We start from the raw sequence: 132,739 nt of genomic DNA on the forward strand, positions 1-132,739 counted from the left end.
GTCTTACTAAGCCGTCTACGTGAATACAGTAATTACACACTCAAGCTACTGAAAAAAATATTCGCGACTAGTCGCAGAAATGTTCACGACGTCATGAAAATGTTCGTGACTAGTCGTGAAAAAATTCGCGACTAGTCGTGAAAAAATTCGCGACGTCGCCAAAATATTCACGACGTTGCACAAATATTCATGACGTTGCAAACATAATATTCGCGACTTGTCGTGAATAAATTCACGACGTCGCAAAAATATTCACGACTGGCTGTGTCCCTTCAGGGCAACCATTGTTCATTTGGTCAGAGGATGCACAATCATGCTTCGAAAAAGAAGCCCTTGCTTGTGTGTGGGCACGTGAGACATGGTACAAGTACTTATGGGGTCGTCGTTTCACACTACGAACGGATTATCAAGCTTTGACTACATTGCTATCTACACGCGGCACAGTTCACAAACCAATGCGTATTGCTAGATGGGCAGCACGCCTGCTAAACTTCAACTACGACGTTGAGTTTCGTGCTGGAACACACAATAGAGTTGCTGATGCTCTATCTGGACTGCCACTTCCTACTACAACACATGAAGCTGAGCAAACTGATGATGAAATTATTGTTCAGTGGACCTCCGCATTATTTGTTGATGCTTCAGCAGTTACAAAAGCTGAACTACAAAATGCGACGATTAAGGATGAAGTCCTTAAGTCAGTCTCTAAGTACATCATGTCCGGTTGGCCTCCGAAACATGAAGTCACAGCTGAGCTATCACACTATTTCACATTCAAGGATGAACTGTCAGTTGTTGATAACTGTATTTTGCGTGGTAACCGGTTTCAAGGAATTGTACGCACCAAACAACGACTTCGCGCATGCTATTGGTGGCCTGGTATGGATAAACAAATTGAACATCAAGTTCACAATATTGTGCTGCTTGTCAGAATAGTGACAAGACGGCATATGCTCGCATTCCGCCATTGCAACCACCCAGCTAACATGCATACGTCGGCCCAACGTTGGCAAACGTACACATTTTTGGTAGGCAACCGTTGGCAAGTGACGTTGTGGTAACGTTGTTTTTTCCATCGGGCCAAAGTCGAGGACGTTGGGCCAACGTTGGGCCGACGTAAGCCCAACCCCATTCCGACGTCGGCAACTTTTTTGCCGACGTCTGCACGCCCAACGTTCGTTAGACGTTTTAGTTAAACGTTGGGACAACATAATATTTTTAAGTGTCCCAACGTCGGCAGCTGACGTCGTATTGACGTTTGTTTACAGCGTTGGGCCAACGTTGGGCCAACTTACGAATAATCTAAAACAATAATTTAGAGATTAATTATCGTTTAATGCCCTGTGTAATTAATTCAAGTAATTAGTGTATGTTAATTATTACTTATCAGTTATGTTATGTACAAGTAATTGATGATACTAATAACTACATACATTCTAACTACAACTTATACTAGCCCATACACCCTTGTGCACGGCATGTCTTGTATTTATATAGTCAAGAATCTACAGACTTTCCAGTCATGATTTACACCTTTATTAATTAAAACTGTTTACTTCTAAATTCAAATGTTTTTTAAAAGTAGTTTTAGTGTGCATATTTTCTTACAGGCAAATTATCCACAAAAGTAAACAAACTTGATTTGGAAATTCTTAAACTCAACAAATTTGTTTTTAGTATTGTTAATACACACTTCTAAATCACGCCCACAAATTTGCATTTATTTCAACGTTGGGCCAACGTTGGGCCAACGTATGAATATTATCTTGGTGTGAAAGTGGCCCTTTAGACTGTACAACATTTCCCGACGTTGGCACAACCTAAGGATGCAGACGTTAGGTTGCCCGTGTTATAACTACGTTGAGCGAACGTTGGAAAATCACCTGTTATACTGTACAACATTTCCCGACGTTGGCACAACCTAAGAATGCAGACGTTAGGTTGCCCGTATTATAACTACGTTGAGCCTTCGTTGGAAATTCACCTGTTATACTGCACAACATTTCCCGACGTTGGCACAACCTAAGAATGCAGACGTTAGGTTGCCCGTATTATAACTACGTTGAGCCAACGTTGGAAAATGACCTGTTATACTGCACAACATTTCCCGACCTTGGCACAACCTAAGGATGCAGACGTTAGGTTGCCCGTTTTATAACTACGTTGAGCCAACGTTGGAACTTCACCTGTTATACTGTACAACATTTCCCGACGTTGGCACAACCTAAGAATGCAGACGTTAGGTTGCCCGTATTATAACTACGTTGAGCCAACGTTGGAAATTCACCTGTTATACTGTACAACATTTCCCGACGTTGGCACAACCTAAGAATGCATTGAGAGATTCAATCGCGTTCTCTAGCAGACTCTACAAATTGCTACTCGCGAACGTAGACCATGGAAAGTCGCAGCGCTTGAACTACTATCTGTGTACAGAGCTACTGTATATGCAACTACTGGGAAACCACTTGCAGAACTCTTGCACAATCGACTTATGACAACTACCCTGAACATTCGACCTACAGAGATTGCAACAAAAGGTTGGATTGATGTTCGTAATCGCGTTGAACAAAAACAGGAAAAATACGAGCATTACACTGACCAGAAGCGTCTCAAAAATCCGCGACGTGTTCATAATAAAGGCTCATATCGCTATGGACCTCTTCATCGTATCACTAAATCCAAAGGTCCAAATGCATCTACTTACCGACTCGATGATGGTCGCACATGGAACGCAACACACTTGACCATGTCTCAGAAACCATTCGATCAAGTGCCTACAGCTCAAACAAAAACTGAGACGCCTAAACCTGAGAACTGACTAAGAGACAGATTAGAAAGCCTACTTGGGCTAAAGATTATCATATGTAACTTTAAAGGAACACTGTACCTTGGATCGGACGAGTTGGTCTATAAAAAGCGTATGTAACCCTTTGGTATAAAATACATATGGTTGGAAAGATGTTTTAAAAGTAGAACACAATGATCCGCACAAGTTTGCCTCGAAATTGCGTGGTTTTCCTTTTACTGTGCGAACTAACACGGTCGGCCATTTATGGGAGTCAAAATTTTGACTCGTGTTAGTCGACGAGGTAAAAGGAAAACCGTGCAATTTCGAGGCATGTTTGTGTGGATCATTGTATTCTACTTTGACAAGATCTTTCTACCCATGTGCATTTTATAAAAAAACGGTTACACACGCTTTTCAAATACCAACTCGACCGATCCAAGGCAACGTGTTCCTTTAAGAAAAACAAAAGTGTTCCTTAACTGATTTAACTTGATTACTTTATTGATTTTTTCAAACTCCTGGATCTTATTATACATTTAACTGTTGCCATACATTGCTGGAACTGTTAAATTTAAAGTTCTTCTTTTATTTGTGAGGGGAGAATGTTGTGTGAAAATGTAATAGCGCTCTCCTGTGACGGCTGTGGAACAGAACTCCATGTTGGGATATGTAATAATATACGAAGGCTGAATAAAGAAGTGTTGTGTTGAATTCATCTAGAACTGTATTTGTTGAGATTACATACGCGTGTACATAACATCCAATCAACCCAAACTTTGATGTCAATGTCCCAACAAAGGAAACAACCATTAACGCGAACATAGAACCACTACAAGATGCAGGACAACGACAACCTTTGGTCACAACTAGATCAGAACGCATAGTGAAACAACCCTCACATCTCACTGACTTTGTAATCTACTAAAGACTTGAGAAGAAAAAAAACAGGCTTGAGAAAATAACAAAAGTTAGAAAGTCGAGTTTTTTTTTTTTTTTTTTTTTTTTTTGCACTAAAAAGGCTACTCGGATTGTTTGATTTGAAGACCCAACATTAGTTGAAACTGAACCACACTGGAGCCACAATATTCTAATGGATGGACCATAATATTGGAACTGGATCTATTTGTTTATAGCTTTTCTTGGTCAATTTCGGAAAATGAGCAGCCAATTTAACCACCAGCCTATTCTATTTCGCACGAAATCGAATGCTTCTGAAAAAGGTCATTCGATTTCTTTTTCAGATTAGTCGAATCTACTTTTACGTCATTCGATTTAACAAAATAACCATTCAATTCAACAATCCATTGAAGCTGCATTCAAATTCGCAGGAGTGTTTTGGAGGCGTGTGTTTAGTCATTCAATTTCATTTTTGGGCAGTCAATTCTGCCTTTGTGCAATCTTAAAAATGCTTGGTTAACTTGTTGTTTTCTTGAGAATGTTAAAGGCATGCGGTTAATTTGTTGGCACTCTTGAACATAATATGCCAAGATGTCTGACACGCCAACTGATGGTTGGTGAATATTAACCCCCCCCCCCCCAAAAAAAAAAAAAAAAAAAACATTTAAAACAAAAACAAAAAAACAATTAAAACACATTCAAATATCAGGTCTTGGTCAGTTAACCATTAAAGGTGTCCCGAAAAAAATAAAGAAGACAAAAACAAACATTATGGGGCCCCAGATAAAGTCTACTGGAAACATAAAATAATGAAAATAAGGTTCGCTTGATTTAGAAGTGAAGGTACGAAGGTACAGTTTGCCCTGTACAGTTTATCTGTTTATTCTTATTTCTTTAGTCGTACTTATTTGAATCCTCGTTGAGCGAAATTGATTGCCTCTTTACGAAATCGAAAATGACTAAATCAGCAAAATCTCTAGTCGAACCAGCTTTGCTAAATTGAACGATGATTGTGTGTTGTTAAAAAAAATGAGTGTGCTGAAAACTTGAATGCCTCAAAACGAAATTGAATGACCGAATTCTGAATTTGAAACGCAGTAAAAACCAGAGAGGCAAAATAGATTGAATTCGAACGCATGAAAATTAAATTGGCTGCTCATTTTCCCGAAATTGACCGAGAAAACCTATATTATATTGAATGAACAATATTATTTAAACTGACTCTTATTTCTTTATTGGAGGAAAGATGTGACAAGTGAATCATCTTGTCTATGTCTAGCGCCCTCAGTTGGCAACTCCTACAACTGAATGGGTTATAGCTACCTTAGACTGGGCCCCTGTCTTTATCCGCAAGGATAAAGACAGGTCCCCGCCGCCAGATCCAGTGATTCCATTGGATACAATGATATCATTGGATACGTGCAGTGACATGAGCTTTCCATGCCCAAACAGTACATACAGTACTGCCCCGCCTGGAGTGCGTTTTGGCGACCCCAACCAAAAACTGTTTCTGACGTCATAACCAAAACGGTAACCGAGCTCACAACTCGGTTATCGTTCAGTCTGAACAGCAGAACCAACGACCAACAACCGAGACAGTTTTCGGTTGGGGTCGCCAAAACGCACTCCTGTCGTCGCGTATCTCGTGAAATGAGGGAGGTTAAAGGTCACACTACACGCCGGATTTTGCTGCCGGTCTCTGGCGTTACTCACGAGCCTCGAAGAATGACGTCAGACGTTCAGGCTAAAGCTAGCTAGCTGTACCATAGAGTAAAGACAGTACTCTATGGCTGTACACAGCTCACATCTCATATTAGCCTTTACCTCATAGATAATTATCTGTGTATTAAGAGAACAACCATGGTTGCATTCCCTCATTATTCGTCAATACTCCTGATTCTACTGGTGAGTGTGACGATATGTTGCACGCAGGAGCTCAGTGGACATGTGTGCCCTTATTAGTGAGTATTAATCAGTTGGAGATAGTTGTAATATTTACTGATTTCCTCATTTTGCATTGCGACTTCATGTATGCAGGATTGTCCAAGCTTATTGAGTATAGGTTTTCTAGGTCAAATTCGGCAAATGAGCAGCCAATTTCCTGCGTTCGAATTAAAGCTGTTTTGCCGGAACAGTTGCCTAGTACAGTTTATCTGTTTATTCGCATTTCGTTAGTCGTACTCATTTGAATTCTCATATTAGCGACATTGATTGCCTCTTTACGAAATTGAAAATAACCAAATGAGCAAAATCTACAGTCGAACCAGCACTGATAAATCGAATGATGATTGTGTGTCACGAAAAGAATGACTATACACTAAATTGAACAGAGTGCTAAAACAAGTAAAAGAATTTGACTCGACTCAAAACGAATTTGAACGGCCGAATTCTGAATTTGAAACGCAGTAACAACTGGAGAGGCAAGACAGCTTTAATTCGAACGCATGAAAATGAAATTGGCTGTTCATTTGCCGAATTTGACTGAGAAAATCATAGGATTTCTCGGTAAACTTAGGTAAAAGTTTAACTAAATTTTAACTAAATTTTTACTATAGGTTTTCTCATTAAAATTCGGCAAATGAACAGCCAATTTCATTTTCATGCGTTCGAATTAAAGCTGTTTTGCCTCTCCAGTTGTTACTGCGTTTCAAGTTCAGAATTCGGTCAGAATGTCGTTTTGAGTCAAGTCAAATTCTTTTAGCACTTTGTTCAATTTAGTGTATCGTCATTCTATTTTCGTGACACACACGCCTAACTTGTGACCTACACATCTACTGTTTTCAGATTCCATTGTTTTTTAGCTGTTCCGACCTACCGTCGGAACAGGTGTTGTTTTCGTCGAGATTTTTATTAGCTGTTCCGATCCAGTCGAAACAGCTATTGTTTTCGTCGAGATTTTTATTATTTTTATTATTATTATTATTATTATTATTATTATTATTATTATTATTATTATTATTATTATTATTATTATTATTATTATTATTATTATTATTATTATTATTATTATCATTATCACTATCACTATCACTATCACTATCACTATCACTATCACTATCACTATCACTATCACTATCACTATCACTATCACTATCACTATCACTATCACTATCACTATCACTATCACTATCACTATCACTATCACTATCACTATCACTATCACTATCACTATCACTATCACTATCACTATCACTATCACTATCACTATCACTATCACTATCACTATCACTATCACTATCACTATCACTATCATTATCACTATCATTACTATTACTATCACTATCTATTATTATTATTATTATTATTATTATTATTATTATTATTATTATTATTATTATTATTATTATTATTATTATTATTATTATTATTATTATTATTATTATTATTATTATTATTATTATTATTATTATTATTATTATTATTATTATTATTATTATTATTATTATTATTATTATTATTATTATTATTATTATTATTATTATTATTATTATTATTATTATTATTATTATTATTATTATTATTATTATTATTATTATTATTATTATTATTATTATTATTATTATTATTATTATTATTATTATTATTATTATTATTATTATTATTATTATTATTATTATTATTATTATTATTATTATTATTATTATTATTATTATTATTATTATTATTATTATTATTATTATTATTATTATTATTATTATTATTATTATTATTATTATTATTATTGTTATTGTTATTGTTATTGTTATTGTTATTGTTATTGTTATTGTTATTGTTATTGTTATTGTTATTGTTATTGTTATTGTTATTGTTATTGTTATTGTTATTGTTATTGTTATTGTTATTGTTATTGTTATTGTTATTGTTATTGTTATTGTTATTGTTATTGTTATTGTTATTGTTATTGTTATTGTTATTGTTATTGTTATTGTTATTGTTATTGTTATTGTTATTGTTATTGTTATTGTTATTGTTATTGTTATTGTTATTGTTATTGTTATTGTTATTGTTATTGTTATTGTTATTGTTATTGTTATTGTTATTGTTATTGTTATTGTTATTGTTATTGTTATTGTTATTGTTATTGTTATTGTTATTGTTATTGTTATTGTTATTGTTATTGTTATTGTTATTGTTATTGTTATTGTTATTGTTATTGTTATTGTTATTGTTATTGTTATTGTTATTGTTATTGTTATTGTTATTGTTATTGTTATTGTTATTGTTATTGTTATTGTTATTATTATTATTATTATTATTATTATTATTATTATTATTATTATTATAATTATTATAATTATTATTATTATTATTATTATTATTATTATTATTATTATTATTATTATTATTATTATTATTATTATTATTATTATTATTATTATTATTATTATTATTATTATTATTATTATTATTATTATTATTATTATTATTATTATTATTATTATTATTATTATTATTATTATTATTATTATTATTATTATTATTATTATTATTATTATTATTATTATTATTATTATTATTATTATTATTATTATTATTATTATTATTATTATTATTATTATCATTATTTGTACAGCGTTTTTGTTTAGGCCCCGTCTCCTAAAGTATAAGGATAAAAGAGTTAAATCATATATCAAATTGAAGCTTAGAACATAAGCTTTACTGTAACAAAACAGTTCTTAATTAGTTAACCACGTGGTCTTCATTTGAATTTTTAATTTGTAAACTGGATGCAGTCACTTTCATGTTATTGTGAAATATTCTCTTTGGTAATACAACACAGTATGTACCTCTATGAGTTGTTGACTTCTTGAGAGGAGTATATATACTTTTTTGTTTCCTACCTGCGTTCTGGACACATTACTCTGTACACGCACAACGTACGGAGGTTTAGGATTTTCGTTAGAACGTGCGTTAAATTTGTCCTTGTTTTTCTAACCGCGTTCTGGACCAATTACTCTGTGCATGGGTTTTCGTTAAAACGAACGTGCGTAATTAGATAGGGTTTTTTGACGACATCGACGTCGTCGTCAAAAACCCCCAAAGGCATCTAATACTACATTTCAACCCTACTTAATAGTTATAGGCGTTTTTAGCAGTTCATATTTAGTGACAATGGTCGCAAAATCATGAAACGAGAATTATTTCGCCGGATCATAATCCCCCCTGTTGATGCACACATGTAAAAACACACCGTTTTTGCATCGTCCGTTTTTTTTTTTTTTTTTTTTATCCCCCAAGACTAAACATATATTTCTGTTTGTAATATTTAAGTTTGATTCTTATCTTTATATCGATAGTGTTGCCTTTTCTTTTTCTCAATTGTAAGCCCAACATAACCTGTGTGCATGCATGACATGACATGATGTTTAAAAACACGGTAAGTGAAAAATGGTGATCATAAGCGCAGAGTTTGGTGGTTAAGAGTTCTGTGAAATCAACTTGTACTAGATCAAACATCAAACCACCGACCAATTTTTTTTTTTAATTCGTGATTAATTAACCACGTGACCCATATTTGCATATTTAATTGGGAAATCTTTGTAGCACCATATCTCAAGAATTACACGGCCGTTTAACAGACTGTTTGTAGATATAGACTCCTTGGGGATTGGAGTAACTGATTCTAATAAGAGATGTTTCAGTCCATTAAAATCAATCAAAGTACGTCTATAAGTAACGATTAATTAAAAATCTTGGCATCATAGGTACAACGTAGTACCTCATAAACTGGATGCAGTCACATTCAACGCATTGCAATAGCTTCTCCACGGTTAATGCAATACAAAATTGAGATTTTGCAAACGGCATTGGATTGGGGTAAGTTGCAAGTTTGTAAGTTTAATTAACCACGTGACCCATATTTGCATATTTAATTGGGAAATCTTTGTAGCACCATATCTCAAGAAGTACAGGGCCGTTTAACAGACTGTTTGTAATTATAGACTCCTTGGGGATTGGAGATTAGATTAATTTTGAAAAACCGGAAGTGGGACCATATCTCAAGTACTGTACAACCGATTTTCAAACTTTTTAAAGTTTTAGACCCCTAAGGCGTTAAAAATAAACTTTGAGAAACCGTGACCTCAGGTTGACCTCTACTTCTGGGTCAACCGGAAGTGGGACCATATCTCAAGAAGTACACGGCCGATTTTTAGACTGTTGGTAGTTGTAAACTCCTTGGGGATTGGAGATAAATTGCAAAAAACGTGACCTAAACTTGACCTCTACTTCCGGGTCAACCCAAAGTGGGACAATATCGATTTTCAAACTTTTTTTCAGTTAGAGACTCCTTTGGCATTGGAGATTAGCATTAGGTTACCATTACTCCCATGTTGACCTCATCTTCCGGGTCAACCGGAAGTGGCACCATAACTCAAGACACTATTCAGCATTTTCGTCTTTTTTCAGTTATAGACTCCTTGGTAATTTTAGCTCATAATCCAAGCAGAAGAACACGGAACAGCTTTGTGTTTGTTCACAAACACCTAATGTCTAGTTGGTCACTTATTTCCACAATCTTCTAAAGTGTAACGGGAATACAAACAACACAAACGTTTAGAACAACAGTTTCGCATGACTGCGCAGACGGACAACCTGAATGTAAAGTTACAATGTGAGTAATTTTTGCTTTGTAGATAACTTAATACAACTCGTTCTTTGGCACGAAAATTAACTTTTATGTACGGTGTTTTAATTTTCTTCTTTACTAAGATAGAGAATTTTTTCTTTTCTTGACATAGATATATCCTTCAGTATCGTCAGCATCTAATAAAGAAAAACCGATGTTGTCATGGTTGGATTCAAACCGGGAACAACTGCTCACTCCGTAAGTAATTTTACCCACATGCTCCAATAAAATGTGCACGTCTACCCGCAACCCAAACGAAGTGCCTATATAATACTTCATTTTCGTCTAATTTATTATGACAACAAACAACAAGTATTGCGGCACTTCGTTTGTACTATTTATTACATTTTTTCTTTGTTTCTTTGAGTTTTTTTTGTTGGATTTGTTTTCAGCGTGCACAGATAACACTTTTGGATTAAATTGCTCAGAAACTTGCAATTGCACATCTCCCAATACCTGCTGTAACCTAGTCAGAGGTTGTAAATGTGAGGCTGGCTGGAAAGAACCAAACTGCAGTTCACCATGTGATCATGGCTCTTATGGATATGCCTGCCAGAGGAATTGCACCTGTCTAAACGATGCGCCTTGTGATCCTGTAAGTGGGTCGTGTAACTGCACTCCTGGTTGGATAGGGTCATACTGCAACGCCAAATGTCCAGCTGGGTCGCTATGGTAATGACTGCCGTGAGAATTGTAGATGTCTAGAAGGAGCTGTATGTGATACAGTCATTTGACCAGTTCAGGATCATTGACCAGTTCGGGATCACTTCAACTTTGCAATAACCAAATAATTATATCACTTCTCATTATTACCAATTTCTGTTGATAAATGTGCAGATTAACACCCATTAAACCAACAAACCCAAAATAAGGTGCCAAATATCATCAGCAAATAAATTATGGCTGTTTTCCTGAAGGTTGTCTGCGAAATTTATCATTTTTTTGTTTAAAAATGTTGGTTGAAAAACACTGTTAAAACTTCTTACCTTTAGAATTGGAGTGCCGGGGCAAAAAATATTTATGTAAAATGATAAGAATGTGTAAAAAAACATTCCTGTAAATACTGTGCAGTCATCTTTTTTTTTTGAGGTGACGAAGATCCCAAAATCTTCTTTAGGGGGGCAACTTACCCTTGACCAGTTCGGGATCACTCAACATCTCATTGCGTCAAATGGTGCCGCACTAACTTATTAAGTATGGTAAAATCATACTACTGCAGTAGGAAGTTTATTTAGTTGATTTTGAGAAATGTTACTTCAACAAATTCTTGTAGATTTTTTATTTTGTGAGAAAATTAAACTTGGAGGGGTCAATAATGCTTTTTAGGTTCGCTTCACTTTTTCATTTGCCTTTGCTGTTGTTTTGAGGTTTTGTCGCTGGGTTTTTGCGCTGCTATTGAGGACACTTGCATGACATTCACTAAAGAAAGGAAGTCCAAGTCCATGCCAACACACCTCTGAAGTTTCGTGTCCTTGAGAGACAGTTCTATGAATGGGAGTATGGGTTTGCAATAAAGGGCACTCTACTGATTCAGAATAGATTCAACTGATCCTGAACTGGTCAAACAGGTGACGATACTTTTCTCAAAGCCTCTTCAAAAGAACTAATCTTTTTTTGTCAGTGAATACTTGGTGAGTTTTATGACATGTTTAGGTAAACTGCTAAAAAATTTTGTTTAAGATATCAAAGAGATTGCAACAAAAAACAATGTGAATCCAAAAAGTGATCCCGAACTGGTCAAACGACTGTACAGTTAATGGAAGTTGTTCTTGTCAGCCCGATAAGATCGCTCCTAACTGCACTCTCCTTAAAGAGTCTACAACTCATCAAAAGAAAGTCTTGCAAGAAAGTTACCCTCCAGGAAGTGGCAGTACTGTTGGTGAGTGAAAACTATATACAGTTATGAAAACTCTGGAAACAGGAACAAATACATTGAAGAAAATATTGTATTTATTTCTTGTTATAATAAATGTTCACACGTACGTGATTAGAACAAAACACATTTTGTCACATGTTTTAGAGTTGGCTATAATATTTCACTGTTTTGTAATTTCTTCCAAGGTTCCCCAAAACCGGTCGAAAATGGGATAAGGACTTGGTCAAGTTAATAGTTTTACAATTTTGACTATTCAAATCAAGTTTTACGCCGTACCCATGATCTTTGAAAAAACTTCCCCGGAAATACAGGATTTTAAAAATAATTACACTGTTTCTATAAGTTCTGATGCTTCTAAAATGACCATCAATAAAATATATCTTAATCTAAACAGTTTTGGGAAGTGTTCAACATGTAATTTAATTTTAATCAAATTAATCATGTTTCCGAAAGCTGGGTTTGTTTACACTTCAAGAGCCATTGTGTTTGTGCACAGACACAAAATGTGCAATACATGACGTCATGGTGACGTCGTCCAGAATTTTATGTCGACAAATTACATTCACAGGACCTGACTAGTGTATAGCTGAAAAAAGTTTCAGGATCGGCGGTCTACTTTTTGAGATATGGTCCTAACTAGGTTTGCTAATTAAATATTCACAAGCTTAATTAAGGCTTATTAATTAACCATTTTTACATTTTTTACGATAAGAATTAAGCTTATGTTCTCAGCTTCAATTTGGTATGCAGCAGCAGCAGCAGCAGCAGCAGCAGCAATAACAATAATAATAATAATAATAATACAAATCTCGACGAAAACAATAGCTGTTCCGACAAGATCGGAACAGCTAAATATTTGTAATTTTACACACATATTTTTTTTTTTACATGGAGATGGGCAAGGTGGAAAACTTCCGTTCAAACATTTGTGAATGAAATAAAATGGTTTGATTGACATTATTGAGTAAAACATTATTAGTATTGATCTCACGAGACCAACATTCCATGTGTGAAGGTTTTATTCTGCACGTCTGTGGTTCATAAGGAAGGAATCAATGTGTGGTGAAGAGGTTTTAAAAAGCTTTGAGGCACACATTGCCTTGGATCGGACGCGTTGGTCTTTGAAAAGCAATGATCAACACAAACATGCCTCGAAAATGCACGGTTTTCCTTTTACCTCGTCGACTAAACACGGTCGGCCATTTATGGATGGCCGACAGTGTTAGTTCGCATAGTAAAAGGAAAAACGTGCATTTCGAGGCAAATTTGTGTGGATCATTGTATTCTACTTTTAAAACATCTTTCCAACCGTATGCATTTTATAACAAACGGTTACAAACGCTTTTTTTAGACCAACTCGTCCGATCCAAGACAACGCGTTCCTTTAAGAAGATTTTGATTGATTTATACACCACTTAATAATTATATATCTCATGTTTTAGTAATTATTTTTCTATTGCTCAGTCACGCTCATGCATAATGTCCATGTCCCTTTTGTTTGTTTGTGTACGTTTCGCAAAATGTAGGTATTCACTTGAGTGCGCTCGCATTAATCATGAGTGTTTTTCTGACAAACATTACCGATAGAGACCCCGTGTTTTATACACTGCATTTTCCCGTCGTTTTGCTTGCAAATGACTAACAATTTTCCGTCTAGCAATTCCATTTGAAATATTTTTGATCTGGGACAAGAAGACAACTAAAAGTCTGCAAAACAGTATCCGTTTCTCTACGACGTGTATGAGTGAGCTCCCGTAACCCGGATCTGTATCTGTAGACCCAGTAACTGGGGCGCTGTAGGCCTATACTAATTTTGTCCAAGTTTTGTTATTTAACGGTCGTATCTAGCGCCCCAGTGACCGCCATTTTACATTGTAGACAGCGCCCTCAGTTGTAAGAGGTTGGAGCGTGAATTGTCAATCAAAATGCTGAATTAAACAATAAGTCGAAATCATAAGAGATAAAAAATAAAAGTCTCGCAGCTTTCACAATATATGATTAAAAAATAAAAAATAAAAACACCCATATCACGGTAACTTTCCAAAAGTCCGAGCATCTGTAATTTTTTTGAAAATCTCTGTTCAGGCAATTTGTTTCAGGACCTCTCATCCAAAAATACCTCCGTCTGGAAATGAAAAAATCCAAAAAGTTGTTTATGAATGGGAACAAAAATGTAGTTCTTTTACGGTCGTTTAAGCCCCTGCATGGTCGAATTGCCGTGTGATAAAGGCCCTCGCCTTCGGCGCGGGTCTTTATCACACGGCAATTCGACCCTGCCTGTTTTAAACGGCCGTGAAAGAACAAGTAGCATCCTTTTGTTCCCTTATTCATGCACTTTGTTTTCTCCTTAGTGTGGTGCGGGGGGGGGGGGGGGCTCGTTGTGACAGGACATTCTGGAAGCCATAAAAACACTTTAGTCAGCGGGTACCTTGTCCCTTGATGCTCAAGTAATGGCTTATTGGTGTACCAGTGCAGCAGTGCGCACAGCAAAGCTATGATATTATTATTTTTCCTTTCATTTGCACAATAAACTATTCGCTCTACAAGTGCATCTCGAAACGGTTTTATGAATAATTTATTTCCTTGACGTAGTGTTTGTTTTGAAGCAACTTCCCCTAGTAAGAGTGATGTGGAGGAACTCGTTTTATAATAAATACTGTGGTCTCGTTCTGGTCTTCACTTGTGAGATAGTTTCGTATTGAGAGTTACAACCATGGTTGCATTCCCTCATTATTCGTCAATACTCCTGATTCTACTGGTGAGTGTGACGATATGTTGCACTCAGGAGCTCAGTGGACATGTGTGCGCTAATTAGTGAGTATTAATCAGTTGGAGATAGTTGTAATGCATTTTAAATGTATTGCTTTTACTGATTTCCTCATGTTGACATTGTCGACTAATGCATGTAGGCAGGATCATTGTTCAAGCTTATTGAGTATAGTTTTCTTTCAGTCAAATTCGACAAATTAGCAGCCAATTTCATTTTGCAGGCGTTCGAGTTAAGCTGTTTTGCCTCATGTTACTGCGTTTCAAATTCAGAATTCGGCCATTCAATTTCGTTTTGAGTCCAATTCCTTTAGCACTCTGTTCAATATAGTGTATCGTTAATTTTTTTCGGTGACATAAAATCATCTTTCAATTTAGCAAAGCTGGTTTGACTATTGATTTTGGTCATTTAGTTCATTTTTCAATTTCGTAAAGAGGCAATCAATTTCGCTATTGAGAATTCAATTGAATACGACTAAAGAAATACGAATAAACAGGTAAACTGTACCATGCAACTGTTTCGTACCTTCACCTTAATTCAAGCAAACCTTATTTTTTTATAAGTTATGGTTTCAGTAGACTTAACATGGGGCCCTATGATGTTTTGTTTCTTCTTTTTTTTTTTTGGGGGGGGGGTCTTTATTGGTTATCTGACCCTTTATTCGGGATCTTTATTGGTCACCTGACCAAAATCTAATTTTTGTATTGTGTTTGAATTGGGGTGTTTATTTGCGTTTTTCCAGTTTATTTAATTTTTATTGCTTATGATGATGTTTCTCCCTCAACCTTTCAACCAAAGATTTTCTTTTAGATTGCACAAATTCAAGAAATGACTGCCCAAAAATGAATTTGAATTACTAAACCCACGCCTCAAGAAGCTCTGTGCGAATTTGAATGCTGCTTTGAGGAATTGTTAACGGCAGTGGACACTATTGGTAATTACTCAAAATAATTTATAGCATATAACCGTACTTGGTAACTAGCGATGGTGAGAGGTTGATAGTATAAAACATTGTGAGAAACGGCTCCCTCTGAAGTAACGTGGTTTTTGAGAAAGAAGTAATTGTCCACGAATTTGATTTCGAGACCTCAGATTTAGAATTCATAAAACAAAATGGAATGACCCTTTTCAGTTGCACTCGATTTCGCGCGAAATAGAAAAGCTTGAAGGTTAAATTGGCTGCTCACTTTCTGAAATTTAAAGGGAAGGTCCATGTTTGGTAATTACTCAAAACAAATATTAACTTAAAAACTGACTTTGGTAACAAGCATTGGAGAGCTGTTGGTAGTAAAAAACATTATGGGAAACAGCTCCCTCTGAAGTAATGTAGTTTTTGAGAAAGAGGTAATTTCTCACTAAAATAATAAAAGACTTCTAGCTAGAAGTATTTTATTCCTATCTGAAAGCACACAAATTCGTCCAACAAGGGTGCTTTTTCTTTCATAATTTTCTCGCCACTTCGATGACCGATTGAGCCCAAATTTTCACAGGTTTGTTATTTTATGCTTATGATGGGATACATAAAGTGGGAATATTGGTCTTTGACAATTACCATAGGGTCCATTGTTTTTAATCAAATGACGCAACATTACATTTGACTAATCATACAACGAAATCGAATGACCCTTTTCAGTTGCACTCGATTTCGTGCGAAATAGAAAAGCTTGGAGGTTAAATTGGGTGCTCATTTTCTGAAATTTAAGTAAAGGTACGGAACGATTGCCTGGTGCAGTTTATCTGTTTATTCGCATTTCTTTAGTCGTATTTAGTTGAATTCTCATTTTAGCGAAATTGATTGCCTCTTTATTGAAAATAATCAAACGAGCAAAATCAACAGTCGAACCAGCTTTGGTAAATCGAATGATGATTGTGTGTCACGAAAAAGAATGACTTTTGGGGTTGAACAGTCAGAAGCCATACAACCGTTAACTGCCGTTGTAGCCAGGGATCACACCCAAATTACGATACAACCTGGGAAGCGACAGCCAGGGCATCACCTAAACGGGTTGTAATTTTTTGTTTCAGATGTCAATATAAACCACAAGGGAAACTGACTGGGTAAATTTGTAAATGATTTTTGGGGTTGAACAAAGAATTGACTAGAGTGGGATTCGAACCAACGACCAACTGAACAGAGTGCTAAATAAATTTGACTCGACTCAAAACGAAATTCCACGGCCGAATTCTGAATTTGAAACGCAGTAACAACTGGAGAGGCAAAACAGCTTTAATTCGAACGCATGAAAATGAAATTGTCTGCTCAGATGCCGAATTTGACCGAGAAAATCATTATAGGTTTGCTAGGTCAATTTAGGTAAAAGTAGGCCGTACAGCCAATTTAATTTCCATGCGTTCGAATTAAAGCGATTTTGCCAAACCAATTGTTCCTGTGTTTCAAATTAAAAGTTCACGCATTACATTTCGTTGTGTGTCATTCGAATTTCTTTAGCAATTTGTTAAATGTAATATAACATTCAATTTAGCAACCTGGTTGGACTGGAAAAGCTCCTGCGAATTGGAATGATGTTTTGTTGAATGTTAAGTTAGATGTTTATTTTGTTAAATCGAATGACGCAACATTACTTTTGCCTAGGCTCAAAACGAAATTGAATCAACCTTTTAAGCAGCATTCAATTTCGCGCGAAATAGAATGGTTTGAAGGTGAAATTGGCTTTTCATTTGCAGAAATTGACCGAGAAAACCTATATCATTATCTTCAAACTGTTTTTAAAACAGTTTAATGTAAATCTGTATACTGTGCAACAAGTACCTATTAAACCATTTTCTCCGTGAACCCTCCATTTTGATTTCATTCAAGTATTTTTATGTTTTGCTTGTCAGTTGGGAAAGGTTGTTGGACACAAACAAACTTTTCCAGTTGGATGGGTGGGGTAACTCGGGGAAAATAATGAGAACAATTGGAGGAGGCAAACAAAAGGGGGGGGGTAGGGGAGTAGCTGGCATCAAAGGACCACGTAGCCGGCGAAATTGTCGGCAGCCGGCCGGTGCTTCTGGACAACACTGTATATGAAAGCTCCGATGTTTTTAAACGATATGAAAAGGGTCCGAGTTTTCAAATCGAAATTTAGTGTAAGTTGTATTCATAAACACCTCAGACAGCTTCGCTATTCCTATTAGTGGAGAGCGCGTCACGTGGGTGTGTTTACACCTTTGTTTATGACCAATAAAACGTGTTTAAAACATGGGCGTGACACGCGAGCTCGCACCTGTGCTTATAAGACAGTTTCTTCATTCATATTGGTCGAGAGCAACGGATGAAACAGTTGTGCACATCACGCGATACGCGCGACGCGCACAGCATTCCCGTATAAGGAGTTGTTTACCCGAGGGCCTTACCATTTCATTGCTGGAGGGGTGTTGTGTTGAAAGAAATCATTGAACAATTATAATTTTTGCATTTATTTTACTTTTTGACCAAAAAGTGTTGATGTTTTTTGACCGAAAAGGTATTAATGAATGGGAATCAAAGTGTGTTGAATCGGTTTTTAACTAGTGGTTTAAACCCGCCGAGGCCTGATTCTTGATAATTTATTTACCTCACTCGACGTCGTCTCGTTAAAATTATCAAGAACCAGGCCTTGTTGGGTTTAAACCACTAGTTGAAAACCTCTTCACCACATATTGATTCCCTTATTTATGATCTGTGTTTCGGTTGTCGGATTGTTGTGTTTTATCCACTTAAACATACGCAAAGTTCTATCGTGAATAAAGAGATTTCTGACCACCCCCCCCCCCCCCCTTTCCATCCCTTGGCTGAACTAACTTGTGACCTAAACATCTACTGTTTTCAGATTCCATTGCTTTTTTTATCACTTATTTCCACAATCTTCTAAAGTGTAACGGGAATACAAACAACACAAACGTTTAGAACAAGAGTTTCGCATGACTGCGCAGACGGACAACCTGAATGTGAAGTTATAATGTGAGTAATTTTTGCTTTGTAGATAACTTAATACAACTCGTTCTTTTGCACGAAAATTTACTTTTATGTACGGTGTTTTAATTTTCTTATTTACTAAGATAGAGAAATTTGATTTTCTTGACATAGATATATCCTTCAGTATCGTCAGCATCTTATAAAGAAAACACGATGTTGTAGTGGTTGGATTCAAACCGGGAACAACTGCTCACTCCGTAAGTAATTTCACCCACAGACTGCCAATGCAGGGCGTTATAGCTCAGTAAGTAGAGCGCCGGTACGTTAATCCGGAAGTCGTTGGTTTAAGTCCCGCTCCAGTCAATTACTTTTTGATTAAACTCAAATTATTTTAAACTTACCTATAGTCAGTTTCGCTTGTTGTTTGTTGCTTGATATAAAACAAAACCAAGTAATGAACGCTGTCACATACTTTTAAATTTTGTATATATTTGAGGCCAATTCTTGTAGCTTCAAACAATTCATTAAAATTAGACAGTCTGGTAGGTTGCCCGTGGCATGGGGGACAGTTTATTTTGTGGTCGAAATCAATTTTGATAACAATTGTATGAGATTTTGCGGATTGGATTACTACCGGAGATCAGTAATATTCTTGCAATATATTACGATTTCGCAGATTGGATTTCTTCCGGAGCTCGATTTTCTAAGGGGTTCTTTCAGATACAAAATCCAGTTTGCTTTTAATGGTTGTATTTGTGTAAAAATGATCCTTATATGGATTTAAGATCATTATGTGTATTCAAATAGAATAAATGGCTGCTTAAGCCACTCAGTATAAACGAAGTGCCTATATAATACTTCATTTTCGTCTAATTTATTATGACAACAAACAACAAGTATTGCGGCACTTCGTTTGTACTATATATTACATTTTTTCTTTGTTTCTTGTAGTTTTTTTGTTGGATTTGTTTTCAGCGTGCACAGATAACACTTTTGGATTAAATTGCTCAGAAACTTGCAATTGCACATCTCCCAATACCTACTGTAGCCGAGTCACGGGTTGTAAGTGTCTGGCTGGCTGGAAAGAACCAAACTGCAGTTCACCATGTGATCATGGCTCTTATGGATATGCCTGCCAGAGGATTTGCACCTGTCAAAACGATGCGCCTTGTGATCCTGTAAGTGGATCTTGTAACTGCACTCCTGGTTGGATAGGGTCATACTGCAACGTCACATGTCCAGCGCGTCGCTATGGTAATGATTGTCGTGAGAATTGTAGTTGTCTAGAAGGAGCTGTATGTGATCCAGTTAATGGAAGTTGTTCTTGTCAGCCCGAAAGGATCGGTCCTAACTGCACTCTCCTTGAAGAGTCTACAACTCATCAAAAGAAAGTCTTGCAAGAAAGTTACCCTCCAGGAAGTGGCAGTACTGTTGGTGAGTGAAAACTTATGAAAACTCTGGGAATAGGAACAAATCATTGGGGAAAGCATTGTATTTTTTCTCATTTTAATAAATTCACACACGTACGTGTTTTAGAACATAACACATTTTGACACATGTTTTAGAGTTGGCATTAATTTTTCACTGTTTTGTAATTTCTTTCAAGGTTCCCCAAAACTTGCATTGGTTGCCGTTTCCGGCGTTAGTTTTGCTGTTGGAATAGCAATTGGGTTAATCATTTGTGTGTCATACAAACGATACAGGAGTTCCATGTCCATGTAAGTAAACAAAATCAAGATTTAAAATATAAAATTACGAATTTGAAATTCATTCAACGTTTCAACCATTGTTTGGATGTTGTTGCTGTTCGATCATGAAAATTATGTGACTATAAGTAAGGGAATGAAAGGGTAGCGACTCGTTCTTTCACGGCCGTTTAGAACCGGCAGGGTCTTGCCGTGTAATAAAGGCCTGAGCCGATGGCGAGGGCCTTTATCACACGGCAACGACCCTGCAAGGCCCGTAACAAGAAACGTCTTGCACCAAGACTAGCGCGGAGTATCCGCTCACAACCGGTTATAAACACTGGTCATTATCAAAGGTTTAAACACCCCCACGTGACGCGCACTCCACCAATAGGAATAGCGAAACTGTCTGAGGTATTTATGATTTAACTATTAAGGAAGGAAACAGGGTATTTCTTTATTATGAATGGCGATAAATGTTTTCTCTTTCGTTGATTTAAATGCTTATAATATTTTCCAGGAGAGCCAGTATAGAAGGCGTCACTGATGCTCAAGAAACCGATGGTCGAGGTCGGAACAGAGGTAGGAAACCTACAACTGTAGGCCAACTAATTATGATAACTCATCAAATAAACAAAGTCTCACTCATTCATCTGCCCGAGTTAAATTTGGTTATACAAATAATAATATAGGTTTTCCCGGTCAATTTCCAAAAGTTTTCGTTCATTTTGATTTTCAAGAATTCGATTTCACTCGATTTTTACGCACCAGAGCAAAGTAGGGTTTCTTTTTCCTTTTGAAAGCATTCAATTTAATTTTGTGGACAATCGGGACTTTGTGTTTATCATTAGTTTACGTTAAGGATAATTTTATTTCGTTTTGGTGCATTCAAACCTCCAATGTTTGCATTATTGCGTGACATTCTTTTCAAGTCTTTGCACTTTTATAGCATTCAAATTTAAGAGCTGTGGAGCGCACAAACATGTGACAGTGTTTTTCCTCTCTTATTTGTTTAGTCACTCATGTTCATGAAGTGATTAATTCAAATCTAAATGACCGGTAATTTCATCTAAGGTCCTTTATCATTTATATTCTGGCTGCAAACTTTGAAAGTAACAAAGTGAATAAGCTGGATCACAAAACATAAAAACTTTACAAGATTAATGATTTGTTTTGTTCGTTTAATCATTACATTTGTTTAAAACTTTCAACAACAAAAAGATACAAGAGTCTGACGTTCAAATCTTTCTCAAAGGCCACTGTAATAGATATGCTCTTGCTGCGGACATGTTTATTCTTTCTTTTTGTTAACTGTTCCATTTTGGGGCGGTGGTTTGGGAATACGCTATTGCTGAATTCACCTTTCGATTTCTTCACGTGCCAGACATCGGGCCAATGTTTGGGAATAGTTGTACCATCGGATACACTTCTCTTGGGTAATTTCTCCAACGTTTCCTGCGCCACCTCCATCACACGGTCACATCTCTACTCCTTTTGGAAGTCTGTGTTGACGACCAGTGCGTATATGTTGACCAGATGGCTCTTGCAGTTGCTCCTTTAATTCCAATAGTATGGGGGTCAAACAGGGGGGGGGCAGGGGGACATGTCCCCCCACCTTTTGGAGGGTGGGGGACACAATATCAAATGTCCCCTCACCTTTTTGACCACCTTTATCATAAAACCCAAGTTTTGCGCTGTGTAAGACGAAACCCTGGTGTCCCTATGGGCATTAATCCTGTAAGCAAAGGATGACACAATATCCCCCTCAACATTGGCCCTAGATTGCATCACAGAGCATCTAAAATGCAAAATTTTCCCGGGCCCTTAATCGGGCCCGTACCCCGAGCCATAAAGGCTTCTCACACGCATGCTCCATCTTTGACAGATTTGCACCTCCCCCTTGAAAGAGTGGAAGGGACGTGTACCCCACCCCACCCCACCCCATTTTCAAAGGGTAGGGGACACAGTATCAAATGTTCCCCGTGTCGTTTGACCACCTTTATCATGAAAATCGTGTTTTGCACTGTGGAACTGTGGAGCACTGGAACACAATATTCACACAGCTTATTGTTCTGTTTCGTTTGCCATTTGGCCGCTAAATGGCCTAAAGATTGCACCACAGAGCATCTAAAAATACAAAATTATCCCGGGCCCTTGAGCGGGCCTGGACCCATGCCGTGAAGGTTTTACACTCGCGTGCTCACTCTTTGACAGTATCTCCCCCTAAAATTAGATCCGCACTTGAAGATGCTGTCAACCCAAAAGGTTCTGCTGCTCACATTTTACAGATGTTCTGTTCCATTCTGACAGATTTGCCCATAAAACTTGTGTGTTAGGTCTGGTGATGATAGGGATGAAAAGCCGTCTGAGCATTAGAATGCAGAAACAATATGGATATAACGAAGCTATAATTGAGTTGCTTTTTAGGTACAATAACCATGATAGCAAGAATAGGTGCATCATAGCTTGAAAAAGCATTAAGTTCCAACATGTGAGACGGGGGAACATCACCCCTCAGATTCACTAGATTGCACCAGAGAACGTCTACGGGCAAAACAAATTCCCGGGGCTCCACAGTGGGCCCCGGACCCCACGCCGTAAATGTTATGCCCCCCCCCCCACCTTTCAAGACGGATTGACACCCCTGCAAGAGTATCCGCTATCTTTAGATAATCGGTATCGTTGCTCTCAAAAGCCTCGATCAATCTTACCCTGTCTACATGTCTTACTCAGTTGTAATGCCCACGGGCCGCCATCTTATTGGTCTGAAAACCTGTCAGAAATATATCTGAGAAAACAAGGTGATATTCATTCACAGATTGAAAACGGCAGTTGTAGTTAACTCTAAGATGCCCAGGCTTTTATGTAAGGAAATGCTTGAAAAAAAATGATGAAAAATTTGATGAAAATGAATGCGCGACTAACCCTTGCAACTGCTTCAGACGAAAATGAATGAACATTACATTTCAACATTTGTAACTTTAATGCACCTCTTCGAGTAAAGCTAAGACATGGGATAGTGCTTGCATAATGAAATTGAGCGATTCTTTTTAATTTTTGTATTACAATCTGCGTGACATTTCAACTTCGATCTAAATTGAATGAACCTGACGTTAAATTGATTGAAACTTTTCTTACATTGGCCGGGAAAACCTATAATAATTTAATACAAAAATAAAAATCATTTGTTTTCTCTGTCAAAGGTGCTACTCAGTCTGGACTCCAAATTGCAGAATCTGGAGCTTTGTGGCTAGTTTCAACTGAAAGTTCAAAACAGCCTGAAAGCGCAACTAGCACCGAAAACGCGGACGTTGCGCAGATGTATGAAACAACTATCACGCAGTCTGATGACAGAACGAGGAACCTACTAAAGGGGGCGCCCTCAAGTGTCTTCCATAATCTCAAAGATCACTCAAAGGTTCCGCCTCCCACAGCTAACACCTCATTGGCCGTGGATGAAGATTCATACTGTGACATGGGAGGTAAGACCATAGTGTAATAAATGACTATTTTGTTTCCAATGCACTCCTTTAACTTAATTACGTGAGATGTTTAGGTAAGGTAATTGGTATTAACTACGTGGAAAAACAAAATAATTACATATATAGGGCAATATTGGATGGGGTGGTTTTATTAGTCAACATTGTCCCAAATTACCTAACGACATAATATCATCATTAAGGATTCATAGGATGGTTTCAATAATCAGAGTCTCATTTACTGCAGTATTGATTTCGAATGTTCAGGTCTAAACAAACCATCCAACGATGACGTAACGAGTCCACTGTTATGTGGTTTAAATGACCTTGCGTTTTTAGGTTTTTGGCTTAGATTGAATCGATGAAAAGAAAATTTTACCCAATTTTAGCGTGAGATAATGAACTCGGAATTTCTTTTCATTATTAGGCGACTGCATCTACAAAAATAATGTGCAATTTTAATCTTTCTGAGCCTCCTAGCACGGCTCTTGAATATATCATATCAGTTTGTGAATCAAGTTCCCTTAAAGTGTTACTGTTGAATGGGCGTAGCCGAAGTGTGCTCGCGGGGACACCCAATCTTTACGATCAATTTGAACTCCGGAATGGTCACAGTAGCGGTATAATATACTCCTACTGTCATTGCAAGTGGTTGATTTGCACTCTTAAGCTCGGTTCATACTTCCTGCGAATGCGAATGCGATACGAATGTTGACGTCACAAATCCGCAACGAAAAAATTGCAGCAGGGCAACTATGGGCAACTCACTTGCGAATATCGCTGCGAAAGGAGGGTTGTGACGTCAAATTCACGTCAAATTCGCTTCGCATTCGCATTCGCATGAAGTATGAACCGGGCTTTCCTTGTGTTACTTGTGCTCGAACCTATTTTGTGCGAGAGGTGGCTGAAGTAATGCTTGTTTTCGTGATGCTACTCTCACACTAGGGAGAATATGCTAGCGAATGTGCTTACGAACGGAAATATTTAACAATCGCTCAAACTTCGCACCATTCGCCGTGTCTTCATAAGCGTTGGTAACAAATTCACTACGTTCACAAGTCATTCTCCACCTCCTTGATAATATCGCTCATTTTATGCTGCTCTCACACGGCGAACATGCTTGCGATGCTAACGGAAGGAAATATTTGACAATCGCTAAAACTTTGCAACATTCACTGTGTCTTCGTAAGCGTTGGTAATAAATTCGGATCGTTCACAGATTATTCCCCACCTCCTTGATCGGTCAATTTAGAAACCGGTTTCTAAATTTTAGCGAATGTTGCTAAAGACGGTCATTCGCCGTCGAATCGTAAGCATTTGTAACGTTGGTAAAGCGTGCGTAAGCGTTGGCAACGTTCGTAAAAGGCATTGGCAAGTGTTGGTAAGAATTCGTAATGTATTCGTAAGATATTGGTAAGGAGAGGGCCGACCTAGGACGATCGAGGGGTGAGACCGAGACGAAAATATTCACTATCTAATCGCCATTTTTTGACGCTCACCGCGACTCGCTTCTTAAGTTTCAGCGAATGTTGTGATGAAGACAGTTATTCGCCTTTGATTTTAGTAAACATTGGTAATCCACTAACGTCGGTAAAGCGTGCGTAATATTCGTTTGATAGTGGTAGGGAAAGGTCGAGGGGTGACTGAGAAAATATTCATTATCCAATCGCAAATTTTGGGCGAATTCATCGCGAATTTCAAATACTCACATTCGCAAGAATACCCGCCACAGTGTGAGAGTATAGCATTAGTGACTTATACTTTTCCATCTTTGTGTTGTTATAAAACAGAAGTGAGTACACCACTGCAGGTCATAGCGGTACACAACAAACACTCTGGAGGAATCGAACACACCTACTACCAACGAAACACCAACCTCTAGGCTTGGCATGTTTCGGCTTTGATGTTTATTTGATGTATATGTGAAATATAGTTGTTTTACGCTGCATTTTTTGTTATCTAAAGGGTTAAAGGGTGTGCAAAACATTTGTACAGCTTTATAAACAAAATGTGTGTAAATTTACACACATATTTTTATTATTATATGGAGATGGGCAAGGTGGAAAACTTCCGTTCAAACATTTGTGAATAAAATAAAATGGTTTGATTGACATTATTGAGTAAAACATTATTAGTATTGATCTCACGAGACCAACATTCCATGTGTGAAGGTTTTATTCTGCACTTCTGTGGTTCATAAGGAGGGAATCAATGTGTGGTAAAGAGGTTTTAAACTAGTGTTTTAAACCCGCCAATGTCTGGTTCTTGATAATAGAGAAGTTTCGCAAGCGTGCGTTTCATAAAGGGGTAATTTACTGGGATATTCTTAATGCAGAACTTAATGCAGAACTTAAACAGTCAGTCAGTGTTTTTTTCTTTTCGTAAAAAGCTTTGAAGCACACATTGCCTTGGATCATACGCGTTGGTCTTTGAAAAGCAATGATCAACACAAACATGCCTCGAAAATGCACGGTTTTCCTTTTACCTCGTCGACTAACACGGTCGGCCATTTTATGGATGGCTGGCCGTGTTAGTTCGCATAGTAAAAGGAAAAACGTGCATTTCGAGGCAAATTTGTGTGGATCATTGTGTTCTACTTTTAAAACATCTTTCCAACCGTATGCATATTACAACAAACGGTTACAAACGCTTTTTATAGACCAACTCGTCCGATCCAAGACAACGCGTTCCTTTAAGAAGATTTTGATTGATTTATACACCACTTAATAATTATATATCTCATTTTTTAGTAATTATTTTTCTATTGCTCAGTCACACTCATCCATAATGTCCATGTCCCTTTTGTTTGTTTGTGCACGTTTTTGTGTAAATTGTCCTTGTTTTTAGGGCAGAGGAAAAAACAAGCTTTTGCTTTTTCTTTTTCCTACCTGTTAACGTCAAACTATTTTCTATTAATTGTTCATTAACTGGATTAAGTTTCTCACAGTACAAGTTATTATATGTTTTCTGAACAATGTTATCACACGTATTGATTGATGTTGACATGAAATAAATGTATCTGAAATGAAATATACAGATACAGATCACGTCAGCCGCGTGTTGGATTTTGTTTCGCAAAATATAGGTATTCACTTGAGTGCGCTCGCATTCATCATGAGTGTTTTTTTGACAAACATGACCGATAGAGACCCCGTGTTTTTTACACTGCATATACCCGTCGTTTTGCTTGCAAATGACTAACAATTTTCCGTCTATATCAAGCACGATACCATTGAAAGCAATTCCATGGGAAATATTTTTGATCTGGGACAAAAAGACAACTAAAAGTCCACAAAACACTATCCGTTTCTGTATGACGTGTATGAGTAAGCTCCCGTATCGGTATCTGTATCTGTATCCGTACACGTTCGAAACCTCTTTAATTTTACCGAAATTTTGTCAATATCGGTCGTACAGCGCCCCAGTGACAGCCATTTAACATTGTAGACAGCGCCCTCAGTTGTAAGAGGTTGGAGTGTGAATTGTTAATCAAAATGCTGAATTAAACAATAAATCAAAATCATAAGAGATAAAGAATCAAAGTCTCGCAGCTTTCACAAGAAAATGATTAAACAATAAAAAGTAAAAACACCCACATCACGGTAACTTTCCAAAAGTCCGAGCATCTATACATTTTTGAAAATCTCTGTTCAGGCCATTTGTTTCAGGACCTCTCATCCAAAAAAACCTCCATCTGGAAATGAACAACCCCGAAAACGTGTTTATGAATGGGAACAAAAAGGTAGTTCTTTTACGGCCGTTTAAACCCTTGCAGGGTCGAATTGCCGTGCGATAAAGGCCCTGTTGCCGTGTGATAAAAGCCCTCGCCTTCGGCGCGGGTCTTTATCACACGGCAATTCGACCCTGCCTGTTTTAAACGGCCGTGAAAGAACTAGTAGTATCCTTTTATTCCCTTATTCATGCACTTTGTTTTCTCCTTAGTGTGGTGCGGGTGGGTGGGGTGAAGGGGGGCTCCATGTGGCAGGACATTCTGGAAGCCATAAAAACACTTTTGTCAGCGGGTACCTTGTCCCTTGATGCTCAAGTAATGGCTTATTGGTGTACCAGTGCAGCAGTGCGCACAGCAAAGTTATGATATTATTCCTTTAATTTGCACAATAAACTATTCGCTCTACAAGTGCATCTCGAAACGGTTTTATGAATAATTTATTTCCTTGACGTAGTGTTTGTTTTGAAGCAACTTCCCCTAGTAAGAGTGATGTGGAGGAACTCGTTTTAGAATAAATACTGTGGTCTTGTTCTGGTCTTCACTTGTGAGATAGTTTCGTATTGAGAGTTACAACCATGGTTGCATTCCCTCATTATTCGTCAATACTCCTGATTCTACTGGTGAGTGTGACGATATGTTGCACGCAGGAGCTCAGTGGACATGTGTGCCCTTATATGTGAGTATTAATCACTTGGAGATAGTTGTAATGCTTGTTAAATGTATTGTTTTTACTGATTTCCTCATTTTGACATTGTCGATTAATGCATGTATGCAGGATAATTGTTCAAGCTTATTGAGTATAGGTTTTCTCGGTCAAATTCAGCAAATGTGTAGCCAATTTCATTTTTATGCGTTCGAATTCAAACTGTTTTGCCGAAACAGTTGCCTAGTACAGTTTATCTGTTTATTCTTATTTCTTTAGTCGTACTCATCTGAATTCTCATTTTAGCGAAATTACCATTTTAAGCAGCATTAAATTTCGCACGAAATAGAATGGTTTGAAGGTAAAATTGGCTTTCTTTTTTGCCGAAATTGACCGAGAAAACCTTATATCATTATCTTCAATTTGTTTAACAGTTTAATGTAAATCTGTACACTGTGCAACAAGTACCTATTAAACCATTTTACTCCGTGAACCCTCCATTTTGATTTCATTCAAGTATTTTTATGTTTTGCTTGTCAGTTGGGAAAGGTTGTTGGACAGGTGCAAACAGGGTAATCGGTGAAAATAAATATTGGGAAAATTGGACGAGGCAAAAAAAGGGGGAGGGGGAGGGGAGTAGCTGGCAGCAAAGGACCAAGTAGCCTGCGATATAGACTGATTGCGCTCCGTGCTAACGTACTATAGTGGGTGTTGGATGTAAACAAACACGGCGTACTGCATATAAACGTGAGTTAAAAAGACATGATTACTGTTGCAATTTTCGGCTAAAAGGGGACTTAATTCTCAAAATCACTGACGAATATTCCGGAGTTTATAAAATGAGACCTTACCGGTGGCTGAACAATGTCAGTAATAGGTAAACACAGTTCTACCAATTAGGACATTTCAAGAGAATTTTAACACGATGTCATGTGTTTGTGCAAGGAAAGTGTGGTTTTTCATTGCCCTCATTGTAATGATTTTGATGCCAACATTTTCAATGAAAATCTCATTAAGAAGCTGCAAATCCCTTTATTTTCACCCTCAAAATATTTGATAAGAAGGGGTAGCTGTCAGCTATGAGTAGGACAACTTTGCAATTTCTCTCGTCTTGCCCAACTTAAAGGATCACGTTGCCTTGGATCGGACGAGTTGGTCTTTGAAAAGTGTTTGTAACCGTTAGCTATAAAATGCATCAGGTTAGAAAGAAGACTTAAAAGTAGAATACAATGATCCACACAACTTTGCCTCGAAATTGCGTGGTTTTCCTTTTACTTTGCGAACTAACACGGTCAGCCATTTATGGGAGTCCCATAAATGGCCGACCGTGTTAGTCGTAAAGGTAAAAGGAAAACCACTCAATTTGGAGTGATACTTGTGTGGATCATTATATTCTACTTTTAAAATATCTTTCTAATCATATGCATTTTATAACAACCGGTTCAAACGCTTTTCAAAGACCAATTCGGCCGATCCAACGTGTTCCTTTAACGCCGTGCATAATGCAAAATCCATGGCACGTGAGCTCGCTCAAACCTCAGTATTACGTATAGTCTAACCAATACTCTCAAAAGAAACCTCTTTTGTAGTAAAATACTGGGAACATCAAACAGCAAATGTGATTTAAATCAATGTCACAATATTCAACTTCATGAAAGGGCTCCGTTTTTAGTTTTAATTTTTATTTATTGAAAATACAGCCAATTTTGGTCCATCGGCACGAGTCTTCCCATGTCTTTACTGTGTAGCTGTGTTTTTCTAAGGATAGGCCACGTGATCACATGTAAACATTGGTAGCGCAATCGGTCTATTGCCGGCAGCCGGCCGGTGCTTCTCGACAACACTGTGTGTGAAAGTTCTGACTTTTACAACGATTCTGAAAAGTGACCGAGTTTCAAATCGAAATTTAGTGTAAGTTGTTTTTATGATCCGTGTTCCGGTTGTCGGATTGTTGTGTTTTATCCACTTAAACATACGCAAAGTTCTATCGTGAATAAAGAGATTTCTGACCACCCCCCCCCCCCTTCCGTCCCTCACCTGAACTAACTTGTGAACTATACATCTACTGTTTTCAGACTTCCTTGTTTATTTTGTCACTTATTTTCATAATCTTCTAAAGTATAACGGGAGTAGAAACTGCTCAAATGTTTAGAACTACAACTTCGCGTGACTGTGAAAACGGACAACTTGAATGTGAAGTTATAAAGTGAGTTATACCTTTTGCTTTGTAAACAACTTATTACCTCGTCAGCGTGAAAGTTGATCTGTGTTGGTATTTAGATACAATTTGATTTAACTCTTGATCACAACACTGGAAATAATTTCATACCTGAAATTTTCGACCGACACTTCGGTCTTCATCAGCAGGATGACGCGGATATTGAACCCGTGACCTTGCGGACGATTGAATATCGACAGCTTTACCCCACCACAGAGACACCGCTCCTGGGGGCTTGTACCGCCCCCCCCCCCCTCCGTCTCGGTTCAGGGAGGGTTTGTAGGCTCTGATGTAGGTTGCCTCCCTAACTCCCCTTTGGAAGTATCTTGCGTCTCTGTTTAGAATAGTTACTTTGGAAATGTGTACAGTGTGGCCAGGTGACTCTATATGGATGTGTTGGGAAACCTTTGAAGAGGACGAACTGGGGCGGCGGTGCTCAAAATACCTAGTCTTGAGCGATCTCTCGGTTTCTCCGATGTAGGTTTCTGTGCATTGGCCGTGTCTGGTCTATCATTGACAAGGGATTTGGTAGACCACTCCCGTATGGTCCTTTTTGGCTGTTTTGTCCTTGGGTAATACGAGTAGTTGTCTTAAGGTAATTGTGGGTTTTGAAGCACGTGTTAATGCTGTATGAAGCAAAGATTCTTCTAAGAGCTTCCGATGTCCCTTTGATGTATGGGAGGACCACCAGTGGTTTCTTCTTTAGCGGCTGGTCAGGTTGTGGGATTTATTATTATGTTATTAGTTTTAGTGTTCTTCGGGTTGGTGACCCTCTTAAAGGCTCACTTAGGATACCCGCACTTCTGGAGAGATCAGTGGATGTGACGCTTTTCGTTGTCCTTCTCGATCTTGTTGGTGATGATGGAGTCAGCCCGATGACATTTAAAAGTGTTCTGATGACACAAAATTTATGTTCGACTGGGTGATTGGAACTAAAATTGAGATATTGGTCTGTGTGGGTGAGTAGGTTTGCAGTAGATTTGTATTTCTAAGGTGCCATCCTCATGAATCTTGGTCAGTGTGTCTAGGAATGCAAGGGTTTTGTTGTCCTCTCTTTCGGTGGTGAATTTGATGTAAGAATCCAGAAAGACGTACCTATACCACAGGCTGGAAATGGCTCGTTGTTCAAGCTATTCCATGTAGAGGTTGCATATGATGGGTGACACTGGCAATCCCATTGCTGCACCATGTATTTGTTCGTAGAATGTGCCATTGTACACAAAATAGATACAACTCGGGCATGCTTTGAGGCTAGGAGTTGGACAACCTGACAAGGTGAAAGTCGTGTTCTTTCACTCAATCCTGTATCTTATTCCATTTTAGTTTGAACGATAGGGGCTTTGTCCACCGGAACGGAAGTGAATAGGGCTGTGACGTTATATGACATCAGCTCTTCATCTTCATCCACTTTGTTGTTCTTGATGATGTCCGCAAAGTGTTTTGAGTTGACTATGTGATGTTCGGTGTCTCCTACTAGTGGTGACAATATCCCTGCTAGGAGCTTGTATGTGATGGTTCCTATGCTGCTAACTATAGGCCTGAGTGGGATGATGTTTTGTTTGTGTACCTTCGGCAAACTATAGAATTTTGGCGGTGTCTCTGTGGTGAGGTAAAGCTGTCGATATTCAATCCCACGAGTCTATGACGCGGTCTTGGGATCACGTGTCCGCGAGGTCACGGGTTCAACATCCGCGTCATCCTGCTGATGAAGACCGAAGTGTCGGTCGAAAATTTCAGGTATGAAATTATTACCAGTGTTGTGATCAAGAGTTAAATCAAAATTGTGTGTTATTACATCGTCGTTTGCATGATGTTAAATTTAATTTCTCTGCAGTGTTTTATAGTTTTCTTCTTTACTAAGATAGAGAAATTTGATTTTCTTGACATATAGGTCTACCCTTCAGTATCGTCAGCATCTGATAAAGAAAAACCGATGTTGTAATGGTTGGATTCAAACCGGGAACAACTGCTCACTCCGTAAGTAATTTTACCCACATACTCCAATAAAATTTGCGCCTAATTCAGTCTACCCGCAACCCATGCGTTATAATGAGCTTTTGCCCGGTTTTATCTGTAGGGTTTGGTGTGGTTTTTCATGCGTAACCTCGGTTTGAATATATAACTAGTCCAAAGGGCTTCTGAAATTCAGTCTTTTTCGGCCTTATCTGAAAAGTATTTACATAAATAATGTAGCAGTACATTGAAATAAGTTTTGTATGAAAAACATCGGTGCAACTCAAATTTTAAAAAGAGAAATTTGTACGTAAAAAATTGCTTCAAAAAGAAAGAAAACAAGTCACAAAAACACGACAGATTGTATATATTTGAGGCCAATTCTTGTAGCTTCAAACAATTCATTACAATTAGACAGTCTGGTAGGTTGCCCGGGGCATGGGGATAGTTTATTTCGTGGTCGGAATCAATTTTGATAAGAATTGTATGAGATTTTGCGGATTGGATTACTACCGGAGATCAGTACTATTCTTGCAATATATTACGATTTTGCAGATTGGATTTCTTCCGGAGCTCGATTTTCTAAGGGGTTCTTTCAGATACAAAATCCAGTTTGCTTATATTGGTTGCATTTGTGTAAAAATGATCATAACATCGATTTAAGATCATTATGTGTAATCAAATAGAATAAATGGCTGCTTAAGCCACTCAGTACAAACGAAGTGCCTATATAATACTTCATTTTCGTCTAATTTATTATGACAACAAACTACAAGTATTGCGGCACTTCGTTTGTACTATACATTACATTTTTTCTTTGTTTCTTGTAGTTTTTTTTTTTTTTTTTGATTTGTTTTCAGCGTGCACAGATAACACTTTTGGATTAAATTGCTCAGAAACTTGCAATTGCACATCTGACAATACCTTCTGTAGCCCAGTCAGAGGTTGTAAATGTGAGGATGGCTGGAAAGAACCAAACTGCAGTTCACCATGTGATCATGGCTCTTATGGAGAGGACTGCGAGGTGAATTGCACCTGTCTAAACGATGCGCCTTGTGATCCTGTAAGTGGGTCGTGTAACTGCACTCCTGGTTGGATAGGGTCATACTGCAACGTCACATGTCCAGCTGGTCGCTATGGTAATTACTGTCGTGAGAATTGTAGTTGTCTAGAAGGAGCTGTATGTGATCCAGTTAATGGAAGTTGTTCTTGTCAGCCCGAAAGGATCGGTCCTAACTGCACTCTCCTTGAAGAGTCTACCACTCATCAAAAGAAAGTATTGCAAGAAAGTAACCCCCCAGGAAGTAGCAGTACTGTTGGTGAGTGAAAACTATACAGTTATGAAAACTCTGGAAATAGGAACAAATACATTGAAGAAAATATTGTATTTATTTCTTACTATAATAAATGTTCACACGTACGTGTTTAGAACATAACACATGTTGTCACATGTTTTAGAGTTGGCATTAATTTTTCACTGTTTTGTAATTTCTTTCAAGGTTCCCAAAAACTTGCATTGGTTGCCGTTTCCGGCGTTAGTTTTGCTGTTGGAATAGCAATTGGGTTAATCATTTGTGTGTCATACAAACGATACAGGAGTTCCATGTCCATGTAAGTAAACAAAATCAAGATTTAAAATATAAATTACGAATTTGAAATTCATTCAACGTTTCAACCATTGTTTGGATGTTGTTGCCGTTCGATCTGTTGCTGTTGTTGCTGTTTGTTGCTGTTTGAAAATTATGTGACTATAAGTAAGGGAATGAAAGGGTAGCGACTCGTTCTTTCACGGCCGTTTAGAACCGGCAGGGTCTTGCCGTGTAATAAAAGCCTGAGCCGATGGCGAGGGCCTTTATCACACGGCAACGACCCTGCAAGGCCCGTAACAAGAAACGTCTTGCACCAAGACTAGCGCGGAGTATCCGCTCACAACCGGTTATAAACACTGGTCATTATCAAAGGTTTAAACACCCCCACGTGACGCGCACTCCACCAATAGGAATAGCGAAACTGTCTGAGGTATTTATGATGTAACTATTAAGGAAGGAAACAGGGTATTTCTTTATTATGAATGGCGATGAATGTTTTCTCTTTCGTTGATTTGAATGCTTATAATATTTTCCAGGAGAGCCAGTATAGAAGGCGTCACTGATGCTCAAGAAACCGATGGTCGAGGTCGGAACAGAGGTAGGAAACCTACAACTGTAGGCCAACTAGTTATGATAAATCATCAAATAAACAAAGTCTCACTCATTCATCTGCCCGAGTTAAATTTGGTTATACAAATAATAATATAGGTTTTCCCGGTCAATTTCCAAAAGTTTTCGTTCATTTTGATTTTCAAGAATTCGATTTCACTCGATTTTTACGCACCAGAGCAAAGTAGGGTTTCTTTTTCCTTTTGAAAGCATTCAATTTAATTTTATGGACAATCGGGACTTTGTGTTTATCATTAGTTTACGTTAAGGATAATTTTATTTCGTTTTGGTGCATTCAAACCTCCAATGTTTGCATTATTGCATGACATTCTTTTCGAGTCTTTGCACTTTTATGGCATTCAAATTTAAGAGCTGTGGAGCGCACAAACATGTGACAGTGTTTTTCCTCTCTTATTTGTTTAGTCACTCATGTTCATGAAGTGATTAATTCAAATCTAAATGATCGGTAATTTCATCTAAGGTCCTTTATTATTTATATTCTGGCTGCAAACTCTGAAAGTAACAAAGTGAATAAGCTGGATCACAAAACATAAAAACTGAACAGGATTAATGGTTTGTTTTGTTCGTTTAATCATTACATTTGTTTAAAACTTTCAACAACAAAAAGATACAAGAGTCTGACGTTCAAATCTTTCTCAAAGGCTACTGTAATAGATATGCTCTTGCTGCGGACATGTTTATTCTTTCTTTTTGTTAACTGTTCCATTTTGGGGCGGTGGTTTGGGAATACGCTATTGCTGAATTCACCTTTCGATTTCTTCACGTGCCAGACATCGGGCCACTATGTTTGGGAATAGTTGTACCATCGGATACACTTCTCTTGGGTAATTTCTCCAACGTTTCCTGCGCCACCTCCATCACACAATCACATCTCTACTCCTTTTGGAAGTCTGTGTTGACGACCAGTGCGTATATGTTGACCAGATGGCTCTTGCAGTTGCTCCTTTAATTCCAATAGTATGGGGGTCAAACGGGGGGGGGGGGGGGGGGGGCAGGGGGACATGTCCCCCCACCTTTTGGAGGGTGGGGGGACACAATATCAAATGTCCCCTCACCTTTTTGACCACCTTTATCATAAAACCCAAGTTTTGCACTGTGTAAGACGAAACCCTGGTGTCCCTACATGGGCATTAATCCTGTAAGCAAAGGATGACACAGTATCCCCCTCAAAATTGGCCCTAGATTGCATCACACAGCATCTAAAATGCAAAATTTTCCCGGGCCCTTAATCGGGCCCGTACCCCGAGCCATAAAGGCTTCTCACACGCATGCTCCATCTTTGACAGATTTGCACCTCCCCCTTGAAAGAGTGGAAGGGACGTGTACCCCACCCACCCCACCCCATTTTCAAAGGGTAGGGGACACAGTATCAAATGTTCCCCGTGTCGTTTGATCACCTTTATCATGAAAATCGTGTTTTGCACTGTGGAACTGTGGAGCACTGGAACACAATATTCACACAGCTTATTGTTCTGTTTCGTTTGCCATTTGGCCGCTAAATGGCCTAAAGATTGCACCACAGAGCATCTAAAAATACAAAATTATCCCGGGCCCTTGAGCGGCCCCGGACCCATGCCGTAAAGGTTTTACACTCGCGTGCTCACTCTTTGACAGTATCTCCCCCTAAAATTAGATCCGCACTTGAAGATGCTGTCAACCCAAAAGGTTCTACTGCTGCTCACATTTTACAGATGTTCTGTTCCATTCTGACAGATTTGCCCATAAAACTTGTGTCTTGGGTCTGGTGATGATAGGGATGAAACGCCGTCTGAGCATTAGAATGCAGAAACAATATGGATATAACGAAGCTATAATTGAGTTGTTTTTTAGGTACAATAACCATGATAGCAAGAATAGGTGCATCATAGCTTGAAAAGCATAACTTCCAACATGTGAGACGGGGGAACATCACCCCTCAGATTCACTAGATTGCACCAGAGAGCGTCTACGGGCAAAACAAATTCCCGGGGCCCCACAGCGGGCCCCGGACCCCACGCCGTAAATGTTATGCCCCCCCCCCCCACCTTTCAAGACGGATTGACACCCCTGCAAGAGTATCCGCTATCTTTAGATAATCGGTATCGTTGCTCTCAAAAGCCTCGATCAATCTTACCCTGTCTACATGTCTTACTCAGTTGTAATGCCCACGGACCGCCATCTTATTGGTCTGAAAACATGTCAGAAATATATCTGAGAAAACAAGTCGATGTTCATCCACAGATTGAAAACGGCAGTTGTAGTTAACTCTAAGATGCCCAGGCATTTCCTTACATAAAGTAAGGAAATGCTTGAAAAAAGAAATTGCCTGATGAAAAATTTGATAAAAATTAATGCGCGACTAACCCATGCAACTGCTTCAGACGAAAATGAATGAACATTACATTTCAACATTTGTAACTTTAATGCACCTCTTCGAGTAAAGCTAAGAGATGGTATAATGCTTGCATAATGGAATTGAACGATTCTTTTTAATTTTTGTATTACAATCTGCGTGATATTTCAACTTCGATCTAAATTGAATGAACCTGGCGTTAAATTGATTGAAACTTTTCTTACATTGGCCGGGAAAACCTATAATAATTTAATACAAAAATAAAAGTCATTTGTTTTCTCTGTCAAAGGTGCTACTCAGTCTGGACTCCAAATTGCAGAATCTGGAGCTTTGTGGCTAGTTCCAACTGAAAGTTCAAAACAGCCTGAAAGCGCAACTAGCACCGAAAACGCGGACGTTGCGCACATGTATGAAACAACTATCACGCAGTCTGATGACAGAACAAGGAACCTACTAAAGGGGGCGCCCTCAAGTGTCTCCCATAATCTCAAAGATCACTCAAAGGTTCCGCCTCCCACAGCTAACACCTCATTGGCCGTGGATGAAGATTCATACTGTGACATGGGAGGTAAGACCATAGTGTAATAAATGACTATTTTGTTTCCTATGCACTCCTTTAACTTAATTACGTGAGATGTTTAGGTAAGGTAATTGGTATTAACTACGTGGAAAAACAAAATAATTACATATATAGGGCAATATTGGATGGGGTGGTTTTATTAGTCAACATTGTCCCAAATTACCTAACGACATAATATCATCATTAAGGATTCATAGGATGGTTTCAATAATCAGAGTCTCATTTACTGCAGTATTGATTTCGAATGTTCAGGTTTAAACAAACCATCCAACGATGACGTAACGAGTCCACTGTTATGTGGTTTAAATGACCTTGCGTTTTTAGGTTTTTGGCTGAGATTGATTCGATGAAAAGAAAATTGTACCCAATTTTAGCGTGAGATAATGAACTCGGAATTTCGTTCCATTATTAGGCGACTGCATCTACAAAAATAATGTGCAATTTTAATCTTTCTGAGCTCCTAACACTGCTCTTGAATAAATCATATCAGTTTGTGAATCAAATTCCTTTAAAGTGTTACTGTTGAATGGGCGTAGCCGAAGTGTGCTCGCGGGGACACCCAATCTTTACGATCAATTTGAACTCCGGAATGGTCACAGTAGCGGGATAATATACTCCTACTGTCATTGCAAGTGGTTGATTTGCACTCTTAAGCTCGGTTCATACTTCCTGCGAATGCGAATGCGATACGAATGTTGACGTCACAAATCCGCAACGAAAAAATTGCAGCAGGGCAACTATGGGCAACTCACTTGCGAATATCTCTGCGAAAGGAGGGTTGTGTCCCATTCACGTCAAATTTGCTTCGCATTCGCATTCGCATGAAGTATGAACCGGGCGTTACTTGTGTTACTTGTGCTTGAACCTATTTTGTGCGAGAGGTGGCTGAAGTAATGCTTGTTATCGTGATGCTACTCTCACACTAGGGAGAATATGCTAGCGAATGTGCTTACGAACGGAAATATTTAACAATCGCTCAAACTTCGCACCATTCGCCGTGTCTTCATAAGCGTTGGTAACAAATTCACTACGTTCACAAGTCATTCTCCACCTCCTTGATAATATCGCTCACTTAATGCTGCTCTCACACGGCGAACATGCTTGCGAATATGCTATATCGGAAGGAAATATTTGACAATCGCTAAAACTTTGCAACATTCGCTGTGTCTTCGTAAGCGTTGGTAACAAATTCGGATCGTTCACAAATTATTCCCCACCTCCTTGATCGGTCAATTTAGAAACCGGTTTCTAAGTTTCAGCGAATGTTGCTAAAGACGGTCATTCGCCATCGATTCGTACTCATTTGTAACGTTGGTAAAGCGTGCGTAAGCGTTGTCAACGTTCGTAAAAGGCATTGGCAAGTGTTGGTAAGAATTCGTAATGTATTCGTAAGATATTGGTAAGGAGAGGGGTGAGATCGAGGGGTGAGACCGAGACGAAAATATTCACTATCCAATCGCCATTTTTGGACGCTCACCGCGACTCGTTCTTAAGTTTCAGCGAATTTTGTGATGAAGCAGTTATTCGCCTTGATTTTCGTAAACATTGGTAATCCACTAACGTTGGTAAAGCGTGCGTAATATTCGTTTTATATTGGTAAGGAAAGGTCGAGGGGCGACTGAGAACATATTCACTATCCAATCGCAAATTTTGGGCGAATTCGTCGCGAATTTCAAATACTCACATTCGCAAGAATATTTACCACAGTGTGAGAGTATAGCATTAGTGACTTATACTTTTCCATCTTTGTGTTGTTATAAAACAGAAGTGAGTACACCACTGCAGGTCATAGCGGTACACAACAAACACTCTGGAGGAATCGAACACACCTACTACCAACGAAACACCAACCTCTAGGCTTGGCATGTTTCGGCTTTGCTGTTTATTTGATGTATATGTGAAATATAGTTGTTTTACACTGCATTTTTGTTATCTAAAGGGTTTAAGGGTGTGCAAAACATCTGTAAAGCTTTATAAACAAACTAGACATTAAGTGTTTGTCAACAAACATGAAGCTGTTCCGTGTTGTTTCGCTTGGATTATGTGCTTCATTGCCCAAGGAATATATAACTGAAAAAAATGTTTCAAAAAAGTTGTGTAGCTCTTGTTATAAGGTCTTACTTCCCGGTTGACCCGTAAGTAAAGGTCAACATGGGCCCACAGCTACCAAAGATTAATCTGCAATGCCACGGAGTCTATAAAATCGGTTGTGTAGATCTTGATATATATAGTCCCACTTCCGGTTGACCCAGAAGTAGAGGTCAACTTGGGGTCACAGTTTTCCAAAGCTAATATTTATTGCCTTAGAGTCTATAACTGAAGTTTGAACATTAGCTTTGTACTTTTTTAGATATGGGCTCACTTCCGGTTGACCCGGTAGTAAAGGTCAACATGGGGTCAAAGTTGTTTCAAACTAATCTTGAATGCCCAAGGAGTCTATAACTGAACAAAAATTGATAATCTGTTGTATAGTTCTTGAGATATGGTCCCACTTCCGGTTGACCAGGAAGTAGGGGTCAACTTGAGGTCACGGTTTTTAAAGTTAATATTTTATGCCTAAGGAGTTTATAACTGAAAATATTTTTTTCTAAATCTGCTGTATAGTTCGTGAGATATGGTGACACTTCCGGTTGACGCGGAAGTAGAGGTCAACTTGAGGTCACAGTTTTTTCAAATTAATCTCCAACCCCCAAGCAGTCTTTAAGAACAAACAGTTGAAATGTCGGCCGTGACGTTCTTGAGGTATGATGCTGCAAAGATGTCCCAATTAATATGCAAATGAGGGTCACTGGTGGTTAATTAATAAAGATTTTTAATATGTTTTATGATAAGAATTAAGCTAAACATGCTAAAGCTTCCATTTGATATTATTTTACGTGTTTAAAAACACATAATTAATTTGTAGGATACTCCTTTACTTTCCTACTCCTGCCGATAGGGGGCGCTCTTATGAGACATTTCAATTGCACGATTTCTGCACGGTAATGTCTGTATCTGACTCTGTATTTGTATGTGTACGTCGCAAAGCCCAAAACTGTCATAAAATGTCAAGCTACAATTTCCCCTATAGAACACGGCCCAGTTTTATGGCTCTGTCTGCTTCAACCAAACTCTGCCCATTTATTATACAACCACCATTCTTCGCTTACTGTTCAGGCGCTGAAATATCTGTGCAATTAGTTCAAAGCAAAGATTACATATGAAAAGTTTCCCCGCGCACAAGCAAAAATATCCCTGCTAAGCTGTGAAATATGCAAGCGTGGAAAGCACACAAACAAAAGAAATCCCTGCTATAAGCAGTCTATTTCGCTTGACGTCAGCGCAAAATTCAATTCTTCTGCAGAGCACTGAATCTTTTTCATTAAGCAAGTTCGCATCATGACTCGACCAGTCGCACCTCAAACCTAACTACGACACTTGTCGAGATAAAATACAGATTCTCAAGATTTGTGCCGCTATGTGCCGCAAAGGCAATATTAATTATGTTGCGAATGGGTGTGACTAGTGAATTTTACTACTCGACTAGTCGCACCTCAAACCTGACTACGACACTTGTCGAGATAAAATACGGATTCTCAAGATTTGTGCCGCTATGCCGCAAGGGCGATATAAATTATGTTGCGAATAGTAGTAAGCAACACAACTGGTTCACCAAACAGGTAGTCGGGACAAATTTTTAATTATGTTGCGAATGGGTGTGACTAATGAAATTTACTACTCGACTAGCCGCACTTCAAACCTAACTATGACACTTGTCGAGATAAAGTACGGACTCTCAAGATTTGAGCAGCTATGCCGCAAGGGCAATATTAATTTAAGCAACACAACTGGTTCACCAAACAGGTAGTCGGGACAAATTTTGTAGTCGATGTGTGGACACGATTATAACGGGAGTAGAGAAAAACAGTAGTCGCGACTCAAATAATAATTTGTAGTTGCGACTTTAACACCAAGCACACTAGTCGCCCCTGCCTACTTTTGTCTAAAGTAAAGCACGGTTTTTCCTGCGAATGCAAATCAAATTTTTAACTCACTGTTTTCGCAGTGAAAGTTTCGCAGGAGTTGAGCACAATTAGTCAATTGTAGCAAATTTTTTGATGCGAATTGTGACGTGAAGAACTCATTCCCTGCTAAGCTGTAAAATACGCTTAGCGTAAGCACAGTTCCCTGATTACGTAAGAGCTGCGATTCTTTCCTTTAAAAGCCATTGGCCCAGAACCAAACTACATAATGGCTTTTTAAACACAAAAGCAGCTTAACCATGCCTCATGTTCAAGTTGTGAATCCAGATGTTCTGCTCAATTTCTGCACTTTTTGTAAAGCAAAATGTTTTCCCTGTTTATTATAAGCAGCTCTATAAAACTGAGCCACTCAACCACCAGAGAAACGTCACCATATAAAATCTCTGCATTTGTATTCCTGTCAAAGAGTTTTTGTTTGTCACGGTCTAATTTCCGAACGTAACGCGAAATACTAGAATTAGTTTGGGCAAATGATCCCCGGCTTGAACAAGGTGACTTTACCCGTAAAATAACTCAAAATCCCGGGCGGTCTATTTTCGTCGTCCACGCTCGTCGCCTGAAATGAACCCGGTCCACGACGCACCATGCTCAGGCTTGTCAAATTTTGGGAACAAGTTTAGACTTGTGCTAGTCGGTGACCGTAAGAAATATTTGTATATTGAACCAAAAACGCAATAACACCGGTCGAAAATGGGATAAGGACTTGGTCAAGTTAAAAGTTTTACAATTTTGACTATTCAAATCAAGTTTTACGCCGTACCCATGATCTTTGAAAAAACTTCCCCGGAAATACAGGATTTTAAAAATAATTACACTGTTTCTATAAGTTCTGATGCTTCTAAAATGACCATCAATAAAATATATCTTAATCTAAACAGTTTTGGGAAGTGTTCAACGTGTAATTTAATTTTAATCAAATTAATCATGTTTCCGAAAGCTGGGTTTGTTTACACTTCAAGAGCCATTGTGTTTGTGCACAGACACAAAATGTGCAATACATGACGTCATGGTGACGTCGTCCAGAATTTTATGTCGAAAAATTACATTCACAGGACCTGACTAGTGTATAGCTGAAAAAAGTTTCAGGATCGGCGGTCTACTTTTTGAGAAATGGTCCTAACTAGGTTTGCTAATTAAATATTCACAAGCTTAATTAAGGCTTAATAATTAACCATTTTACATTTTTTACGATAAGAATTAAGCTTATGTTCTAAGCTTCAATTTGGTATAATAAATTCACTCTTTCGTATTATGGTTTAGGAGATTAAGCTGCCGCAAAAACGTGTACAAACACTAAGGGATTTAGGGAGAAACAAAGAATAATAAAAATAAAAATAAAAATAAAAATAAAAATAAAAAACAACAACAACAACAACAACAACAACAACAACAACAACAACAACAACAACAACAACAACAACAACAACAACAATAATAATAATAATAATACAAATCTCGACGAAAACAATAGCTGTTCCGACTGGATCGGAACAGCTAAATATTTGTAAACTTACACACATATTTTTTTATTACATGGAGATGGGCAAGGTGGAAAACTTCCGTTCAAACATTTGGGAATGAAATAAAATGGTTTGATTGACATTATTGAGTAAAACATTATTAGTAGTGATCTCACGAGACCAACATTCCATGTGTGAAGGTTTTATTCTGCACTTCTGTGGTTCATAAGGAGGGAATCAATGTGTGGTGAAGAGGTTTTAAAAAGCTTTGAGGCACACATTGCCTTGGATCGGACGCGTTGGTCTTTGAAAAGCAATGATCAACACAAACATGCCTCGAAATTGCACGGTTTTCCTTTTACCTCGTCGACTAACACGGTCGGCCATTTATGGATGGCCGACAGTGTTAGTTCGCATAGTAAAAGGAAAAACGTGCATTTCGAGGCAAATTTGTGTGGATCATTGTATTCTACTTTAAAACATCTTTCCAACCGTATGCATTTTATAACAAACGGTTACAAACGCTTTTTATAGACCAACTCGTCCGATCCAAGACAACGCGTTCCTTTAAGAAGAGTTTGATTGATTTATACACCACTTAATAATTATATATCTCATGTTTTAGTAATTATTTTTTCTATTGCTCAGTCACACTCATGCATAATGTCCATGTCCCTTTTGTTTGTTTGTGTACATTTCGCAAAATGTAGGTATTCACTTGAGTGCGCTCGCATTAATCATGAGTGTTTTTCTGACAAACATTACCGATAGAGACCCCGTGTTTTATACACTGCATTTTCCCGTCGTTTTGCTATCAAATGACTAACAATTTTCCGTCTAGCAATTCCATTTGAAATATTTTTGATCTGGGACAAGAAGACAACTAAAAGTCTGCAAAACAGTATCCGTTTCTCTACGACGTGTATGAGTGAGCTCCCGTAACCCGGATCTGTATCTGTAGACCCAGTAACTGGGGCGCTGTAGGCCTATACTAATTTTGTCAAAGTTTTGTTATTTAACGGTCGTATCTAGCGCCCCAGTGACCGCCATTTTACATTGTAGACAGCGCCCTCAGTTGTAAGAGGTTGGAGTGTGAATTGTCAATCAAAATGCTGAATTAAACAATAAATCGAAATCATAAGAGATAAAAAATAAAAGTCTCGCAGCTTTCACAATATATGATTAAAAAATAAAAAATAAAAACACCCACATCACGGTAACTTTCCAAAAGTCCGAGCATCTGTAATTTTTTTGAAAATCTCTGTTCAGGCAATTTGTTTCAGGACCTCTCATCCAAAAATACCTCCGTCTGGAAATGAAAAAAATCCAAAAAGTTGTTTACGAATATGGGAACTAAAATGTTCTTTTACGGTCGTTTAAGCCCCTGCATGGTCGAATTGCCGTGTGATAAAAGCCCTCGCCTTCGGCGCGGGTCTTTATCACACGGCAATTCGACCCTGCCTGTTTTAAACGGCCGTGAAAGAACTAGTAGTATCCTTTTATTCCCTTATTCATGCACTTTGTTTTCTCCTTAGTGTGGTGCGGGGGGTGGGGTGAAGGGGGGCTCCATGTGGCAGGACATTCTGGAAGCCATAAAAACACTTTTGTCAGCGGGTACCTTGTCCCTTGATGCTCAAGTAATGGCTTATTGGTGTACCAGTGCAGCAGTGCGCACAGCAAAGCTATGATATTATTATTTTTCCTTTCATTTGCACAATAAACTATTCGCTCTACAAGTGCATCTCGAAACGGTTTTATAAATAATTTATTTCCTTGACGTAGTGTTTGTTTTGAAGCAACTTCCCCTAGTAAGAGTGATGTTGAGGAACTCGTTTTAGAATAAATACTGTGGTCTTGTTCTGGTCTTCACTTGTGAGATAGTTTCGTATTGAGAGTTACAACTATGGTTGCATTCCCTCATTATTCGTCAATACTCCTGATTCTACTGGTGAGTGTGACGATATGTTGCACGCAGGAGCTCAGTGGACATGTGTGCCCTTATTTGTGAGTATTAATCACTTGGAGATAGTTGTAATGCTTGTTAAATCATTGCTTTTACTGATTTCCTCATTTTGACATTGTCGATTAATGCATGTAGGCAGGACCATTGTTGAAGCTTATTGAGTCTAGAAGTTTTCTCTGTCGAATTCAGCAAATGTGTAGCCAATTTCATTGTTATGCGTTCGAATTAAAACTTTTTTGCCGGAACAGTTGCCTATAGTACAGTTTATTTGTTTAATATTCGCATTTCTTTAGTCGTACTCATTTGAATTCTCATTTTAGCGAAATTACCATTTTAAGCAGCGTTAAATTTCGCACGAAATAGAATGGTTTGAAGGTAAAATTGGCTTTCTTTTTTGCCGAAATTGACCGAGAAAACCTATATCATTATCTTCCAACTGTTTTTAAAACAGTTTAATGTAAATCTGTACACTGTGCAACAAGTACCTATTAAACCATTTACTTCGTGAACCTTCCATTTTGATTTCATTCAAGTATTTTTATGTTTTGCCTGTCAGTTGGGAAAGGTTGTTGGACAGGTGCAAACAGGGTAATTGGGGAAAATAAACATTGGGAAAATTGGACGAGGCAAAAAAGGGGGAGGGGAGTAGCTGGCAGCAAAGGACCAAGTAGCCTGCGATATAGACTGATTGCGCTCCGTGCTAACGTACTATAGTGGGTGTTGGATGTAAACAAACACGGCGTACTGCATATAAACGTGCGTTAAAAAAGACATGATTACTGTTGCAATTTTCGGCTAAAAAGGGAATTAATTCTCAAAATCACTGACGAATATTCCGGAGTTTGTAAAATGAGACCTTACCGGTGGCTGAACAATGCCAGTGATGGGTAAACACAGTTCCACCAACTAGGACATTTCAAGAGAATTTTAACACGATGTCATGTGTTTGTGCAAGGAAAGTGTGGTTTTTCATTGCCCTCGTTGTAATGATTTTTATGCCAAGATTTTCAATGAAAATCTCATTAAGAAGCTGCAAATCCCTTTATTTTCACCCTCAAAATATTTGATAAGTAGGGGTAGCTGTCAGCTACGAGTAGGACAACTTTGCGATCTCCCTCGTCATTGCCCAACTAAACGCCGTGCACAACGCAAAATCCACGGCACGTGAGCTCGCTCAAACCTCAGTATTACGTATAGTCTAACCAATACTCTCAAAAGAAACCTCTTTTGTTGTAAAATACTGGGAACATCAAACAGCAAATGTGATTTAAATCAATATAACAATATTCAATTTTATAAAAGGGCTCCGTTTATAGTTTTAATTTTTATTTATTGAAAATACAGCAAATTTTGGTCCATCGGCACGAGTCTTCCCATGTCTTTACTGTGTAGCTGTGTTTTTCTAAGGATAGGCCACGTGATCACATGTAAACATTGGTAGCGCAATCGGTCTATTGCCGGCAGCCGGCCGGTGCTTCTCGACAACACTGTGTGTGAAAGTTCTGACTTTTACAACGATTCTGAGAAGTGACCGAGTTTTAAATCGAAATTTAGTGTAAGTTGTTTTTATGATCCGTGTTCCGGTTGTCGGATTGTTGTGTTTTATCAACTTAAACATACGCAAAGTTCTATCGTGTATAAAGAGATTTCTGACCACTCTCCCCCCCCCCCCCCTTACCGTCAGTCACCTGAACTAACTTGTGAACTATACATCTACTGTTTTCAGACTTCCTTGTTTATTTTGTCACTTATTTCCATAATTTTCTGAAGTGTAACGGGAGTAGAAACTGCTCAAATGTTTAGAACAACAATTTCGCATGACTGTGCAGACGGACAACTTGAATGTGATGTTATAAAGTGAGTCATACCTTTTGCTTTGTAAATTACTTACTACATCAGCGTGATAGTTCATCTGTGTTGGTATTTAGATACAATTTGATTTAACTCTTGATCACAACACTGGTAATAATTTCATGCCTAAAATTTTCGACCGACACTTCGGTCTTCATCAGCAGGATGACGCGGATGTTGAACCCGTGACCTTGCGTACACGTGATCCCAAGACCGCGTCATAGACTCCTGGGAGCTTGTACCGCCCCCGTCTCGATTCAGGGAGGGTTTGATGTAGGCTGCCTCCCTAACTCCCCTTTGGAAGTATCTTGCGTCTCTGTTTAGAATAGTTAGTTTGGAAATGTCTACAGTGTGGCAAGGTGATTCTATATGGATGTGTTGGGAAACCTTTGAAGAGGACGAACTGGGGCGGCGGTGCTCAAATAGTCTTGAGCGATCTCTCGGTTTCTTCGATGTAGGTTTCTGTGCATTGGCCGTGTCTGGTCTGTCCTTGACAAGGGATTTGGTAGACCACTCTCGTATGGTCCTTCTTGGATGTTTTGTCCTTGGGTAACACGAGTTAGTTGTCTTAAGGTAATTGTGGGTTTGAAGCACGTGTTAATGCTGTATGAAGCAAAGATTCTTCTAAGGGCTTCCGATGTCCCTTTGATGTATGGGAGGACCACCAGTGGTTTCTTCTTTCGCGGCTGGTCAGGTTGTGGGATGTTATTAGTTTTAGTGTTCTTCGGGTTTGTGACCCTCTTAAAGGCTCATTTAGGATACCCGCACTTCTGTAGAGATCAGTGGAGGTCACGCTTTTCGTTGTCCTTCTCGATCTTGTTGGTGATGATGGAGTCAGCCCGATGACACTTAAAAGTGTTCTAATGACACCAAATTTATGTTCGACTGGGTGATTGGAACTAAAATTGAGATATTGGTCTGTGTGGGTGACTAGGTTTGCAGTAGATCTGTATTTCTAAGCTGCCATCCTCATGAATCTTGGTCAGTGTGTCTAGGAATGCAAGGGATTTGTTATCCTCTCTTTCGGTTGTGAATTTGATGTTAGAATCCAGAAAGTTGAGATGCTCTGTGAATTCTTCAGCGTGTTGCTTTTTCAGTTTGGTGAAGGTGTCGTCTACGCACCTATACAACCAGGCTGGTGGGTGGGGGCTGTGGAAATGGCTGACTGTTCTAGCTGTTCTAAGTAGAGGTTGCATAAAAATATGATGGGTGACACTGGCAATCCTATTGCTGCACCATGTATTTGTTCTTAGAATGTGCCATTGTACACAAAATAGGTACAACTCGGTCATGCTTTGAGGCATAGGAGTTGGACAACCTGACAAGGTGAAAGTCGTGTTCTTTCGCAAAATCCTGTATCTTATTCCATTTTAGTTTGAACGATAGGGGCTTTGTCCACCGGAACGGAAGTGAATAGGGCTGTGACGTTATATGACATCAGCTCTTCATCTTCATCCACTTTGTTGTTCTTGATGATGTCCGCAAAGTGTTTTGAGTTGACTATGTGATGTTCGGTGTCTCCTACTAGTGGTGACAATATCCCTGCTAGGAGCTTGTACGTGATGGTTCCTATGCTGCTAACTATAGGCCTGAGTGGGATGATGTTTTGTTTGTGTACCTTCGGCAAACTATAGAATTTTGGCGGTGTCTCTGTGGTGGGGTAAAGCTGTCGATATTCAATCCCAGGAGTCTATGACGCGGTCTTGGGATCACGTGTCCGCGAGGTCACGGGTTCAACATCCGCGTCATCCTGCTGATGAAGACCGAAGTGTCGGTCGAAAATTTCAGGTATGAAATTATTTCTAGTGTTGTGATCAAGAGTTAAATCAAATTGTGTGTTATTACATCGTTGTTTGCATGATGTTAAATTTAACTTCTCTGCAGTGTTTTATAGTTTTCTTCTTTACTAAGATAAAGAAATTTGATTTTCTTGACATATAGGTCTACCCTTCAGTATCGTCAGCATCTGATAAAGAAAAACCGATGTTGTCATGGTTGGATTCAAACCGGGAACAACTGCTCACTCCGTAAGTAATTTTACCCACATACTCCAATAAAATTTGCGCCTAATCTAGTCTACCCGCAACCCATGCGTTATAATGAGCTTTTGCCCGGTTTTATCTGTAGGGTTTGGTGTGGTTTTTCATGCGTAACCTCGGTTTGAATATATAACTAGTCCAAAGGGCTTCTGAAATTCAGTCTTTTTCGGCCTTATCTGAAAAGTATTTACAGAAATAATGTAGCAGTACATTGAAATAATTTTTGTATGAAAAACATCGGTGCAACTCAAATTTTAAAAAGAGAAATTTGTACGTAAAGAATTGCTTCAAAAAGAACGAAAACAAGTCACAAAAACACGACAGATTGTATATATTTGAGGCCAATTCTTGTAGCTTCAAACAATTCATTACAATTAGACAGTCTGGTTGGTCGCCCGTGGCATGGGGGATAGTTTATTTCGTGGTCGGAATCAATTTTGATAAGAATTGTATGAGATTTTGCGGATTGGATTACTACCGGAGATCAGTAATATTCTTGCAATATATTACGATTTCGCAGATTGGATTTCTTCCGGAGCTCGATTTTCTAAGGGGTTCTTTCAGATGTAAAATCCAGTTTGCTTTTATTGGTTGCATTTGTGTAAAAATGACCATAACATGGATTTAAGATCATTATGTGTATTCAAATAGAATAAATGGCTGCTTAAGCCACTTAGTACAAACGAAGTGCCTATATAATACTTCATTTTCGTCTAATTTATTATGACAACAAACAACAAGTATTGCGGCACTTCGTTTGTACTATATATTACATTTTTTCTTTGTTTCTTGTAGTTTTTTTGTTGGATTTGTTTTCAGCGTGCACAGATAACACGTTTGGATTAAATTGCTCAGAAACTTGCAATTGTACATCTGACAATACCTTCTGTAGCACAGTCAGAGGTTGTAAATGTGAGGCTGGCTGGAAAGAACCAAACTGCAGTTCACCATGTGATCATGGCTCTTATGGATATGCCTGCAAGAGGAATTGCACCTGTCCAAACGATGCGCCTTGTGATCCTGTAAGTGGGTCGTGTAACTGCACTCCTGGTTGGATAGGGTCATACTGCAACGTCACATGTCCAGCTGGTCGCTATGGTAATGACTGTCGTGAGAATTGTAGTTGTCTAGAAGGAGCTGTATGTGATCCAGTTAATGGAAGTTGTTCTTGTCAGCCCGAAAGGATCGGTCCTAACTGCACTCTCCTTGAAGAGTCTACAACTCATCAAAAGAAAGTCTTGCAAGAAAGTTACCCTCCTGGAAGTGGCTGTACTGTTGGTGAGTGAAAACTTATGAAAACTCTGGGAATAGGAACAAATCATTGGGGAAAATATTGTATTTTTTCTCATTTTAATAAATTCACACACGTACGTGTTTTAGAACATAACACATTTTGACACATGTTTTAGAGTTGGCATTAATTTTTCACTGTTTTGTAATTTCTTTCAAGGTTCCCCAAAACTTGCATTGGTTGCCGTTTCCGGCGTTAGTTTTGCTGTTGGAATAGCAATTGGGTTAATCATTTGTGTGTCATACAAACGATACAGGAGTTCCATGTCCATGTAAGTAAACAAAATCAAGATTTAAAATATAAATTACGAATTTGAAATTCATTCAACGTTTCAACCATTGTTTGGATGTTGTTGCTGTTCGATCATGAAAATTATGTGACTATAAGTAAGGGAATGGAAGGGTAGCGACTCGTTATTTCACGGCCGTTTAGAACCGGCAGGGTCTTGCCGTGTAATAAAGGCCTGAGCCGATGGCAAGGGCCTTTATCACACGGCAACGACCCTGCAAGGCCCGTAACAAGAAACGTCTTGCACCAAGACTAGCGCGGAGTACCCGCTCACAACCGGTTATAAACACTGGTCATTATTAAAGGTTTAAACACCCCCACGTGACGCGCACTCCACCAATAGGAATAGCGAAACTGTCTGAGGTACTTATGATTTAACTATTAAGGAAGGAAACAGGGTATTTCTTTATTATGAATGGCGATAAATGTTTTCTCTTTCGTTGATTTAAATGCTTATAATATTTTCCAGGAGAGCCAGTATAGAAGGCGTCACTGATGCTCGAGAAACCGATGTTCGAGGTCGGAACAGAGGTAGGAAACCTACAACTGTATGTTTGGTTATAAAATAATAATATAGGTTTTCCCGGTCAATTTCCCAAAAATTACGTTCATTTTAAATTTTTTAAGAATTCGATTTCACTCGATTTTTACGCACCAGAGCAAAGTAGTGTTTCTTTTTCCTTTTGAAAGAATTCAATTTAATTTTGTGGACAATCGGGACTTTGTGTTTATCATAAGTTTACGTTAAGGATAATTTTATTTCGTTTTGGTGCATTCAAACCTCCAATGTTTGCATTATTGCATGACATTCTTTTCGAGTCTTGCACTGTTATAGCATTCAAATTTAAGAGCTGTGGAGCGCACAAACATGTGACAGTGTTTTTTCTCTCTTATTTGTTTAGTCACTCACATGTTCATGAAGTGATTAATCCAAGTTTAAATGATCGGTAATTTCATCTAAGGTCCTTTATCATTCATATTCTGGCTGCAAACTTTGAAAGTAACAAAGTGAATAAGCTGGATCACAAAACATAAAAACTTAACAGGATTAATGATTTTTTTTGTTCGTTTAACCATTACATTTGTTTAAAACTTTCAACAACAAAAAGATACAAGAGTCTGACGTTCAAATAGTTCTCAAAGGCTACTGTAATGTCAGTTTAAAGGATTTGGGTACTTTTTCAAAATGTCCATAGATTTACATTAAACTTACAGGGTTTGAAGATAATGATAGTGGAAAACTCCCCTTCAAATATTGCTTACTGAGGTGCTGTAGTTTTTGAGAAATTAGTAAAACAATGTCATGAAAATACGTTTGTAAATGATTAAAATAATTTTCATAACATTGTTTTACTCATTTCCCAAAAACTACAGCACCTCAGCACGTAGTATTTTCGGGGAAGCTTTCTACTATCATTATCTTTTAAACTGTGTAAGTTTAGTGTAAATTTGTGGCCATTGTGTTTTTTGTCCTACAAAAGTTACATAGACCCTTTAAACTAAATTTCTTCATAATTATATAAGATATGCTCTTGCTGCGGACATGTTTATTCTTTCTTGTTGTTAACTGTTCCATTTTGGTGCGGTGGTTTGGGAATACGCTATTGCTGAATTCACCTTTCGATTTCTTCACGTGCCAGACATCGGGCCACTATGTTTGGGAATAGTTGTACCATCGGATACACTTCTCTTGGGTAATTTCTCCAACGTTTCCTGCGCCACCTCCATCACACGGTCACATCGCTACTCCTTTTGGAAGTCTGTGTTGACGACCAGTGCGTATATGTTGACCAGATGGCTCTTGCAGTTGCTTCTTTAATTCCAATAGTATGGGGGTCAAACAGGGGGGGGCAGGGGGACATGTCCCCCCACCTTTTGGAGGGTGGGGGACACAATATCAAATGTCCCCTCACCTTTTTGACCACCTTTATCATAAAACCCTAGTTTTGCACTGTGTAAGACGAAACCCTTGTGTCCCTATAAGGGCATTAATCCTGTAAGCAAAGGATGACACAATATCCCCCTCAAAATTGGCCCTAGATTGCATCACAGAGCATCTAAAATGCAAAATTTTCCCGGGCCCTTAATCGGGCCCGTACCCCGAGCCATAAAGGCTTCTCACACGCATGCTCCATCTTTGACAGATTTGCACCTCCCCCTTGAAAGAGTGGAAGGGACGTGTACCCCACCCCACCCCACCCCATTTTCAAAGGGTAGGGGACACAGTATCAAATGTTCCCCGTGTCGTTTGACCACCTTTATCATGAAAATCGTGTTTTGCACTGTGGAACTGTGGAGCACTGGAACACAATATTCACACAGCTTATTGTTCTGTTTCGTTTGCCATTTGGCCGCTAAATGGCCTAAAGATTGCACCACAGAGCATCTAAAAATACAAAATTATCCCGGGCCCTTGAGCGGCCCCGGACCCATGCCGTAAAGGTTTTACACTCGCGTGCTCACTCTTTGACAGTATCTCCCCCTAAAATTAGATCCGCACTTAAAGATGCTGTCAACCCAAAAGGTTCTACTGCTGCTCACATTACAGATGTTCTGTTCCATTCTGACAGATTTGCCCATAAAACTTGTGTCTTAGGTCTGGTGATGATAGGGATGAAAAGCCGTCTGAGTATTAGAATGCAGAAACAATATGGATATAACGAAGCTATAATTGAGTTGCTTTTTAGGTACAATAACCATGATAGCAAGAATAGGTGCATCATAGCTTGAAAAAGCATTAACTTCCAACATGTGAGACGGGGGAACATCACCCCTCAGATTCACTAGATTGCACCAGAGAACGTCTACGGGCAAAACAAATTCCCGGGGCTCCACAGTGGGCCCCGGACCCCACGCCGTAAATGTTATGCCCCCCCCCCCCACCTTTCAAGACGGATTGACACCCCTGCAAGAGTATCCGCTACCTTTAGATAATCGGTATCGTTGCTCTCAAAAGCCTCGATCAATCTTACCCTGTCTACATGTCTTACTCAGTTGTAATGCCCACGGGCCGCCATCTTATTGGTCTGAAAACCTGTCAGAAATATATCTGAGAAAACAAGGTGATATTCATTCACAGATTGAAAACGGCAGTTGTAGTTAACTCTAAGATGCCCAGGCTTTTATGTAAGGAAATGCTTGAAAAAAAATGATGAAAAATTTGATGAAAATGAATGCGCGACTAACCCTTGCAACTGCTTCAGACGAAAATGAATGAACATTACATTTCAACATTTGTAACTTTAATGCACCTCTTCGAGTAAAGCTAAGACATGGGATAGTGCTTGCATAATGAAATTGAGCGATTCTTTTTAATTTTTGTATTACAATCTGCGTGACATTTCAACTTCGATCTAAATTGAATGAACCTGACGTTAAATTGATTGAAACTTTTCTTACATTGGCCGGGAAAACCTATAATAATTTAATACAAAAATAAAAATCATTTGTTTTCTCTGTCAAAGGTGCTACTCAGTCTGGACTCCAAATTGCAGAATCTGGAGCTTTGTGGCTAGTTTCAACTGAAAGTTCAAAACAGCCTGAAAGCGCAACTAGCACCGAAAACGCGGACGTTGCGCAGATGTATGAAACAACTATCACGCAGTCTGATGACAGAACGAGGAACCTACTAAAGGGGGCGCCCTCAAGTGTCTCCCATAATCTCAAAGATCACTCAAAGGTTCCGCCTCCCACAGCTAACACCTCATTGGCCGTGGATGAAGATTCATACTGTGACATGGGAGGTAAGACCATAGTGTAATAAATGACTATTTTGTTTCCAATGCACTCCTTTAACTTAATTACGTGAGATGTTTAGGTATTAAGGTAATTGGTATTAACTACGTGGAAGAACAAAATAATTACATATATAGGGCAATATTGGATGGGGTGGTTTTATTTGTGAACATTATCCCAAATTACCTAACGACATAATATCATCATTAAGGATTCATAGGATGTTTTCAATAATCAGAGTCTCATTTACTGCAGTATTGATTTCGAATGTTCAGGTCTAAACAAACCATCCAACGATGACGTAACGAGTCCACTGTTATGTGGTTTAAATGACCTTGCGTTTTTAGGTTTTTGGCTTAGATTGAATCGATGAAAAGAAAATTTTACCCAATTTTAGCGTGAGATAATGAACTCGGAATTTCTTTTCATTATTAGGCGACTGCATCTACAAAAATAATGTGCAATTTTAATCTTTCTGAGCCTCCTAGCACGGCTCTTGAATAAATCATATCAGTTTGTGAATCAAATTCCTTTAAAGTGTTACTGTTGAATGGGCGTAGCCGAAGTGTGCTCGCGGGGACACCCAATCTTTACGATCAATTTGAACTCCGGAATGGTCACAGTAGCGGGATAATATACTCCTACTGTCATTGCAAGTGGTTGATTTGCACTCTTAAGCTCGGTTCATACTTCCTGCGAATGCGAATGCGATACGAATGTTGACGTCACAAATCCGCAACGAAAAAATTGCAGCAGGGCAACTATGGGCAACTCACTTACGAATATCGCTGCGAAAGGAGGGTTGTGTCCCATTCACGTCAAATTTGCTTCGCATTCGCATTTGCATGAAGTATGAACCGGGCGTTACTTGTGTTACTTGTGCCCGAACCTATTTTGTGCGAGAGGTGGCTGAAGTATTGCTTGTTATCGTGATGCTACTCTCACACTATGGAGAATATGCTAGCGAATGTGCTTATGAACGGAAATATTTAACAATCGCTCAAACTTCGCACCATTCGCCGTGTCTTCATAAGCGTTGGTAACAAATTCACTACGTTCACAAGTCATTCTCCACCTCCTTGATAATATCGCTCATTTTATGCTGCTCTCACACGGCGGACATGCTTGCGATGCTAACGGAAGGAAATATTTGACAATCGCTAAAACTTTGCAACATTCACTGTGTCTTCGTAAGCGTTGGTAACAAATTCGGATCGTTCACAGATTATTCCCCACCTCCTTGATCGGTCAATTTAGAAACCGGTTTCTAAATTTTAGCGAATGTTGCTAAAGACGGTCATTCGCCGTCGAATCGTAAGCATTTGTAACGTTGGTAAAGCGTGCGTAAGCGTTGGCAACGTTCGTAAAAGGCATTGGCAAGTGTTGGTAAGAATTCGTAATGTATTCGTAAGATATTGGTAAGGAGAGGGCCGACCTAGGACGATCGAGGGGTGAGACCGAGACGAAAATATTCACTATCTAATCGCCATTTTTTGACGCTCACCGCGACTCGCTTCTTAAGTTTCAGCGAATTTTGTGATGAAGACAGTTATTCGCCTTTGATTTTAGTAAACATTGGTAATCCACTAACGTCGGTAAAGCGTGCGTAATATTCGTTTGATAGTGGTAGGGAAAGGTCGAGGGGTGACTGAGAAAATATTCATAATCCAATCGCAAATTTTGGGCGAATTCATCGCGAATTTCAAATACTCACATTCGCAAGAATACCCGCCACAGTGTGAGAGTATAGCATTAGTGACTTATACTTTTCCATCTTTGTGTTGTTATAAAACAGAAGTGAGTACACCACTGCAGGTCATAGCGGTACACAACAAACACTCTGGAGGAATCGAACACACCTACTACCAACGAAACACCAACCTCTAGGCTTGGCATGTTTCGGCTTTGATGTTTATTTGATGTATATGTGAAATATAGTTGTTTTACACTGCATTTTTTGTTATCTAAAGGGTTAAAGGGTGTGCAAAACATTTGTACAGCTTTATAAACAAAATGTGTGTAAATTTACACACATATTTTTATTATTATATGGAGATGGGCAAGGTGGAAAACTTCCGTTCAAACATTTGTGAATGAAATAAAATGGTTTGATTGACATTATTGAGTAAAACATTATTAGTATTGATCTCACGAGACCAACATTCCATGTGTGAAGGTTTTATTCTGCACTTCTGTGGTTCATAAGGAGGGAATCAATGTGTGGTAAAGAGGTTTTAAACTAGTGTTTTAAACCCGCCAATGTCTGGTTCTTGATAATAGAGAAGTTTCGCAAGCGTGCGTTTCATAAAGGGGTAATTTACTGGGATATTCTTAATGCAGAACTTAATGCAGAACTTAAACAGTCAGTCAGTGTTTTTTTCTTTTCGTAAAAAGCTTTGAAGCACACATTGCCTTGGATCATACGCGTTGGTCTTTGAAAAGCAATGATCAACACAAACATGCCTCGAAAATGCACGGTTTTCCTTTTACCTCGTCGACTAACACGGTCGGCCATTTTATGGATGGCTGGCCGTGTTAGTTCGCATAGTAAAAGGAAAAACGTGCATTTCGAGGCAAATTTGTGTGGATCATTGTGTTCTACTTTTAAAACATCTTTCCAACCGTATGCATATTACAACAAACGGTTACAAACGCTTTTTATAGACCAACTCGTCCGATCCAAGACAACGCGTTCCTTTAAGAAGATTTTGATTGATTTATACACCACTTAATAATTATATATCTCATTTTTTAGTAATTATTTTTCTATTGCTCAGTCACACTCATCCATAATGTCCATGTCCCTTTTGTTTGTTTGTGCACGTTTTTGTGTAAATTGTCCTTGTTTTTAGGGCAGAGGAAAAAACAAGCTTTTGCTTTTTCTTTTTCCTACCTGTTAACGTCAAACTATTTTCTATTAATTGTTCATTAACTGGATTAAGTTTCTCACAGTACAAGTTATTATATGTTTTCTGAACAATGTTATCACACGTATTGATTGATGTTGACATGAAATAAATGTATCTGAAATGAAATATACAGATACAGATCACGTCAGCCGCGTGTTGGATTTTGTTTCGCAAAATATAGGTATTCACTTGAGTGCGCTCGCATTCATCATGAGTGTTTTTTTGACAAACATGACCGATAGAGACCCCGTGTTTTTTACACTGCATATACCCGTCGTTTTGCTTGCAAATGACTAACAATTTTCCGTCTATATCAAGCACGATACCATTGAAAGCAATTCCATGGGAAATATTTTTGATCTGGGACAAAAAGACAACTAAAAGTCCACAAAACACTATCCGTTTCTGTATGACGTGTATGAGTAAGCTCCCGTATCGGTATCTGTATCTGTATCCGTACACGTTCGAAACCTCTTTAATTTTACCGAAATTTTGTCAATATCGGTCGTACAGCGCCCCAGTGACAGCCATTTAACATTGTAGACAGCGCCCTCAGTTGTAAGAGGTTGGAGTGTGAATTGTTAATCAAAATGCTGAATTAAACAATAAATCAAAATCATAAGAGATAAAGAATCAAAGTCTCGCAGCTTTCACAAGAAAATGATTAAACAATAAAAAGTAAAAACACCCACATCACGGTAACTTTCCAAAAGTCCGAGCATCTATACATTTTTGAAAATCTCTGTTCAGGCCATTTGTTTCAGGACCTCTCATCCAAAAATACCTCCATCTGGAAATGAACAACCCCGAAAACGTGTTTATGAATGGGAACAAAAAGGTAGTTCTTTTACGGCCGTTTAAACCCTTGCAGGGTCGAATTGCCGTGCGATAAAGGCCCTGTTGCCGTGTGATAAAAGCCCTCGCCTTCGGCGCGGGTCTTTATCACACGGCAATTCGACCCTGCCTGTTTTAAACGGCCGTGAAAGAACTAGTAGTATCATTTTATTCCCTTATTCATGCACTTTGTTTTCTCCTTAGTGTGGTGCGGGGGGGGGGTGGGTGAAGGGGGGCTCCATGTGGCAGGACATTCTGGAAGCCGTAAAAACACTTTTGTCAGCGGGTACCTTGTCCCTTGATGCTCAAGTAATGGCTTATTGGTGTACCAGTGCAGCAGTGCGCACAGCAAAGCTATGATATTATTATTTTTCCTTTCATTTGCACAATAAACTATTCGCTCTACAAGTGCATCTCGAAACGGTTTTATGAATAATTTATTTCCTTGACGTAGTGTTAGTTTTGAAGCAACTTCCCCTAGTAAGAGTGATGTGGAGGAACTCGTTTTAGAATAAATACTGTGGTCTTGTTCTGGTCTTCACTTGTGAGATAGTTTCGTATTGAGAGTTACAACTATGGTTGCATTCCCTCATTATTCGTCAATACTCCTGATTCTACTGGTGAGTGTGACGATATGTTGCACGCAGGAGCTCAGTGGACATGTGTGCCCTTATTAGTGAGTATTAATCACTTCGAGATAGTTGTAATGCTTGTTAAATCATTGCTTTTACTGATTTCCTCATGTTGACATTGTCGATTAATGCATGTATGCAGGATCATTGTTCAAGCTTATTGAGTATAGGTTTTCTCGGTCAAATTCAGCAAATGTGTAGCCAATTTCATTTTTATGCGTTCGAATTAAAACTGTTTTGCCGGAACAGTTGCCTAGTACAGTTTATCTGTTTATTCGCATTTCTTTGGTCGTACTCATTTGAATTCTCATTTTAGCGAAATCACCATTTTAAGCAGCATTAAATTTCGCGCGAAATAGAATGGTTTGAAGGTGAAATTGGCTTTCCTTTTGCCGAAATTGACCGAGAAAACCTTATATCATTATCTTCAAATTGTTTAACAGTTTAATGTAAATCTGTACACTGTGCAACAAGTACCTATTAAACCATTTTACTCCGTGAACCCTCCATTTTGATTTCATTCAAGTATTTTTATGTTTTGCCTGTCAGTTGGGAAAGGTTGTTGGACAGGTGCAAACAGGGTAATTGGGGAAAATAAATATTGGGAAAATTGGACGAGGCAAAAAAAAAGGGGGAGGGGAGTTGCTGGCAGCAAAGGACGAAGTAGCCGGCGAAATAGACTGATTGCGCTCCGTGCTAACGTACTATAGTGGGTATTGGATATAAACAAACACGGCGTACTGCATATAAACGTGCGTTAAAAAAGACATGATTACTGTTACAATTTTCGGCTAAAAAGGGACTTAATTCTCAAAATCACTGACGAATATTCCGGAGTTTGTAAAATGAGACCTTACCGGTGGCTGAACAATGCCAGTAATGGGTAAACACAGTTCTACCAACTAGGACATTTCAAGAGAATTTTCACACGATGTCATGTGTTTGTGCAAGGAAAGTGTGGTTTTTCATTGCCCTCATTGTAATGATTTTGATGCCAACATTTTCAATGAAAATCTCATTAAGAAGCTGCAAATCCCTTTATTTTCACCCTCAAAATATTTGATAAGAAGGGGTAGCTGTCAGCTATGAGTAGGACAACTTTGCAATTTCTCTCGTCATTGCCCAACTTAAAGGATCACGTTGCCTTGGATCGGACGAGTTGGTCTTTGAAAAGTGTTTGTAACCGTTTGCTATAAAATGCATATGGTTAGAAAGAAGGTTTAAAAGTAGAATACAATGATCCACACAGATTTGCCTCGAAATTGCGTGGTTTTCCTTTTACTTTGCGAACTAACATGGTCAGCCATTTATGGGAGTCCCATAAATGGCCGACCGTGTTAGTCGACGAGGTAAAAGGAAAACCACTCAATTTGGAGTGATACTTGTGTGGATCATTATATTCTACTTTTAAAATATCTTTCTAATCATATGCATTTTATAACAACCGGTTACAAACGCTTTTCAAAGACCAATTCGGCCGATCCAAGGCAACGTGATCCTTTAACGCCGTGCATAACGCAAAATCCACGGCATAACGCAAAAGAAACCTCTTTTGTAGTAAAATACTGGGAACATCAAACAGCAAATGTGATTTAAATCCATGTCACAATATTCAATTTTATAAAAGGGCTCCGTTTATAGTTTTAATTTTTATTTATTGAAAATACAGCCAATTTTGGTCCATCGGCACGAGTCTTCCCATGTCTTTACTGTGTAGCTGTGTTTTTCTATACCCAGTATAGGCCACGTGATCACATGTAAACATTGGTAGCGCAATCGGTCTATTGCCGGCAGCCGGCCGGTGCTTCTCGACAACACTGTGTGTGAAAGTTCTGATTGTTGTGTTTTATCAACTTAAACATACACAAAGTTCTATCGTGTATAAAGAGATTTCTGACCACTCCCCCCCCCCCCCCTTTCCGTCCATCGCCTGAAATAACTTGTGAACTATACATCTACTATTTTCAGACTTCCTTGTTTATTTTGTCACTTATTTTCATAATCTTCTAAAGTGTAACGGGAGTAGAAACTACTCAAATGTTTAGAACAACAATTTCGCATGACTGTGCAGGCGGACAACTTGAATGTGAAGTTATAAAGTGAGTCGTACTTTTTGCTTTGTAAATATAACTTATTACATATCGTCGTTTTGCATGATGTTAAATTTAACTCATCAGTAGTGTTTTAGTTTTCTTCTTTACTAAGATAGAGAAATTTGATTTTCTTGACATATAGGTCTACCCTTCAGTATCGTCAGCTTCTGATAAAGAAAAAACGATGTTGTAATGGTTGGATTCAAACCGGGAACAACTGCTCACTCCGTAAGTAATTTTACCCACATGCTCCAATAAAATTTGCACCTAATTCAGTCTACCCGCAACCCATGCGTTATAATGAGCTTTTGTCAGGTTTTATCTGTAGGGTTTGGTGTGTTTTTTTATGCGTGACCTCGGTTTGAATATATAATTAGTCCGAAGGGCTTCTGAAATTCAGTCTTTTTCGGCCTTATCTAAAAAATATTTACAGAAATAATGTAGCAGTACATTGAAATAATTTTTGTATGGAAAAAATCAGTGCAACTCAAATTTTAAAAAGAGAAATTTGTACGTAAAAAATGGCTTCAAAAAGAAAGAAAACAAGTCACAAAAACACGACAGATTGTCTCGTTAATGAATGTCAGAAACAGTCCAAAAATAGTATACATGGATAGATTATTTAATATTGTTGTTTCAAGTCAAGTTTGTTGCTTGATATAAAACAAAACCAAGTAACGATCGCTGTCACATACTTTTTTTTATATTTTGAGGCCAATTCTTGTAGCTTCAAACAATTCATTACACTTAGACAGTCTGGTGGGTTGCGGATTGGATTACTACCGGAGATCAGTAATATTCTTGCAATATATTACGATTTCGCGGATTGGATTTCTTCCGGAGCTCGATTTCTAAGGGGTTCTTTCAGATGTAAAATCCAGTTTGCTTTTATTGGTTGCATTTGTGTAAAAATGACCATAACATGGATTTAAGATCATTATGTGTATTCAAATAGAATAAATGGCTGCTTAAGCCACTCAGTACAAACGAAGTGCCTATATAATACTTCATTTTCGTCTAATTTATTATGACCACAAACAACAAGTATTGCGGCACTTCGTTTGTACTATGTATTACATTTTTTCTTTGTTTCTTGTATTAAATTCTTTCTTTGTTTCTTGTATCTAAAAAATATTTACAGAAATAATGTAGCAGTACATTGAAATAATTTTTGTATGGAAAAAATCAGTGCAACTCAAATTTTAAAAAGAGAAATTTGTACGTAAAAAATGGCTTCAAAAAGAAAGAAAACAAGTCACAAAAACACGACAGATTGTCCCGTTAATGAATGTCAGAAACAGTCCAAAAATAGTATACATGGATAGATTATTTAATATTGTTGTTTCAAGTCAAGTTTGTTGCTTGATATAAAACAAAACCAAGTAACGATCGCTGTCACATACTTTTTTTTATATTTTGAGGCCAATTCTTGTAGCTTCAAACAATTCATTACACTTAGACAGTCTGGTGGGTTGCGGATTGGATTACTACCGGAGATCAGTAATATTCTTGCAATATATTACGATTTCGCGGATTGGATTTCTTCCGGAGCTCGATTTCTAAGGGGTTCTTTCAGATGTAAAATCCAGTTTGCTTTTATTGGTTGCATTTGTGTAAAAATGACCACAACATGGATTTAAGATCATTATGTGTATTCAAATAGAATAAATGGCTGCTTAAGCCACTCAGTACAAACGAAGTGCCTATATAATACTTCATTTTCGTCTAATTTATTATGACCACAAACAACAAGTATTGCGGCACTTCGTTTGTACTATGTATTACATTTTTTCTTTGTTTCTTGTAGTTTTTTGTTGGATTTGTTTTCAGCGTGCACAGATAACACTTTTGGATTAAATTGCTCAGAAACTTGCAATTGTACATCTGACAATACCTTCTGTAGCACAGTCAGAGGTTGTACATGTGAGGCTGGCTGGAAAGAACCAAACTGCAGTTCACCATGTGATCATGGCTCTTATGGATATGCCTGCAAGAGGAATTGCACCTGTCTAAACGATGCGCTTTGTGATCCTGTAAGTGGGTCGTGTAACTGCACTCCTGGTTGGATAGGGTCATACTGCAACGTCACATGTCCAGCTGGTCGCTATGGTAATGACTGTCGTGAGAATTGTAGTTGTCTAGAAGGAGCTGTATGTGATCCAGTTAATGGAAGTTGTTCTTGTCAGCCCGATAGGATCGGTCCTAACTGCACTCTCCTTGAAGAGTCTACAACTCATCAAAAGAAAGTCTTGCAAGAAAGTTACACTCCTGAAAGGGACAGCACTGGTAAGTTGTTGTCATTAATACACCCATTGGCCCACGTTGCGGGTAGCCCCATGATAATGTCAATAATTTTCTCTGGTTCTGGATTCACTCCGATCATGTGCCCGGGATTTCATGTACATGTATGGTCTATGGCCCTGTACGTTGGCCACCTCGGCAATGTTTATCAATATTAATGTCAATATAGCTTATTCTGTCGCTCAAATGATAATACGTGCAGCGGTTACTCGTTAAAGTGTCATTTTACGAAGACAGCAACGTTCGAAACTCGCTTATTATTTCAATATCCTAAAACGAGCCAAGTTTAAAGTCACCTGGAAATAGAATTTTTTTCTTTCAAACATAAGAGTATATGCTTACGAACATTAACACAATTTGTTTAGTAATTGTTTGTCACGATTTATATGTTTAAAAAATATATAAAGTTTTTTTTGGGGCTGACTCCGCCTACCCCTTTTGTGACGTCAATCGAGGCAGACTTTGCCTGCAATGCGTATAGTAAACACACGTGCAAAGTACATGTACGTCCAAGTCGTGAGTTGGTACATTTCAAAAAGTGTTTTTTTCTGCATTCAGCAGCAATACACCTGGTCGGCATTGCCGGAAAAAAAACAAAAAAAAACGACTTGGTCCGACATGTACTTTGCAATTGTGTTTTCTCTACGCATTACAGGCAAAGTCTTTGTTGAATAAACGGGGTAGTATAACTCCACATCAAAAGAAAAAAACAGAACTGATTTTTTAAAACCTTAGTTAACTGTTTATTCACATTCCACTCATCAAAACACATATATTAGTGACAAAAGCTTTATTTTGAAAAAATACCACTTCCAGGTGACTTTAAAGTGAAGAATGTGTGAAGAACCGAAATGCCAAGAATCAAATGGGGTCCGATCAACCCTCTTAGGGGCGGATCCCAGCATTTTGTAGAAAAGTTGTTTCGGGCATGTCTGTGTTTTGTTTCACATACTCATATACCCCCCCCGCCCTTTCCCCAACTCCCTTACATATGATTCGATGAGACCTCTTCTAGCCAGCCCACCTCAAATGCTCTGAGTTGCGGAGGGTCGTGGGTATTAATCCTAAGATGCTTTGCAGATTTTGTGTTCACTACAAGACTCGGAAAGACACATAGAGAGTGTGGGTTCGATTCCTGGTCATGACATTCGCGCCGTTGAGCTAGACACTTACTTGCCTTTCAAAAGGTTTGGAAGGTAGTGCCTTCTGCTCTACTAGCCTGGGGCCGTATTCACGAAGCCCTCGTAAATTGGTCACTTACGTGGCTCTAAGTAAGACTTAAGTAAGACTTTAGTAAGCCCTTACGTGTTATTCATGAAGCATTCTTACCGCTTAACGTGTTACTTACTAAACCTTTCGTAACGCCTTCTTAAGCGGGAACGCACTTGAGCTGAACAGTCATGGATTTATTATGTAATCTACTGGAGCGTGACCTCATGGTCCAAAACGAATATTTATACAGTGACTGGACTGGCTACCGTCATTTAGAAGATATTTGTCACCCTGCCAGACTAAAGCAAGGAGGAAGACCGTTGTCCCGCAACGCGAGGGGGAGGCAAAGGGGAATCATTGGAAGGCGAAGTTTCTCGCCTGCTAAGACAGTGAAGTTAGTTGACCTTCTTGCATTGAATTGGTGCCTAACAACAAATTTCCAGATGTTGTAACGCTGAAGAGAAAGGCCGACACCTGGGCAAAATTTTCGCGGAGAATCAACTGTTGTGGAAAAGTCCTCAGAACTACCAAAGTGGTTCATCACAAATGGGATGACATTCAGAGATTTCGCAAGCTTTCACACGACTCAAACATACAATGAGAGTACAAAATGTAGTTGGTTACCCCTAAACTAAAAATAAAAAATAAATAAATAAACGAAGTAAATAAAGTAAACGAAGTAAATAAATAAAAAACGAATACATAATGATGAAATAAAATAACACAAATCAAGAAGAATTTATTAAAAATTGATAAAAAATACGTTGGTAACTTCTCACAAATTTCGCAATGTTTGAGAAAATTTCGCAAGGATTGTAGAACATATTAAAAGTTGTTGTTATTGACATAAAGGTCAATTCGCCAGAAATGTTGGCCAGGAATGTTGAAAAAAGGGCTTTAAAAAACGCTACGAAGCCGAAAACACCCCACGTAGCACTAGTAAGGACTTACCCACTCGATTGAAGTTACGAGTGCTTCGTGAATATGACGCAACTCGCTAAGAACGAACTAGTAACACGTAAGTGCTTACTAAGGCCTAAGAAGGCTTCATGAATAAGCCCCCTAGTGCTACGTGGGGTGTTTTCGGCTTTGTCGCGTTTTCTATTGCTACTCTCACACTAGGGAAAATATGCTAGCGAATGGGCTTACGAATGGAATTATTTGACAATCGCTCAAACTTCGTAACATTCGCCGTGTTTCGTAAGCGTTGGTAACAATTTCGGAACGTTTACTAGTCATCTTCCACCTCTTTTCGAAGATCACTCAACCAAAATGTGGCGAATGTTCTTGCGATTATGAATAAATTCTTGCGAATAAAAATGTTTACATTCGCGGTGAATTCGCCAAACAATTGCGATTGGAAGGTGAATATTTTCATCTTGGTCACCCATCGGTCGTCCCTCGACCTCTCCTTAAAGGAACACGTTGCCTTGGATCGGTCGAGTTGGTCTTTGAAAAGCGTTTGTTATAAAATGTATATAGGTAGAAAGATGCTGTAAAAGTAGAATACAATGATCCACACAAACATGCCTCGAAATTGTACGGTTTTCCTTTTACCTCGTCGACTAACATAGTCGGCCATTTATGGGAGTCAAATTTTTGACTCCCATAAATGGCCGACCGTGTTAGTTCGCACAGTAAAAGGAAAACCACGCAATTTCGAGGCACACTTGTGTGGATCATTGAATTCGACTTTTAAAACATCTTTCCAACCATATGCATTTTATAACAAACGGTTACAAACGCTTTTTTATAGACCAACTCGTGTGATCCAAGGCAACGTGTTCCTTTAACAATATATGACGAATGCTTACCGACGCTTGACAATACTAGCCAATGCCTTATAGGCAACGAACGTTGCGCACGTCGCGACTTAGCTTACCAACAATTTCAAACAAATGAAGCGATTGCTAGCGAATGTTACGAATGCTTGCGAATGCTTACGAAAGGGCTTACAAACGTTAATAATGCACTTAGGAATGTTGCGAATGTCTTACCATCGTTGCCAATGTCTTGCCATTTTCTGACTAATTTCCGAACAATGGATTACGCGGCTGCGATTGCTATAAATACTGGGGCGAATCTCGCTCTGGCCACTTGTTCGTTTGACAAACAGCAACACCACATGTGTAAGAAAGGGGACCCGCAAAGGTTACAAACGCCTTAAGCCCGGTTCATACTTCCTGCGAATGCGAATTTGATGTGAATTTGACGTCACACACTCCTTTCGCAGCGATAAATCGTAACAAATTGGTACGGTCAGGTCAAGAAGTTACCGAGGGCGAACGTGAAAATATTCACTTATCAATTCGCAAACTTTGGGCGAATTTACAGCGAATTTCAAATATCCATGGGCTTTATTCATGAAGCCTTCTTAGGCCTTAGTAAGCACTTACGTGTTACTAGTTCGTTCTTAGCGAGTTGCGTCATATTCACGAAGCACTCTTAACTTCAATCGAGTGGGTAAGTCCTTACTAGTGCTACGTGGGGTGTTTTTGGCTTCGTAGCGTTTTCTTAAGCCCTTTTTTCAACATTCCTGGCCAACATTTCCTGGCGAATTGACCTTTATGTCAATAACAACAACTTTTAATATGTTCTACAATCCTTGCGAAATTTTCTCAAACATTGCGAAATTTGTGAGAAGTTACCAACCTATTTTCTATCAATTTTTAATAAAATAATTCTTCTTGATTTGTGTTATTTTATTTCATCATTATGTATTTGTTCATTTATTTATTTACTTCGTTTACTTTATTTACTTCGTTTATTTATTTATTTTTTTTTTTTTTTAGTTTAGGGGTAACCAACTATATTTTGTACTCTCATTGTATGTTTGAGTCGTGTGAAAGCTTGCGAAATCTCTGAATGTCATCCCATTTGTGATGACCCACTTTGGTAGTTCTGAGGACTTTTCCACAACAGTTGATTCTCCGCGAAAATTTTGCCCGGCAAAATTTTCGCAGAGAATCAACTGTTGTCGGCCTTTCTCTTCAGCGTTACAACATCTGGAAATTTGTTGTCAAGCACCTAAACATTCAATGCAACAAGGTCAACTAATCTCGCCTTCCAATGATTCCCCTTTGCCTCCTCCTCGCGTTGCGGGACAAACGGTCTTCCTCCTTGCTTTAGTCTGGCTCTCCATGTTGAAAGGGCGACAAATATCTTCTAAATGACTGCTGTAGCCAGTCAGTGGGTAATTATCTGCACACACTCGTCCTGGGAAAAAAACCGTCACACACCGGGGTCGACCCAGGGAAGCTAAACGAACATTGTTCTGGACAATGAGATCACGCTCCAGTGAATTACATAACAACCATGACTGTTCAGCTCAAGCGCGTTCCCGCTTTAGAAGGCGTTACGAGAGGCTTAGTAAGTAATGAGGTAGTAAAGCGATAGTGGGTATGTTCAGACAGCGTACTAACTTAGACCCGAACCGGTCTAACTTTTACGAGCAGCGGGGGGTGGTCGTAAAAATAAAAACCAATTGCGTTCAGACAGCACAGAGTTAAACCCGATCCGGTTTATCTTCGGTTTTAAGAGGTCAAAGTAGACGCGACCCCGTTGATCTAACATCCGGTTTTATTCATCAGATTCACGCACCGAGTATGCCGAGATACCGAGTGCCCATGCCCTGGATGATCATCAGAGCATAATTTGATACAAATGGCTCAATCGAACGCGGTAACAGTTTTACCGTTGGGAGGATATGGGCACTTAAAACAAACATGAACACGACTCGAAATTATTTTTTAACCAAACAAAATATTGATACAAACCGCCGAGAAAACTCACCAAAATATTGTCCATATTCCATGAAACAGAACACGTTTCATTTTTGTGTTTTGTTTTATACCACTGTTTCCGATTTAATAAATACTTTTAGTTTGTACTTCAATCGATTGGAAGTTGCGATCTCTCAAAATAGCTGGTGCCGCGATTTTTATTCCGATTCGTTCATAAACACAACTACACACGTGCAAGTTGCGTCAATACATGTACTTTGCAGTATTTTCCCAACAACGTGGTGATATTGCTGGCGTAGGGAATTTCCCCTACACACAGCCTCGCGCCCACTGCAGTTCATTCTCCTAGATTGAAAGTACAGCACGCTAGTAACGGTGACGGCAATAGAAAGGCACATCCACGGGATCGGTGATGGATAACTATGGGATATCAGAGAGTGATCACTATGGGATGGCATTGCTGTACGTGTGAGAAGCATTACAAAATATGCTTCTTCGCTGCGCTCGTAGTATACGCATGAAAAAACAGTTTCAATTTATTGTAGGACACTCAACCAAAAAAACCTGGAAAATATAATTTTGTTTCAGAATTTAATAAATCATGGGCGTGGGCCTGTGTTAAACTGCATACACCGATCGAGAGGGTTTCGCCAACTCGGTAAGCGGCAAGAAAGTAATATAAATACTCGGTGCTTTTCAGCATCAGAGGCAACAGAAACCGTATACAAGCACTCCGGGTCCCGGGCGTGTGCATTGAACCACACAATGGGTCGTCGGTTGTGAGTTAAAACCGGATGTCATTCTGTCCACACGCAGTGTTAAAAGATAAACCCGAACCGGTTTAGACTTAGACCGCCTCGCTGGACGGTTTAAGTTTTGGGGTTTAAACCCGATCCGGTCTAACTTTATTTGCGTTCACACGCACAAAAGTTGAACCCGAACCGGTCTAAGTGGACTTAGACCAACTTTAGTACGGCGTGTGAACGACCTCACAATAAAGTCTTACTTAGTAAGTGACCGATTTACGAGGGCTTCATGAATAAGGCCCCTGGTTCCTAGTGGATAAACCAATGCCGACATCTTTATTGGCTGTGAAGTGGGTCAGTCCATGGTCAGTCAGCCGCCATCCAGCAGTATTGATGTCGATATCAAGGAGGCATTTTGTTATCTGAATAAGTGAGAATGGCTCTCCTTGGGGGGGGGGGAGCTCCTAAACATGATTTGACCAAAATGGGAACTGAAAAGACACTTGTTCACTTAGACTTTCATTGGGTTTCATTATATTTTGTTTATTCTTCATTTTCTATTGTATAATGTTTTCATTTTGTGTAGGCGCCTTGATCGGTTTTCTGGAAAAGTGCGCATTATAAATCCATAATATTATTATTATTATTTATTGTCATGTTTGTCTTTACAGGCCGACTCATTGGTATTGTCATACCAGTGGTCGGTGGAGTGTGTATAATAATCGCCATTGTTGGTGGCACATTGTGGCACATCAGTCAAAACTACAGAGGATTCATAAAAGTGTAAGTAAGAAGGAGTTGTTCTTTACAATGTAGTAACTCTCGTACATAAAAATATATACAATTAACATTAATTTTCAAAAAATGTGTGGAAATTAAGTTCATTTTTTTAAGTTAAGAACAAAATAGTTCATTCTAGCAATGGTAATCTTTTAAGGGAACAAGTGATGACCGAATACGGCTTGTTTAAATCTAAACATTGTTCAAGTGTGTGCTATCTTATATGTCTTTAAATGCACTGGACACTGTTGGTAATATTTACTCAAAATAATTGTTAGCATTAAAACTTACTAGGTAACGAGCAATGGAGAGAGGTTGATAGCGTAAAACATTGTGAGAAACGGCTCCCTCTAAAGTAGTTTTTGAGAAAGAGGTAATTACTCACTCATTTAATAAAATACTTCAGCTGAATCCTTTTAAAAAAGACACTGGACGCAATTGGTAATTGTCAAAGACAAGACTTCTCAATTGGTGTATCTCAACATGCATCAAATAACAAACCTGTGAAAATTTGAGCTAATTTGGTTGTCGAAGTTGCGAGATAATAATGAAAGAAAAAAACACCCTTGTCACACGAAGTTGTGTGCTTTCAGATGCTTGATTTCGAGACCACAAAATCTTGTCCTGAGGTCTCGAAATCAAATTTGTAAAAATTACTTCTTTTCTCGAAAACTACGATACTTCAGAGGGATCCGTTTCTCACAATGTTTTAAACTATCAACAGCTCCCCATTACTCGTTAGCAATTGGGGTTTTATGTTAATAACTATTTTGAGTGATTACCAATAGTGTCCACTGCCTTTAAGAACCCGAAAACTTGCTTTCACTATTCTCTTGCAACTAGCTGAGCCCAAATGTTCACAGGTTTGTTATTTTATGCATTGGGGGTATTTGACATAATTGCCAAACGTGCTGATTGCCTTTATGGACTTCCAGATTGCTGTTTCCCGTTTGGGGTAAAAATGATGGACCAAATTATCCCAATCCATGTGACTGACTTTGGTTCCGGCTGAGGTGTTGTTTGTCAGTTTGAAGTTCGGTACCAAAAGCATCGAAGTCTTGCTTTCGAAAGGACGATACGCAGGGTTCTACCAATCAAGAAACTCACTGTTGACTGCAAAACATTATGTTGTATAATTATAATAAAAAGTTATCTCTTTGTGTTCAAATAATTTGTTTTAGAAGACGTACTTCATTTCCATGTAGGCCGATTGGACAAAATGGAAATGTAGTTTCTGGAGGTCACGGAGACAGTGACAATGTACTTCCAATCAGATTTACAGGTAAACAACAACAACAACAATAATAACAACAACAACAACAACAACAACAACAACAACAACAACACAACAACAACACAATCAAACAACACATTTTTGTGTGAAACAGTCAAGCCAGAAAAAAAATTCAAAATCGTAAGAAATATTTTCAGCACGGGATCGTATAGTACACAAGTCTATTAAACAAAGATGTTAAATTTAAAAAAAATGTGTTTCCTGTTGTATCTTGACATTTTATAACAGTAACACTTATCAGTATGTAAAGCATTTATCAATATTGTAGCATTTTGAAATTTAAAACAAGTGAGTTTTTAAAAGGTGATTTCCTCCATGTCCGTTTATTCCAATTTTTTTTTTTTAAATAAAGGTCACAATGAACCTCGGACTGCCGAAGAAATCGCTCAAGTGTTATCGCAACACTCACTGGGGCATGCCCCCGAGCAGGCCCCTGAGCAGGCAACAGATGGGCTGAATGAAAACTCTGGATTGGCGGCTTACCAAGAAATCTCAACCGATGTTTTGAACGAGGGGCTCCCATCGGAGGCCCAGTCCCGACCCGGTACTTCGCGCCGGAACAAAAGCGACAGACTACCGGCTTCAATTCCAGCTGAGAGGTGTTCTTGGAGTAAAGACGAAAATGCATATTCTGAGCTGGGAAACTTCTCAATTCAGACAGGGAAAAAAGGTAAAGTGGTTTTCACTGCGATCAAAGGTATAGTTGTTTAGTACATTCAGACTCAAGCTCTGGTTGCTATTGTCATCAGGGTGCGGGTTTAAATCCCGTTTGTGACAATTGTGTCCTCGGGCAAGATTCTTACAGGCACTCGACACGTTTGGTAAATGTCAAACACCAGTCTTCTCACTAGGTGTATCCCAACAAAATATGCATAAAATAACAAATCTGTGAAAACTTGTACTCAATATTGGTCATCGATTTGCAAAAGAATAATGAAAGAAAGACACCCGTTTTGCCAAAATGTGTGTGCTTTCAGATGCTTTATAAAAGGCCTCCATGAGGAATTGCCTCTTTCTCAAAAACTACGTTACTTTTTTAGAGGGAGCCGTTTTTCACAATGTTTTGAACTATCAAGATCTCTTTTTTGCTACGTGCCTTTAACTATACTTTTTGGACACGAGGTTTTAAAATCAATTGCACATGTGAGGGCATATAGATGCTTCTTATGATTGAATTAGCATATTGGGCAGCACAGGTTGAATACTCCAAAAGGAGCTGAGATGGTGTCAGGAATTAAATAAATGACCAAGTGACTGCAGGGGGAAAACAATGCTGAAGCGATGAGCGTCACTAATTGACGAATTTTAGCACTTGTTAAAGAAGCCACAAGAACTGTAATTAAACAGTATGCGTAATTATTTGTTGAGGAGTATGAGTATAAGGCCTAAATGTAACAATGTGTTATCACGATCTTATCAAACATTTGTGCTCCAAATATTTGTTGTTAACCTTCTTCTTTTTTCCCCTTCTTTTTTGGGGGCCACTAACTCCCTCCTGGCTTTTTACACACTTAACGTGAATAAATTGTACCCTGAAATATAGTTGTACCTGCGAAGCCCTCCTTTCCTGTGCGGCCTTATGGAAGGAAGGTTGCCCCCTCCACTGATGGTGGCGATTGCTCTAAAGATTCCTTCACATGGAGCAGGGAAAAAGACAAACATAAACCACCTTTGCCGATACGCCAGAACCATACGACGGAGTCTGTTTCGGCATATGCAGTGAACAGCATAGTGGAGCCGACCAGAAGTAGCATCAAGATGTATGCGAAGCCAGCTAACCGGGTTCGCAACACTCCAAAAACGGCGGATGTCAGAAACACCAGCAGAAAGGGTGCAACGACCAAACATATTCGCCGGTTCGGGGAATCGATTGGATCGACGGTGGTGACCGGAGAGACTACCAAAGCAGCGGACACTGCGGAGTTACCTGCAATCAGTTCTTCACAAGGTGAGCCAGTCTACTTCATTGTCCATCCTGAACCTTCATCTGAAGCTTCATCAGATAATGGTCGTGATGAATAGTCAATGCCTCGAAGCTCAGGCCAACCCCCCCCCCCCTCCACCAACACACACATCCTCACCCGCAAGTGTGATCGACCCCCCCCCCCCCCTCCCCCAATGGTAATTACTGTTTCTGGGACGTACACAAAGGTTGCTTGGATTTTTATTCTAAGTATTGTTACGTCATTTCAATTTGGTATTGGTAATTACTCAAAATAATTATCAGCATAAAACCTCACTTGGTAACGAGTAATGGGGGGGAGGATGATAGTATAAAACATTGTGGGAAACAGCTCCCTCTGAAGGAACGTAGTTTTCGAGAAAGAAGTAATTTTTTACGAATTTGATTTCGAGACCTCAAGTTTAGAATTTGAGGACTCGAAACCAAGCATATGAAAGCACACAACTTCGTGTGGCAAGGGTGTTTTTTCTTTCATTCATATCTCGCAACTTCGACGACCAATTGAGCTCAAATTTTCACAGGTTTGTTATTTTATGCATATGTTTAGATACACCAAGTGAGAAGACTGGTCTTTGACAATTACCAATAGTGTCCACTGTCTTTAAGTAATCAAAATAATTCTTAGCATAAAAACTTTACTTGTAACGAGCAGTGCAGAGCCGTTCAGAATATAAAACATTGTGAGAAACGGCTCCCTCTGAAGTAACGCAGCTTTTGAGAAAGAGGTAGTTTCTCACTCAAATATTAAGACTTTTATTTTTAGCTGCATCTGAAAGTAATGCAACAACTAAGGGTTGCGTTCATTATTCTCTCGCAAATTCGATGACCAATTGGGCCCAAAAGTGTCCACTGCCTTTAAGCTTTTTGCCGTACCCGCTAATACTAATTACAGGATTCGAACTTACTTCTCATCATTGGGACGCTCAATGGTCTAATGCTTCAGAATGGTTGGTCGTGGGTTCGAATTATACCGAGTAGCCCCCATGGGTGATCTCCTTTCCTCTGAAACTAAAATCACCGAGTTTACAGTTTTACTCGTACATGGTTGTTTAGTAATCAGTCTTAAAATTAATGAATTATTTCACTCAGAATTAATGTGGTTATCTAATCAGTGTGTATGCACCAAAACTTGAATCAGAGAAACGTTACAGTCAGTAACGCTTCTCGGGTTGTTTATTTCTATTATGGAATATTCTTTCGGCGTGGGTATAATCGCTCCGAATTTCGGTAATATCTAAAAAACGAGACCACCTTTTGAAATTCTATGTTCAAATGCTATAGTTTTATTGTATAAATAGGCCTATACATAAATTATATAGTGTGAAAGACTCGAATGGTTAAAACAAAACTATGCTTTGCATTTGACAGGAAGTTTGCACAGCTATTAAATTTAACAAATTGTTTAAATATACAGATATGTTGTGTAAAAACATGTGCTAAATATGTTAGACGGACTGTTGTTATTTCAATGAAGGATGGGGTAAAAGGAAGATTATTTTCAGATTTTGTTTTACATTTGTTATTTTTTACATTTGACATAATGTTATTTAGCCCAGTTGTTTAATGTTTATTCAGGCATTTCCTTTTCATGAATATATGAATTTATATCGATGAATTAGATGAAATTTGACATGAATGGGGTAGTTGAAAGGGTGAATAACAATAGCTAAGACAAAAGTATTTATTATTTAGAAAATAATGTCTTTGTCACATCGAAAACACAACGCGCCGTACAAAAACCAAAAAATAATTATAAGAATACAGATAAATTTATAAAAACAGTAGAAAAATATTAAATGGAGAAAAAAGGTGTTTGTCAAAGAAATATTTTCATTATCCACCTGGGAACGGATGAAATAAGTGAAAAGTTTAGTAGAACTAAAATTATTTCCAATGGTGGATGATGACCTTAACCGTTACTTAACCGTACGTCCCGCCGCGTTCTCTACGCTCTTCCTCAGAGAAACTCTTGGCCGAACATCACACCGTCTCTAGAGCTGGTTCACGAACAGTTTCTGCTAATGCTCAAAATATATGGAACTCATTACCATCACATCTCCGCCATGCAACTTCACTTTGACAGTTCAAGAAACTACTGAAGACTCATTAATTTAGACATAAATACTTGACTGTTTTTTTTCCACTTTTCATTGGAACGTCTTGAGTTTGGACTTCTTTGTTGCATTCTGTAGGCGCTTTGTAACCTTGGGAAAAAGGCGCCTCATATAAATGCTGATATGTTAGTATGTTGAATGTATTTTAAAAGCGAGACTAACTAATATTATGTGTTATTAGTGGACATATTTGTATTGGTAATTGGTAACTATTGGTAATTACTCAATATAATTAATCTTTCTTTGTAACCTTGGGGGGAAAACGCCTTAAATAAATGCTGATATATTTGTATGTGAATGTATTTTGAAAGCGAAACTAACTAATATTATATAATAATAATAATAATAATAATAATAATAACCTTACTTATAAAGCGCTTTTTACAAAAGCGATACAAAGCGCTAACAAAATACAATAGCAACAAAACAAAAGATAAACTACATGCTTTACAGACAAAACAATGCAATTAACAAAGATACAATCTAGAGAAACTTAGGATAGAGGTGGGTTTTTAATTGGGATTTGAAGGAACTCAGGGAATTGGCTAAACGAACAGATTGAGGGAGACGATTCCAGCATTTTGGCCCAGTTGCAGCAAAAGCTTTAGATCACTATTGGTAATTACTCAACATAATTAACCTTTCTTTGTAACCTTGGGGAAAACGCCTTATATAAATGCTAATATGTTTGTATGTTGAATGTATTTTGAAAGCGAGACTAACTAATATTATGTGTTATTAGTGGACATATTTGTTTTAAAGACAGTGGACACTATTGGTAATTACTCAACATAATTATTAGCATAAAACCTTTCTTGGTGACGAGTAATGGGGAGAGGTTGACAATATAAAACATTATGAGAAACGGCTCCCTCTGGGTTTCGAGAAAGAAGTAACTTTTCATGAATTTGATTTCGAGACCTCAAGTTTAGAATTCTCAAAATCAAGCATCTGAAAGCACACAACTTCGTGTGACAAGGGTGTTCTTTGCTTTCGTTATTATCTCGCAACTTTGACGACCATTTGAGCTCAAATTTTCACAGGTTTGTTATTTTATGCATATGTTTAGATAAACCAAGTGCAAGTGAGATGACTGGTCTTTGACAATTATTAATAGTGTCCAGTGTCTTTAAACATGTTTCGATATGCCATTATGACTCAGAGCAGAATCAATGGTTGTGGTGTTTATAAAGAACTATTTGAAATAATACTTCATAAATACTTTACACAAAGCTTGTATATAGTTTGTTCATAAGGAACTAAGAAACAGCTTTTTGTTATGCATAAATATGATAACCCCCCCCCCCCTGTATTTCTTTATTGGGAGTTATTTATGTGGTATCACATTTTCAAGAATGTTATTGTAAAAAGGACGATTTTTAATTTAATTTGTCTAGGAAGAAACTTTAAATGAATCATACGTAACCTTGCGAGTACAACCATATGTACATCTCTTTGGTGGGAGTGTTGGCTCTGAAAAGAGCCGGTGTGCTTTCGACGTTTCGAACAAACTCTGCTCGTCTTCAGGTGAATCTGAGCAGAACATACTGTTCGAAACTTCGAGACCAAACCGACTCTTTTCAGAGCCAAAAATCCCCCAAAAGAGATTTACACAATGATTGTACCCGCAAGTTTACTTTTGTGTTTATACTTTAATCCTATTTATCCAATACTTAAAGGAACGTTACAGAATTGGTATGAAACAAAAATCGTGAAGATCACAGATTTACATAATAATTACCCGTCTAATTAGTAGAAAACATCCCATGAAATATTTCTGTCTGAAATGTCATACTTGATGAGAAATAAATAATCTAATTTCGCGTTGGAGTTTATCGCTCAGTGAGCGTTTTATTCATTTTTATTTTGGCATCGATGCAATACAAAATTTGTAATCGGTTTTCACTATTCTCTCGTGATCCAGATGGCCGATCGATCTCAAACTTCTACAGGTTTGTCAGTTTATGTATATGGTGGATTACATTAAGTGCTTACACTGCCAGCAACTGTTTTGTTAGCAAAAACCAACTCTGTAATGTTCCTCTAACATTTTGTATGTTTTAAATTATTGTTTACCTGATTGTATACGTTAAAGGATTCGGGTACTTTTTCAAAATGTCCATAGATTTACATTAAACTTACAAGGTTTGAAGATAATGATAGTGGAAAGCTTCCCTTCAAATCTTACTTACTAAGGTGCTGTAGTTTTTAAGAAATGAGTAAAACAATGTCATGGAAATCTGTTTGTAAATGATTAAAATAGTTTTCGTCTCATGAGACGAAAATTATTTTCATGACATTGTTTTACACATTTCCCCAAAACTACAGCACCTCAGCACGTAGTATTTTAAGGGAAGCTTTCTACTATCATTATTTTCAAACTGTGTAAGTTAAGTGTAAATCTGTGGACATTGTGTTTTTTTGTCCTACAAAAGTTACATAGACCCTTAAGCAAGCATTACTCAGAGCCAGAATCAAATAGAATCAGATTCAAATAATTATTTGAAATATTTCATAAAACTACTTAATGATACTTAAAAAAAAAAATCATTTTAAAACAAACTTAAAGAAAAAGAAAAATCGTGTTCATGTAAACAAGAAAGTTTGCACCCCCTATTTCTTTTTGGATGGGCGGTGTTTTCAATTGAAAAGGGGTGGTTTTCATTGTACTTTTGTCTGTGATTGCATGCACGTCATTATCAGATGTTTTGTTATTACATCTGTCGAAATAGGCAGCAATGGTACTTGGGGTCTTACACAATTCCCTTAAACTTCAGAATAGTCACTGGGAACTATATTATTTTGAAGGACTGCTGTGGAGTTTGTATTGTTTGTTCGGTGAGTCATCTCCCTGACTCGGTGCTCAAGTGTCTGAGGCTTTACTAGTATGGGTTGTAAGAGTATGATATTTGTTTCTAGTAATATATAATCCATCTTTTTGGAGAAGTGTTATCAGAGGCTCTACTTAAAATCTATACAATAAGTCTAAAACAATCCAAACCAGCAGTTTATCTCAGAGCCAATATTTCAACTCGTAAAAAAGATGTCCCCAATGTTACCCAAACGAGCACACATGAATGTTCAGGCTGCACATTATGGATTCTGTACAAGGAAGCGGTTGTGTTTCACACACTCACCATTGCAATACAAACAAAGGAAATGTCCCTGGAGTGTATTTTGTGTACATCCGCCATTGATGTTGAGATTAAGGAGTTGATTTAAGGGACGTTAAAACCTTGGTGTTGTTTTTAACACTTGAAACTGATATTGAGATTAAGGAGTTGATTTAAGGGACGTTAAAACCTTGGTGTTGTTTTTAACACTTGAAACTGCACAATCGAAGGCAAACAATATTATTCTCATCAGTTTCTAGTTTCGTATGTGACGGAAGAAATAAAGAATAAATTGTCAAACAAATACAAATGTCGAAATCGCTGTACAAATGCTAAAGTTAACTTCAAACTATTTTCTTGAAATTGTAAAGTTTTACATAAAAAAATACATTGGCAATGTGATGATCTAACGAGCCCACTGATTATAAAGTATACTACAACAAGAGCCCTGGTGTATTTCCTGCGAAAAATGTTTACCGGTAACCTTTAAAACCATCGTTGCTTATTTCGAATGTATAAATTTATTAATTGATTCACCATCCCTTCAGCTCCCACTGCTGTACAGTTTAATTCCTAAGTAGCAACAAGCATTATGCTTGCATGCGGCAATGTTCCGCATTAAAGTTGATCTTCGTTTTTTTTTTCTTCTTTTTAATGACTTAGAATGTCTCTTTTTATGAAAAGGTCTAAAGTCCTCAGCGTTATTATGTCATGGTATGAAGACATTGTATCTAACACTGATCATTCCACCCTTGCTAATTATGGTGTGTATAACACACTTGAAGAAAATTGTAGATTAATATTATGAATCTACACTAATTAAGTGTTATAGTTTCGTAACATAATCTACAGTTGGGTTAGATTCATTAAAAACTTAGTAAATAGTTCAACTTGAAAACTACTGTCTTTCCAAAATAAAATAAAGCGAAACACGGTAACTTCAAGGCAATGGTCTGCTAGTCGAAAGACGATGGTGGAATGGTTCGGGATTTTTGTTTTGTTTTTGATCACAGACTTTATCCAGGGAAACAATGGCTGAATGGAAATAATTGTTTCTATCGCACCACTGGTTATCGGACAAACCACTTGGTTAACTGCCAAGCTGCACGATGTTCCGAACGGCTTGACACAAAACACTTGTTATTCCTGTTTGGCAAGGAACGTTTCTTTAAAGAGCCAATAAAGGATGATATCAATATGTCAACTATAACCTTTTTATGGCCAAATAGACATCGCAGATACCGGTTAATAACCACTTTACTCTCAAAATTTGCATTTAGTAATAAATAACACGAGTAAAAACGCACCCGGCCGCCCGGCTTTTCAGCCGAGAGTCAAAAACGGCTTATCTTTTATAATGACCCTGGACGCCAGTGACGATTATCCCCTATTGGTTTTGAACACAGTTCTCCAGCTTTGGCATTTTTACACTAAATAGCCACCACTGACGTCACCGATTCCTTTGTCGCGCGGGCTTGTTTGACCCCACGTTTTTCAGAAATTTTGCTTGGAGCGGTCTGGAGAAAAACCCATGTTTAACGTGAGGTAAGAGACTCGTTACATTTGTTATGTTTCCTGGATGGACTGCAGCTGTTAGAAAACTGTAATATCTGTATGTTTGAGATCATCCTTTATTGGCTGTTTAACTATAAAACCTTTCCATCATTGACCATTTTCTGAATTCTCATGGAAATTGCACAATATATCTCTAGGTGGTTTTGAAAGTGTCATGGTGGAATTATAATGAAGAAAGGTTCGCAGTAATTCACATCAACCACAATCTATTTACCCCTCTGTACCCACCTGATAAGGGTATGTGTTTCTCATCAGTTGCTGGTCCCCAGGGCTGAAACTCTCTGTCAATTAAGTGTAAATTAAAGTCACACAATTAGGTTTCCCTCTCGTTTATACAATTTTTTTACAAACAAATGTCTTACCGTTTTGTAGCGATCTTTAGCAGTATTAAGATTATTTGGATAGTGCGCTATAATTCCTACTTATTTTTTTCATAATTTATTAATATTTAGATAGTAAATGTAGTTGTCATCAGCTGATCTTTTCTGATGAATTGGACTATTTCCTATTAGATAGGAGTCGTGTTACTCCAAAATATACGACACGTTATTTGTAAGAGAATGTACAAATTAATCACATGGTGTTAGTACTACTGATGTAAGGTTAGGGAACAGTTTCAGAGCTCTGCCTACTGCAGGAACCAGCGTTTGTGGTAGCCCATATTTGCTTTTAAACTTTTTTTCTGACGTCACTCTATTGTTCAAAGTGTAGATTATTTGTACGACTCTTCACTTAACTGCATAGACTCGTTCGGATATACAGTTAAATGTTCGTACCAAAATCTACAGTTCAGTGTAGACTCATTACACACTTAAGTAAATAGTTCAATCTGAAAATTACTGTCTTTCCAAACGGACAGATGGCATTAAATGCAACAAAACATATATAGGCGGAAATATTGTATCTTTCAATTTACAAACCTATTTTCCAGTTTAAAAACAATAACTTTTAGAATACGAAATTAGATAGACTAACTAAAGTGTAGATGCAAGACTACAATGTACTCGCCTTCGGCTCGTACATTCTATTCATGATTCCGTAAGCGCCGATTATTTGCTTACAGTAAGCAGAGCCATGAAATTGTCCGCAAATTGGAGGGGAAGCTGTTGAGAGGAAAGCATGGACCCCTTAGTTAGGCCACTAGTTTTATTAAGTGTATTTGACCAGTTTCCATTAATTCCAATTCCCAATATCTATTTTAAAGGTCATGCACATATCCCGGTATTGATATTATGTGAATATACGAATGCCATTTCCAGCGTGTATATTCTGCTGGCCATTTCCTTATACAGGAAAAGCAATTTAGATCAACATTACAAACATTTGGTAAACTTTCAACATGCCATGTTAAGAGTTGGCCTTAGTTTCCTGGTGATTTGTTTTCATTATTTATAGGCCTAAACCAGTGAATGGAATCATGTTTTATGGAGAAGTAGAAGGTGTAAACAGGAGAAAAGTGTTATTATACACTGAAAACACTGTACTCAGGAACAAGGTTTTAAATAAACTATTTGTACTTTTATATTGTTATAAAAAACAAACATCATGAGATAAACGTTGACTTGTTTGTTTTTATTTTGAGGATGGTCATTGTGTTGTGTACGAAAATTCAACCCTCTATAGAGGGTGCAACCAGTTAAATAGCAGACAATCAACTGTGACGAGCCTTAATTTCTAAATGCCCTGTGAAATGTATGTCAATGACATATTTAGGCCTATACGGGCCATTTATACTTCAATTTGTTTAATGTGGTTATTAACTCAATAGGAGACTTTCTGTGACGATAGGTGGCAGCAGACTTACCGGGTAAATCCATTGTTCTTAGAATTACGCGCATGTTCAGATTTACGTAAACTTAATGGAAATTGCTCGGTAAGTCTGCTGCCACTTAGCATTGGAAAATCTCCCATTGTTTTTCAGTTCGGGTAAGCTATAACCCCAAGCGTACAGGACCACCTTTTCCATGGATCGCTATATTTTGAATATATTTTGAATAAAGAATTGTTTATTATTGATTAATGCGGTGTGACCTTGAGGGAACAATTATACACAATAGAAATTGAGTCTGAAGCTTAGGTTTGTCGTTGCACTTGTATTTTATTGTCCTCGGAATGCTGCGAGACCTCGAAAAGAATACTAGTTTTAAATATTTGTTATTAATTGCATGTAATTGCTGTGTTGCTTTTATCTAGTGTGCCGTGTGGGTAGGCCACTGATGATCTCCCGTATATCCGCTTGTCACTGCATGCCAGTCACTAAACAAAACAAAATGAATGGGATGGGGTTGTGGGTGTGTACAAATCCGTTTTAAATTAAACGAAAATGTGTAATCTGCGTGACCCCCCCCCCCCCCCCCTGCAAGCTACTTTACGCGCAGGGAAACTGGACAGATGGCTGAACCACAGGCCGTGTCCGAATTTGCGACTTCGGCTACAGCTAGCTACGTCTAGATCAGCGCGTCTGTCAGTGTTGAAGAATGGCAGACGCGCGCGCCCTAGCCGTAGCTGTAGCCGAAGTTGCAATTCGGACACGGCCACAGATTGGCTGAACGGATAATATATTGCAGTGCGCTCTATTATACGCGCTCTTTACGCACTGGAATGCACGTTTCTATAACGTGCGCCAAAACGTACTTAATGTTCAACGCGAGCGCCCTTTATTGTAAACGCGCGTAATTCAAATAGTGTTCGTCACGCACACTGTGTCAAGACTTGTAAATTCGAACCTAAAACAAATCACAAGGAAGGGGCAGGGGTTATCAAACCAGACCATATTGTGCGATTATCGCACCTTTTTTTACAGGAAGAGAAACAGTATCTGTTACAAGATGGAGTTTGTTCGTTGGAAAGTTTTGTTCGGTTTTACAGTATCTGGTAAGTAATTTTTATATAATATTCATCTCTTTGTTTGAGCTAAATGAGTATACATGTACGATCGTGGTCATCAGTAGGCCTATCATCAGAGTTGAAAATCTTGTTAATTATTGTATATTTGGTTTGCGGTAACACCATGATTGTGTGTACCTACTTGCCAGGTAGATTTGTTCTTAGAGAACTGTCTTGCTTTATTCTACATGTTAATCATATTAATAATGGGATTAGCCTACTGCTAGCTATGGGACCTTTTAGTATCTCTTTCTTAGATGTTTACGGAGGGTCAAAACATGCAAGCCCCGGTTGCTATTAAAGACTCAGTCTCGGACTATGTACGTTCGTTGGTCCAAGAAAAGTTTGAAAGTGAAAGTCGTGTTTGTAAGTTCTTTAAACCTTGCAGAATTAAGCCGAATTTATTGTTTTCTTGTTGAAGTTCCTGTTTTGTACATGTTCATTGATTCCTCATTGGGCCTAGGCCTACTCGAAAATCTAAAAAAGTTCTGTATTTCTTTATAGATGGGACTATGCATTTATTTTCAATATGGTTGCATGACTTTAAACACGTGTTAAAGTTTTAAACAATGTAAATTACATTGTTTTGTGTCTTGATGTACCATTATCTGACAAAGTTTATCTGCCCAAAGTGTTGTAGGCTGTATGCATAGCTGAAGTATTTTGCAAAGTAAACGAAACGAGAGAGTTATAACTCTATGTTTTGTTTAGTTAGTTTTGATGACTCCATAAATACTTCATAATAATATGCCTGCGTGACTATTACAGTTTTGTTTTGACTTTTTCTTGCAGTTTCAATTTTGGTGCAACTCTGCCCAACCGGTAAGTCCAAATTATGTTCAGTATCATTCTATCCAGTCATCTAATGTACTGAGTTAGCTGCAAAGTGACAATTGTGTTAGTTAAAAAAATCTGTAAAGAGCTGTGGGGTACCACGACTATTTTCATTCGGACTATACGACGTGTGAGCTAATTATAAGGGATTGTTTTATCAAACAAGGAATGTGTCTTTGTTGTTGCTCGTTTTCATTTTGGCGGTGAGGGGGGGGGGGGGCAAGCGTTGGGGTGACAAGTTGTGGCAGTGGTGGGGCGGGGTAGCTCAACCCATCTGGTTACACAATGGTGAAAGGGGAAAGCACCTTGCAAAGGTCGTTTATGTTAAGAGTTTCACTTTCTGATTCAAACTTGAAGTAAAAGTTGCGTGTTTGTTTGTTTTCATTATTATAGTTTACATTACAGTCACGTGTTATTTTCCTGAATTCAATATCAAATAGTGATAAAGAAGACATTGATGTGAAAACAATGTTTTAAATAAAATGTTCGCTTTTACTTTGGATTGTTTTTGTTTCGCTCACTGTATTTGATTGGTAATAACAAAGTAACTGACGATGTTTTACTTTCTACTTATCTTAAATACAGGGTCACTTGCGTCAACTACTGATGGTAAGTAATGGGAGACTTTTTGAAAGCTCTGCCACTAGAGGGCAGCAGACCTACCAGGTAAGGGTGCACAACTCCTATAGCAAACAATGGTAAATGCTAAAAATTCAAAAATACTCAAAAAATATTTAGAAGTCTCTCAGCCTCTTGAAAATTACATCAGGTACATTGTCATACAACTAAACTTCAGATTTCTTCTTAATTTTTGGTAGGTCAGCATTTTGGAATTTTTGCTAATTACCCTAGAAGAAACACTCCCCAAAACTCATGCACACCGCTTGTTATCCTTGGGGAACTCGTGTTCCAGTACGTCCTGTTCCAGAACAGTTTGGTTTATGCTGGCATTGTGTTATGAAAAACAAAATACAGTTTGGCTAAATCTAAAATACAAAATCAAAAACACGCAAAACACAAGGTATTTGCTGTCAGTGACTGTCACTCATGCTTCTCCTATTCCTAAGTTGTTGACATTACCTGGTAAAGAGCGCCCTCTCTTGTTGATTGGCAGATAGTCTAAAGTTTCCCATTGAGGAACACTTTTTGAGTAGTGTATAAATGTTCGTAATCTACAATCGGTGGAGCATAATTATTTTCATGGCCTTTTTGCAGCAGTTTAGACTTTCAACAAGTCTGCCGTGTGTTCGAAAAGCATAGAGTAAAGCAAAAAGACAGTCTCGATTATTAGAAAATCCGATTGCTGTAGTGGGTTTATACAATTGTTGCACGCTGTGACGGGGTCTGTGACGTTTGTACACCCGAGGGTGCCATTTTCCCCCGAGGGTGTACAATCCATGGGTTTTAAAACCCATGACACCCACAGCGTGCAATAATTGTTTTGTTAAAACCTTGGTAACATTAATATTCCTCTTCTCGAAAATATGTTGTTATCTTCAAACATTATTACGACAACAAGAAACAAATCCTGACTGGTCCCTCGAACACGCTGGTGTTTCGTACAGCGCTGGAAATCGACCAACACTGGGAACAATCAAGGTGATGTACACCGGTGTATATCACTTTTCATGTTACCCGACCCCCGAGCCATGTAACATGCGTTTTTGTTGCACGTCGCGTGATTGGTTCTCGACCAAATAAACTTCACAGTTTCTTACCGAAGTATAACAGTAGCTCATGTCAATGTGTTATTTATTTATTTATTTATTTATGTTCAGCCCCTCCTCCTGTCATTCTGGGTGTGGGAAATACTGATGTGTCATGCTACACATGCGACAATGAACCAGACAATGACCGATGTAATGGCGCCCACGTAAGTTTCCATTCAACTGGCAGGTTTTTTTTTTTAACTGAAGGCGTTATACAATTTCTTCATTCTCCAGCGGGAGACTTTTTATCCGCAGTTTTTGGGGGAGTATCTAATGAAGCTGCTTTCCATTGTAATCAAGTCCTTTCAGGGAATCATGATCACAAAAGGTTTGCTTTATTTAAAAATTGATGTATAGTAGTCATCCACAGATGTGAACTGACCAAGCATTTTTCAAAACTAAAATGATTAATTATGTCAAATTTCGTTCAGAGAATACAATTAAAGTATTATATTCTACAATTCTATGGTCGGTGAAACCTCAGCCATGCAACTTTCATCAAGTTGTATGTATAAGGGTAATGCGATGAACAAACTTACCATATAACAGGTTATGTTCAGTCAATGGATTATCCTCAAAGTCATCAACTGCCGGTGCACCATAAAGTGAAGCCATATATTTCTAATCTGGTAGTAAGTAACCCACAGCGTGTTTTCATTCATTCATTTATGTTATCTTTAGCTTGGAGAAAACGGCACTTTGACAAAATGTAAAACTGAGCGTTCCAATTGCTTCAACACTATTAAGATGAATGCTGGTGGAGATGGATACTCACTTTGGAAAGGATGCATGGATTTCGTAAGTCCCTACTTATGTTAAATTCATCCCTCCCATTTCAACTTTCTCACCGCGTGGGACCTTTAACGACTTGTCCACAAGTCTAAGATTGTGGTGATGTGCCACAATCGCATTACCTCCATGAAACGGGGAAAAATATTAGGATATGGGCTGAATGTTGTAGTTGTCACCCAACTTTGTGAGAAGCACTGAAATTTAATCGTGTGTCCGTAACAGGGGTGGAAAGAAACATTATCGGAGAAAGAGCGTTAGCAATATTATTAATACCGAAAAGTTCGATTAGGCCAATAATTATTAGTCCTATTATTATTATTATTATTATTTTTAAAAAATCGATTCGTAAGTCATATAGGAAGACAAACATGTCTGTTGCGGTAATTTTTGCAACTAAACAAGTTGTGACATGAATGGTGTTGTAACAGGGTGATTTCATCGCTACGGCATTCAGTAAAACTGAAAAGGCGCACAACTCTGGATACAACATTGTATCTCGACCAATGAGTGTCGTGAGCGTGTAACCAAGTGCATCAGACACACAAGTTAAGGTGTTGTCAGAGTGTGGGTCCGAGTCCAGGGTATGACACTTGTGTCCTTATAAACAAGATGCTGATAATAACGTTATTGTTTCAGGCATGGTTGGCTGCAGGTTTCATTGCATGTATAAACTCAAGCAAGGCTCTAAGTGGGTTCTATCTTGGCAAGTTTGTTATGTTGGCCACTTGGAGCCCGTCAACCTGCCGTAACCATGGTTCATACTCTACTTTGTAACTCTTTCCATGGGCTCAACAAAGACATAACATGGCCCAGTGAAGTTTGGTTTGTTATTTTGATGAAAGTATTTCAGTTGTTTAACTTCTGTAAGTTAACAGATCTGCAGCCACTTGACAAAAAGGGTTACCACATGGGTACGGTTCTGTATTAAAACCATTTATACTGTACCCTCGTATCCAATGTATATCGTCCCCTCCGCAGTTGGCACTTTTTAATATATCATGGATGTTTTTGTTTAAAACTTTCCTAGGACGAGTGCTACGATGAATATTACAAGATGGTCGGCGACCCAATTAAAGGAGCCAATTGCGTCCGGTATACTTTTTTCGGCGATGATCCGCCACCAGGTGGCGAGGAATGCTTCTCCTGCTGCTTCGCCTTCGAGGGTGAATCCCAGACTGGTTGCAACAGTATTCCCGGTGCACCTTTTATGCCTTTGCCAGACCCCAACAACTGGGACCCTGCAACTGACAAATGGTATGGACACGGTGCTGATGAGTTCACTTCGCCAGCGCCACCAGGCGGTGCTGAAATGACAGCCCGCCCTCTGGCGGCAGTAACAGCACTCACTCTCTTCTTTTTATCCAGCATGCTCGCCTAATCAATACTCAGCACATTAGTTTACGATCAAAAACAACCTCCATTGCCTCATGGAGCTTTCTAAGAGTCCTCCAAAAGTTCAAGCACGTTATAATTTTTTTTTTTTTTTTTTTTTTCAACTCACCGCTGACACAAATTGTTTAATTTTCATTTTACTCATTTTCATTAAATTTGACACGACAGTTTAGGTAAGGCATAATACATTTCAGCATCGTAAGTATTCGTAATGCATGTATAACTATTAAGACGTAACAAAAATGTCATGTATAATCAGCTTGATAATAAATCGGAAAGAAATTAGATGACCAAGAAGACCAGTCAAGTTCATTGCGAATGTTATTTTACTCACATTTTTGACACAAAAGGGTAAAAGGGAAAACAATATGGGATTTACATAGTAAGTTTTAAATAATACATTAGCAGACAATATTGCAAAAATATTTGCAATGAAATTTAGAGTAAATTAGTATTAACAGCAACATTCATTGTTGTTATATTATGCACAAATGCACAAAACTTTAACATGACGTACCAAAAATCCCATTGGGGAAGTAGTAAAAATGCAAAATTTGTTGATGATCTGGGCCCAATTTCATAGCGCTGCTTAATTTTTCGTGCATACTGTAGCAATTTTTTTTTGCTAAGGTGCAAGCGTATTTCATAGGTTAGCAGAAAAATTGGGCGGCCATATCGTGCGTTTACCATGGATTTGCATTGTGACGTTATTTTATTTTCGTGCACTATAAGCACCGGAAGGTTAGCATGAATTTTCGTGTGCTTACGGTTAGCAGCGATATGAAATGGAAATCGCACAGGGAGCACAACATCGACCGCTAAGCAGCACTATGACATTGGGCCCTGATCTTGGAGTACGTAAAACAGCGAAAGGCTCTAGGAAAGTCTAGATATACGTTGTCATTAACAACCATATCAGTCAAGCTGTACAACAAAGCTTCGAATGACGCTTTGGAATACAAAGCTGAACGTTACAAGCCAAAGTACAATCACTGAAAATAAAATAAAATAATTTTCGATATCGCATTATCTTGTAGTTTGTTGAAATTTGTTGTTTAATTTCCGTAGTAGAATTTCAGCAGTTTTGTGGAGCAATGCAAATGACGTCACAGTCCGAGGTTCGCAATAACTCAAAAACGCCAGATTGGTGGTGAGTTGGGCCCAATTTTATATAGCTGCTTATAAAGCAGAAAATATTGCTTAACAATTTTCTGCTAGCACAATTGAGCATGCATGATACCAGTAAGAAATTGTGCACAAGACATGGTATTTTGGCTTATAATCGTGTTCAGGTAAGCATAATTATTTGCTGCTTGATCGTTTTTTGTGCTTTAGCAACTCAATGGAATTGGGGCCCTGGTTCTTAGTTTACTGAAGGGCCATAAACAATTAGAACAACAACACTAGGACCCCACGAACCCGATGACTTGACGCTAATTGTGTGTCAGCTGATATTGAAGTGCACAACTCTATGGCGTTTGCCAGCAATTGTATCTGTATACACCAATTCAGGCGCGCAAGTGCTGGGGTGGATTTCACGCACAAAGTAGGACTAGTCCTAGGCAATGCTAAGAGATAGGACTGGTCCTAAGTTAGGACCAGTAACTCATCCTAACTTAGGACTGGTCCTATCTCTTAGCATTGCCTAGGACTAGTCCTAAGTTAGGCCTACCTCTGTGATATCCACCCCTGGGCGCCTTACTGCAACATGCTGGACTTACGGTTAAACCGCTTTACATACAGAGCAGTGAGCATAGCCACGATATTGGGCTGGCTGCTGATTGGCTTAAAACAGCCATACACAATCATGCAAATAACCTTTAATAGAAGTTAGGTACTTGAAGAACATTTGACCTTTGTGCAATGGCGCAGCGATTTCTTTGTCGGCTTCCCTATGACCTTTGCCCTACGACCTTTAGTCTTTTGATGCTTAATGAACGCGCAGATTTCCTTGATATCTGAGCATGTCTTATCGCGCAGGTCCAGCTCATACTCAATACCCCGGATGTAAATAGGTTGTCCTACATCAAGAGACGCGTCAGATTGGGCGGGGCTTAAAGCTTGATTGACAACCCCGGTTTTAGACTTGCCTCTGCTTCTGAAGTATAACTCGACCTTCCATAGTGAGGACTGGGAGACTGGGTTACTCTCGGAGGCAACTTGTGCGTGAAGGTCAAGGGTCATATGGTTGAGAGTGCCAGCAATGACGTTGCCAGATCTAATGTTCAACTCTGTATCTGTTATGATGATAACTGTTTAAAAATGATAACAATATAATTACTAACATAAAGAAGAAACACGTTGGCAAAGTTTAATTCAGAAGTCACGACCGTACAAAACAATCAATCGAATTAGCGCAGCACAAAACGTTCCCAGCATGCAGTAAAATGGCGGGCTGGGAATATTTATGTAGGTCTGTGACATGGCTCTTGCGATGATAAATCAATCTTGTTGTGAAAAACATTACTGGCAATATGCAGCAGGCAGAGCAAACTTAAAACCCTTTAGTCTTTTGATGCTTAATGAACGCGCAGATTTCCTTGATATCTGAGCATGTCTTATCGCGCAGGTCCAGCTCATACTCAATACCCCGGATGTAAATAGGTTGTCCTACATCAAGAGACGCGTCAGATTGGGCGGGGCTTAAAGCTTGATTGACAACCCCGGTTTTAGACTTGCCTCTGCTTCTGAAGTATAACTCGACCTTCCATAGTGAGGACTGGGAGACTGGGTTACTCTCGGAGGCAACTTGTGCGTGAAGGTCAAGGGTCAATAAACTACGACATGTCATATTATTTGAAGATTACCAAAACGTAGCAGATGGCTTATATAATATGTCCTATATAGACTGTGCAAGTCTCGCGCGCACCGGAGCGAGAAAACACGACAACTGAAGAACTTTATTTTTTTATGAATCAAATCTTTACTTTAATTTATTCTTAATGCCGAATCTGAACAACAAAAATACCATATAGAGCTTGTTTAAATTAGTTTTAGCAGTTTTAAACAAATACACAATTATCGGTTAAAGTCTATGTATAGACAAAAGTAAAACTCTGGGACAAGGATGTTTGTTTGATCTTAAATTGTTTGAAACCCCTTTTGTAAATCTTCGCCCGAATGTGAAACTACTCAACGCTGGTTTATACGCGGACGCACGATAGTCGCAAGGGCGTTAGATAAACGCGTGACGCAGTTTAAAGAGGAAGCCAACGCCTAAACGACCAATGGAAAGGCTTTTCACCCCGCGCGACCAAAACAAGCGTCTGCGTAAGTTTCGTGATCGGAGATGGGCTCAAATTCTTAATTTTTACCAAGTAACCTGACCTGAGGTCAAGTTTAAATATCGGTTTTTCTTCGTTATTATGTTTACTTTATTTTTATTTTTAGATATGATGTTAATTAGTATTACATTTTTAACAACATATGTCATTTTTATGGTAATAAATCACATTAAACTAAAGTAATGGACAAAACAAAATCTCCCCAACGTAAAACACCATAAGGTTGGGACCACAATGGTCCCGGAAGTTCAAATCCGCGCGAGACTTGCACAGTCTATTGGCGCGCACCGTCTACTAGCCACGAATGTAATGAAACATAATTAGATACAGTTATGTATTATAGAGTGTAAAAATCACGTCCTCCTCCAAAAGGAAACTAGTTTATTCTCCATAGATCGTACAAACGCCGCAACAAGGTGGGCAACTTGAGCTCCATTTTTAGAACTCAAAGTACGGATAGCGGTTTTTGAGGGCGAGTATGTTTTGTTGAAGTATATTTTGATAGCAATGTTGATTGTTTGCACTGAACTGTTGCATCAAACGAGTTACTGAGATATGGCTATACAGTGTCAGTTCACATTAGAGCAAGCTGCCCATTATTAATTTGGTGTTATTTCCTCATGAATATAGTTATTACTAACCTGGGTTGGGGTTTTTCTTTAGTTTCCTTGGTCCACCTTGCTTCGACGGTGGCCTCTGTTGCCCAGAAACATCCTCGGGCACAACACTTTCAGCTCGACTGCCCGGATTATCAGTCAAAATCCCCGGATCCCCCCGCTGGTGATGTTGACCCCCACTGGTGACGTCACACGGACACTCTCCCCTGCAGGCAAGATAGAGGGCGTTGTTTTCACAAGCGGCTGCACATAATGCACACTCGTTCCCGTACGTTGCTTCGTCACTTCCACATACTGGTGTATAGTTCCTCGTGCAGCCGATACGACAATGTCGACTTGACGAGCCACGGGCGTGACCTTTAACCTTTCCTTTAAAATGATTATGACCAAACAAATTAATTTAAATAGCCTACAAACGAACTAATGGTTTCGCCTTGGGTTAATGTCATCGCCGACATCAACAGTACCCATCTGGGCCCAAATTCACGGCGTTGCTTAACGCAAAATTTTAGGCTTATGGTCCACAGTATCAAGTGTTTTTGCAGGGTGCCGTAAGCATATAATTATATTGTGTAAGCAGAGCCAAAATTATATTATGTAAGCAGAGCCATAAAAGCTAATACAGCGACAGGTCATCTTCCGCCAAAGTCTTGGACAGACACCCGCCACAACGGGATGCAATTGTGTTCATGTACATCGAAATTTCCACTGTCGTAGTGTGCTTTCAATGGGGAATTTATTTTCTTCTGAATAGATTCAAAAACGGGAATCCTTAACAACAAAAAAATTGCCAACTTCGTGTAAGTGATAATTGCGCCCTCTTTTGACTCATTTTTCTCAGGCCGTGTTTAAACACTCCTAGCCTGAACATCTGACGACACACTTCGAGGCTCGTGAATAACGCCAGAGACCTGCCTCCAGACTGGCGTGTGTTTTCACCTTTGACCTCAGTCATTTCACATAGAGATACGCAGTCAAGTTTTTTTGCAGACGTGACAGCAGTGTACTGTTTGGGCATATGGAAAGCTCATGTCACTGATCGTTTATAATGATATCATTGTGTCCAATGGAATCACTGGATCTGCCAGCAGGGACCTGTCTTTATCCTTGCGGATAAAGATAGGGACCCAGTCTAAAACACTCCTAGCCGTATGAAAGAGATTCCAACGCTAGGTGGCAGCAGACTTACCGGGTAAATTTCCATTGTTTACAAAGTTCTGAACATGCGCATAATTCTGAGAACAATGGCTTTACCCGGTAAGTCTGCTGCCACCTATCGTCCCAGAAAGTCTTCTATATTAGTTTTAGTTCTACCCTCCCTCACACCAACATGTGTAAAATTGCTTAACTCATTACTATTATCCGAGTTCAGTGAAAGAAAATTACAGGCACAGTTTATAGTCGTGTGGGATTCGAACCCACGTCCTTTGCAATACTAGACCACCAAGATTCCCCGGTAGCTAGAGGCAGTTTGAATCCTTTATACGGTCACGTGATCTCTTTTCATCTTCATATAGGATAAACTGTCTTTTGTGTGTACAACATTAAGGAAATTAAAGAAATCATTGCCATTGTTGTCATTGTCAAAGTAAGACTCTACCTTGCAGATGACAAACATTGGTTGATAACAATAATAAGAATCAATCTCGTAAAACAACAGTACTTTTTTGAACAAAGACAATAGGTAAAGCCACAACGATATAGATCTGACGTCAATATATTCACTAAAAATGTTGTGGTCGTCCTTCCATAATTTTTGTCCGATTAATACTTGGGATAATGTCTTGCTTAGTTACCTTGACGCCTGTTCTGTACGCCAACCCCTGGATTTAACAAACAGGTGTTGTGGTAGTTACTGTCTGCTGATGACGTCACGCTGAGAAGCATACACAGTGCCAGGATACCTACTGTTTTCTTCATACTGAGCTTGCAACTGAAAATAATGTTTCAAACAATTATTTGACTGTTCGGAATTCAACTGCAGTGAAGGTTTCCCTTTGAATAAAAGTGAGGCAGCCCACCTCGCTCATTTGTTTTTTCATTACCACCATTTCGCTCTGAAGGTTTGCCATAAAGGAAGTACACATTGCCCTTTTTATTGAAGATGGTGGTAAACTTTGTGAGATTTGTCTGAACTTTAGGTATCAAGAACTTGCGTTTTTGGATATGTAGATGAAATTGAATAAAGGTGAGAGGTGTTTGGTAGGATCTGTAAATGTTCACCTTGACCTTGCTCAGTTTATCGGCCATCCGGGGAAACACTTAATGTTTAAAACAAACTGAAAATGTTGAAACTTTGCCAGTTAGAGTAGATGTCAACGTAATGTTTGTTTATGTTTTCTTTAAAAGCCTTAAAATATTTACATCCAACACTTTCAGTGTTTTCTATGAATTGATGAGGTAAACCTTTAATACATGTCGGCCATATCCTCATTTGTAACAATTAGTGTGAAACACTTAATACATAAATTATAATAATAACTAATAATAGGCCTACCAAATTTTAAGTGTAGCGCATTCAAAAATACGCATTTTTACATAGTGCCCTGTCATTGGGCAAATACAATTCATGTAATTTGTTCTGAGCTCCCTCTGAGCTCCCTCTGAGCTCCCTTTTGTACCTGTTGTTAAATTTTTATATTTGGTGTGTTTTTAAAAACTTGTGTGAGCAATGCAATTTCTTCTTTTGGAGATCAATAAAGTTTCTTATGTCTTATGTCTTCTCATGAGGAGTATACATCCCGAGCTGCCGTGGCGCCTTTAAAGTCACCTGGAAGTGTTATTTTGTCAAAGTAAAGCTTATGTCACGAATACTATGTGTTTTGATGTGTGGAATGTGAATAAACAGTTAACTAAGGTTCTAACAAAATTGTTCTTATCTTATTAACACATTTAATAGTAGGCCCCGACCCGAAAAGGCGCTGTTCGTGACGTCAATCGAGGCGCGATATTTGAAGAGAAAATGCTGAACAGTGCTGAAAAAGACGTCGGACCGGACCATTGCTCTTGTGAGTCTGACCAGCCATGCAGACTGACCCCATCTTTAGTTGTTCTGCTGCATCAAGCAGCAACACACTTGGTCGGCATTGCCGGAAAAATGCAAGAAAACAACTTTTTCGAAACGTGCAAACTCAATGACTTGGACTTGCATGTAGTTTGCACGTGTGTTTACTCTACGCAACAAGGCAAAGTCTGCCTCGATTGACGTCACAAAAGGGGTAGGCGGAGTCAACCCCCAAACAACTTTAACTATTTTTTAAACATATAAATCGTGACAATTAAACAAATACTAACAAAATTTGTTTTATTGTTACTAAACATACTCTTATGTTTGGAAAAAATAAAAAATCTATTTCCGGGTGACTTTACGTTTTTTTCGAACACAATGTCAACATCTACCCTCGCATGGTCCATTAAGTTTTATACCCCTGGTTGAAGAGAAGCAACTATAGTGAAGTGTTTTGCTCAAGGACAAGTGAGATGACCGGGATTCGAACCCAAACCTCGCTGACTAAACCACCAGAACTTGAGAGGGTGCTACCGCTCCGCAATGACACCCTTTGATTATTTCTGATATATTGTACCGGGGATCTGGTATTGATTGACTATAAACTTTTTGTTTTAAGTAACTTCAAACAAAGTGAAAAAACAAACATTCTATTTGTTTTTCTTTTCTTGTAATCACAACAAACATTTGCTTTTTCTCTATGTCTCAAATTAACATTGCCAAACATTATTTCATGTCAGTTCCAGTCGATAATTGGTTGTAATTCAAGGATTTATTTGGCGAACTTGTCCCCTGGGATGGAGATCACCTTTAAGTGATTTAACCTATTGCCCTTAAACCCTACATGGGATTCGCTTTTGTGTTGAGTGACATCATACCCTAGATTAAAGGTTAACGCGAGACCGTGAGAAAATAGACAGCCCCGTGTACAGAGTTTGTTTTCAAAGCTCAACTGATCATGCAGATCAGAATTCTAGATAGGGATTTTTTTCTGTTTTCGTTTTACTTCTGGAGAGTTATTTTCTAGGAGGACTAAAGACCATTCCGCCTTACAAATAAAAACACATTGAACCAACGTCTTAAAGAATTGTCAATTATTAAGCCGTTGTGTCAAAACGACGAAAATCAGTTTGTGTCGTCACAAGACTTAAATTATGTTCTTCTGCAAACCGAACGTGTTTATTTTTGAGATATCACATTTTATTGTTTAATCATTTTAATTAGTGGTTCCATTTTAATAAAGTTATTAAAGTGCTAATAATGTTGATGAGACTCTGAAGTTCTGAAAGCTGTCTTTGAGCAAGAAATCAGCTAGACTAGCTTCTCGTCACCCAGGAGTGAGTGGGTTTATGTGATGCTACTCTCACACTGTGGCGAATATTCTTGCGAATAATATGAATATTTGAAATTCGCGATTAATTCGCCCCAAAGTGGCGATTGGATAGTGGATAATATTGTTTTCGGTCGTTCCTCAACCTCTCCTTTCCGATATCTTACGCATATACGCACGCTTTTTCTTCGTAAGCGTTGGTTATAAATTCGGAATGTTAATCTTCACCTCCTTACGAAGATCGGTCATTTTTGTAAGCGCTCTCTAAATTTTAGCGAATGTTGTGAAAACGGTCATTCGCCGTCGATTTTCGTAAGCATTGGTAAGCCATTGGTAACGTTGGTAATGCGTGCGTAAGCATTAGTAACATTCGTAAAAGGCATTGGCAAGCATTAGCAAGCGTTGGTATATCATTCGTAAGATATTGGTAAGGAGAGGGCCGACCGAGGACGATCGAAGGGTGAGACTGATATGAAAGTATTCACTATCCAATCGCAATTTTGATAGGCGAATTCACAGCGAAATTAAAATATTCACAATTCGCAAGAACATTAGCCACAGTGTGAGAACAGCATTATGAGTGTGTTTCAGCATGGTTTCAGTATTACTTGGCCCCGATGGAGAGTGGTAATGTGGCTGCAGACGTACCAGGTTAATTCATTGTTTTGTGCGTATGCCCAGCCGTCGATTTCACAAAGAGGTAGGACTCGTCTTATCTCGAGTTAGGACGAGTAACTCGTCCTAACTTAGGATTAATCTTAAGGTCTGCATGCTACATCGCAGGGTTGGGACTCGTCCTAAGTCATAAGATCAAATCAAAGTAAGAAAGAGTTTGGTGAAATTGACGGCTGAACTACGTAAACAATACAAATATAAACTGGAAAGTGTGCTGCCATCTAGCGTTCCAACGTTCCCCATCACAACGTAGGCCTCATTGACGCTCAGGGACATTGTGGTTAAGTTGGCCGCTGTATTACGTTGTTAATAACTACAGGCAACGTGTTCATACTGGTTGAAGAAATGAAAAATAAACAATTGTCTTATTATTATTTTACAACTTTTTTTAATATTATTACATGAGAATTTGATTCATGTAACATGCCTGGATTTATGTCAAGAACGATATGAACAAAATTGCAGTCTTGCTAATGTTTGATGTTTTTATCAATACTAAATGCCATATTTATAAAAGGATTATTCTTTTTGGGGTTTAATTTCTGTTTCCACGTAACATGCATACTTGTAGTACTGTTGTTTATGTGGAAATACTGCACACAAACATAAAATGACCCGGAGTGTCAAAAGTTGATTCTTTTTGTAAACAAGGTTAACCGCGAAGGTAACAAAACGGTTTCAGATTACCTCCACGACGATGGGTAAAGCAAGTTGTGTTTTTGTTCATGTGGCATGAGTGCAAACCTTTTTCGATGACAGGGCCCATCTACAGCTTTACGGTCCAATAAACCATGGACGATGGTTGCAAATGAACTTGGGTTGATTATTGTTAAAGTGCGTTGGACTGCTTTTTAATGTCAAAGACCAGTATTCTCATTTTGGTGTATCTATCAACATAATATGTGTACAAAAAATCAATTCTGTTAAAATTGGGATCAAATGATCGTCTGAAGATTTTAAGTATTTATCATGTGTGAGAAATGATCTCTTTCTACAAAATACTAAGTTACTTTAAATAATGCCGTTCTCGCAATGTTTTATACTACGACAGCTGCTTTCCATTGCTCGTTACAAGTTATAGTTGTTATGCTATGATCATTTTGAGTGTTAACCAATAAGGTCCGGTGCCTTTAAGCAGTATGGACGGACGACTGGACATTTAATTCGTTATAGTCGCCCTCCATGATTTATGATAGTCGCGTGTTTTGGCGCCAATAAGACACGGTTTGGTGACCGTCACACGTCATGAATTAATAGTTGCACAATATGATTATATGATCAGTTCTAGCTCTGCATCACTTGATTTTGTTCATTAAGTTGTCTATACTATAACTGACATCCAGGGAGGTTGAAATGAAATTAAGAAATAATAAAAACCGACTCACGTAACAACAGACAATGTATTTATTCCAAGCAAAACATGACAGTAATTAGGCCTAATTTCAACCAACGTAAAAAAAAAAAAAAATAATAATAATAACTACTATTACGCACAAAGTAATTTACGAGACAGTAAATATCAGGCTTTACAATGATCGTACAAATATTAAGTGTATTCCCAGGCTGTGAAACTCACTGTACATGTTTATGAAAAACATCGTCAGAGAAAAAAATGTCAAGATCGAGAGGAAGAAAAAATGTTTATATACAGGCCAGAATCCACATGTTTTTATTTCGCTCGCAACCATTGGAATAAGCATATAGCACGACGTGCACGCCGAATTTAGGCAAAACAAAAAAGTGATTGTCTCGACAAGATCGTTAACCTTGATTTCTTTTATGATTTTTGTTTTACCATTTTGTTCTTTGAGCTTAGTTGAATGACGTGTGTATTATTAAAGTGCAACAAATGTCTAAAATGAATAACTCTATGAAGCTTTTGGTCCGTCCACTGTAACACAGCCACAACCACCCCACACATATACAAACAAAAATAAATTCAACTATTCCCAACACAAATGAAAGTAAATCTGCTATCATTTAGCTGTTTGATTGTGCAAGCAAAGTCACTAAATGATGGTGGTACATAATTAGTCGTGAATGTGGCGTATATTTCTATAATTATTTCCAAACAGGAACTGTAAACTCTCTGGAATAATCCCAGGCAGAATCAAACTATTTGAGTTTTACAATCTCCTTCTCGTCCAAAGAGTAACAGCATATGGGACCAGACAAAACTTACCTCACAACGCAGTTCCAAATAAAGAACCAATGATCTTACGGACCTTAGAAACGCTGCCTTCCTTGCGTCACTCGTGTTCAGGTGTGGTATGTAGATGCGTAGCAGAATTTCCAAGAACTTTTGCTTGACCCTGAGCTAGACCTGTGACGTCGTGAATCGTGTCTTGCCTATCAACTCAACCTGGCCTGGCCAAGGACTGTTTACATTTATGCCAGGTGGAGCCAAAACAAACTCTCGCAGAAGCAAGGTTAGGTTTGTGATTTTTTAGTGCACCGTCGTTTGCTCTTGTTAAACAAGTCGAACTCATATCAGTGCGCATCATTAGAGAGAGTTGCAATGACCTTTGAATGGTATTAACGAACTGTGTGGCGCTCTATCCACAGCCGAGTACACTCGAAGACTGGTGACAAGTTTAGTAAAACCAAACAACTTTACAAAAGCAATATGTTAAAATATCACATTTTCCGAAAACACAGAGTAGTATTGCGATTAATTGTAATATACCACTGGTGTGTAACTTGAGAAAAAAAACCTAGTATGGCACTTTTAGTGCAGCAGATAAGCCCACTAATAGCAATTGTTAAGATGTGGAGGCACTTTGAATTTGACCTCTGGTGACCCCGTAGCGTCATTGACCACAAACCTAGCTAAATCTTACTATTTCAAAAATTGTTTATGAAAAGTTGTATGACCCTGAGTGGAACTAAATAGGAAGAACAAAAACAACATCAAAACACTTTCATCCAGTTGGGCCGGGACATCTTCGACTATAGAACTTTTATTTCAACAATGTCATCCTTATTGATATTTTGATATTTGAACTCACTGAAACACAAGGCTGAATTAATACACCGATCGGATTCCGACACCAGTCTACCCGCAACCCAATTGCGTGAGCTTATCAATTTCCCGGTTTTATCTGCAGGGGTTGGTGTGGTTTTTCATGCGTGACCTCGGTAGAATATATAATTAGTCCGAAGGGCTTCTGAAATTCAGGTCTTTTTCGGCCTTATCTGAAAAGTATTGATATAAATAATGTAGCAGTACATTGAAATAAAGAGCATATCAGTCGTTTTGTCTGAAAAATTCGGTGCAACTCTAATTTTAAAAAGATAAATTTGTACGTACAAAATTGCCTCAAAAAGAAAGAAAACAAGTCACAAAAATACGACAGATTGTCCCGTCACGAATGTCGGCAACAGTCCAAAATAGTACACACGGATAGATTATTTAATTTTCTACCTGGAAATGTTAAAAGCGAGACCGGATCGTACCTAGTCCAGTCAGGATACAGCGATTTTCACCGGTAGTCCAAAACCCACGTCACGAAAAAACAAACCATTAAACATGATGGTTGTCCTGCACGGTGATTGGCTGACGATGACACCATCCATTGATGTGGCAGCTTGCTGTTTTTCGTGGGTGTGGTGCCTCGAACGCCAGGCTAGCGTTAGTCAATAACAAAAAGCCCATCTACTATGAACTGACCCTCATTCCAGCTGTGTAAAAATTAAATTTCTCTTTTTATAATTTGAGTTGCACCGATTTTTTTTATACAAAACGACTGATATGCTCTTCATTTCAATGTCTTGCTACATTATTTCTGTCAATACTTTTCATAGCCGCTTCCCTTGTGGATTGAAGTGAAGCCCATTGTAGATTTTGTAGAATTGTTGTTTCTCTCGGTCCGGTCATAGATGTTCGGCACAAATCTTGGTTCCCTCATCTGAATGGCTTCAACCTGGTTGATGGTAGTTTGGTGATGGGGGTTCCAGACAGTAGAGCAGTATTCAAGGTTTGGTCTTACAAGGGAGATGTAGGCTTGCTCTTTCAATCTTGTGTGGCACTTTCTCAGGTTCCCCTTGGTGAGTCCTAGCATTCTGTCTAGACAGACAGACAGGCAGGCACTGGTCTTACATGTTAAATGCTTTCATTGGATACTGAGATTTTAATGGATCCGAGAAAAAGTAAAATGGAAAGCTTCACCTGGTATCTCGAAACTCTGAATTCAACGACGAGGTACCTCAGAAAGACGCCGGGCACAACGATGAAGTTAACTTGGTCCCCCAAAAATAGGTAATTGTGGCCGACGGGAAGTTTTGGGATAAATCGCACGATGTATATCATAGGGTACTATACGCAATCTCATGATTTAAGAGAAAACATCTTTAAACATTAGACTTGCCTTTGCGGTTAATGTATGACTTTTGTTTTATTCCGAAAAAAGAGAACGTCAAATGTTCCAATATTTTATTAAAATACATAAAATACCCAAAATACCCAATGCAAACTGTTCTGCCGTTCAGGGCACATTTTTCCTGCACTTTAGAACTGCCATCCTCAAAAAATTATTTTAATGGATTTAGAAAAAACAAAAACATTCCCCTTTGAAAAGCACTACGACAGTGGCAATTTCAAAGTGTCACTGCTTCCAGGGCCTTGTTAATATCGCCATTTTGAAAGGCGCCCTCTTTATTATTCTAAGACTGTGCTGTGGAAGAAATTTTTAAATCTGACTTAACCTAAATTCAGTTTTCTTGTGATGAACTATCAAGAATGTTCCTTTAAATCTACCTTAAATTTACGTGTTCTTGACTTTTATATCAACATTTGACCTTAAACAACAAATCTTCAGCTTTACCTTGAAACAACTAAACAATATTATAGATAGAGAACCGTGAGAGGTTGCAAACTGTACTTCTTCTAGTCTGAACATCTGACGTTACACTTCGTGATTACCGCAAGAGAGTGGCATCCAGCCCTCAATCCCCGTCTATCTTCACCTTTCATCTAATTCATTTATGCAGACGAACACTGGTGCAGCTGCCAAACGTCACCTCGGACCAATCAAACAAAATTATTAAAAGCATAATACACATATCCAATGAAATGGTTATATCAAATGAAACCACTGGTTCCGATGAAAAACACTGTATTTATCCTTACGGATAAATACGAGGGTCCAGTCTCTACATCCACCACCGCACCGTCTCGACAAACGGGAACTATACTTGTCAAGTGGGGGCGCTATACTGAAAAAGGAGATGACTAATTATTTTGCACAAACACAAACGTAAAGTCAATGGATTCTTTTCGTCACAATTTAGGCATGTGTGAAGAAACAAACAGAAATTCAAAACACTGTCTTGTGCGGTGTGCTAGATTTGCAATGCGTAAAACCCACACCTTCGTTCGAAAGCATTGATGGGAACACGTTATTCCACAAAATTGTTTTTATGACCAAATTTAGTTACATTTTTGTATTCTTTCTGGAAAGTAAAAGTTCATCTAGCCGTGTTGCATGAAAGCTTGCAATGGTTTATTGGCTGATGACACAACTATCATTACACCAATAAAAATATACCGTCTAGACAGTATGTACCAAGCGCGTCGATGGATGGTTTCACCCGTTCTAACCATGGAGGAAGGAATAGAAGGAGCTCGAACGACCCGCAAAACCGCAGAGTAACAAAAGAATACCCTGACAATGCTCCCGTCTAACCAGTGGAAAAAGATAGGAGACCTCCAGCTGGACGGCCGATTAACGAGCAGGATTAAATTTCTTTGTACAGAACGTGCGGTACCGCCGCTCTGCACCGTTGCCTTCGTGTAAAGTTGAATCATTGGAGACAAGAATTGTGAATATACACGTTTTCATTTACCATTTGTGGTGTTTCACTGAAACATCATGGAATATTTTTTCATTTTTTTTTTTACTTTCCGGTCACTAGCGGTGTTCAAAATTTGGGTATTAGCACACGAGGGTGGTTGGTATTCAATTGTGTTTTTCGATTTGGTGAGCACAAGTGTACACAATTTTTATCAGGTCTCCAAAAAGTTGTTTTTCTGTATTATATCCATACGACATACGACACCATGATTGAGTGAAGAACCAAGTGCGCACGCGCACACTCACGTACGCCAGGTCGCCCATTGTCTGTATAAGGTATGTCGGTAATTACGAGGTGTTGTTAAACGACCGCGGTACCGCAGGTTCGACTTTTGATGTCCCTTCGTTCGAGCTCCTTCTATTCCTTCCTCCATGCTGGCACTAAAGTTGGTTCCATTTTGTGCTGTCTAATACCTCTTATATAAGAAAAAAAAACACACATTATTGTGCATACTAGAGATTCATGGTTCGCTGAATGTCAGGGGTGTTGTGGCAACTTAGGTTTTTTTATCATGCTGTACTAATAAATGATTTATTATCACATATTTCACTTTTTTTTAAATGAAGTCAGAAGTGAACTAGTTTACTTGTTACTCCATAAAAAGTAACATTTTAATTGATGCCTTAAAGCCATTGGACACTTTCGGTAAACAGTATTGTATCACAACTGATATAAAAAATAAAACATGTGAAAATTTTGGCTCAATCGGTCATCGGAGTCGGGAGAAAATAACGGGGAAAACCCAACCTTGTTTCCGCGCGTTTCGCCGTGTCATGACATGTACTGTTTAAAATAAATCCGTAATTCTCGACAACGAGAACTGATAATTGTTTTAATGTTTTCTCGAAAAGTAAAGCATTTCATGGAATACTATTTCAAGAGAAGTCTTTCACCATTAATTTCTGTAAACGCTGTAGCTGTTTGTAAATCTGTGAACTTTTTTTTTTCTGTGCCGAAAGTGTATAATGTCTTTAATTGATTTATACAAACAATTTGTTACTAAAGGTCATTGAAAACTAAGTTTAAGTTAATCTATAAAATGATGTCCCAGCTTTGAAGATTTAAGTGTATTTTTGTGCCATTGCCTCCTCCCCAAAGTACCACAAAACGTCTCCAACAGATACGATCTTACGAGTATATGTTTTGTTGTTCAGCGAGAAATGTGGGGCCCAATCATCACCGTTACATGTACCCATTTCCTCATAGTAACAGTAGATGAGAAGCATAATGCTACACTGTATTTGTCTTGCTAGTGTCAAGTGTCAAGACCAGGAGTCGAACCTACACACTGGTGAACTTGCTCTGTTTTGATAAACCCAGCTGTTGTTAATGGGGGTATTGGGCGGGGCCAAACGAGATAAGGCCTGGATTTTCTGAAATATTTACGCATGAAAAGATATAAAACAATACGAAAAATCAAAAAGGGGTTTAAAGGCGTTGGACACCTTTGGTAATTTTCAAATGCCAGTTATATCATTTGATATGTCCCATTATATGCAAAACAATAACAAGTCTGTGAAAATGTTTCTCGACTGGTCACCGCAGTTGCAAGATAATGGTTAAAGACAGTGGACACTATTGGTAATTGTCAAAGACCAGTCTTCTCACTTAGTGTATCTCAACATATGCATAAAATAACAAACATGTGAAAATTTGAGCCCAATCGGTCGTCGAGTTTGCGAGATAATAATGAAAGAAAAAACACCCTCGTCACACGAAGTTGTGTGCTTTCTGATGCTTGATTTCGATACCTCAAATTCTAAACTTGAGGTCTCTCAATCAAATTCGTGAAAACAACGGCACTTCAGAGGGAGCCGTTTCTTACAGTGTATTATACTACCCACCTCTCCCCATTACTCATAATCAAGAAAGGTTTTATGATGATATATATTTTGAGTAATTACCAATAGTGTCCACTGCCTTTAACAGCCGTTTCTCACAATGTTTTATACTATCAACAGCGGCTCTCCATTGCTCGTTCAAGAAAGTTCTTGTCCTATTGGCAATAGTGATCACGTTTGTATTGTTTTTAAACGTTGTTTGCAGTGTAAGCACTTTATGTAATCCACCAAATACATAAACTGACAAACACGTAGAAGTTTGAGATCGATCGGCCATCTGGGTCACGAGAGAATAGTGAAACCGATTACACATTTTTTTGCAATTAAATTAAACATTGAATAAACACAACATGAATTACTATAGGCGATAAATTCTAAATGGGAAGTATACTTTCATTTATTTCCCATCTAGTGTGACCTCAGACATACATATTTCAAGGGATGTTTCCTACCATTATAATTTATAATAGACCGAGTAAGTTTTATGTAAATCTGTGATCTTAGACGAGTTTTTGTTGTTGACAATTTTGGTAAAATACTAAAAATAATTGTGACCATAGAGATGTTGTTAGAAGTCACTGTTAAATAAGGCATGGGGAAACTGGATTTGCATATCTCTTGAATGATAGTTTATTGACGGATCAGAATCTGTAAATTGGGTGAACAGAGATGTTGTTGATAGTTCGGCCAATTTCAGAATGACATTAAGCAAAATAGTGAAACAATAACAGTTAAATAATAATAGTTAAACAGTGATTACAAATAAATATTTAATGAAAAATTAATTAAACTAAATCCCGGTGAACCACATATCTAATGTTTACCAAAAGAACATTGATTAAAAATACACTAAATAACAACAAATAATAATGTTGATTTAAAGATACAATCAATTCTCATGCATTCTATTGATAAATAGGTAAGACTTGAAAGTTTAAGAAATAATGCATGAAGATTTAATAAAACAAATAAGAATCATACCTGTAAATTGGGTGAACAGAGATGTTGTTGATAGTTCGGCCAATTTCAGAATGACGCTATCGGCGGGAAATACAAATGAGAACGTAGGGGGCGCTACGCAAAGCAGGAATTTAGCCAAAATTAAACGGGGATGTTATTTTATGTACACCTGGCCGTGACATAATTATTAGCATACAACTTTATTTTGTGATAAGTAATGGGGAGCTGTTGGTGGTATATAACATTGTGAGAAACGGCTCCCTCTGAAGTAATCTAGTTTTCGAGAAAGAAGTAGTCCAAAGAATTTGACTTCGAGACCTCAAATTTAGAATTTGAGGTCTCAAAATCAAGCATCTGAAAGCACACAATTTGTGTCACAAGGTTGGTTTTTCTTTCACTATTTTCCCTCAACTTCGACGACCGAAGTTTGTTATTAATTACGTATGTTGAGATACACAAAGTGAGAAGACTGAAGACTGGTCTTTGACAATTACCAGAAGAGTGTCAAGTGTCTTTAAAAAGCGTTTGAAATCGTTTGTTATAAAATGCAAATGGTTAGATAGTTCATTTAAAAGTAGAAGATAATGATCCACACAAACAAACCTCGAAATTGCACAGTTTTCCTTTTACGTCGCAAAGAAACACGGTCGGCTGTTTTGCGGAGTCAACATTTTGTTCATTTTGCGACGTAATTGGGGACAATCCTCTAAAAAAAAAAGCTGTGGGACTTTGTTGTGCGACGAGGAACTGGTAGCTTGAAGGGATCAGAGGGCAGTCTAGTGCATTGCAGGACGGCCCTGTGTGACGTAAAAACTTACAAAGCTATCAACATTTATGTCAATTTGACCGTATTTAAAAAGGAAAAAAAATAGATCACTCATTTCCCTTCTGAAAGACAGTTTTAAAATAAAAAAAAGACGTTCTAACCGTGTCTTGTAGTCTTCTTGAGGACGATGTAAAATTAATTTCGTGGCTCGTCTTTGGACAATAAATGTTCAATAAATTTCATGTTGCGTTTCAAAGTGCCACTCCAAACTGAACTGCAATACTCCAAAGTCACTTCTAATAGACCCTTCCCATGAAAATATGTAAATTGCACATAGCGCGTGCGCACTAACGTTTTGGTTGGCAAAATGAGGGAACATCGTGCTGTTTTGTACCATAGATATAGAATTAAAATATTATTCTATTATATATCTATGTTTTGTACACGGCTAATGGCTGCGTGACACAGACGCGATTGCGCGTCTGCTTAGTGCACAACTCTATGGCGTTTGCCAACCAACAGGGTCTGAACGCATGCGTGAATGTGATTAGCATATTTCAAAACTCACGTCTAAAGAACAACGTAAATCCCCATTGGTATGTGCATAAACATTGCACGTAGGCATACACACAACGTGCAGTGTATTAGCGGTGCAGCAGAGCACGCTCCAGTGATCATCCATTCTGCTTATTAGCGGCGATTGTCCGCTAAAAAAATCACACTTCCCAAGCACATATAAAGTTGAAACTTCACACATAGTTAGATATGTATAAGGAGAAGAAACTGTTTGAGTTATGTCACGATGACGTCATCAATTCTTGAGTTATGAATTTTCAAAGTTTATTATTTCAAAAAATCATAACTTTTGATCTACATGATGGGTTGTTACAATCGACACATCATCGGAAAGTTCGTTAAAAACTCCGTAAATGCCTCGCAGACGTGATCCCATTTTGAGCTCGTGTTCTGGTTCAAAATCGAGTTTGAAAGTTCACAATTTCTTGTATAAAGAACTACGAAATTTCCCCTTTGGTTGTGCGTAACACTTGTGGCGGTACACGTGTAGTGTATTAGGCATAATTTATTTGGTGGCATGCTGCCAAGTTTGTTGTACTCTGTGCCATAGCGTGATATGCATAGAACTATATAGCTATGCAGAACGCTGCGAAAACGATTTCATTTCAATCTTCAGCGTCAAATTGTTCAAATGTTACCCTTCTGCTGGCTTAGTGGTCAATGTGGAATTGAAGACGAAGCTTCGCTGAGATGGCCACCTACTTCAGTGATTCATGGGACTTTTAATTATGTGAGAAAACAACAGTACAAAATGACGAACATTGGTCATGTTTTGGTTAAACACCGAGAAGAATAGAGACGTTACATCGATCGACCACTCCCCCCGGGTGAAGGGCGTTTTGGGCCCACGGAATTCACGTCAGTATTACGATATCTATTACTTCTTGAACTTAGCATAATCATCAATTGTTTTGATTATTTGTTAAAACAACTATCCAAGTTATTTTGAGTTAAATATTTTGAAGAAAAAAAATATCTGAAATAACATAAGCCCTTTCAAACTTTCTCTAGTAAGAAAGGACGTTACATAAACTAATATGTTTCTACCTCCATGCACAGACATGGATGTTACAATACAAAACATTCAAAGAAAACAGAATGGTTAAAGCATAAGGCCCAAGCAATTAGGAGTGGTCTTGCTAAAATAAACTGCCGGATTAAACAAAACTTTAGTACAAACAAATCAATAAAACAATCCAGATTTTCACCTTCTTCTTCTCTTCGTCCCTTGTCCTCGAACAAAAGCACACTTCCCAAACTCGTATGAACTTGAAACTTCGCACATAGTTAGATATGCATTAGGAGTGGAATAATGTGTTAGTTAGGTCATGATGACGTCATCCATTCTTGAGTAATAAAAATTCAAATCATTATTTCAAAAAATCATTATTTTTGATCCACGTTTTTTTTTTTACTTCTTTTTTAAAATATTATCAATAGAGCGCGAAAAAGCTTCATGAAGAATAGTCTTCGTTCAAGGCGGTTAAAACATACATGCCCCTTACAGTCTTTTCTTCAGCCGTCAGTCAATATTTCCTAAACTACATAAGCTATTTTGACAATCTGTACATCATATGAAAGGGCTTTACGTACTTGACAGAAATGGATATGTTGGTGAACTTTCGTTGACCTTTTGACCTGTTTAAACAGGAAGTGACTGTGAAATGATTTGAAAGGGCGTGGTTTATTGTCTTTTAGGTCGAAATAAACATCCTTTGATGCTTTACCATCACACCATACAAGTCTGGCAAAGGTCTGGTTTAAAACAAATATTACCGATGACGTCACCAAACATACACTTTTACTAGATGACGTAATCATGTGGTTTTGACAGTTTTTGTAATTTGAATCATTTATTACAAATCTTGAGAACAAAGCAAGGTGTAATATTTGTTTTGTAATCCAGGCTTTTACTCCCGGAAACCGAACACCTTGAGTTTGTTCACAAACTCTCAATCTCTAGTTTTATATATAAGTTGTGATACACGAAGTGTGTTGGCCTTGGACAATACTGTTTACCGAAAGGGTCTAATGGCTTTAAATGCATAAACTATAGGGTGCTTCAATGAAAAGAGAAATAAGTACAAAGAAAAAAACATTTTGTTTATCAATAAATGGGCGTGCATGTGCAGTCAAATGTGACTTCCATAGGGGCCCTGGGAGCCATATGGTTGCAAACCTGGATTTCACAGAGACGTGGTGGGCCAAGCGAACAACCCATATTATAGGTGGCTCTCTGCGAAACATACGAAACACACAAGAGGAACTCACTGGAAATGGATTGTTTGCGAGAGGGTTGGTTTAGTGAGTTAAGTACACTCTGGCCTGGTCAGTGCTTGTCGTTGAAAGTAAAGGAAGTCTTGTATCACGAGAAGTCCCAATATCAAGATGTTCTTGTTTTTAAAAGGTGAGATTTGTTGATGTTACATTTACTTATTTTCCCTCCCTCAATGTTTTTTTTTTTTTACAATTCCGTTCTGTATAGTTTTGCTTAAAGGAACACGTTGCCTTGGATCGGTCGAGTTGGTCTTTGAAAAGCGTTCTGTAACCGTTTGTTGTAAAACGTAAATGGTTAGAAAGATATTGTAAAAGTAGAATACAATGATCTACACAAATATGCCTCGAAATTGCGTGGTTTTCTTTTTACCCTGTCGACTAACACGGTCGGCCGTTTATGCGAGTCAAAATTTTGAATCCCATAAATGGCCGACCGTGATAGTTCGCGACGTAAAAGGAAAACCGTGCAATTTCGACGGATACTTGTGTGGATCATTATATTCTACTTTTAAAACATCTTTCTAACCATGTGCATTTTATAACAAACGGTTTCAAACGCTTTTAATAAACCAACTCGTCCGAACCAAGGCAACGTGTTATTAACGTGTACAGAATCAGTTTAGAATATTTAAAACCCACAAAATGTATATAGTATTATGAAATCAGTCGTTAGTTGGCTTTCATGTTATATTGACTGTGTAACATTTTATTGAACTGTTGACTGGATTTTGATGTCATTATTTCGTTCTGGAGTGAGTATTTTATCGTTTTTATATCAGCCCATTTTTACATAGTGGTATGTTACGAATCAAACATGGCCGCGGCCCGCAACCCGGACATTTTACGCACTACAAAACATTTGTTAATGCCATGCTTCTTCTTGCCGTTCTTGAGAATTACATGTGGAGATCTGATCTGTGTCTTCATTCATGTCCTTTGGAATTACGTAAAGTTACCGCGGTGAGGAACATTAATTATGACAATCGTCGTCTTCCAAGTACGGCTGTGAGTAAATGTTTTAAGCATGGATATGTTCATCTGTATGTTCCTGGACCAGATCCTCTAACTGATCTTTAAAGACGTGTTGAAGAACCCGGGTCCAGAGTCATCGGTAAGGTTTCAAGTTGCGACAAGATAAGTGAACTTGACGTCGGTAAATTAGCAAATATACGGTGAACATCCCTCTCCCAGAAAATAACTTACAACCGTCATAAGCTACTTGCTTTGAACGTTTGTTACACACGATTGAGTCCGACGTTGACGCTTAAGTCCGACATTATTTTTGAACCATTTTGTCCGACCCAATGTGTCTTACAAACCATTGTGTCCGACCCAATGTGTCCAAAAAAACCATTGTGTCCGCCCCATTGTGTCCAACAAACCATTGTGTCCGCCCCATTGTGTCCTACAAACCATTGTGTCCGACCCATTCGGTCCTACAAACTATTGTTTCCGACCCATTGTGTCCTACAAACCATTGTGTCCGACCCATTGTGTCCTACAAACCATTGTGTCCGACCCATTGTGTCCTACAAACCATTGTGTCCGACCTTTCGGTCCTACTAACCATTGTGTCCGATCCATTGTGTACTACAAACCATTGTGTCCGCCCCATTGTGTGCTACAAACCACTGTGTCCGACCCATTCGGTCATACAAACCATTGTGTCCGACCTTTGTGTCCTACAAACCATTGTGTCCGCCCCATTGTGTCCAACAAACCATTGTGTCAGCCCCATTGTGTCCAACAAACCATTGTGTCCGCCCCATTGTGTCCAACAAACCATTGTGTCCGACCTTTGTGTCCTACAAACCATTGTGTCCGCCCCATTGCGTCCTACAAACCATTGTGTCCGACCCATTCGGTCCTGTGTCCGACCCAATGTGTCCTACAAACCATCGTGTCCGACCCAATGTGTCTTACAAACCATTGTGTCCGACCCACTCGGTCCTACAAACCATTGTGTCCACTCTTTCAAAAGAGGTATATCATCACCTCAAATGATTACATATTTTGAAACGACAACGTGGAAGTAGCGGGTGGAAAACAACAATCTAAACGTGGCCAACCTAGCTTGCCTATGCAAATTATTATGTCTATGTGAAATGCCTGTCTTCACATTGCATACGCCAGTGTTTGAACTTTGCGCTGTGGAAAGCCCGATCAATGGATGGTAAAATTCATGTCATTAAAACAAATATGTTCATCTAACCAGACAAAAGTCTAGTCAATCTATGGTTTGACCTAGACAAAATTGCAACAGATATGATTTATTTTGCAAGTATCTCCTGAAACCCTCTAAAACTACATATCCAAACAGTAGGAAAAAGTAAGCAGGGGTAATATGCATTATTTGCATACATTAAAAATTACCGTTTTCCCCCTAAAGTACGTATGCACACCCTATACAAAGAAGAAGTTTTATTTTTTCATGGGAATTGTCACTGCATTGTTTCTTTATATTATTAGGAGTACAAAGAAATTCAAAATGGCGGCCATTTTCCGCGCCAAAATCGATTTAACGCATTTAGCTAGGGTAGAGTTTTGAGAACTAAAACGGGGCAAAGAACATTAGAGCTCCTCGCTCAATGTGTCAGTGACTACCTAAGGCGAATTCATACAGTTTATTCCCTTGCATTCGCCACCCGACACCACACTACTGAGCATTCAAAGCCCAGCTTCTTGCAGGTACATCTGCGGGTATCACAGTCTGTTTTGCATTTGCATTAGCCTTGCTCAAGGCAGTCGCATTATTCGCTCCGAAAAAACGCCGCTGTAAACCCACCCGTATACCCTGTGCGTGGTGCGTGCGATCACACCGCATGACCCATCCGTATACACACTGTCACATCGTACGACTACTGTGCACACAAGTCATCCGCACTCGTACCACTAACCGCATGCGGAGGCCGTCAGGCTGACAGCCTTGTCGGGTCTGTAACTTCCGGGTTTAATGTGTTGTATTAAAAAATTTCCACAAGTGGAAAAATTTGGGGGTACTCGGATATGCTAGTATGCAGCCCATGAATATATATATCTTTCGTCAGACCTTTCAGACAACACAGGATGTGAGGCAAATGAATTATTCATTTTGACGTCCAATCACGCACGCCTATCATGCTCGCTGAGCGTCCGTGGTGGTGGTGTGTAGACATGTCTCGTCTTTCGCGGGCATTATGGTAGTGAGCTGACCGTGGGAACTCTTCGCTTATTATAGTAATGAGGCGCACTCGGCACACCGGATAGCACACCCACAGCCCCAAAAATGTAACGCACGAAAAAAGACTATCACCGCGAGCGGCGAAGCCGCGAAGCGCCTTTACCAACTCGTTTTGGGGGCCTTATGTTTTTCTATACATTTGCCAACGATTTTGGTGGGAGAAAATGTAACGAATCTGCATCGAACGTTCTCGCGACGTCATGCAAGTAATTGTGGCTTCTTTACTGGCCAGCAACTCACCACGCTAATGCATTATGCATTACATTTTCTCCCACCAAAATCGTTGGCAAATGTAAAGAAAAACAAGGCCCCAAAACGAGTTGGTAAAGGCGCTTCGCGGCTTTGCCGCTCGCAGTGATAGTCTTTTTTCGTGCGTTACATGTTTGGGGTTGTGCGTGCCATCCGGTGTACCGCGTGCGCCTTGACTAAAGGCTACCTGACGCCCAGCAAAGTAATCAGTTTGGTTTCGATACTATTTATTTGAATAGATGAGACAACAATGTTCATCAAATACAATGGTGAATTTAAGTCATTTAATCTAAGGACATTTTAAAGAAATTCTCAAAAATTCGAAGGAAATTTTGTTTAATCTAAGGGGAAAATAACGTCAATCTTATGAAATTCAATTTTGGGTAGTGGAAGCAAGTGCTCACAAAATAACAGTCAAAACCTTCTTGAATGAGTTTGGAATTCTTATGGAGTGTGCTTTAACGTCGCCAGGTCATCTAGTGATATTGGGTGATCTTAATGCGCATGTTGACGATCCACATTGTGCTGGTGCTGAACAGTTCATTGATTTATTCACTTCTTTTGGATTGGTGCAGCATATTGTTGGGCCGACCCATGTTATGGGTTCACACTCTTGATGTGGTTTTAACCCGGGTTGCTGACCCCTGGCTGTGTAACTTTGTGATTGATTCTTCCATGCCCTCTGATCATGCTTCGATTCATTTTGTGTCTGCATCGACCACCGCCAGTGAAAGTAGTAAAACAACATCGTGTTCTGAACAATATTGACAATGATTCACTAAAAGCTTTAATTTGTTCGTCGCTGGAGGACCCTGCAAAGCAATGCTGATGTGCACCACCTCGCACTATAAAACACCAATTGACAAACCTCGGGCTGATTGTGCTCTCGGTAGGCAACATGATGTTATTTTAGTAAAGCTGGATTTGTCTGCCGCCTTTGACACCATTGACCATGACATTCTTGCAAAAAGATTACATGACCGCTTCGGAATTAGAAGCAAAGTCTATGACTGGCTGAATTCTTTTATGCGTGGTAGAACACAAAGGGTGTCTCTAGGGTCATTGTTGTCAAGGCGGCAGACTCTACAATTTGGAGTGCCACAAGGTTTAGTTCAGAAATTTTTATACTTCATCATTTGTTAATAGTTTGAGCTCCATAAAACGCAGAACTGCAAACAAATCAATACAGAAATTTTGTTTGGGAAAACCGCGTTTTTTTAACGCATCAGCTGAGGGAGAAATTTTACCAGGTACTGATTCAAAGGGCTATCCCCCATGACTCGGGGTCAGCATTCCACGTACAATGCCAAATTGTGTACTCATCTGAATATACGGTTAAAAAACACATAAATTATTTTGTTTCCACATCACTCTTGCCAACTCGAAGTTGTAGTATAACGCCAGCATCAAAGGGAGTGACTATATGTGACAATAACTGATTTTTATTTTGCTAAATTTCATAAATTATTTTATTCCACATCACTCTTGCCAACTCGAAGTTGTAGTATAACGCCAGCATCAAAGGGAGTGACTATACGTGACAATAACTGATTTTTATTTTGCTAAATTTCATAAATTATTTTGTTTCCACATCACTTTTGCCAACTCGAAGTTGTAGTATAACGCCAGCATCAAAGGGAGTGACTATACGTGACAACAACTGATTTTTATTTTGCTAAATTTCAGTGAAAACTACGGCAATGTCCTCATACTGGATGGAGTTATCCAGTGCACAGAGAGAGATGAGTTTAGCTACCATGAAATGATATCCCATCTACCTCTGAATTCACACCCCAACCCCCAAAAGGTAACCAATGTAACAGTCATCCTATGTCTGAAGATAAACTGTAAAAGAACGTACAATTATCTGTAATTCCACCTACTGTCTGACCATTATTATCGTCCACTACAGTGTATTCATTGGTAAAGCATGCTATGCGATATGTTCATGTGGTGAAGGCATCTACACAGTACACAGTCAACCCTCCTACTTTCTTTCATCCGTTCATGTTTTATAAGGGAATAAAAGGGTATCGACGAGTTCTTAATGGGCCGTTTAAAACCGGCAGGGTCGTGGCCGTGCGATAAAGGCCTGATCCGATTACAAGTCACTACTCTTTTATTCCAATTCATAAATGCCATTTTGGTGAAAATATGTAATAACAAATATTATTAGGAAACTCTGTAAAAATGTGTTTCTCAACGTCTAACTCTGTACGTGTGGTGCATTTTTATGAGACAGCGAAATCGCTCAATCCTGGGAACGAGGTTGTGGGCTGACCCGCACAAACGTATCCGAAAACAGTCGGTTATAATTAACTCCTGCCGGGCCCGATTTCATGGCTCTGCTTACCGCCGAATTCTGCGCTAGCGATCACGATTCCCAGCTTACGTGCAAGCACCGAATATCTGTGCTAGCTTTGTAAGCGTAGAATGCCTAGTAACATGGAGTACGCATCGCAGAAGCAAAAAATCGCCGCTAACCCGTGAAATACGCTTGCCGTAAGCACAGAATTCCCACTTTCCGTAAGCGCCATGAAGCTGGGCCATGGGCCCAATTTTATAGAGCTGCTTAACGGTCGGGTTTGTGCTTAACGGGCGCACGAAGTACAGGGACAATTGAAAAAACAAAAGATGCCTCCACAGGGACGCATATTATTTGAGAATGTGCGAAGTAAACGAGTGTACAAAATGTGCAGAAATGTTGTACAATGTATCTTCTTGAAGTTAGTGTGTAAACCTCTCAAGGGGCGCTTTGAACAATTACAAGTAATACATAACAGAAAGAGAGGTGATGATTTTTTGTATCGTCACTCTGCATTTATTTCGCCCGCCATTTTGTCAGCACCTTCTTTCTGGCTTAAAGGCAGTGGGCACTATTGGTAATTACTCAAAATAATCATTGGCATAAAACCTTTCTTGGTGACAAGTAATGGGGAGAGGTTGATGGTATAAAACATTGTGAGAAACGGCTCCCTCTGAAGTGCCATAGTTTTCGAGAAAGAAGTAATTTTCCACAAATTTGATTTCGAGACCTCAGATTTAGAATTTGAGGTCTCGAAATCAACCATCTGAACGCACACAACTTTGTGTGATAAAGGTTATTTTCTTTCATTATTGTCTTGCAACTTCGATGACCGACTGAGCTCAAATTTTCACAGGTTTGTTATTTTATGCATACATGTTGAGATACACCAACTGTAAAGGCTAGTCTTTGACAGTTACCAATAGTATACACAGCCAACCCTTCTTCATGTTTGACCATCCGATATCGTCCTCCGTGTTAACCAGGACCCGATTTCATAGAGCTGCTGAAAGACAGTGGACACTATTGGTAAGTGTCAAAGACCAGTCTTCTCACTTGGTGTATCTCATCATTATTCGTCACCAAGAAAGGTTTTATGCTCATAATTATTTTGATTAATTACCAATAGTGTCCACTGCCTTTAAAGCCATTGGACCCTTTCGGTACAGAAAAAAAAACCACAGATTTACAAATAATTTACAGGGTTTACAGAAGGTAATGGTGAAAGACTTCTCTTGAAATATTAGTCCATGAAATGCTTTACTTTTTGAGAAAACGGTAAAACAATATAAATTCTCGTTAACGAGAATTACGGATTTGTTATAAACACATGTCATGACACGGCGAAACGCGCGAAAACAGGAGTGGGTTTTCCCGTTATTTTCTCCCGACTCCGATGTCCGATTGAGCCTAAATTTCCACAGGATTGTTATTTTATATATAAGTTGTGATACACGAAGTGTGGGACTTGGACAATACTGTTTACCGAAAGTGTATAATGGCTTTAAGTTTGCTTTATAGCAGACACTAGCACGATACCAGTCAGTCATAATTATGTACATGTGACATAGCAGCTTGGCTGGTAAATACTGAAAAGCACCATTCTGCTTGAATTTGCGCCCTGGTTGCAAGTCTGTTTCAAAATCAATTCACGATTGAACGAAGTAGCCTACTACTACACCGCATTGAATAACTCCAGACATTATTGATCAAGCTGTATTAAACCAACTATAATGTTGCACTGTGTATGTCAACATTTGAATATATAAGTCGGTTCATGGATCCATATATGATCGCTCAACAAGTATGCACAATAAGTAAAAAAAAAAAACGTTTGTTAAAACTAGATTTGGTTTGCACTGACAAAGGCGGACATGCTTGACATTACATCAATCACCTAGACTGGGCATGATTGTATTGTCAACGATTATCAACTTTTTTTCACAAGCTTACAAACCGTACACGTTTTCAAAACCACCTTTTTCTACATAATAAAGAACCTTGAAAATGAAAAACATGCGAACCGTGTTAAATACACTTTCGGTACAGAACACAAATTAAAATTTCACAGATTTGCAAATAATTTACAGGGTTTACAGAAGGTAATGGTTAAAGACTTATCTTGAAATATTATTCCATGAAATGCTTTACTTTTTGAGAAAACATTAAAACAATATCAATTCTCGATAGCGAGAATTACAGATTTATTTTAAACACATGTCATGACACGGCGAAACGTGGGGAAACAAGGGTGGTTTTCCCCGTTATATTCTCTTGACTCCGATGACCGATTGGGCCTAAATTTTCACAGGTTTGTTATTTTATATATAAGTTCTGGTTCAAGAAGTGTGAGCCTTGGACAATACTGTTTACCGAAAGTGTCCAATGGCTTTAAATAAGAGCAAATAAATTATAGAGATTAAAGAAATAATATGAGGATCAGGAACGTACAACGAGAGCGTACGGCTGACATAAACCACTCCCTCCCAAGGGAACGGTTTGTACGCCTGTCCAAATGTAGAAAATATTGTGAACAGCCCCTAAGTTTCAGTGAGTATTAAAACCCATGAGCTACGAGACAATAAAAATGGAGATATATAGTCCACAAAGTTATTTCGCTCTTCGGTTTTGCCTTCCAAAAAGGCCTTTCTCTATACCTAAACAACATTTTCACCTACATTCATATGCAGACGACCGTAAGTGCAGGCTTTGCCCAACGTCACTGAAAGCAAAGCTTACGAAGCTTACATCACTGCACGTTTGTCCAATGAGATTATTGTATCCATTGATATCGCTGGTTCTGAAAAGCAAGTACCTGCCTTGACCTGTCTTTATTCAGGGCCACTCTAGAGCATACTATTGATTGTTTACCTTTCAGGTCTTAGTGGTTGGTGGCGGTGATGGTGGAGTCATACGAGAGGTTGTGAAACACCCACAAGTGGAGAGTGTCACTCAGTGTGAAATCGATGAGGTAAAATTTGTACTAATATACCCAGTTTCGAGATGTGACAATTACCGGACTCCACGTCTGGGATAAATCTTGGTTTTGTACTTACTGCGCGAGTTTAGTCCAGCACTGCTATAAAAGCGCAAACGCGGCTCTGTGTTAAATACCATCGGTGTACATTACTTTGATGGTTCACTTTAGAAACATCTTCTTCGAAGCTGGTGACTGCCTTGTGTTGTGCTGTTAACCCTTAAGGGTTACTGCTGCTCTCACTTTTCAAAGCTTTATGTTCTGTTTCATTGAGCATTATGCCTGTAATTGGTCTAAGATTGCACCACATGGCATCTAAAGTGCCCAGAACCCAGTCCGCAAAATCCCCCCCCCCCCCCCCCCTATCACTTGTCTGGGTCCATCCTTGACGATGCTGGTCATGATTGGGATGAAACGCCGTTTGAGTATTAAATATGCAGACATAATAAGAATACGAAGCTATAGTTGAGTTGTTGTTGTTGTTTAGATATAATTACCAATAGTAAACAAATTGTGCATCGAAACTTGAAAAAGGGCCTTAATTTCCAACATCTGAGAGGGGGCACATATCACCCCTCAGACTCCCTAGATTGCACCAGAGAGCATCTCCGGTCTAAAAGTTTCCCCGGGCCCTAATAAAGTGGGTCCCGGACCCAACGCTGTAAACGTTAGACTTACGATGTCTCCCCCCCCCCCCCGCCGCCATCTTTTTAGACAAATTGACGCCCCTAAGGGGCAACAAGTATGAGTAATCTTTTTTTATGCAAACCCTTCGGTGCTAATAACTGATATAAAGTGAATGACGTAACAATGCAAATCCATGTTGAACGAGCAATCTGTCGATGTCTGAGCCGCCTAATTTTCGCTTATACTCGTAAGCACATTGATCTGCATGAAAATTTACGGCGGAGAAGGCTTGTCTTGATAAACAGACGAACAGTTGTTCAAACACAAAACAATTATTTACTTACCCTCGAACCCGGGCTGTTGTTAAAATTATACAGCGCTGGAAATCGACCAACGTTGGGGACGATCGAGGTTCTCTACGATGTACCTTTGCGTATGTCGCACCCTTAGCCATATAACAGTATACAATATTGATGCACGGTGTGACGGGGACATGGCGTTTTGTACACTCGAGGGGAAAATGGCACCCGAGGCGAAGCGTGCAACAATTGTTTTTCTATACAATTGTATAATTGTTAATCCTCTTCTCGAAGTTCTGTTGTCATTTTCAAACATTATTACGACGGATTATTCATTGTTTATCAAGCAGACGAACAAGAAACAATATCCCTCGAACCCGCAGTTGTTTCGTACACGACCAACGCTGAACGATCAAGGTGACGTACACCGGTGTACATCACTTTTCATGTTACCCGGTGTGGCGGTCTCGGAGCTCCGGCGGTCTCAGAGCTCCAGATTACCAAATACGGTAGTATTACGTCATGCCGTGCCTGCGCACACCAAGCGAAAGTAGTCGATTTTAGCGCCGTGCCGAGTACACTCTCGTAGTAGACTTATTCTCGGAGGTCTCGAAGATTTATTCGCGGAGGTTAGGGGGCAGGGGTACGGGGAGGTATCGTGTTATAGCAGCATGTAGAGCACCGGAGACTTACGCCCGCAACGACAGCATGCTACGTCATCCCGGAAAGCTTGGCACGCCAGAGATCTGAGACCGTGATTACTGCGTGCCGAAATCTCCGGTGACGTCACCCGGAGCTCTGAGACTTCCGGAGCGCTGAGGCCGCCACACCAGCTCGTCGAGTCATGTAACATGCGTTTTTGTTGCGCGTCACATGATTGGGTCTCGATCAATCAAACTTCACAGTTTGTTACCGACGTATAACAAACGTCTTTGTATCACAAGGCGTGTTTGGTTTTCGACCATACAAGACAAGCTCGTGGCTAAATCATTTCGGGTTTGATTTTGAATGTCTGGTAAGTTAACACTCAAATTAGATTCCCCATCAGAGTATCCAGTTTCTCTAACTCTTGGTTTAGGGCAAGCTTTTCCAGTAAGCCCTGCCAGTACCATTGTTTCATTTACATAAAATACTGTTGCTATTCAGAATGGCTAACATGTACTCTAAAATCTCCAAGGTCAAAAATTGAGCCGGATTCTGAGTCCCGTTGAGCATGAATTATTTCTGGGTCAAGTTGTTCTTTGGATTCTAAGTTCTTACAAGTTATTGGTAATTTTTAGCCAGTTTACTGGTCAACTTGACCCGGAAAAGGGTCATGCTCGACGGGACTCGGAATCAGGGTCAATTCTGACCTAGGAGTTTTTGAGTGATAGGTGCCGGTGCCCGCCGTCTATTGCCAAAGCTTGCCCAAAACCACATAACCGGCCGTAACCAAATGAGCAGGTCGATTTACCGGTACTAAATATTCTTCAAATCTATTACTCGCATAGTGGCATATTTTAAATATAAACATACAGGTTCCCAATGTTGTACTGTCACTGAAAAAATCTTGGTTATTTTCTTTTCGTTTGATCTTCAGAAAGTTATAGAAGTCAGTAAGAAGTACCTCCGAACGATGTCCAGTGGATTTGAAAGTCCCAAGCTAACGCAGCACATAGGAGACGGGTTTGCGTTTATGAAACAACATCTCAACGAGTTTGACGTCATCATTACAGACTCATCAGATCAGATAGGTATACCCCCCCCCCCCCCAATGAATACGAGGAAGTGAAGTAGTATGGCTCGGTCATTTTCCTGTCCAACCCGATTCAGAAGAAAATATAAATATATAAAAACCATAACATCGGTTTATAAAATGGTTGTCCGTTATATGCATTGTCCGAAAGTACCACATTATCAAGTATTTGAGGTGCGGGAATCACAGAGGTCAGAAAGCCAGAAAAGGGTTTTGGGTTGCCCCTCTAAAAAGAACTCGTAGATGTACTATAACAAACCAGGTCTCGAAGGTTTATTCGCGGAGGTTAGGGGGCAGGGGTACTGGGAGGTATCGTATAGCAGCATGTAGAGCACCGGAGACTTACGCCCGCAACGACAGCATGCTACGTCATCCCGGAGAGCTTTGCACGCCAGAGATCTGAGACCGTGATTACTGCGTGCCTAAATCCCCGGTGACGTCACCCGGAGCTCTGAGTACGCCGGAGCTCGGAGGCCACCACACCGGATAAAGAGCGCTTTATCCGTTTTAAAATTTTAAGCAGGGATTGAAAGCCGTAGTGTGAACACCTCCGGGTTAATATTTGATCCGTGTTGAGTGTGCTTGGCGCAGTTAGTGAGTACGTTTCTGGTACGGACACTGTTCAGATCGTCATCGACCTATTCCATTCCTGTATACATTTTTTCAAAGGATGGTGGTTTTAATCTCATATATTCCTCATAAATAACAACAAGTAATTGTCTTGTTTGGTTTTAGGTTTTTTCCGTTTTCAACCATAATTATCAATGACTTCACGTTTTAGCCTATTAAAATAGTCCTGCTCATAATGACGAACACAAAACTCAATTCAACACCAAAAACGACGGAATATCACTCATTCCCAAAATGTTTATGTCACTTAAAGACAGTGGACACTATTGGTAATTGTCAAAGACTAGTCTTCTCACTTGGTGTATCTGTGAAAATTTGAGCTCAAATTGGTCGTCGAAGTTGCGAGATGATAATGAAAGAAAAAACACCCTTGTCACACGAAGTTGTGTGCGTTTTGATGGTTGATTTCGAGACCTCAAGTTCTAAATCTGAGGTCTCCCAATCAAGTTTGTGGAAAATTACTTCTTTCTCGAAAACTATGACACTTAAGGGGGAGCCGTTTCTCACAATGTTTTATATCATCAACTTCTCCCCATTACTCGTCACTAAATAATGTTTTATGCTAAAAATTATTTTGAGTAATTACCAATAGTGTCCACTGCCAACAGAAACAGAGGAAACTTTTGTTTAAAAGTTAATGTTGAGTTCATGTTTGTGCAAATGTTGACTAAAGTATCATTATTTTAATTGTTTGGCCAGGTCCCGCAGCTGAACTGTTTGAGGATTCATACTATGTACTCTTGACAAAGGCTTTAAAACCTGGGGGAATTATTTGCACCCAAGGTAAAGTATGTTTGTAATAGTGTAGAGATTGTTTCATCATGAACAAACTTATCACTATCAAAATACAACTGCATATTTTGTTTGATTCTCTTAGACTTTGTCTTTCGTATAAGTCTCTATTAAAGGAACATTACAGAATTGGTTTTGCTAGCAAACGAATTGCTGACAGTGTAAGCACTTCATGTATTCCACCATATACATGAACTGACAAACCTGTAGAAGTTTGAAATCGATCGGCCATCTGGGTCACGAGAAAATTTTGCATTGCATCGATGCCAAAACAAAAATAAGTAAAACGCTCACTGAGCGATAAACTCTAAACGCGAAGTCAGATTATTTATTTCTCATCCAATAATAATATGACATTTCAGACAGAAATATTTTAAGGGATGTTTTCTTCTACTATCATCATTAGACCGTGTAAGTTATATGTAAATCTGTGATCTTCACGATTTTTGATCCTTACCAATTCTATAACGTTCATTATGTTGTTATTTATTTTGCATCTGTGGACATCTCAGTCATCGACTATGTCTGTTCAGTAAATCATTGCATTCCAGCGATAGATGATGTATTATGTCAATGGGGCGGATGTGGTCAAATTTCATGAAACACTTTAGCAGAAAATTTCGCCTAAAATTATTCTTGTGCACAAATAAACAAAACCAGGATACCAGTCAAATGGTGAATGTGAGCTGGTAACCATATATGCGGGTGTGCATTGGCTACGCACGTGTGTGTGTTGGCTTACGGGAGCTCCGTTTTAGTAAACAGCAATGGACCCCACAAACGAATTGCTTGTGCAACATGGAACCCCACAAGGTAACACTTAAGGAAATGGAATAGTTGAAAAACAATGGCAGGATCCCATAAACCCGACCCAAAACAGAGCTGAACGGAAAAGGAATTGTGTTTAATATGGGATGTTCTCAAGTTAGAACATTAAAGTTAGGGGGGGCGTGTGTGGGTGTGTGTGGGTGTGTTTCGGCAGCTCTATGATATTGGGCCCACGGTGTAGACATAACAAATTGTGATTTACATGGGATAAAGCATGCCATTTTAATCACAGTCGATCTTTTCACACTGCAACAAAACTCAAGGGAATTTCCCTGGAAATAAGTTATTCCGTGGAAATAATTAAGCGTGCTCAGGGGTAGGGATGAGGTTGAAACGTTTTTCCGTGAGACGACCGTGCATAAAGTATTCCTTGGAAATAGTAATCCCGGAAGTAAGTTACCAAATTGGGGATATTAGAACAGTTGCTGGGGTGGCAGTTTAGTTAAAAACTCCCGGGATATTCCAAGAGTTTATTTTCCGGAAAAATCGCTCTGTAGTGTAAAAAGGGTTTTTCGTGTCTTGACTACTCTACCAACTGAGCTATCTAGCACTGATGAATAATGTTTACGACTGCAGTAGTGAAAATGTTTTCTTATGTCAAATTATGTTCCATTCGACGATTGAGACAAATCTGTGTTTGTAACAGTTGGTCCTCTGACAAACATCAAGTTAACTGAACTTCTGCCAGAAGGCGGTCCAAAACTCGTTTTGAACTTGCTTATACAACTTTCCACTCATAACACTTTGATGATGCATTATAATTTCTTCAGAAGAATGTGTGTGGTTGAACTTGGAAGAGGTCAAGACGCTGCATAAGTTCTGCAAGACATTGTTTCCAGTCGTTGACTACGGTTATTGTACCATTCCTTCATATCCAAGTGGTCAAATTGGGTTCACATTGTGCAGTCTTAATCCGGTAGGTACCAAAAGTGTTGATACACTTATCTAAAGCTCCCTAACTATGTATGTATAACATAAAGTATGCTGAGCTGGGTATGTGTGGACATATTTCCACATAGTGTTTCAAACCCTGCCTTTTATATAATCCTATTCTCAGGTTAGGTCCACACTTTGTACTTCCGAATGGAACAGTCCGCGGTCCAGTAGATCTTGGAATCCCACTCCAGTCCAATAACTAGCAGGAGTTTAGGCTATTGACCCCTTGCACGCGCATCACACGCGGCAAACAATGCCACGCCCACCATGTTGGTGGGCAGTTAGGTTTACGTGTATTAACGCCGCGACGCCTAAAATGCACACTTTACTGCATAACGCGCAGCATAGAGTTATATAATGAAAACGCACAGTGAAGTAGACCTTATGCACATGACGTCATTTCAGTTCGGCGCCCTCGCCTTGAGGTCAAAAGGAGGTTCATTGGCCAATCTATGTGCGTTTCGATTGTTTCGTTACCGTTTGACCTCAAATTGCCCACCAGGGCCCAATTTCATGGCTCTGCTTACCGCCGAATTCTGCGCTTACGATCACGATTCCCCGCTTACGTGCAAGCGCCGAATTTCTGTGCTAGCCTTGTAAGCCTAGAATGCCTAGTAACGGGGAGTACGCACGCGCAGAAGCCAAAATTCGCCGCTAACCCGTGAAATAAGCACAGAATTCCCTGCTTCCGTAAGCGCCGATTCTGTGCTTACGGTAAGCAGAGCCATGAATTTGGGCCATGTAGTGTATACGCCTCTCTTAATATTTATGCATGAGGTACGTCACAATGCTAACTCAAAACGAGGCGATGGGCGCAGCCACTGTGATGGGGAATGTGCGCCCATAGCCTCATTTTGGGTAAGAATTATGACGTCATGCATAAATATTAAGAGAGGCGTATGGCGCATTCAAGATTTTTCTGCTGATGACGTCAGGTGAAATGGGTCAATAGGTTTTACAACCTTGTGATTGAAGTCACTTTTGTTTGGAGGTGTTAATCCTTAAAAGAGGCTGGATGAGAATGGAAGGGTCTTATTGAAGAAGACGAGCAGAGCACGGTCTTGCTGTCTCCAAAATTGGGTTCTCAAAACCAACTCTTATTCCCCATACATGTTCATTCTCATGATTGATCATGATTGTTGCATGAGTAGCCGGGGTTATGCTTGTGGAAAGTGTTGTTTCCGAGAAGAGCCTGGATGAGATAACTTCTGTCTCAAAGATTGTGTTCTCAAAGCCAACACTTCTGTCCAAAACAGATTTTATTCTCATGATTATTCACCGTAAACCTTCTTCGTGTTCGATGTATTTCGTTTGTTTCATTTTCTGTTGTTCTTTAAAAACCGGTATAGTTTAAAACACGCCTTTGAAAATATGGTAGTGTCTGTCCTGCTGGTTAATGTTGACGCTTTCTATCCTGAAACAATGTGTTTTGTTTTCGGTATTAATAGGACAGACAACAGGTTGTTTTTGTCTTTACTTTTAAGTGTTTTGTTCTGTACCTTTCCGTCTGAAGGACACAAACTTCAGGAAACCAATTCGCAGCTGCACAAATGAAGTCAAGAAGACCCTGAATCTGAAATACTACAATAGTGACATTCACAAAGCAGCCTTTGTCCTCCCTGAATTTGCCAGAAAGGTGAGAACGAAATGTTCTTAAAGTGAATGTTATCATTGATTCAGTAATTACAGAAACAAGAATTGCAGGGTATGCTTTTTCTGATCTTTTTCCTGAGAGTAATCCTCAGAAAGATAGAACAGGAAGAGTGATTAAATATCCTTCTAATTTTTTTTTTTTTTTAATCTTCAATTTCTGGTAAAAATGAGGTCATACACTGTGTCCCACAATTCCTTATAGGAATAAAAGTATTCTTGCCTTGCTTATTTTAGTGAGAAATTCCCTCTTTCTTAAAAACTGGATTACTTCATAATGTTTTATGCTATTAACAGCTCTCCCATGCTCGTTACCAAGTAAGTTTGTTGTGCTAATAATATTTAATTACCAAAATTTTCAAAACCCTTGTCACACTGAACATAAGACTCTCACCAGGATTTCACAGTAATACATACCAGGTGTGTACCGGTTGCTCTATAGCCAACAGCTTTATCCATAAAACCCCATGCTGGCAAATCACATTGAAATTCCCTCCACTTTTTCTCTGGAAAAAAAAAGAAAATGAAAAAATGAAGAAAAAAAAATGCATGCCACAAATTACACAAATCCCTTTGGTAAATTATGTATATCAATTAGTGCCCTGGTCATAGGGCCAAAAACATCCCTTTTAATGTTTCTCATCAACTCCCTTGGAAGTATACAACCTGGGCAACAGTTTGTATCGCTCCAAAGGCTTTTTCATTCACAATATCAACCTCTACCCTCGCAGGTACTCATTTATAACCCGAAGAGAAGCAATTATAGTAAAGTATCTTGCTCAAGGACACAAGTGTCACGACCGGGATTCGAACCCACACTCTGGTGACTTAGCACCAGAACTTTGACTGTTCTTAACCACTCGGCCATGACACTCTAAAAGGATGTAAGCTTTGTAAACTTGAATATTTTCTTTGTTTCCGACTTTTAGTTTTTGGAAAACGAAGATGACGGAGAAAATGAAAAGTAATCCCAACAAAATGGTGATAAGCTAGATTGAGCATGGACAGACTACCAGTGAGTGGACATGATTGTTGGAACCAAATGAAGCAACGTCTTAATTATGAGAAGTACATGTAGGTTACGTGTGGTTCTGATACGAACTCAATGTGTACCAGAGGTTTCAAAAGTTAGTCAAATAGCACGTCACAATGTTGAAGCACAAACCTGCGTATTCCTCACAATGCAAATTCAACAAAACCTGGATATTGTTGGATTTGTGTTAATTTTCTTAATTATTTTTATTTTCGTTTTATTCATTCAAACTTGATCTCATCACGTTTTAATGTTATTTGACAGAATTATTATAGCGTTTAAATTCACGTTTGCGGGATGTTAAATTGTGTGAACAAGGGCAATAAAATATTCTAAACGCAGTTTAAAATTATACAAATCATTATAATTGACATTATTATTTTTTATTGTATCATGCAAGTAGAATCTTAGCTAATTGGTGGTTGTTTTATTCTGGTATCCTTTTTTTTTTCTTTTTTTTTTTTAGGTTTTTAGTTTTTAACCCACGCCCCCCACATACCGAAATGGGTAGGTAGGGAGACCGTGCATGTCCCGTGCGTATTCTAACAACCACTTTGGTCTTATAAACTGCGCCAATAAAGTATCTAAACACTTACAAATGGTCAGATATATCGGAACCTGAAATAGTATGCCAAAAAATAATTATTCATTTCTATTCACCGTTAATTTCTGCACATTTTGACACATCTTGTGTTGCGCTACGATGTAGTTTAGTGGATTTATGGACACTTGAGTGGCTTAAGGTCGAATTTCAAAAGTTGCAAAAGCCCCTATTCAAGCTAAATCGTTGTATTGTGACGAGTAAGATCAGCGTTTCTTTTGCCCGCCCTTAATCAGGCCTAGAAGTTCGCTTGACTCCGCGAGAATCAAAATGGATTCTCGCTGAAGAATTTCGCGAGAATCCAAGATTCTCCTAAATTTCGGGGAAGGATTCTGGCATATTTTTGGGGAGAATTTCTGTTTTATTGCATATATTTTTACATGAATATTTGCTAAATGAAGTGTTTTGAAAATAAAGCAATTATGAGAAGACATAACAGGGGTTTCTCTTAACTTTTTGTTTCAATCGCGTGTATTGAATACACCAAATTTTGTAAAGTGTAAAAAAAAAATAAAAAAAAAATAAAAAAAAAACATTTAAAAAAAAAAATTGTGTAATAAGTGAAGTCCTTAGAATTGCGTTTTTGGACGATTTTATCTCTTAATTCATGCCCTAAATCATCCGTTTTCCATCAAAAATAATTCTATGAATTCGAGATTTGAGGATCAGTTGTTTTGAACATGTCTTGAACTCCGTTTGCAACGAAATCTTTGAGAACCAACGATCGGTCACTGAGAAATAATTCAATTAATTTTGCCCCCGCAATAACGCCTTCCGTCGGCAAAAGTTGTTCGTGTTATTAGAATTTCTCCTCCAAGGCTGTGCATTGTGCACAATCTGCAGGCGTAATGCACAGCGTGCAGCATTTCTTTACTCCGTTGGTGAACGTGTACTGCACTGAATTCTAGTCAAGAAGATCGTGAATATGGAACTACCAACTGCCGTCAACGGCCAATCACAGCATGCGGTTTAGAATGTTGGTTAGACTGAACTTTGGTCGACCGTGTGTGTGTGTGTGAAGCGATGGGATACTCGGCACCATGTAGTTTGTGCATCGTGTTTTTCCACGTGTATAAAAGCAGATTAATTCCGTGAGCTTACTATCCAGGGAGACTATTGGTCCAAAACGGGATCTTTTGCGCTATCAACCAATCCGCGGACAGGATAAAACAAAATATACTGGGGTTCGTTTTTGGGCTGGAACCAATAACTGTTCCGGTCCTTGGCTTGTGTTTACCAACGACTTAAATTCAACCGAACTACATCGTGTATTATTACAGGCAGGGAGTGCGTGGTGTGTGACGAACGATGACGGCCGTTTAGGGTTAAGGATCAGACGACGACTCGACTCGACAGCGACGTGAATGTTTTTAAAAACTAACTTTATGTCGGATAAACGGAACTAAAAAAATAAAACTAGAGGTTCTTAGTACAAATATATTCATGTTGACCCAAATGTAAAGCCGAGAAAGTGATTTTCCCCTTCTAAATGCTGGCAATTTCACGCGAATCTACTCAGATTCGCGGCGTCTTCGCCGGGCGCGAATCTTCGCGCGAATCGATTCGCGGATTCGCGTCGGATTTCTAGGCCTGCTTAATAAATGATTTGTTTGTCGCGTTTTGGGTAAATCGGTTGCGATGAACATCAGCAATAATTGTCAGTAACCAAGCAAAGGGGTCAAAGATGGGAGGCATACAACAAAATGGGTTAAGAGCCAGAATCCCTGATTATGGTAAGACAGGGAAAGGTGTTTCAAGATAACAGGAAAGATGGCTCAACTGACCAAACAGGAAAGAGGACGGATCGTTGGTTTGATTGAAGCCGGTATGTCGATTCGAGCTGCAGCTCATCAAGTTGGAACGTCACCAGCGACGGTCAGTAAAATGGTGGAATGGCTACCAAGCTCAGGGAAATGTGGACAACCTGCCAAGGAGTGGCCGCCCGAGTGTGACTTCTGCAGCAGAAGAAAGTGAACAAGTCCATCAAGCCTGACACCACTCTCGAGGGATTGCGACGCATCCTGATCAGGAAATGGCAGGGGATTGACCAGGGACAGATCAGATGTCTCGTTTGGAGTATGAGAAGACCACTCCTTGCCGTTAACAGTGATGGAGGACACACCAAGTATTGAGGACAGGATATCAGCAGTTTTAGAGTTAAAGATACGGCCATAAATTTCATGGTCAAGTAAACGAAACGAGTTTGTGTCTTTTATCTTGATTTTGTCTGTGTGTGAGGCTGGTGTGAGTTCCCTTCTGGAATTGGGGAGAATAGGGGCTTTTGCAACTTTTGAAATTCGACCTTAAGCCACTCAAGTGCCCATAAATCCACCCAACAACATCGTAGCGCAACATAAGATGTGTCAAAATGTGCAGAAATTAACGGTGAATAGAAATGAATAATTATTCTTTGGCATACTAATTCAGGTTCCGATAAATCTGACTATTTGTAAGTGTTTAGATACTTTATTGGCGCAGTTTAGTTACATTGCTTTACTTTACGCGTGAATGAAACGAACTCTCCCACTAAAACGGGTCCCACTGTTGGAATACAAGACTTGCACATGATTGTTAATGGCATCCGTCTGTCTGGTGTTTGCGGACCGTAACTTGAGTGAAGCTCGGTTCATACTCTCTCTGTCTGGTGTTTGCGTACCGTAACTTGAGTGAAGCTCGGTTCATACTCTCTCTGTCTGGTGTTTGCGTACCGTAACTTGAGTGAAGCTCGGTTCATACTCTCTCTGTCTGGTGTTTGCGTACCGTAACTTGAGTGAAGCTCGGTTCATACTCTCTCTGCGAATGTTCTTCCAGTGATCTACCCCTAGGCCCTCATGAGTCCCAACATCGAAAAGATCATGGGGCGTCCGACCTTTTGCCGCCACCATCCCTCGCTTATGGAACAAGCTTCCCAACGCATGTGGGACTGTTGATAGTTTCAAAACCGAACTAAAAACACACCTAACGACACGCCATTTGTAACAACTTGTCTTCCTCTTAGCGCCTCAAGAACTCCCTTGGGCGGATATGTTTTTTGCGCATTTTAATGTCTTTAGTTCATATTAAACGAATTTTGACTTCACCATCATTTGCAACGAATCATTCGCGTCAATTGACTTGCGAAAACGGCCCTGTGACGTCAAAAATCGTACGCATTTGCATTCGCATGCAGTATGAACCGGGCTTTACAAGTGACATAACTGAACTTGGTTGAGGGTTGCTCCTATAATAAAAAAGGGACCCGCTCAGTTCGTTTGAATTCTACACTCTAGGCACATTTAGTAGTCAAAGACCAGTATTCTCACTTGATGTATCTCATCATTTACATAAAATAACGAACTTGTGAAAATTTGAACTCGATTGGTCGTCAAAGTTGCGAGATAATAATGAAAGAAAAAACACCCTTTGTCACATGAGTTTGCTTTCGAGACCTCAAAATCTAAATATGATAGTGGGAAATTACTTCTTTCCCGGAAACATATTATTATGTTGAGATACACCAAGTGAGAATAATGATCTTCGACAGTTACCGATAGTGTCCAGTGCCTTTAAATCACGTGATAATTCACACTATAATTATACAGAATTGGTAGATCTGACAAAATAGTCGCACATAGAGTTCATGTTTTGTGTGATCAACCATTATGCGTGAACAAATAAACCAGTGAAATTTTGAGCTCAACATTGGTCATCGACGTCACGAGAAAAATAGGGAAAAGAGCCCTTATTACTTTTTCTGTTTTTCAAACATCCAGTTTATTCACGCGTGATAAAAACTATTCGATTACCCATTTCTCAGAAACGAAAGCATTTTAGGCAATGAACCCTTTTGACCATTACTTACTTTAAATCATGTGTAAATCTCTGAACACTTGTGTAATTCGATCTTACCAATGTGTACAGAGCCTTTAAAATAATATACAATATTTTGCTCATTTTAAACACATTTAGGTGCTGGGCTAAAACAAGGGGGAACTGCTGGTACTGGTAAAAGAATATTATGCCTAATATGTTATTATAACCAATGTAATAAATACAAGTGTTATTAATGCTGATTTGAACTGCGTTTGTTTCTCTGAACATAATTACTCATGGTGTACTCATTCTTGTCCAATTAAATGTTTGTCAGCTGCAACCACATCACCTTGGACCAATCAAAACAAATGATATTTTAATGTTGAGGGCGCTGTAGAGGGTGGTAGTGTTTTGCTAAAAGAGCTCCAATAGAAGTGACAGCAAAAATAAAAAGATTTGTTGCGAACAGCAGGACCAGAAGGTTTGTTAGGATTATTGACAGGTTGGGCCAGACCCCCATGTCAAAAGTCGAACTAATCATGGGTCGAAAAGCTGGAACAAAATCAGGAACAAGTGAAAAACAAGGCCTTGGGAAAAATCAAACATGTCAAACAAGTAAACAAGATTGCGACATAGCAGAAAACGGAAATCATGGAAGTGTGATCTCATGACAGACATTGCCCAACCAAAAAAAAACTGGATCTAGAAAAATTCCATCAACCTCAGCGGACCATTGCTCAACAAAATCGAGCGAGTCAGATGGAAGTGGTCGAATGTGCTTTAATTTCGTGTCGGAAAGAGGCGAGTGACTGTGACAATGCCGGGAGTTGTACAAAAATCCACCATTGGTTACACCAGGCCTGTGCAGGCTTTACTCAAACTGAATACACTATTAACAAAGAAAGGGACAAAATAACTTTGGAGATTCTTGTGTGGTTCTGCAACGCCTGTAGACCTACACCTCATATTCACTGCTTCTTACAAGGTAAACCCCAGATGCAACCACCTCGTACCACACCTGCCACAACAGGCTGATTTGATTGGGAATATGAATATAATCCCAGAAGGTTTTGAAAATAGAAAAAGCCCGAGAATGCAAGCAGAAAGACTGGAAGAGATAGTTGAAGAAAGTATTCAAATACATGTACAATGTGATCTTCCACAATGTGTCTAGATCTTTCGAGGATCTTTCGATATTGATCAAGCATGGTCGTCAATCGGGGGGGGGGGGGCGGCGGGGAGCCATGTCCCTCATCTTTTTGAGGTTGGGGGACACAATCTCAAAATGTCCCCCATCTTTTTGACCACCTTTATCATGAAGCCAAATTTTGCATTGTAAAGGACCAAACCCTGTGTCCCACCACTAGCATTAATCCAGGGGGCAAAGGATGACACAACTTTTTGAAGGGTGTGGGACACTATATCAAATGTCCCCCTCAAAATTGGCCCAAGTTGCATTACAGAGCATCTGAAATGCAAAAGATTTCCGCGCCCTTAATCGGGCCCGCACCCCACTGTAAAAGGCTTCTCACTCACACATGCTCCATCGTTGGCAAACTTGCACCTCCCCCCTTGAAAGAGTGGAATGGGCGTGTACCCCCCCCCTGTGTCCCCCACCCCGACCCCATTTTCGAAGGGTGGGGGACACAATATCAACTGTTCCCCGTGTCTTTTGACCACCTTTATAATGAAACTCATGTTTTGCACCAAACCCTGTGTCCCTAACCCTGTGTCCTGTCATTGCCATCAATCCCGGGGGGGGGGGAACACAATGTTCCCCATTTTGTTGTATAACTCGTGTGTCTTATAAGGGCACGTTCGTGCGTGTCTGATCTCCATACTTTGTAGTTCTTTTAGTTGCTATGTTAACTTTACGGTGCCGCGCTGTCTCTGTCTGCCATTGCCGTTCTGCAGCCTCTATGGCAAGTTCTGTTTCGTTTGCCATTGGGTCTCTTAATGGCCTATAAGAGAGCACCACAGAACATCAAGAATGTAACAAATCTTTGGTGATGATAGGGATGAAACGCCGTCTGAGCATTATAATGCAGAAACAATATGGATATTACGAAGCTATAACTGAGTTATGATAGCAAAAATAGGTGCATCATAGCTTGAAATAGGCATTAAATTGTATTATCTGAGACCGGGCACATAATCATCCATCAGACTCCCTAGATTGCATGCACCAGAGAGCATCTACGGCATAAACAAAATCAGGGGCCCTAAAGCGGGCCCCGGACCCCATGCCGTAAATGTTATGTCTCCCCCTTCCATCCTTCAAGACGGATTGACGCCCCTGTGATAAAAGAATGAGCTACTAGGACATACAGGATACAGAAGTCAGCCGGTTAGATTGGGCAAGAAGGGAACTTTAAGTGATGAAGCGGGGAAACCAATACTTCTGAAAGTGATGATAGGGAAACTGATGAGCACAATATTATTTGGGGGGGTCGAATTCATCGCGAATTTCAAATATTCATATTCGCAATGAATAAATGAGGTGTTAAAACGCATAGACCTACAGTATGTAATAGAATTACCATCAAAGTGTAATGTCACTGCACGTTTATCGAATGACATTGTAGGAATTAAATTACTGGTTCTGAAAAGCA

At 38.9% G+C, this 132,739-nt stretch overlaps 6 protein-coding genes across 7 annotated transcripts; 5 read left to right on the forward strand and 1 right to left on the reverse strand.

The window, feature by feature from the left end:
• Positions 1–5,255: 5,255 nt before the first annotated feature.
• LOC139950416 (uncharacterized) lies at positions 5,256–13,336 on the forward strand. Its single transcript, XM_071949088.1, has 4 exons — positions 5,256–5,649; positions 10,215–10,301; positions 10,429–10,514; positions 10,709–13,336. The coding sequence occupies exons 1-4, from the start codon at positions 5,549–5,551 to the stop codon at positions 10,990–10,992; spliced, it is 558 nt and encodes a 185-aa protein (XP_071805189.1). The 5' UTR covers positions 5,256–5,548; the 3' UTR covers positions 10,993–13,336.
• Positions 13,337–14,582: 1,246 nt separating this feature from the next.
• LOC139950997 (uncharacterized) lies at positions 14,583–58,267 on the forward strand. Its single transcript, XM_071949821.1, has 14 exons — positions 14,583–15,006; positions 18,816–18,902; positions 19,029–19,114; positions 19,833–20,291; positions 20,464–20,575; positions 21,063–21,124; positions 23,746–24,024; positions 31,393–31,534; positions 32,504–32,589; positions 33,426–33,884; positions 50,482–50,593; positions 51,080–51,141; positions 54,075–54,353; positions 56,141–58,267. The coding sequence occupies exons 1-14, from the start codon at positions 14,906–14,908 to the stop codon at positions 56,230–56,232; spliced, it is 2,418 nt and encodes an 805-aa protein (XP_071805922.1). The 5' UTR covers positions 14,583–14,905; the 3' UTR covers positions 56,233–58,267.
• A 73-nt stretch (positions 58,268–58,340) lies between these two features.
• LOC139950415 (uncharacterized) lies at positions 58,341–72,938 on the forward strand. Its single transcript, XM_071949087.1, has 8 exons — positions 58,341–58,764; positions 60,733–60,819; positions 60,956–61,041; positions 62,644–63,099; positions 69,487–69,598; positions 70,777–70,877; positions 71,242–71,559; positions 72,433–72,938. The coding sequence occupies exons 1-8, from the start codon at positions 58,664–58,666 to the stop codon at positions 72,909–72,911; spliced, it is 1,740 nt and encodes a 579-aa protein (XP_071805188.1). The 5' UTR covers positions 58,341–58,663; the 3' UTR covers positions 72,912–72,938.
• A 9,429-nt stretch (positions 72,939–82,367) lies between these two features.
• On the forward strand, positions 82,368–87,566 carry LOC139951124 (63 kDa sperm flagellar membrane protein-like). Its single transcript, XM_071949967.1, has 6 exons — positions 82,368–82,528; positions 83,333–83,362; positions 83,960–83,983; positions 85,153–85,247; positions 85,765–85,881; positions 86,903–87,566. The coding sequence occupies exons 1-6, from the start codon at positions 82,483–82,485 to the stop codon at positions 87,251–87,253; spliced, it is 663 nt and encodes a 220-aa protein (XP_071806068.1). The 5' UTR covers positions 82,368–82,482; the 3' UTR covers positions 87,254–87,566.
• Positions 87,567–88,446: 880 nt separating this feature from the next.
• On the reverse strand, positions 88,447–118,214 carry LOC139951123 (uncharacterized). 2 transcript variants are annotated; one of them, XM_071949966.1, is made up of 4 exons: positions 118,176–118,214; positions 92,965–93,101; positions 91,193–91,537; positions 88,447–89,519 (listed from the first exon to the last, which is right to left on the reverse strand). In XM_071949966.1, the coding sequence occupies exons 2-4, from the start codon at positions 93,086–93,088 to the stop codon at positions 89,098–89,100; spliced, it is 891 nt and encodes a 296-aa protein (XP_071806067.1). In that variant the 5' UTR covers positions 93,089–93,101; positions 118,176–118,214; the 3' UTR covers positions 88,447–89,097. The 2 variants fall into 2 exon arrangements, with proteins under 2 accessions (XP_071806067.1, XP_071806066.1); XM_071949965.1 differs by lacking the exon at positions 118,176–118,214 and adding an exon at positions 98,363–98,641.
• LOC139951122 (spermidine synthase-like) lies at positions 108,386–128,642 on the forward strand. Its single transcript, XM_071949964.1, has 8 exons — positions 108,386–108,583; positions 113,609–113,729; positions 117,106–117,198; positions 119,710–119,863; positions 121,195–121,278; positions 122,886–123,031; positions 124,565–124,687; positions 125,631–128,642. The coding sequence occupies exons 1-8, from the start codon at positions 108,453–108,455 to the stop codon at positions 125,667–125,669; spliced, it is 891 nt and encodes a 296-aa protein (XP_071806065.1). The 5' UTR covers positions 108,386–108,452; the 3' UTR covers positions 125,670–128,642.
• Positions 128,643–132,739: the final 4,097 nt, after the last annotated feature.

Source organism: Asterias amurensis, chromosome 18 (assembly GCF_032118995.1).
Source record: "Asterias amurensis chromosome 18, ASM3211899v1".
NCBI lineage: Eukaryota > Metazoa > Echinodermata > Asteroidea > Forcipulatida > Asteriidae > Asterias > Asterias amurensis.

Bases quoted from the DNA above. Each gene is read 5' to 3' on its own strand.
- LOC139950416 (XM_071949088.1), top strand. From the start codon at position 5,549: ATGGTTGCATTCCCTCATTATTCGTCAATACTCCTGATTCTACTGGTG. The intron at 5,650-10,214 runs GTGAGTATTAAT...AATCTTCTAAAG, and splicing joins GGACATGTGTGCCCTTATTA to TGTAACGGGAATACAAACAA. The intron at 10,302-10,428 runs GTGAGTAATTTT...TTCTTGACATAG, and splicing joins CCTGAATGTAAAGTTACAAT to ATATATCCTTCAGTATCGTC.
- LOC139950997 (XM_071949821.1), top strand. From the start codon at position 14,906: ATGGTTGCATTCCCTCATTATTCGTCAATACTCCTGATTCTACTGGTG. The intron at 18,903-19,028 runs GTGAGTAATTTT...TTCTTGACATAG, and splicing joins CCTGAATGTGAAGTTATAAT to ATATATCCTTCAGTATCGTC. The intron at 32,590-33,425 runs GTAAGTAATTTT...ATTTGTTTTCAG, and splicing joins CGGGAACAACTGCTCACTCC to CGTGCACAGATAACACTTTT.
- LOC139950415 (XM_071949087.1), top strand. From the start codon at position 58,664: ATGGTTGCATTCCCTCATTATTCGTCAATACTCCTGATTCTACTGGTG. The intron at 58,765-60,732 runs GTGAGTATTAAT...AATCTTCTAAAG, and splicing joins GGACATGTGTGCCCTTATTA to TGTAACGGGAGTAGAAACTA. The intron at 63,100-69,486 runs GTAAGTTGTTGT...TTGTCTTTACAG, and splicing joins TCCTGAAAGGGACAGCACTG to GCCGACTCATTGGTATTGTC.
- LOC139951124 (XM_071949967.1), top strand. From the start codon at position 82,483: ATGGAGTTTGTTCGTTGGAAAGTTTTGTTCGGTTTTACAGTATCTG. The intron at 83,984-85,152 runs GTAAGTAATGGG...ATTTATGTTCAG, and splicing joins ACTTGCGTCAACTACTGATG to CCCCTCCTCCTGTCATTCTG. The intron at 85,248-85,764 runs GTAAGTTTCCAT...TGTTATCTTTAG, and splicing joins ACCGATGTAATGGCGCCCAC to CTTGGAGAAAACGGCACTTT.
- LOC139951123 (XM_071949966.1), bottom strand. From the start codon at position 93,088: ATGAAGAAAACAGTAGGTATCCTGGCACTGTGTATGCTTCTCAGCGTG. The intron at 91,538-92,964 runs GTAACTAAGCAA...ATCATTTTAAAG, and splicing joins CGTACAGAACAGGCGTCAAG to GAAAGGTTAAAGGTCACGCC. The intron at 89,520-91,192 runs GTTAGTAATAAC...ATTTTTAAACAG, and splicing joins AAAGAAAAACCCCAACCCAG to TTATCATCATAACAGATACA.
- LOC139951122 (XM_071949964.1), top strand. From the start codon at position 108,453: ATGGATTGTTTGCGAGAGGGTTGGTTTAGTGAGTTAAGTACACTCTGG. The intron at 113,730-117,105 runs GTAACCAATGTA...TTTACCTTTCAG, and splicing joins CACACCCCAACCCCCAAAAG to GTCTTAGTGGTTGGTGGCGG. The intron at 124,688-125,630 runs GTGAGAACGAAA...TCCGACTTTTAG, and splicing joins TCCCTGAATTTGCCAGAAAG to TTTTTGGAAAACGAAGATGA.